The sequence below is a fragment of the Drosophila persimilis genome, unplaced genomic scaffold, assembly GCF_003286085.1.
Source record: "Drosophila persimilis strain 14011-0111.01,24,50 unplaced genomic scaffold, DperRS2 tig00000002-arrow-pilon, whole genome shotgun sequence".
Taxonomy (NCBI): domain Eukaryota; kingdom Metazoa; phylum Arthropoda; class Insecta; order Diptera; family Drosophilidae; genus Drosophila; species Drosophila persimilis.
In genome coordinates, this window is record NW_020825289.1 from 896,088 (window position 1) to 1,017,983 (window position 121,896).

The following is a 121,896-nucleotide window of genomic DNA, read 5'->3' on the forward strand; positions in this document are numbered from 1 at the left end:
GATCATCCACCAGGGTAATTCTCTCAAGAGAACCCCCAAATAGGGTGTAGGGAGCCAACAAAGGGCTAGAACGATGAAATGTCATAGCTTTGCATTTCGAGGCATTAAGGTGTAACAAGTTTGCACAACACCATGACTGAAAGCTATTGAGATCGGATTGCAAGCGAGAATGAAATGAAATGTTCTTGTACTGGACACAGAGTTTAACATCATCCGCATACATAAGTACTCGAGAGTATGTTAATACTGAAGGCAAGTCATTAATAAAGAGTGTGAAGAGTAAGGGGCCTAGATGGCTGCCCTGTGGTACTCCCGAAGAAACCTTTACTGGTAAAGAGAGGGAGTTTTTGAAGAGGACTCTTTGAGACCTAGAACAAAGATAGCTAGAAATCCATCTCAGGATGTTGGGCGGAAACCCTAAAAGGTCAAGTTTATGTGCTAAAAGGGAATGGTTTACAGAGTCGAATGCTTTACTAAAGTCGGTGTAAATAACATCCGTCTGTAAGTTACCTTGAAAGCCTTTAATAATGAAAGAGGTAAACTCTAAAAAGTTCGTGGTGGTTGATCGCCGCCTTATAAATCCATGCTGAGTTGGAGATATAAGTGACGTGCAGAGATGTTGCAAGTGCGGAGTTAAAACCTTCTCAAACAATTTGGGAATAGCGGATAACTTTGCTATACCTCTATAATTTTTTGCATCAGACTTGCTACCTTTTTTATGGAGAGGAATTATAAACGATTCCTTCCAGATTGGGGGGAAGCAAGAGGAATCAATGGACAGGGTGAATAGTTTAAGCAATGGTCCACACAGAGCCTCGGCGCAGTACCTGAGTACACAACCTGGAACCCCGTTTGGACCCGGTGAAAACACCGGCTTAACTAGTCGAGGATCATGAAGTAGGGAATATTCATTTAACAAGGGACTGAAAATGCCATTCGACCTCGGTAATCCGTATGGGTACGGTTGACCAGAGTAGCGTTCCTCAGAATAGGTGGTTTGGAAAAACTGGGCAATTATTTGCCGACGTATTACAAAATGATAGCGAGGATGGGTGTGCGGACGTTCTACGCTTACTGTTTACGAAGCAGTAAAACTGCTTAGGGTCCTGAGAAAAACGTATCCTGCAACGAGATAGGTAGTTCTTATAGCATTGAGCAGTAAGAACTGAAAAGTTTGACCGAGCTATTACATAACGAGAGTGAGAAGTAGGAGAACCCACTTCTTGAAATTTTTTATAAAGTCTTGATTTTAAGTTTTTTAGACTGGATAACTCTTTGGTAAACCAAGGGGGCTTTCCAGATCTAATCGGACAAGAAAGCGGGACACAAGAATCAAAAAATGTGCCAAGAGCATTGTAAAAAATGTTTGTGCCTTTTGTGACATCAGTGCACAAGTACAAAGCGGACCAATCAAAATCCCTAATTAGGTTATTAAGCTTCGCAAACTCGGCTTTACGAAAGCAGCGGACACGTTCAGGTAGTCTACTCGACCGATCCAATACAGTTGGTCCTATGTCTAGCGACACCTCGAAAGTAGGGTGGTAGGCGTCTTCAGGTATAGTGAGCGGAAGGGCTCGGGTTAACAACACTATGGTCGGATCCGATACAAAGCATAGATCAAGCAATCGACCCAAGGAATTTTTCACATGATTGACTTGAGACAGGGACAGGTCAAGCAAGCCGTCAACAAAGTCATGTCGTGACATGGGCACTAGGGTACTAGACTCGTTTACCGAAGACCAAACAGTTCTGGCAAGTTGAAGTCACCAAGAACTATCATACGATCTTTATCAGATAGCGAGGAAGCAACAGCGGTTAAAGCGGACAAGTGCTGCTCATAAATTTAAATATCCGAAGAAGGTGGGATATACGAGCAAGTAATGAATATAGCGAAAGCGGGAAGAATCAGTTTTACACACAGGAATTCCAGTTCCTGTTGAACTTGGACTGTGAAATGTTCCGACGTGAAGTAAGAGTCCACTGCAATTAGAACCCCTCCTGCACGTCGAGACGAACGGTCCTTTCTAAAAGTTGTGTACCGACCTGCCAAAACCTCGGAACTAAGAATGTCCGGCTTTAACCAGGTTTCAGTAAACACAATAACGTGGGAAGCGAATGCAACACTATCCCGGAAAAGAATGCTGAGCTTACTACGCAAGCCTCTTACATTCTGATAGGTTACTAAAAGAGAAGTTAGTTTTTTGGAAAGGTTGGAGCAAGACGGGAAGTTGAGGAAGAGGAAGTTGAGGTTGAGGGTGGCACGCTGGAAAGATTTGGAAGCGATATGGGGGGCCTATTCTTCTTCTTAGCCTTAAACTCCTTCACCACCAAATGCTTCGGCCAAAATTTGGTGGAGCAAATGGTGTCAAATTGAGTTGGGGAGATGCTTATCTTAAACGAAGCTATCTCCCTGGCATAAGAGAAGTTAAATTTCTCCACCTTTAAACCCACGGCTTTTATTTTGCTTTGAATGAAAGCAGTTACATCATTAGATGTGAGGTCAGGGGCCAGCCGTGAAACAAAAACTTGTCGTTTTGGTGGGACTCCCACCAGTGGTTTAGTCACCACAGGTCTAGTACCTGTGGTGGCAATATCCGGAGGTCCGGAACGTCTATTTACTGGTGGGATCGGGATAGACGGGACAACTAGTGAACTTGCGGACACCACGGACATGGACGCTGCAGACGTACTTGGCTGCACATTCTCCGACGCGATGAATTCGGCTACCGAATCTGCATCGCCAGCAGCTTTCGTTGCCTTTGGAGTGGCAAACGAGATCAACTGCTGCACACTTGGAGTGGTCGGAGTCAGTTTTTCGGCGGCGCACGGCTGAGTGACGGTTGGCACCTGCAGGTCCCGCGGAGTGACCTTTTTGCGCCTCGGAGACTCATTCAGCAGTTTTAAACCGCTAAACTGAGCCTCCATGGCTAGGAGCCGATCGTATTGGTTTTTGAAACCAACGGTCAGCTCCTTAAAGCCACTCCGCGTCTGCCTCATGAAAGCCACCATGTCTTTCTCCACCGCACGGCATGCCTCGCAACTGTAATGCAAGCCATTACGTTTGGCTATAGCATCACTCACGAGGCCAGAAAATCCCGCGCATTTTGCGTGGACTACGCTGTCGCAGAGCCAGCAGGGGACATTCGGCTGATCGTGAGTGATCTGCTTCTTGCAGGTTTTTTTGGCGCAGACCACAGCGAATTCCATTTTTATTTTTATTATTTTTATTATTTAAATATTTTCTTAAGAAAATTTGCAAAGAAAAATTAAAATCAAAAAAATTAAAAATTTCCAAAACAAATTGGTATCAGACCAATGTGCCAGACAACGCTCAAAGCGGAATTGGTAAGAAAAAAAAGAGAGCAGAGTGGAGAGCGGTTATAGCGAGAGCTACTAGACAGAGAGCGCTATTGCTCAGAAAGTTGAAAGAGCGAGAGAGAAAGAACAGTTATTGAGGTTGAGGTGATAGCGAGAGAGTGATAAGACAACAAAAGCTACCAGACGAGAGCGGACTGCAATGCAATACTCACTCACTGCAACAACACAACACAACACAAGCCGACGCCGAAAAATAAAAAGTTAAATAATATTTTAACACAAATCAAAAGGCATGCACTCGCGTAAATGAATAGGTTTCCAGATTGTTTTCTGGTTAGAAAGTATATTTAGAATTTAGTTAGGAAAACTCCGGCTGTTTATTCGAAACAAAAGGAAAAAATGCGGAGCGCAAAACAAAAACACGTCTGATCACTACGAAAGAGAACGGATTTTTAGAAATGTGATTCGACCTGGAACTTTAGCTGTTCGATTAACAGCTAATATAATTGCAGGACACTTATTATTAACTTTATTAGGAAATACTGGTCCTTCTATATCATATTTTTTAGTAACATTTCTATTAATTGCTCAAATTGCTTTATTAGTTCTTGAATCAGCTGTTGCTGTATTAAGTACTTAATACTCTAGAGAAGTAAATTAATTAATAATGTCTACACATTCAAATCACCCATTTCATTTAGTTGATTATAGCCCATGACCTTTAACAGGAGCAATTGGTTCTATAACTACTGTTTCAGGAATAGTAAAATGATTTCATCAATATGATATTTCTCTACTTTTTTTAGGAAATGTAATTACTATCTTAACCGTTTATCAATGATGACGAGATGTATCACGAGAAGGAACATATCAAGGATTACATACTTACGCCGTAACTATTGGATTACGATGAGGAATAATTTTATTTATTTTGTCAGAAGTATTATTTTTTGTAAGATTTTTTTGAGCTTTTTTCCACAGAAGTCTATCTCCAGCAATCGAAATAGGAGCTTCATGACCTCCTATAGGAATTATTTCTTTTAATCCATTTCAAATTCCTTTATTAAATACAGCAATTTTATTAGCATCAGGAATTACAGTAACTTGAGCTCATCATAGTTTAATAGAAAGAAATCATTCACAAACAACCCAGGGATTATTCTTTACTGTATTATTAGGTACTTATTTTACTATTTTACAAGCATATGAATACATTGAAGCCCCTTTCACAATTGCAGATTCAGTTTATGGGTCTACATTTTATATAGCAACAGGATTTCATGGAATTCATGTTTTAATTGGAACAACTTTTTTACTTGTATGTTTATTGCGTCATTTAAATAATCATTTTTCAAAAAATCACCATTTTGGATTTGAAGCAGCAGCTTGATATTGACATTTTGTTGATGTAGTTTGATTATTTTTATACATCACAATTTACTGATGAGGAGGTTAATTAAATATTAATATCTATATAATATAAAAGTATATTTGACTTCCAATCATAAAGTCTGTTAATAACATTGTAGATAATTTTTTCAATTATTTTAATTGCTTCATTAATTTTAACAATTGTTACTATTGTAATATTTTTAGCCTCAATTTTATCAAAAAAAGCTTTAATTGATCGAGAAAAAAGACCACCATTTGAATGTGGATTTGATTCTAAATCATCTTCACGGTTACCTTTTTCTCTTCGATTTTTTTTAGTTACTATTATTTTTTTAATTTTTGATGTAGAAATTGCTTTAATTTTACCTATAATTATTATTTTAAATATTTCTAATATTTTCGTCTGAACTTTTACTTCAATTATTTTTATTTTAATTTTATTAATTGGACTTTATCATGAATGAAACCAAGGCATATTAAACTGATCAAATTAATTGGGGTTGTAGTTAATTATAACATTTGATTTTCATTCAAAAAGTATTGAATATTCAATCTACTTTAGAATATGAAGCGATTTATTGCTATTAGTTTCGACCTAATCTTAGGTAATTTTACCCTTATTCTTTAATTGTAGCCAAAAAGAGGCATATCACTGTTAATGATACAATTGAGAATTAACTCCAATTAAGGAAGTATGGTGATCAAGTAAAAGCTGCTAACTTTTTTCTTTTAATGGTTAAATTCCATTTATACTTCTGTTTATATAGTTAAATAAAAACATTACATTTTCATTGTAAAAATAAAATAATTTTTTTATAAATTACTAAAATTAATTCACTATATTCAAAGATAAATTTATCTCCATAACATCTTCAGTGTCATACTCTAAATATAAGCTATTTGAATAAATAAATAATAAAAAATTAAATAAAATTAAAATTCAAATTACAAATAATATTAAATAGATTTTTAAACTATTATTACGTATTAAAAATAAAATTTTAGAATAATTAACTAATTTTTGATATACATGTTGACCGCCAAAATATTCTGATCACCCCTGATCAAAACTTTTAACAACAATTTGACCATAATTTAATGGATAAAAAATTATTCCATAAGTTCTGATATAAGGTATAAACCATATCGATCCTAAAAATGTTGAAAATTATAAAAAATAAAAGATTTATTTAAACTATACAACTTAGTTAAAGAAATTAAATAACCTAATAATCCCCCCAAAATACAAACAAATAATGTTAATAATTTTATTGATAAAGCTAAACAAATTATATAAGGATAAGGAAAAATTAATCAATTTAATATTCTACCCCCAATAATTCTTATAATTAATAACCCTATTATACCACGCAATATAATTCATCTTTCATCATTTAATATATTTAAACTACCACAATTTAAATCACCAGTTATTTAATAGTAAACTAACCGAAAAGAATAACTAACAGTTAACCCCGTAGAAAAAAGAATAAAAAAAATGAAAATAAATTAATATTACTAATTATGACAATTTCTAAAATTATATCTTTTGAATAAAACCCGGCTAAAAAAGGTATACCACATAAAGCTAAATTAGAAACATTAAAACAAGCAGAAGTCAAGGGTATGTGAATTCTTAAGCCTCCTATTAAACGAATATCCTGAGAATTATTTATATTATGAATAATAGCACCTGCACATATAAATAATAAAGCTTTAAATAATGCATGAGTTAATAAATGAAATATAGCTAACTTTTAAAATCCTATAGAAAGAATTCTTATTATTAATCCTAATTGTCTAAGAGTTGATAAAGCAATAATTTTTTTCAAATCAAATTCAAAATTAGCTCCTAAACCAGCTATAAATATAGTTAAACCAGATAATAATAATAATAATTGACCTAATCAAGAAGTTCTTAATAAAATATTAAACCGAATTAAAAGATATACCCCAGCTGTAACCAAAGTAGAAGAGTGAACCAACGCAGAAACAGGGGTAGGGGCAGCTATAGCAGCTGGTAATCAAGATGAAAAAGGAATCTGAGCTCTTTTAGTTATAGCAGCTAATATAACTAAAAACCCAATTATTAATATTTCATAATCATTTTTTATAACTTCTAAATAAAAAATATAATTTCAACCTCCATAATTTAATATTCAAGCAATAGCCAATAATAGAGCTACATCTCCTACACGATTCGATAATGCTCTTAATATACCAGCATTAAAAGATTTTACATTTTGAAAATAAATAACTAAACAATAAGAAACTAATCCTAAACCATCTCAACCTAATAAAGTTCTGATTAAATTAGGACTAATAATTAATATTATTATTGATAAAACAAATATCAAAACTAATATAATAAATCGATTAATATTCTCATCTCTACTTATATATTCTTTTCTGTAAAAGATAACTAAAGAAGCAATTATTAAAACAAAAGATATAAATAATAAACTTATTCAATCGAATAATAAAGTTATAACAATTCTCAAAGAATTTAACGAAACTAATTCAAATTCAATAAAATAAACTATATTATTGAATAAAAAATATAAACTTAATAGAAAGCAACTTAATCTAATAGAAATTAAATTTACAAATCTAATTCTACAAATTGATAAATATTTCACGATCTAAAATGAATTATTTCATATCACTAACACCACAAATTAGTCTTTTTATTAAACTATTTAAATTTATAATCATAATATACATGAATCTCTTCTTAAAATCAATAAATTTAGAGGTAATCAATGTAAAATTATTAATAAATATTCACAAATTTTCCCCCCTCTAAAAGAAAACACACCAGAAAATAATTTTCCGTGTTGACTAAAAGAATATAAGTATAAAGTGTAAGCTGCTCTAAAAAATGATAAAAATGATAATATAATTATAGTTAATAATGATCAAGAAACAATTCTATTTAATAAAGAAATTTCTCCTAATAAATTTAATGTAGGAGGAGCTGCTATATTAGCTGAACTTAATAAAAATCATCATAATGTTATAGCAGGTATAAAATTTAATAACCCCTTATTAATTAATAAACTTCGTCTACCTAACCGTTCATAAGATACATTAGCTAAACAAAATAAGCCAGAAGAACAAAGCCCATGAGCAATTATTAATGTATATGAACCACATAAACCTCAATAAGTTATTGTTAAAAGACCAGCTAATACAATTCCTATATGAGCAACTGAAGAATAAGCAATTAAAGCTTTTAAATCAGTTTGTCGTAGACAAATTAATCTCACTAAAACACCACCTACTAAACTAATTCTAATTCAAATAAATCTATATTTTAAATTTATTAGCTGAAGAAACGAAATAACCCGTAACAAACCATAGCCTCCTAATTTTAATATAATTCCAGCCAAAATTATAGAACCTGAAACAGGAGCTTCAACATGAGCTTTTGGCAATCATAGTGTAAGGAAGTTCTCAGGCCGAGGTACAGCTTCTCAGTCTGTCCAGGGCCCGGTCCTTCCCCACAGCAAAATTTGTTGTGTGAGGACCTAAGGGGAGAGCCGCTCGTGGCGAAAGCGCGCCCGTGGGGTGGATCGTGGGACGGTCGGGCCTGGCCCGGCCACGAGGCGTGGGTGAAGCCGTGCTTGGGAGCTGCAGAGACGTGCGTTGGGGGTGGGAGTGGTGTGGGTGTGGCGGGAGAAGAGGTTTGGATCAGGGATCGGAAGGGTATGGGAGAGGGGAGCCCAGCTTAGCAGATGCCGCATGATCCACGACTCACATCTGCGTCGCCAGGTCCCCAGGGCGAGGGTGTAGGAGAGGGAACCCAGCTTTGCGAATGCCGCGTGAATCCACGACTCACATCCAGCATCGCCGGGTCCCCAGGGGAGAAAGGTATAGGAGAGGGAAAACCTAGCTTGGTGAATGCCGCATGATCCACGACTCACATCCACTTCGCCGGGTCCCCAGGGGGAAAAGGTACAGGAGAGGAAAAAGCCAGCTTGGTGAATGCCGCATGATCCACGAATCACATCCACTTCGCCGGGCCTCCCGGGAAAAGGGAAGAGAGGGGGAGGGGGAGTGAGTGACTCCTACGGGCGAATGCTCTGAGACAGGTGGGTTGAGGTTGGTGTCTTTATTGTTTTCGGATCATTTCCCTACTTAAAATCCCGCGCCTGCAGCGGGGAAATAAACGCCAAAAAAATTATATTAAACAACATGTGGGCATAGATATGTAAAACAACTGCGGGAATGTTCTGCTTATACCTGCCTACTGCACCGATCTGTTCCCCCCCAGAGCTCACATACGTGAGGTGGCTCACCCTTGTTTCCCTCCTTTGGGGTCCTGGTATCCCGCGGCGGGTCCTCGTCACTTCGGCTTGTCTTGTACACGGCGTGGTCACAGCTTGTTTTTTTTTACACGGCGCGGTCGCGGCTTATTTTTCACATTTTTTTTTTGGCTTCCGCCGCACAACCGGTCTTGCTCAGCCCTCGGAGATCACTCCCGAGCCTGGCCCGCGCTGGACCGTGCCAGGCCTCTGCTTTACCTTTTGCAGCTTCTCTGCCGCTTCGTGGCTGCGCAGCTTTCGGCTGTCGGCCTCGGCTGCGTGGGCGATCGGCTGCGTGTGTGTATTGCCTGCTTCGCCGTCGGCTCTTTCCTCGGCTGCGTGGGCGTAAGGCCGATCGGCGGCTTCTCTGCCGCTTCGCTCTCTTTCATCTGCGTATAGCCGTTCTCTTCTTTGCGTTGGCTGCGTGGGCGTAAGAGCGTATCTCTTTCGTGTTGGTTCTCTTAGTAATAATGAAATTAGATAACAAGCCGTCGGGGCGGTCCCTTCAGGGGATGGTGTCGTGGTCAGTGTTGTGGAGGCTTATGCCTTCGCACTCCCTTCCTACTTCGGGGTGGGGCGCGGTGAAATGCGCCCCAAATTTCCGCTGATGCATACGCGGAAGCGTTGGCCGTCGTGGTGTTCTAGGCTGCGGATCCGGCTGCGCCCGTGACGCGCCACGTTTGCCTGAGCGCTGGCGCCTTCCAGCAGGCTTTGCGGGATGCGGCGGTCAGGCGTGCTTACGCGCCAGGCGACTGGAGCGATTGGCCATTCCTGCTCCTCCTGCAGCGTGTTTAGCTCGGGCATCTCCTCGAACGCTTTGAGCAGTCCGCCCGCCTCTGCCTCTTCCAAGCCCAATGGTTGGCTCGCGTGGTGTTGCCCGGTTCTGCTTGCGGGGTCGGAGAGTGGTGTCTTGCTTGTGGTTGGCTGGTCGTGGACCGTGGTTGCCTTGAGCTGGGCGGCGACGCACCCCTAGGATGCCCCTCCGTGCCATCCTCTGCCTCTAGAGGCTGTGCGTCGCTCGTCCTTGGGTTGTCCATGTCGGATCTGGTGGGGGGAAGAAACCTTGTTTGGTTAGAACCTGCCCTGTGCTACTGATGTGTCCTGTGCTCTGGGTTTCCCTGATCGGTGCATTTCTAGTTTCTGGCTATTTCTTACTCTAATCCCTTAAGGGGAGTTAAGCTATCTTACTGAGTGTGGACGCGGTTTCCCCTTGCGGGGCGAGGACATTACGGCAGCGCACTACCATAAGTGGCCCTCATGAACTCGCGGTTTTCCTGGTGCTGGGGTCGTCGTCATCGTTGTCTTCGTTGTCTTCGCTGGTGAGTGTGTGCTCGTTGTCGTGGTAGGCCTTGAGGTCGGCTAGTCCGGCCGTTCGTCGTTGTCTTCCCGGATGCTTCTGGAGTCGTGCTATGGTGGGAGAAATAAATTTAATTACTTTGTAAGGCCCCTCATATTTGGGAGCCAGTTTGGCAGCGAAGTTGTCCGCCGCTTTGGACAGGTGATGTTGGCGTAGCATCACGAGCGTCCCGATCGTGGGTCTCCATTCGCGTCGACGTAGGTTGTAGGTCCTGCTCTGCGTCTGTGATGCCTGCTGAGTATTTTCCTGTACGATGGCGAAGATTTCCTTGAGTCGCCTGGCCTTGTCGGTTGGGGTCTCTGTCACTTCGCCTAGTCCTGGGGTCGTCTCTTCGTACAAGGCTCCAGGCAACCGAGGTTCCCGGCCGAGTACGATGAATGCTGGGATGAAGCCTGTGGTGTCCGATGTGCTGCTGTTGATGGCTAGGCTGAGTTCGGGCAGCAGCTCGTCCCATGTCCGCTGGTCTCCATCGATGTACTGGGCGATCATGGTTTTGATCGTCCTATTGGCTCGTTCCGTGGGGTTTTGTTGTGGCGTATAGGGCGCCGTATACTCCAGTTCCATGCCTGCTAGTTTGCAGAACTTTCGGAAAGAGCGACTTGTGAATTGGGTCCCGTTTTCGCATACGAATTTCCGTGGTGTCCCGAAGCGGCTTAGGATCCGTTCCCGGAAAGCGGTCTCCAGTAGTGCGGTGGTGGCCTTGCGAAGTGGGACCAACTCCACCCACTTGCTGAAGGCGTCGAAGAACACCAGCAACATAGTATTGCCGTGTTTGGATCGGGGCAATGGTCCAATGAAGTCGGCGCAGACGATGTCCAGTGGTTCCTGGGCTTGGCGGGTGTGCATCTTCCCTCCTGGTTTGGTTTGACTCACCTTGTACTGCTGGCACTTGGTGCACTGCTGGATATATCGGGCGATATCTCGGTGCAGTCCGGGCCAGTAGTACCTCTGGGCTATTCGTGTCGCTGTCTTCCTGATTCCGAGGTGTCCTGCTGTCGGATGGTCGTGGCACTCTTTTAGCACGCGTCGGCGGTGGTCCTTGTGGACACATAGTTTCCATTTGATAGGGTCTTCTTCGCTGGTTCTGCTGCTGGCTCGTTTGTATATTTGGTCGCTCTCGATGATGAACTCCGGATGCCCTTCCGGCTGTTCCTGGATCCGCTTGCGGAGCCTCTGCAGCCAGGGGCAGGGGCAAGGGTCCCGGTCTTCGTCCGCTCGCTGCAGGGTTTCTACTGGTTGTCGTGAGAGGGCGTCAGCCACAACGTTCTGGCTTCCTCGGCGGTAGTGGATGTCAAACCCATATTGCTTGAGCTCCAAGGCCCAGCGGGCGATGCGTCCCGTTGGATTATCGATGGAGTTCAACCACTTCAAGGCGAGGTGATCCGTGATTACATCGAAGTGGTATCCTTCCAGAAAGCATCGGAACTTCCGGATTTCCCAGACAATGGCAAGGCACTCTTTCTCGGTGGCCGAGTAGTTTTCCTCTGTTTTCAGTAGTCGACGGCTTGCGTAGGCGATGACTCTTTCTGCTCCGTCGATCTGTTGTATAAACAATACTGCTCCGAGGCCATACGAACTGGCGTCCGTTTGGAGTACGAACCGCTCGGCGAAGTCGGTGCATGCCAGGACTGGTGCTTGCGTGAGTCTTTCCTTGAGAGTCTCGAACGCCTGATGTTGTTCGTCTGTCAACTCCCACTTTTGATCCTTTTTGAGCAGGTTGGTCATGGGCTGGACCACCGTGGCGAAGTTCGGGACGAAACGTCGGTACCAGGATGCCATCCCGATGCAGCGTCGCAGTTCTTTCAGTGTGGTGGGCGGTGCTAGTTTCTGGACTTCGCTGACCTTATCTGGGTCCGTGTGGATGCCTTGTTCGCTGATGGCATGGCCGAGGTAGACTAAACTCTTCCTGAAGAAACTACACTTGTTTCTGTTCAGTCGGAGGTTCGCCTCTCGCAGCCTCCTGAAAACCTCGCGAAGGTGGTCGATGTGTTCTTCTAGCGTGGCTCCGATGACGATGATATCGTCGAGATACGCGAACGCGTACGGCTCCATGGTGGGTCCGATGACGCTGTCCAAAGCTCGCTGGAACGTCGCTGGGGCTGAGTGCAGGCCGAAAGGCATGACCTTCCACTGGAAGAGTCCTCTGCCGGGGACGGTAAATGCTGTTGCCTCTCTGCTGCCCTCGGCCACCGGGATCTGCCAGTATCCGTTTTTGAGGTCCAGCGTGGAGATGTAGCGAGCGTGGCGAAGTCTCTCGAGAATGTGGTTAATCCGTGGCAGCGGATATGCGTCCGGCACCGAGCGGGCATTTAGCTGGCGATAATCCACGCACATTCGCATTTCTCCGGTCTTCTTTCCTACCAAGACGATTGGGGCGCTGTGGGGACTGTGGGATGGCTCGATCCTTCCGTCCCGTAGCAGCTCGTCCACCTGCGCGTTGATGATCTTCTGCATGGCCGGGTTCTTCGGGAAATAGCGCTGCTTCACGGGCCTGTCGTCTCGCATTGTTATCGTGTGTTCGGCGATGTGGGAGACTCCAGCTAGTCCGTCGAATTTCGCCAGTTCTTCTTCCAGAAACTTGCCTGCCCACGGCGTGGGGGGGTGGTTCTGGGTCTGGGTCTTACTGCCACGGCGATAGGTCCTCCAGTTCCAGAGCGCTAATGGCGGCCAAGATCGCGGTCTCGTAGTCATCCGAGTCGGCTGGGCGAAACGGGTTGCGTTCCCGAGCTATCTCGGTGTCGGCTAATGGCTCCAGTTGGTAGTCCGTCGTCGGGGTTTCTGTGATCTCGTCCTGTGGTATCGGGGTTCGTGGCTTGCGTGATGTCTGTCGTGCTGGGTTACTACGTGGTGACTCCCGGTTCGATGAGCTGGCCCTGGAGTGGTCCCGCGGGGCCGCAGCTATCTTTGCTGGAGTATTCTGGTGATTCCTGGGTCCTGTTGCTGACTCCCGGTTCGATGAGCTGGCCCTGGGTTGGTCCAGCGGCGCCGAGGCTATCTCTGCCGAAGTTTTCTGCTTTCTGCCGTGTCCTGTTGGTGACTCCTGGTTCGACGAGCTGGCCCTGTATTGATCCAGTGGAGCCGGAGCTGTTTCTGCCCAAGTCCCTTGCTTCCTGCTGTGTCCTGTTGGTGACTCCTGGTTCGACGAGCTGGCCCTGGATTGATCCAGACGAGCTGGCCCTGGATTGATCCAGTGGAGCCGGAGCTGTCTCTGCCCAAGTCCCTTGCTTCCTGCTGTGTCCTGTTGGTGACTCCTGGTTCGACGAGCTGGCCCTGGATTGATCCAGTGGAGCCGGAGCTGCCTCTGCCCAAGTCCCTTGCTTCCTGCTGTGTCCTGTTGGTGACTCCTGGTTCGACGAGCTGGCCCTGGATTGATCCAGTGGAGCCGGAGATGTCTCTGCCCAAGTCCTTTGTTTCCTGCTGTGTCCTGTTGGTGACTCCTGGTTCGACGAGCTGGCCCCGGATTGATCCAGTGGAGCCGGAGCTGTCTCTGCCAAAGTCTTTGTTTTGTTGCGTTGTACTGTTGGTGGCGGGATTCGTGCCGGGGAACTGGCCATGGTTGGTTCCATCGGTGTCGCAGTTCGTTCCGTCGTAGCTTTCTTCGTGTCCTGTTGTGGTGGCGTAGTCCTGCGGTTGTTGCTTGATCTTGTCTGGTAGGGCTTTGTTGTCGCTGCGGTTGGATGGTTCGTGGTTGGCTGTGGGGTGTTGGTCTGCGGCTGGTCTCGGATGGCAGTGGAGTCCGCAAACGTGACAGACCGTGGGCGGGGCTGGGCGGTGCATGATGGTATCGTCCCGGCGGGTTTCTGCTGCAACTTCAGCTGTAGATATGCCCGTCCGCAGTGGATCCTTGCGCGGATGCCACAGAGGAAGTCGAGCCCCAAGATGAAGTCGTCTAATACCGTGGGGAGTATAAGAAGAGATACCTGTGTTTCTTGCTGATCCAGGCGCACTGTGACTGCTATCGCTTGGTTGATCTCCTTCCTGGTTCCATCTGCCAGGCGGATCCTGGTCCTCACCTCTCGCCTGTTCTCGGTCGTCCCAATCTCCTTCGCCAGCCGCTCAGTGATGAAGGATCGTGTGGCTCCAGTGTCGAGGGTGGCCGCAAATGCTCTCCCATTGATGTCCACCAGGGCAGCGATCTTTCCTCCGGTCATGCTTAATGGGTGGGTTTCTCCTGTTCCTGGGTGCGCGCCTCCGTCCATGTCCCAGTTGGGCGGAGACCCGACCCGTTTCCCGACGCGGGTTTCCGGCAGCAGTTGATGGTCCGGACCCCTCGGTGGCCACATTCCCAACAGAACAGCTTCTGTCGGTTTGTGCACGCACCACTGAAATGGCCGTTTTCCCCGCAGTTCCGGCAGGCTCGTTGTACATCGATCGCTTGCTCTTGCTCCTGGCCGATTCCTCGGTTGGCGATCTCGGTTTTCCCGGGTGTCTCGTGTGTGTTGCCTCGTTGTGGGTTGGTTCCATTGCCGATATAGGCGGCTCGATGGTTCTGCGTGGTCCCGATGCTACGGAGTGCGTCTCGGTCCCGCGCGGTTTCGTAGGCCGAGACGAGCTGGGTCAATTCTGTGAGTGATCGGAAATCTTGTCTGCGCGTGTACATTTGATACTCCGGACGGAGATTTTCGTAGATCCGCTCGAGTTCCTGTTCCCGAGTATACTGGGCTCGCTTCATCATCAGACGCAACTCGATAAGGTAATCCCGGAAGGATTCCTTGGGCTTCTGTTCCCGACTTCGTATGGTGACTTCTAGCCGCTGGAAGTATCTGGGGGGCAGGAAGAATTCTAGGAATTCTTTCCGAAAGTCTGTCCAATTCTGTCCCTGCATCTGAAAAGTTCGGAACCATCCTTCGGCCTTACCTGTAAGGAGACCGGAGATGGCTCGCGGCAACTGCTCTGGGCTCCCGCCGTATGATTCCACTCGCTCCTCGAGCCTTTCGATGAACGCTAGTGGGTCCGCGTGGCCGTCGAAAGTAAATCCCCATTTCCGGAGTTTGTCCGCCAGTAATGAGTATGAAATCTCACCCCCTCCGGGGCGTGAGACCCGATGTCCCTGAGGAAGACGTGGCTGTTCTCCTTCCGTGGTTGTCTGGTGGCTAGGCGTGGCCAGGGGTCCAGTGGTAGTGGGTCCTGGCTCGTGGTTCTTGCTGGCCGCCTCTGGTCTGATTCCTTGGAGTGGTCCTTGGGCATCTCGTTGTGGTTGCTCGTCCTGAGCGGCCGGCGTCTCGGTTGCTGACTCGCGGTATCCGTGGGTGGATCCTTGGCTCGTGCTGGGCAGCTCGGGTACGATTAATCGCAGTTTTGGTCCCTCCTTGCTGTCTTCCATCTTCGTCCGGCTCTCTGGCCCGGGTGACGTGGCTGGACTCCGGTGGTCCCTGGGGCTCGGTATGTTCCCAAAGTGCGTGGCCAATTCGTCCAGCCTTGCTTGCACGGCTTCGGGGTGCCCTGGGCGTGCGATGAATGTGGTGATCCGGCTCCGTAGGTCCTCTACAGTCCCAGTTTCTCCTAGTCCAAACTCCTTAGCTAGGCTCTGCAGCTCGTCCTTCCTGCGGGACGCTATCCAGCGGATGTTCATCCTGATCCTGGTAGACTAATCGTGGCACCGGTGCGAGTCCTTATCAGCACGGTCTGGTGATCCTATACTAGGATACACGGCACTGGGGTGAGGGATCCTGTTCGAAGGACACGCGGCACGGTACTAGATCGGTGATCCTGTACTAGGATACACAGCACTGGGTTGGATGATCCTGTCGAAGGATACGTGGCGCGGTACAGGGAAAGGTTCTGTCTGACTGCGCGGTGGTAACTGTGTGACTGCCCGGTAACAACTGTCTCGACCGGTGTTCCTGCTCCGCCTTATATTGGCCGCGGCCATGGCTTCGTGGCCGAGGGCTCCTCTGCCATGTAGCTGCTCCTCTGCGTTCGCCGGCTGTCCCTCGCTGCTCCGTTGTTCTACCGCTGCTTCGCTGCTTGGCTGCTCGGTCACTCTCTCGCTGCTCTGTCACTGCTTGGCTGCTCTGTCACTGTCTCGCTGCTCTGTCACTGCCTAGCTGCTCTGTCACTGTCTCGCTGCTCTGTCACTGCCTGGCTGCTCGGTCACTGTCTCGCTGCTCTGTCGCTGCTGCTCTTCCGCTCTGCCGCTGCCTCGCTGCTCTGTCGCTGCTGCTTCTCTGCTCTGCCGCTGCCTCGCTGCTCTGTCGCTGCTGCTTCTCTGCTCTACCGCTGCCTCGTTGCTCTGTCGCTGCTGCTTTGTTGCTCTGCCGCTGCTCTGTCGCTGCTGCTTTGCTTCTCTGCCGCTACTGCTGCTTGGCTACTCTGTCGCTGGTGCCGCTTTGTCGCCGTCGCGTGCCAAAGTTTTAGGCGCCGTCCGCTGCCATTTTCTCCCGGCACGCGGTGCTGTGTCTTCGGCGTCTCTTTCTGTCTCGTCGGTGGCTGGCTGCGTGGTTTTTTTTTTCGCGTGGTTTTCGCCGGCGCGTCTGGGACACGTGCCGGCGGCTGTTGCTAGGGGGGTATTAGAGAAACCAGCCTCAGCTGTACATAAGTCGAGGGATCAAAGATTGGTGCTGGCTATTCGCCGGGACTCTGATTTTGGGGCTGCTAATCACTGATTTGAAGTTTTCCTTTCCTTTCTCCTGCTGCTTTTCCTGATCCGTGGGTCCTAAGCATCGTTTGCTGTTTTGCTTTTGTGGGTCTTGCCTTTTAATTGTGGGCTGCTGCTTGGTTCCCTTTTCACTTTTTCACTTGTTCCCTATGCTCACCGACTCTCCCCTCGTGAGTCCCTGCTCGGGTGCCATCTGTAAGGAAGTTCTCAGGCCGAGGTACAGCTTCTCAGTCTGTCCAGGGCCCGGTCCTTCCCCACAGCAAAATTTGTTGTGTGAGGACCTAAGGGGAGAGCCGCTCGTGGCGAAAGCGCGCCCGTGGGGTGGATCGTGGGACGGTCGGGCCTGGCCCGGCCACGAGGCGTGGGTGAAGCCGTGCTTGGGAGCTGCAGAGACGTGCGTTGGGGGTGGGAGTGGTGTGGGTGTGGCGGGAGAAGAGGTTTGGATCAGGGATCGGAAGGGTATGGGAGAGGGGAGCCCAGCTTAGCAGATGCCGCATGATCCACGACTCACATCTGCGTCGCCAGGTCCCCAGGGCGAGGGTGTAGGAGAGGGAACCCAGCTTTGCGAATGCCGCGTGAATCCACGACTCACATCCAGCATCGCCGGGTCCCCAGGGGAGAAAGGTATAGGAGAGGGAAAACCTAGCTTGGTGAATGCCGCATGATCCACGACTCACATCCACTTCGCCGGGTCCCCAGGGGGAAAAGGTACAGGAGAGGAAAAAGCCGGCTTGGTGAATGCCGCATGATCCACGACTCACATCCACTTCGCCGGGCCTCCCGGGAAAAGGGAAGAGAGGGGGAGGGGGAGTGAGTGACTCCTACGGGCGAATGCTCTGAGACAGGTGGGTTGAGGTTGGTGTCTTTATTGTTTTCGGATCATTTCCCTACTTAAAATCCCGCGCCTGCAGCGGGGAAATAAACGCCAAAAAAATTATATTAAACAACATGTGGGCATAGATATGTAAAACAACTGCGGGAATGTTCTGCTTATACCTGCCTACTGCACCGATCTGTTCCCCCCCAGAGCTCACATACGTGAGGTGGCTCACCCTTGTTTCCCTCCTTTGGGGTCCTGGTATCCCGCGGCGGGTCCTCGTCACTTCGGCTTGTCTTGTACACGGCGTGGTCACAGCTTGTTTTTTTTTACACGGCGCGGTCGCGGCTTATTTTTCACATTTTTTTTTTGGCTTCCGCCGCACAACCGGTCTTGCTCAGCCCTCGGAGATCACTCCCGAGCCTGGCCCGCGCTGGACCGTGCCAGGCCTCTGCTTTACCTTTTGCAGCTTCTCTGCCGCTTCGTGGCTGCGCAGCTTTCGGCTGTCGGCCTCGGCTGCGTGGGCGATCGGCTGCGTGTGTGTATTGCCTGCTTCGCCGCGTGGGCGTAAGGCCGATCGGCGGCTTCTCTGCCGCTTCGCTCTCTTTCATCTGCGTATAGCCGTTCTCTTCTTTGCGTTGGCTGCGTGGGCGTAAGAGCGTATCTCTTTCGTGTTGGTTCTCTTAGTAATAATGAAATTAGATAACAAGCCGTCGGGGCGGTCCCTTCAGGGGATGGTGTCGTGGTCAGTGTTGTGGAGGCTTATGCCTTCGCACTCCCTTCCTACTTCGGGGTGGGGCGCGGTGAAATGCGCCCCAAATTTCCGCTGATGCATACGCGGAAGCGTTGGCCGTCGTGGTGTTCTAGGCTGCGGATCCGGCTGCGCCCGTGACGCGCCACGTTTGCCTGAGCGCTGGCGCCTTCCAGCAGGCTTTGCGGGATGCGGCGGTCAGGCGTGCTTACGCGCCAGGCGACTGGAGCGATTGGCCATTCCTGCTCCTCCTGCAGCGTGTTTAGCTCGGGCATCTCCTCGAACGCTTTGAGCAGTCCGCCCGCCTCTGCCTCTTCCAAGCCCAATGACAGGTCGCTGTCCTCCTTTGGTTGGCTCGCGTGGTGTTGCCCGGTTCTGCTTGCGGGGTCGGAGAGTGGTGTCTTGCTTGTGGTTGGCTGGTCGTGGACCGTGGTTGCCTTGAGCTGGGCGGCGACGCACCCCTAGGATGCCCCTCCGTGCCATCCTCTGCCTCTAGAGGCTGTGCGTCGCTCGTCCTTGGGTTGTCCATGTCGGATCTGGTGGGGGGAAGAAACCTTGTTTGGTTAGAACCTGCCCTGTGCTACTGATGTGTCCTGTGCTCTGGGTTTCCCTGATCGGTGCATTTCTAGTTTCTGGCTATTTCTTACTCTAATCCCTTAAGGGGAGTTAAGCTATCTTACTGAGTGTGGACGCGGTTTCCCCTTGCGGGGCGAGGACATTACGGCAGCGCACTACCATAAGTGGCCCTCATGAACTCGCGGTTTTCCTGGTGCTGGGGTCGTCGTCATCGTTGTCTTCGTTGTCTTCGCTGGTGAGTGTGTGCTCGTTGTCGTGGTAGGCCTTGAGGTCGGCTAGTCCGGCCGTTCGTCGTTGTCTTCCCGGATGCTTCTGGAGTCGTGCTATGGTGGGAGAAATAAATTTAATTACTTTGTAAGGCCCCTCATATTTGGGAGCCAGTTTGGCAGCGAAGTTGTCCGCCGCTTTGGACAGGTGATGTTGGCGTAGCATCACGAGCGTCCCGATCGTGGGTCTCCATTCGCGTCGACGTAGGTTGTAGGTCCTGCTCTGCGTCTGTGATGCCTGCTGAGTATTTTCCTGTACGATGGCGAAGATTTCCTTGAGTCGCCTGGCCTTGTCGGTTGGGGTCTCTGTCACTTCGCCTAGTCCTGGGGTCGTCTCTTCGTACAAGGCTCCAGGCAACCGAGGTTCCCGGCCGAGTACGATGAATGCTGGGATGAAGCCTGTGGTGTCCGATGTGCTGCTGTTGATGGCTAGGCTGAGTTCGGGCAGCAGCTCGTCCCATGTCCGCTGGTCTCCATCGATGTACTGGGCGATCATGGTTTTGATCGTCCTATTGGCTCGTTCCGTGGGGTTTTGTTGTGGCGTATAGGGCGCCGTATACTCCAGTTCCATGCCTGCTAGTTTGCAGAACTTTCGGAAAGAGCGACTTGTGAATTGGGTCCCGTTTTCGCATACGAATTTCCGTGGTGTCCCGAAGCGGCTTAGGATCCGTTCCCGGAAAGCGGTCTCCAGTAGTGCGGTGGTGGCCTTGCGAAGTGGGACCAACTCCACCCACTTGCTGAAGGCGTCGAAGAACACCAGCAACATAGTATTGCCGTGTTTGGATCGGGGCAATGGTCCAATGAAGTCGGCGCAGACGATGTCCAGTGGTTCCTGGGCTTGGCGGGTGTGCATCTTCCCTCCTGGTTTGGTTTGACTCACCTTGTACTGCTGGCACTTGGTGCACTGCTGGATATATCGGGCGATATCTCGGTGCAGTCCGGGCCAGTAGTACCTCTGGGCTATTCGTGTCGCTGTCTTCCTGATTCCGAGGTGTCCTGCTGTCGGATGGTCGTGGCACTCTTTTAGCACGCGTCGGCGGTGGTCCTTGTGGACACATAGTTTCCATTTGATAGGGTCTTCTTCGCTGGTTCTGCTGCTGGCTCGTTTGTATATTTGGTCGCTCTCGATGATGAACTCCGGATGCCCTTCCGGCTGTTCCTGGATCCGCTTGCGGAGCCTCTGCAGCCAGGGGCAGGGGCAAGGGTCCCGGTCTTCGTCCACTCGCTGCAGGGTTTCTACTGGTTGTCGTGAGAGGGCGTCAGCCACAACGTTCTGGCTTCCTCGGCGGTAGTGGATGTCAAACCGATATTGCTGGAGCTCCAAGGCCCAGCGGGCGATGCGTCCCGTTGGATTATCGCTGGAGTTCAACCACTTCAAGGCGAGGTGATCCGTGATTACATCGAAGTGGTATCCTTCCAGAAAGCATCGGAACTTCCGGATTTCCCAGACAATGGCAAGGCACTCTTTCTCGGTGGCCGAGTAGTTTTCCTCTGCCTTGAGTAGTCGACGGCTTGCGTAGGCGATGACTCTTTCTGCTCCGTCGATCTGTTGTGTCAATACTGCTCCGAGGCCATACGAACTGGCGTCCGTTTGGAGTACGAATCGCTCGGCGAAGTCGGGGCATGCCAGAACTGGTGCTTGCGTGAGTCTTTCCTTGAGAGTCTCGAATGCCTGATGTTGTTCGTCTGTCCACTCCCACTTTTGATCCTTTTTGAGCAGGTTGGTCATGGGTTGGACCACCGTGGCGAAGTTGGGGACGAAACGTCGGTACCAGGATGCCATCCCGATGCAGCGTCGCAGTTCTTTCAGTGTGGTGGGCGGTGCTAGTTTCTGGACTGCGCTGACCTTGTCTGGGTCCGTGTGGATGCCTTGTTCGCTGATGGCATGGCCGAGGTAGACTAAACTCTTCCTGAAGAAACTACACTTGTTTCTGTTCAGTCGGAGGTTCGCCTCTCGCAGCCTCCTGAAAACCTCGCGAAGGTGGTCGATGTGTTCTTCTAGCGTGGCTCCGATGACGATGATATCGTCGAGATACGCGAACGCGTACGGCTCCATGGTGGGTCCGATGACGCTGTCCAAAGCTCGCTGGAACGTCGCTGGGGCTGAGTGCAGGCCGAAAGGCATGACCTTCCACTGGAAGAGTCCTCTGCCGGGGACGGTAAATGCTGTTGCCTCTCTGCTGCCCTCGGCCACCGGGATCTGCCAGTATCCGTTTTTGAGGTCCAGCGTGGAGATGTAGCGAGCGTGGCGAAGTCTCTCGAGAATGTGGTTAATCCGTGGCAGCGGATATGCGTCCGGCACCGAGCGGGCATTTAGCTGGCGATAATCCACGCACATTCGCATTTCTCCGGTCTTCTTTCCTACCAAGACGATTGGGGCGCTGTGGGGACTGTGGGATGGCTCGATCCTTCCGTCCCGTAGCAGCTCGTCCACCTGCGCGTTGATGATCTTCTGCATGGCCGGGTTCTTCGGGAAATAGCGCTGCTTCACGGGCCTGTCGTCTCGCATTGTTATCGTGTGTTCGGCGATGTGGGAGACTCCAGCTAGTCCGTCGAATTTCGCCAGTTCTTCTTCCAGAAACTTGCCTGCCCACGGCGTGGGGGGGTGGTTCTGGGTCTGGGTCTTGCTGCCACGGCGATAGGTCCTCCAGTTCCAGAGCGCTAATGGCGGCCAAGATCGCGGTCTCGTAGTCATCCGAGTCGGCTGGGCGAAACGGGTTGCGTTCCCGAGCTATCTCGGTGTCGGCTAATGGCTCCAGTTGGTAGTCCGTCGTCGGGGTTTCTGTGATCTCGTCCTGTGGTATCGGGGTTCGTGGCTTGCGTGATGTCTGTCGTGCTGCTGGATGGTTCGTGGTTGGCTGTGGGGTGTTGGTCTGCGGCTGGTCTCGGATGGCAGTGGAGTCCGCAAACGTGACAGACCGTGGGCGGGGCTGGGCGGTGCATGATGGTATCGTCCCGGCGGGTTTCTGCTGCAACTTCAGCTGTAGATATGCCCGTCCGCAGTGGATCCTTGCGCGGATGCCACAGAGGAAGTCGAGCCCCAAGATGAAGTCGTCTAATACCGTGGGGAGTATAAGAAGAGATACCTGTGTTTCTTGCTGATCCAGGCGCACTGTGACTGCTATCGCTTGGTTCGGGGTCTGGGTCTTGCTGCCACGGCGATAGGTCCTCCAGTTCCAGAGCGCTAATGGCGGCCAAGATCGCGGTCTCGTAGTCATCCGAGTCGGCTGGGCGAAACGGGTTGCGTTCCCGAGCTATCTGGGTTCGGCTAATGGCTCCAGTTGGTAGTCCGTCGTCGGGGTTTCTGTGATCTCGTCCTGTGGTATCGGGGTTCGTGGCTTGCGTGATGTCTGTCGTGCTGCTGGATGGTTCGTGGTTGGCTGTGGGGTGTTGGTCTGCGGCTGGTCTCGGATGGCAGTGGAGTCCGCAAACGTGACAGACCGTGGGCGGGGCTGGGCGGTGCATGATGGTATCGTCCCGGCGGGTTTCTGCTGCAACTTCAGCTGTAGATATGCCCGTCCGCAGTGGATCCTTGCGCGGATGCCACAGAGGAAGTCGAGCCCCAAGATGAAGTCGTCTAATACCGTGCGGAGTATAAGAAGAGATACCTGTGTTTCTTGCTGATCCAGGCGCACTGTGACTGCTATCGCTTGGTTGATCTCCTTCCTGGTTCCATCTGCCAGGCGGATCCTGGTCCTCACCTCTCGCCTGTTCTCGGTCGTCCCAATCTCCTTCGCCAGCCGCTCAGTGATGAAGGATCGTGTGGCTCCAGTGTCGAGGGTGGCCGCAAATGCTCTCCCATTGATGTCCACCAGGGCAGCGATCCTTCCTCCGGTCATGCTTAATGGGTGGGTTTCTCCTGTTCCTGGGTGCGCGCCTCCGTCCATGTCCCAGTTGGGCGGAGACCCGACCCGTTTCCCGACGCGGGTTTCCGGCAGCAGTTGATGGTCCGGACCCCTCGGTGGCCACATTCCCAACAGAACAGCTTCTGTCGGTTTGTGCACGCACCACTGAAATGGCCGTTTTCCCCGCAGTTCCGGCAGGCTCGTTGTACATCGATCGCTTGCTCTTGCTCCTGGCCGATTCCTCGGTTGGCGATCTCGGTTTTCCCGGGTGTCTCGTGTGTGTTGCCTCGTTGTGGGTTGGTTCCATTGCCGATATAGGCGGCTCGATGGTTCTGCGTGGTCCCGATGCTACGGAGTGCGTCTCGGTCCCGCGCGGTTTCGTAGGCCGAGACGAGCTGGGTCAATTCTGTGAGTGATCGGAAATCTTGTCTGCGCGTGTACATTTGATACTCCGGACGGAGATTTTCGTAGATCCGCTCGAGTTCCTGTTCCCGAGTATACTGGGCTCGCTGCATCATCAGACGCAACTCGATAAGGTAATCCCGGAAGGATTCCTTGGGCTTCTGTTCCCGACTTCGTATGGTGACTTCTAGCCGCTGGAAGTATCTGGGGGGCAGGAAGAATTCTAGGAATTCTTTCCGAAAGTCTGTCCAATTCTGTCCCTGCATCTGAAAAGTTCGGAACCATCCTTCGGCCTTACCTGTAAGGAGACCGGAGATGGCTCGCGGCAACTGCTCTGGGCTCCCGCCGTATGATTCCACTCGCTCCTCGAGCCTTTCGATGAACGCTAGTGGGTCCGCGTGGCCGTCGAAAGTAAATCCCCATTTCCGGAGTTTGTCCGCCAGTAATGAGTATGAAATCTCACCCCCTCCGGGGCGTGAGACCCGATGTCCCTGAGGAAGACGTGGCTGTTCTCCTTCCGTGGTTGTCTGGTGGCTAGGCGTGGCCAGGGGTCCAGTGGTAGTGGGTCCTGGCTCGTGGTTCTTGCTGGCCGCCTCTGGTCTGATTCCTTGGAGTGGTCCTTGGGCATCTCGTTGTGGTTGCTCGTCCTGAGCGGCCGGCGTCTCGGTTGCTGACTCGCGGTATCCGTGGGTGGATCCTTGGCTCGTGCTGGGCAGCTCGGGTACGATTAATCGCAGTTTTGGTCCCTCCTTGCTGTCTTCCATCTTCGTCCGGCTCTCTGGCCCGGGTGACGTGGCTGGACTCCGGTGGTCCCTGGGGCTCGGTATGTTCCCAAAGTGCGTGGCCAATTCGTCCAGCCTTGCTTGCACGGCTTCGGGGTGCCCTGGGCGTGCGATGAATGTGGTGATCCGGCTCCGTAGGTCCTCTACAGTCCCAGTTTCTCCTAGTCCAAACTCCTTAGCTAGGCTCTGCAGCTCGTCCTTCCTGCGGGACGCTATCCAGCGGATGTTCATCCTGATCCTGGTAGACTAATCGTGGCACCGGTGCGAGTCCTTATCAGCACGGTCTGGTGATCCTATACTAGGATACACGGCACTGGGGTGAGGGATCCTGTTCGAAGGACACGCGGCACGGTACTAGATCGGTGATCCTGTACTAGGATACACAGCACTGGGTTGGATGATCCTGTCGAAGGATACGTGGCGCGGTACAGGGAAAGGTTCTGTCTGACTGCGCGGTGGTAACTGTGTGACTGCCCGGTAACAACTGTCTCGACCGGTGTTCCTGCTCCGCCTTATATTGGCCGCGGCCATGGCTTCGTGGCCGAGGGCTCCTCTGCCATGTAGCTGCTCCTCTGCGTTCGCCGGCTGTCCCTCGCTGCTCCGTTGTTCTACCGCTGCTTCGCTGCTTGGCTGCTCGGTCACTGTCTCGCTGCTCTGTCACTGCTTGGCTGCTCTGTCACTGTCTCGCTGCTCTGTCACTGCCTAGCTGCTCTGTCACTGTCTCGCTGCTCTGTCACTGCCTGGCTGCTCGGTCACTGTCTCGCTGCTCTGTCGCTGCTGCTCTTCCGCTCTGCCGCTGCCTCGCTGCTCTGTCGCTGCTGCTTCTCTGCTCTGCCGCTGCCTCGCTGCTCTGTCGCTGCTGCTTCTCTGCTCTACCGCTGCCTCGTTGCTCTGTCGCTGCTGCTTTGTTGCTCTGCCGCTGCTCTGTCGCTGCTGCTTTGCTTCTCTGCCGCTGCTGCTGCTTGGCTACTCTGTCGCTGGTGCCGCTTTGTCGCCGTCGCGTGCCAAAGTTTTAGGCGCCGTCCGCTGCCATTTTCTCCCGGCACGCGGTGCTGTGTCTTCGGCGTCTCTTTCTGTCTCGTCGGTGGCTGGCTGCGTGGTTTTTTTTTTCGCGTGGTTTTCGCCGGCGCGTCTGGGACACGTGCCGGCGGCTGTTGCTAGGGGGGTATTAGAGAAACCAGCCTCAGCTGTACATAAGTCGAGGGATCAAAGATTGGTGCTGGCTATTCGCCGGGACTCTGATTTTGGGGCTGCTAATCACTGATTTGAAGTTTTCCTTTCCTTTCTCCTGCTGCTTTTCCTGATCCGTGGGTCCTAAGCATCGTTTGCTGTTTTGCTTTTGTGGGTCTTGCCTTTTAATTGTGGGCTGCTGCTTGGTTCCCTTTTCACTTTTTCACTTGTTCCCTATGCTCACCGACTCTCCCCTCGTGAGTCCCTGCTCGGGTGCCATCTGTAAGGAAGTTCTCAGGCCGAGGTACAGCTTCTCAGTCTGTCCAGGGCCCGGTCCTTCCCCACAGCAAAATTTGTTGTGTGAGGACCTAAGGGGAGAGCCGCTCGTGGCGAAAGCGCGCCCGTGGGGTGGATCGTGGGACGGTCGGGCCTGGCCCGGCCACGAGGCGTGGGTGAAGCCGTGCTTGGGAGCTGCAGAGACGTGCGTTGGGGGTGGGAGTGGTGTGGGTGTGGCGGGAGAAGAGGTTTGGATCAGGGATCGGAAGGGTATGGGAGAGGGGAGCCCAGCTTAGCAGATGCCGCATGATCCACGACTCACATCTGCGTCGCCAGGTCCCCAGGGCGAGGGTGTAGGAGAGGGAACCCAGCTTTGCGAATGCCGCGTGAATCCACGACTCACATCCAGCATCGCCGGGTCCCCAGGGGAGAAAGGTATAGGAGAGGGAAAACCTAGCTTGGTGAATGCCGCATGATCCACGACTCACATCCACTTCGCCGGGTCCCCAGGGGGAAAAGGTACAGGAGAGGAAAAAGCCAGCTTGGTGAATGCCGCATGATCCACGACTCAAATCCACTTCGCCGGGCCTCCCGGGAAAAGGGAAGAGAGGTGGAGGGGGAGTGAGTGACTCCTACGGGCGAATGCTCTGAGACAGGTGGGTTGAGGTTGGTGTCTTTATTGTTTTCGGATCATTTCCCTACTTAAAATCCCGCGCCTGCAGCGGGGAAATAAACGCCAAAAAAATTATATTAAACAACATGTGGGCATAGATATGTAAAACAACTGCGGGAATGTTCTGCTTATACCTGCCTACTGCACCGATCTGTTCCCCCCCAGAGCTCACATACGTGAGGTGGCTCACCCTTGTTTCCCTCCTTTGGGGTCCTGGTATCCCGCGGCGGGTCCTCGTCACTTCGGCTTGACTTGTACACGGCGTGGTCACAGCTTGTTTTTTTTTTACACGGCGCGGTCGCGGCTTATTTTTCACATTTTTTTTTGGCTTCCGCCGCACAACCGGTCTTGCTCAGCCCTCGGAGATCACTCCCGAGCCTGGCCCGCGCTGGACCGTGCCAGGCCTCTGCTTTACCTTTTGCAGCTTCTCTGCCGCTTCGTGGCTGCGCAGCTTTCGGCTGTCGGCCTCGGCTGCGTGGGCGATCGGCTGCGTGTGTGTATTGCCTGCTTCGCCGTCGGCTCTTTCCTCGGCTGCGTGGGCGTAAGGCCGATCGGCGGCTTCTCTGCCGCTTCGCTCTCTTTCATCTGCGTATAGCCGTTCTCTTCTTTGCGTTGGCTGCGTGGGCGTAAGAGCGTATCTCTTTCGTGTTGGTTCTCTTAGTAATAATGAAATTAGATAACAAGCCGTCGGGGCGGTCCCTTCAGGGGATGGTGTCGTGGTCAGTGTTGTGGAGGCTTATGCCTTCACAATAGATGGACCAAAAATATAGGTATTTTTTACTAAAAAAGCACACAATATACAAAAATATAATAAATCATAATTAAATATATAATTATTAATTAAATAAAAATTTATTGAATTTACTTCATTTACTACATAAAAAATACCAATAATAACAGTAGTAAAATAACATTTAATAAAAACAAATGTTTATAATTATTATATTTATTAACACTTTCTCTAGCTAATAATATTAAAGAACAAATTCACAAACTTAACAAAATTAATCCATAAGAAAGCATATCACTACCTAAAAAATAAGAAATTTCAGATCAATAATTTATAAAATGATTTATAACTGAAAAAATAAATCTAATAAAAATAACAAAATTTTTACTATCCAGTACATATTATTAATAAATCAAATTGGGGATAAAAATACTAAAAAAATACTAACTTTAACATTATATAATTCTAAAAGATTGAAAATAATCATTCCCATGAGTACGAATTATAGAAACTAAAATAGATAGACCGAGAGCACCTTCACATACACTAAAAGTTAAAAATATTATTCTAAAATAAATTTCATAATTTAATAAATTTAGGTAAATAAATAATATAAAAAATAATATTAAAACAATACATTCTAAACTTAATAATATAGAAAGTAAATGTTTTCGATTAGAAACAAAACAAAATAAACCTAAAATAAATAAAATTATAGGTAATCTTCAATATAAAATTATAATCATTAGTTTTAATAGTTTGATAAAAACATTGGTCTTGTAAGAGAAAAAAAATTTCTTTTTCATTAATCCCCAAAATTAATATTTTAAATAAACTACCTCTTGATATTATACAATTAATTCTATATTCATTAATTTTAACAACTTCAATTATTTTTTTAAATATAATTCACCCTTTAGCTATAGGATTAACTTTATTAATCCAAACAATTTTTATTTGCCTAATTTCAGGATTAATAACAAAAAGTTTTTGATATTCGTATATTTTATTTTTAATTTTTTTAGGAGGAATATTAGTATTATTTATTTATGTAACATCATTAGCATCTAATGAAATATTTAATTTATCAATTAGATCAAGATTTTTAATTGATAAATCATCTATTTCATTTTTTTTAACTCTATAATGAAATAGAATCAATTTTTAATTTTAATTCATATTTTTTAGAAAATTCCCTATCTTTAAATAAATTATATAATTTCCCAACAAATTTAATTACAATTTTATTAATAAATTATTTATTAATTACATTAATTATTGTAGTAAAAATTACTAAATTATTTAAAGGTCCTCTTCGCGTAATAAATTAATTAATGAAGAAACCTTTACGAACTTCCTATCCATTATTTAAAATTGTTAATAACGCATTAGTAGATTTACCAGCTCCTATTAATATTTCAAGATGATGAAATTTTGGTACCTGTACCTTATTTAGGTATTGATTTAGTGCAATGAGGAGGATGAGGAGGTATGAGGAGGATTCGCTGTTGATAACGCAACTTTAACTCGATTTTTTACTTTTCATTTTATTTTACCTTTTATTGTATTAGCAATAACAATAATTCATTTATTATTTTTACACCAAACAGGATCTAATAATCCTATTGTTTTAAATTCTAATATTGATAAAATTCCTTTTCACCCTTATTTTACCTTTAAGGATATTGTTGGTTTCATTGTAATAATCTTTTTATTAATTTCTCTTGTTCTCATTAATCCTAATTTATTAGGAGACCCCGATAATTTCATTCCGGCTAACCCATTAGTTACACCAGCTCATATTCAACGTGAATGATATTTTTTATTTGCTTATGCAATTTTACGTTCAATTCCAAATAAATTAGGTGGAGTAATTGCGCTAGTATTATCAATTGCTATTTTAATAATTTTACCTTTTTCTAATCTAAGAAAATTCCGAGGAATTCAATTTTATCCCTTAAATCAAATTTTATTTTGAATTATATTAGTAACAGTAATTTTATTAACTTGAATTGGAGCCCGACCAGTTGAAGAACCTTATGTATTATTAGGAATAAATTTTAGCAGTAATCTATTTTTTATACTATTTAATTAATCCTTTAGTTAGAAAATGATGAGATAATTTATTAAATTAATTAGTTAATGAGCTTGAATAAGCATATGTTTTGAAAACATAAGATAGAATTTAATTTTCTATTAACTTTACTAAATTAAATTCACTATAAAAAAGAAAATAATAAAATTTTAAATCCAATAAAAAATAATAAATAATTTAAAGAAAAAGATAAAAAACATTTTCAAGCTAAATATATTAATTTATCATACCGAAATCGAGGCAAAGTCCCTCGGGCCCAAATAAAAACAAAAGAAATAAAAGTAAGCTTTACATAAAATAATAAATTAAAAACATCACATCCTAAAAAATTACACAAAATAATATTCTTATAAATAAAATTTTTGCATATTCAGCTATAAAAATTAAAGCAAACCCACCTCTTCTATATTCTACATTAAACCCTGAAACTAACTCTGATTCACCTTCAGCAAAATAAAAAGGAGTTCGATTTGTCTCAGCTAAAGAAATAGTTAACCAAACTAAAGCTATAGGAAATAAAATAATTAGAAATCAAATATAAATTTGGTAATAGAAAAAATATATTATATTATAACTACCAATTAAAAATACAAAAGACAACAAAATCAATGCTAAACTTACTTCATAAGAAATTGTTTGAGCAACAGCTCGTAATCCCCCTTGTTGAGACAACGAGCTTTTTCGCTGACTATGATTGTTCAATAATTTCACAAATTATTAATTTCCGAAAACGTTATAAATTTTATTATAGGTATTTTGTGTGTTGAGGGTGGCCGAAGATGCCAGAGCCTTTTACAATAGTATTAGAGTGACACACTTGGATGAGGCAAGCGAGCCGATCTCGAGCCAAAGTAATAGATTGGGGACAAAAAAGGTCTGTTCTCCAACTATATCAAGCGGTAACTGCTAGAGCAGGCGCAGCTGCTGACGGCTTAGCGACGGCATAGGAAAGAAAAGATAACAAGAGCGAGCATAGATAAGAATAGATGATTAAATGAGAGCATGTTGCTGAGCGAGCATAGATAAAGCTACGCTTACGTTACGTTAGTTTAGTATAATGACCAAAATAGAAAAGAAAGTGAATTGATAGGCAATAAAACAATGGTATAAAATTTACACTCGGGCTTCGCCCGAACATACTCCCCCCGTGGAAGGATCCATGCCTTTCACCTCATCTCGTAGAGGCAATAGACATAGTTTTGCAAGTGCTCTTCGGCTAACACCTGTAGCCATCCTGATCAAGGCGAGATACGCCATCAGCTCCTGGGATGAGCTCGAGGATTCTCGCTAGAGGCCACTTCAGAGGAGGGAAGTTCTCGTCCTTAACAAGAACGACATCATTGACGTGAAGCTCAGGATTCCGGGTGCGCCACTTCGTTCTTTCTTGAAGACTGGTTAAATACGATTGGCGCCAGCGAGACCAAACGATTTGCTGAAGCTGTATGACCTTCTGCCAACGGTCCAAGCGATCGACGTTTAAATGAACCAAGTCAGGCTCCAAGAAGGTTGTGATAGGGGCGCCAACTAGAAAATGGCTGGGCGTGAGTACATCGAGATCTGCAGGGTTCTCTGAAAGAGGAAACAATGGCCTTGAATTAATGATTGCACAGATATTGCACGCGAGAGTGCGCAGCTCATCAAATCCAAGAAGCGAGGATCCGAGGGCACGTCGAAGATGATGCTTAGCAAGCTTGACTGACGCCTCCCACAATCCTCCAAAATGTGGCGATCTAGGAGGAATGAAACGCCAATCGATGCAATCGTTGAGAAAAGCTTGATGCACGGCTTCTTGATGACTGTCGCTTAGGAATAGCGACTTAAGTTCCGCCAGTTCGTTCCGCGCTCCAACAAAATTTGTGGCATTATCTGACCAAATACGAATCGGTCTTCCACGGGTGCAAATGAAACGGCGAAGAGCAGAGAGGAACGCAGATGTTGTAAGATCCTTCACAAGCTCGATGTGAACCGCCTTGGTGGAGAAGCATATAAAAATGCTCATGTAGCACTTTAGTGGGGGCCGGTTTCGAACTTCTGATTTATACAGGAACGGACCGCAATAGTCCACGCCGGTAACTAAAAATGCACGAGATTCGCTGACTCTGTCCACCGGAAGATCTGCCATTATTTGCTCGAGAGTTCGAGGCTTCACTCTAAAGCATCTGACACACTTTTGGATTACGTGTGCTACGGTCTTTCGGCCACCGATTGGCCAGTACGTTTGACGAATGATGGCTAATAGCGACTGGGGTCCAGCGTGAAGGTGCTTTTCGTGTAAGTGCCGTATCAGAGCAGAAGTGATGGAATGATTCTTGGGCAATATTATGGGATGCCGTGCTTCAAAGTCCAAGGTAGAGTTTTTAAGACGCCCTCCAACTCGAAGCAAACCGCAATCATCTAAAAATGGCGAAAGAGAGGCGATCGAGCTTGAAGCCTTGATGTCCTTTCGCGTTTCCAGGGCTCTTATTTCAGTGGATAGACGAGATTGTTGAGTAAGACGAATAAGCAGTTCGGTTCCCAAACGCAAGTCCTCCACAGTTATTCCAGACTTTCGTCGATGAATGAATTTGCATACATACGCAAAAATTCGTTGCATTTTGGGGAAGGAATTTACAAACTTTGATTCTTCCACCAAATATCTTGACGCGCAGTTTGTAATTAGTATGGTTTTTCGTGCCTCCAAAACCGGCTCTGGAAGAGCAGGTGTACTTGGCCATTGATCCTTACTGGCTGTCAAGTATGTAGGTCCATACTTCCAAAGATGAGAATTGAAGAGCTCAGCTGGTAATGATCCTCGAGAAAGCATATCGGCAGGGTTTAGATCAGTTGGCACGTGCAGCCAAGACATTCCAGATGTGAGTTCCTGAATAACAGAAAGTCTATTAGCGACAAATACATTGAAGTTGGATGGTTGATTCTTGATCCAAGCCAAAACGACTGTGGAGTCACACCAGCAATAATAAGAGCACTTGAAGTTCATCAAAGACACTTCATGCATAAGCTGAGCGAGTAGCGCTGCACCACATAATTCCAACTTGGGTATTGTGATAGTCTTCAGTGGCGCTACACGAGATCTGGAAGATAGAAGATTTGCCTTGACTCCATTGTCGCCTTGCGAAACAGCGTAGATGCAAGCTCCATAAGCACTCATGCTGGCATCACAAAATCCATGCATTTCAAGGTTGCTGCTTCGAAGGAAAGATAGGCGCGGGAAAGAAATTTGTTGCATAGAGTCAAACTGCTGAATAAAGTTGATCCAAGTTGTGCGTAAGGAGACTGGCAGACTTTCATCCCAATGAAGCTTTTCTTTCCACAGCTGCTGTAGAAATATTTTTGCTTTAGTAATAACTGGCCCTATAAGTCCGAGTGGATCATAAAATCGTGCAATAGTTGACAATACAACTCGCTTAGTTGGTTTCGAAGGGACTTGATTGGGACAGAATGAAAATAATAGCTCATCCGAAGTGGGATTCCATGCTAAACCTAGCGTCTTGGTTACATCGCTGCCATCAGTAAATTTAACAAATGTTTCCCTATCTTCATGGGGTGTTTGATCGAGTACATATGTATCGTTGGAACACCATTTTCTGATCTTGAAATTTCCTTTGGCTAATAGTCCTGACACCTGGCGAATTATTTCCAGCACCTCATTTGTAGTATCTCCCCCCGTTAGCAAATCATCCACGTAAAAGTCCCGCAGCACAACTTCAGAGCCAATTGGATATGACGAACTCTCGTCTGCCGCTAGTTGGTGCATAGAACGGACGGCCAGAAATGCTGCTGGTTTCGTTCCATAGGTCACGGTATCCAGCTTGAATGTCCTTAGCTCCTCGAGGGGTGAGTCACGCCACAGTATGCACTGCAGAAAACTATCTTGGGGCGAGACACGGACGCATCTATACATTTTACAAATGTCACCAGTCAATGCTATACGAAAGGTACGAAATCGAAGAAGAGTCGTAACTAACTTTGGCTGAATTGTTGGGCCTGACATCAATATATCGTTGAGGGAATATCCTGTAGATGTACAAGCGGATCCGTCGAAAACTACTCGGAGTTTTGTGGTGGTTTTGTCTTCTCTTAAGACGCAGTGATGAGGAAGAAAAAATTTGCATTGTTTAAGTGCGTCACTTTTGACAGGGGACATGTGATTCAAATCGACGTATTCCTTTATAAATGCGGCGTATTGGGCCTTGAGAAGCGGTTTGCGAACCAACTTGCGCTCTAGATTGAGAAATCTGCGATAGGCTTGTTGATAAGAATCTCCAAGAAGACTGTCACTCAGCTTTAAAGGCAATTGAACGCAATATTCGCCACTTGGAAGCCGACCGCAATGTTTTTTGAAATGTTCCTCGCAAGCAATTTCCTCCTTTGTTGCTTCTGTAGCGGGACCGTGGCAGTTTTCCACTTTCCAGAACCTTCGCACTAGCTCATCCAAACCAACGGTAGGCGTTTGACTCAATTCCGTCGAACTAGAGGCAGCTAGGAGCACTGAGCTGCGGGAGTACTGACCTCCACCTGTGACAACCCAGCCGAGACGGGTTTTTTGTATTATAGGAAGTCCCCTCTCCAATTTGATCTGTCCAACGCATAAAATGTCGTAAAATAAGCTGGCTCCAATAAGTACATCGATGCGCTGAGATTTGTTAAAGTGTGGGTCAGCAAGGCTGATATTGGATGGCATTTCCCATTTGGATACATCAAATGAAGAAGCAGGCTGGTTTCCTGTAATACGTGGAGCAACGAGAGCTGTGAGACTCGTGAAGTAATCGGAAGTCCTGGATTGAATGACCAAATTAACTGAACCTTCCGTGTGAAATGCAGAATCAGCGCCGATACCCGATACTGATACCGACCCTTTGGCTCGTTTCAGCTGAAGCCTCTGAGCAAAGCGAGAGGTTATTAAATTAATCTGAGAGCCTGAATCCAGAAGAGCCCGGCAAGGAAGAAGATCACCAACTCGACTCTTTATCATAATGACTGTCGTGGCTAGAAGCACTACGTCTGAGCTAAGATTCTGAGCAGGAGGCGAGCATGGTGATGAAGCGGCAACAAGAGAACTTGAAAGATTGGGGCCTGGGCATAAGTCTGTCTGAATAGGAGACGTAGTAGCGTTTGCAGGTTCCGTGTTAACTGACGTAGGCAGCGGATTGTTGATATGTAAAAGGGTATGATGCTTTTCACCGCATGTGCGACAAGAGCCTGAACTGCAGGAGGTATTCCGATGTCCCTTCTTCAAACAGTTGAAGCAAACTCTAAGCTTCCTTGCCTCTCTAAGACGCAAAGATGGCGAAAGGTTTCCAAAGCGAGTGCAGCTGTTAATGTTATGCCCTTTATTATCACAGAACACGCATTCCAATACGATTGTATTTGTAGCAACAAGACTGTGTTTTGAATGAGTGATTCGTTTATGTTTTCCAACCTGACTGCTATGGATTTGAATCAACATAGCTTGATCCATGGTCTCCATGGCTTGACATCTCCTCTCCAAAAAAGCCGAAAAATGGTCCCATGTTGGTATGACGTTAGGGGGCGACAGCTCCTCCCATTTGGTCCTGGTATCAGAGTCGAGATACTTGTATGTGGAGTGAACGATGATGCATCCAGCTATTTCCTCCATGGTACCCATCGATCTAAGCGCTCTCATGTGAGAATGAAGCTTGTCCGATAAAGTACGTAGCTTTGTAGTTGACCCATCTTCAACCTTCTCATGCCTCAGAATCTCAGCGACGTGTGCCTGAAAGATTAAACGTTTATTATTGAAACGATTGGTTAAAATGTCCAATGCAATATCATAATTGCTCTCCGATACTTCCAAAGAGCGATCAGCCTCCAGGGCAGGTCCATCCAAACATGAGCGCAGGTGCTGGAACTTCTCAATCTTTGATAGAAAGGAATCCAAAAACCTTCGTTCTCTTTCGTAGTGATCAGACGTGTTTTTGTTTTGCGCTCCGCATTTTTCCTTTTGTTTCGAATAAACAGCCGGAGTTTTCCTAATTAAATTCTAAATATACTTTCTAACCAGACAACAATCTGGAAACCTATTCTTTTACGCGAGTGCATGCCTTTTGATTTGTGTTAAAATATTATTTAACTTTTTATTTTTCGGCGTCGGCTTGTGTTGTGTTGTGTTGTTGCAGTGAGTGAGTATTGCATTGCAGTCCGCTCTCGTTTGGTAGCTTTTGTTGTTTTATCACTCTCTCGCTATCACCTCAACTTCAATAACTGTTCTTTCTCTCTCGCTCTTTCAACTTTCTGAGCAATAGCGCTCTCTATCTAGTAGCTCTCGCTATAACCGCTCTCCACTCTGCTCTCTTTTTTTCTTACCAATTCCGCTTTGAGCGTTGTCTGGCACATTGGTCTGATACCAATTTGTTTTGGAAATTTTTAATTTTTTTGATTTTAATAAAATATTTGAATAATAAAAAAAATGGAATTCGCTGTGGTCTGCGCTAAAAAAACCTGCAAGAAGCAGATCACTCACGATCAGCCAAATGTCCCCTGCTGGCTCTGCGACAGCGTAGTCCACGCAAAATGCGCGGGATTTTCTGGCCTCGTGAGCGATGCCATAGCCAAACGTAATGGCTTGCATTACAGTTGCGAGGCATGCCGTGCGGTGGAGAAAGACATGGTGGCTTTCATGAGGCAGACGCGGAGTGGCTTTAAGGAGCTGACCGTTGGTTTTAAAAACCAGTACGATCGGCTCCTAGCCATGGAGGCTCAGTTTAGCGGTTTAAAGCTGCTGAATGAGTCTCCGAGGCGCAAAAAGGTCACTCCGCGGGACCTGCAAGTGCCAACCGTCACTCAGCCGTCCGCCGCCGAAAAATTGACTCCGACCACTCCAAGTGTACAGCAGTTGATCTCGTTTGCCACTCCAAAGGCAACGAAAGCTGCTGGCGATGCAGATTCGGTAGCCGAATTCATCGCCTCGGAGAATGTGCAGCCAAGTACGTCTGCTGCGTCCGTGTCCGTGGTGTCCGCAAGTTCACTAGTTGTCCCGTCTATCCCGATCCCACCAGTAAATAGACGTTCCGGACCTCCGGATATTGCCACCACAGGTACTAGACCTGCGGTGACTAAACCACTGGTGGGAGTCCCACCAAAACGACAAGTTTTTGTTTCACGGCTGGCCCCTGACCTCACATCTAATGATGTAACTGCTTTCATTCAAAGCAAAATAAAAGCCGTGGGTTTAAAGGTGGAGAAATTTAACTTCTCTTATGCCAGGGAGATAGCGTCGTTTAAGATAAGCATCTCCCCAACTCAATTTGACACCATTTGCTCCACCAAATTTTGGCCGGAGCATTTGGTGGTGAAGGAGTTTAAGGCTAAGAAGAAGAATAGGCCCCCCATATCGCTTCCAAATCTTTCCAGCGTGCCACCCTCAACCTCAACTTCCTCTTCCTCAACTTCCCGTCTTGCTCCAACCTTTGCAAAAAACTAACTTCTCTTTTAGTAACCTATCAGAATGTAAGAGGCTTGCGTAGTAAGCTCAGCATTCTTTTCCGGGATAGTGTTGCATTTGCTTCCCACGTTATTGTGTTTACTGAAACCTGGTTAAAGCCGGACATTCTTAGTTCCGAGGTTTTGGCAGGTCGGTACACAACTTTTAGAAAGGACCGTTCGTCTCGACGTGCAGGAGGGGTTCTAATTGCAGTGGACTCTTACTTCACGTCAGAACACTTCACAGTCCAAGTTCAACAGGAACTGGAATTCCTGTGTGTAAAACTGATTCTTCCCGCTTTCGCTATATTCATTACTTGCTCGTATATCCCACCTTCTTCGGATATTTCAATTTATGAGCAGCACTTGTCCGCTTTAACCGCTGTTGCTTCCTCGCTATCTGATAAAGATCGTATGATAGTTCTTGGTGACTTCAACTTGCCAGGAACTGTTTGGTCTTCGGTAAACGAGTCTAGTATCCTAGTGCCCATGTCACGACATGACTTTGTTGACGGCTTGCTTGACCTGTCCTTGTCTCAAGTCAATCATGTGAAAAATTCCTTGGGTCGATTGCTTGATCTATGCTTTGTATCGGATCCGACCATAGTGTTGTTAACCCGAGCCCTTCCGCTCACTATACCTGAAGACGCCTACCACCCTACTTTCGAGGTGTCGCTAGACATAGGACCAACTGTATTGGATCGGTCGAGTAGACTACCTGAACGTGTCCGCTGCTTTCGTAAAGCCGAGTTTGCGAAGCTTAATAACCTAATTAGGGATTTTGATTGGTCCGCTTTGTACTTGTGCACTGATGTCACAAAAGCCACAAACATTTTTTACAATGCTCTTGGCACATTTTTTGATTCTTGTGTCCCGCTTTCTTGTCCGATTAGATCTGGAAAACCCCCTTGGTTTACCAAAGAGTTATCCAGTCTAAAAAACTTAAAATCAAGACTTTATAAAAAATTTCAAGAAGTGGGTTCTCCTACTTCTCACTCTCGTTATGTAATAGCTCGGTCAAACTTTTCAGTTCTTAATGCTCAATGCTATAAGAACTACCTATCTCGTTGCAGGATACGTTTTTCTCAGGACCCTAAACAGTTTTACTGCTTCGTAAACAGTAAGCGTAGAACGTCCGCACACCCATCCTCGCTATCATTTTGTAATACGTCGGCAAATAATGATCAGGCAATTGCCGATCTTTTTGCCCAAGTTTTCCAAACCACTTATTCTGAGGAACGCTACTCTGGTCAACCGTACCCATACGGATTACCGAGGTCGAACGGCATTTTCAGTCCCTTGTTAAATGAGTATTCCCTACTTCAAGATCTTCGACTAGTTAAGCCGGTGTTTTCACCGGGTCCAGACGGGGTTCCAGGTTGTGTACTCAGGTACTGCGCCGAGGCTCTGTGTGGACCATTGCTTAAACTATTCACCATGTCCATTGATTCATCTTGCTTCCCCCCAATCTGGAAGGAATCGTTTATAATTCCTCTCCATAAAAAAGGTAGTAAGTCTGATGTAAAAAATTATAGAGGTATAGCAAAGTTATCCGCTATTCCCAAATTGTTTGAGAAGGTTTTAACTCCGCACTTGCAACATCTCTGCAAGTCACTTATATCTCCAACTCAGCATGGATTTATAAGGCGGCGATCAACCACCACGAACTTGTTAGAGTTTACCTCTTTCATTATTAAAGGCTTTCAAGGTAACTTACAGACGGATGTTATTTACACCGACTTTAGTAAAGCATTCGACTCTGTAAACCATTCCCTTTTAGCACATAAACTTGACCTTTTAGGGTTTCCGCCCAACCTCCTGAGATGGATTTCTAGCTATCTTTGTTCTAGGTCTCAAAGAGTCCTCTTCAAAAACTCCCTCTCTTTACCAGTAAAGGTTTCTTCGGGAGTACCACAGGGCAGCCATCTAGGCCCCTTACTCTTCACACTCTTTATTAATGACTTGCCTTCAGTAATAACATACTCTCGAGTACTTATGTATGCGGATGATGTTAAACTCTGTGTCCAGTACAAGGACATTTCATTTCATTCTCGCTTGCAATCCGATCTCAATAGCTTTCAGTCATGGTGTTGTGCAAACTTGTTACACCTTAATGCCTCGAAATGCAAAGTTATGACATTTCATCGTTCTAACCCTTTGTTGGCTCCCTACACCCTATTTGGGGGTTCTCTTGAGAGAATTACCCTGGTGGATGATCTGGGTGTTATGTTAGATCCCAAGTTAAAGTTTTCCGAACACATTTCTACCATGGTAAATAAGGCCATGGGCGTGCTTGGGTTTATAAAGAGGTGGTCAAAGGAATTTGACGACCCCTATATAACAAAGACTCTCTATACCTCGCTTGTTCGTCCGATCTTAGAATACGGCTCCTGTGTATGGTGCCCTCAGTACAAAGTACACCAGGACCGTATAGAATCAGTACAGAAAAACTTTTTACTCTTTGCTCTGCGGGGCCTTAACTGGGATGCGGGTGTAAGACTCCCATCTTACTCTAGTAGACTATTATTAGTAAACCTCCCATCCTTAGTTAACCGTAGAAAAATGCTTGGTGTGATATTTATGCACAACTTGATCAGGGGTGACATAGACAGCCCTGATCTGTTGAGCCGCATAAACTTCACGATTCCTATTAGACTGACTAGAAACTTTATACCGTTGTTCCTTCCACTTTGTAGATCGAATTATTCCTTGCATGAACCGTTTAGGGTCTTATGCTCGGACTATAATTCCCTCTACCATATTATATCCTCCACTAATTCTCTTCCTCTTATTAAATTACTAATCCTTACACACCTTTCTAGTAATTAGTAATTGTAGTGGTATTTGTATTTTGTATTTTCTTGCATGCTTAATTTCTTAATAAGTTTAGTGCTAATTTTCCTCGAAGGTTAGTCTAATATCTATCTTTCTTGCATGCTCGCGTTTGGTTCGGCTACGCACCGCGCGTCATGCGGCAGCGCCCCTCGGTCGGTTGGGCGGGAGGAGGGCTGCGTTTTGCCTGGGATCCGCGCGTAACAGCCTTCTGCTGGTGTCACACGGGCCACTTGACGGTGCAGTAATTGCATCGCCTCTTGTTAGATGCAGTCATTGCATGTCAACGTCCAATAAAAAAAAAAAAAAAAAAAAAAAAAAAAAAAAAGTTTAATGTCAGGAATATGATATCGTGACCGTACATTTCCGGAGGCAGTAACGTTGAGCTCGGGTCGTATCGTTGAGTGATGCGGCATGTTCTGGGTAGTCCTGCGGAGTGCTGAGCGAATACGAACTTCGATTTCCATCGCCAAATCCTCAAAATTGTGGCTTAAGTCGCTGCCAATTTCGCTTACATCAAGCTCTTCTAAATTAGAATGAGTAACATTAAATGAGTCGGATATTTTTTCCAAGAATTTTAAATGAACACTTAGCGCATCTTCACTGATTGGGTTGTTTTCATCATTCAATATCGTCTCTCGAAGTGAAACGGCTTTGTTGTATATTGAGAGTGCCTTTAGTTTGTAAAAAGACACCCTGTTTTCCGGCACGTCATTAGACTCATCCATTTTCGACAGGCAGCAGCGAGCAAAGCACAAAGAAGAATCGAAGAACCAACCGTTTGATTTTTTTTGGTATGCAAGCGCAAGTGCAGCGAACCCGAAGCCGCTAATGCACGTAGCTGTATTAGTGCTTGTAAGCAAGCGCGCGACGAAATGGGAACTAACCGCTTCGCGTTCGAACAGTTATGTTTAGCGGATAATTTTCACTGTTTATAATTGTTTATTTCCAAATTGTTAATGACGATCACGTCGGGGTCACCAAATGTTGAGACAACGAGCTTTTTCGCTGACTATGATTGTTCAATAATTTCACAAATTATTAATTTCCGAAAACGTTATAAATTTTATTATAGGTATTTTGTGTGTTGAGGGTGGCCGAAGATGCCAGAGCCTTTTACAATAGTATTAGAGTGACACACTTGGATGAGGCAAGCGAGCCGATCTCGAGCCAAAGTAATAGTTTGGGGACAAAAAGGGTCTGTTCTCCAACTATATCAAGCGGTAAATGCTAGAGCAGGCGCAGCTGCTGACGGCTTAGCGACGGCATAGGAAAGAAAAGATAACAAGAGCGAGCATAGATAAGAATAGATGATTAAATGAGAGCATGTTGCTGAGCGAGCATAGATAAAGCTACGCTTACGTTACGTTAGTTTAGTATAATGACCAAAATAGAAAAGAAAGTGAATTGATAGGCAATAAAACAATGGTATAAAATTTACACTCGGGCTTCGCCCGAACACCCCTAATAAAGCATAATTTGAATTAGAAGACCAACCAGCAATCATTACAGTATAAACTCCTAATCTAGTACAACATAAAAAAAACAACCCCCCTAAATTAAAGGAATATAATTTAACGAAAAAAGGTATACATATTCACACAAATAATGACAAAAATAATGAAAAAATAGGAGAAATATAATATCTTAAATAATTAGACAAAAGAGGATAAGTTTGTTCTTTTGTAAATAATTTAATTGCATCACAAAAAGGTTGAGGAATTCCTATTAAACCTACTTTATTTGGACCTTTACGAATTTGAATATATCCTAATACTTTACGTTCTAATAAAGTTAAAAAAGCTACACTCACTAATACACAAATAATTAATAATAAACTTCCAATTAATGATAAAATAAATTCTATATAAAACAAGTACTATTTGTAATAAAAATTACATAAATAAATTCTAAATTTATTGCACTAATCTGCCAAAATAGCTTTATTTATATTAATAATATTCTTTTTAAAAATATAATTATTCTAATATTTGGTTCTTTCGTACTAAAATATTATAATTTTTTAAAGATAGAAACCATACTGGCTTGAACTCGGTTTGAACTCAGATCATGTAAGAATTTAAAAGTCGAACACACTTAAAATTTGAACGGCTACACCCAAAATTATATCTTAATCCAACATCGAGGTCTCAATCTTTTTTATCGATATGAACTCTCCAAAAAAATTACGTTGTTATCCCTAAAGTAACTTAATTTTTTAATCATTATTAATGGATCAATTATTCATAAATTAATGTTTCTAAAAATTAAAAGTTTTTTAAATTTTAATATCACCCCAATAAAATATTTTTATTTATTAAAATAAAATTAATCTTTACAATTAAAATAAAAAAATATAAAGATTTATAGGGTCTTCACGTCTTTTAAATTTATTTTAGCTTTTTGACTAAAAAATTAAATTCTATAAAATTTTTAAATGAAACAGTTAATATTTCGTCCAACTATTCATTCCAGCCTTCAATTAAAATACTAATGATTGTGACGGCCCATATTTGGATGGACTTATTTGTGTGCACAGAGCTGTGGCTTATCTGCATGCAAGGGAAGAAACGGGAATAAAGCGAAAGCTTTTGACGGGAGAGCGAGCTTTGGGTTATCTTGGTGGGTTATCTAGCCCTATCGCTTTAGAATGGGATTAAGAAAACAAAATCAAAGCTCAAGCGCTGGATCATTCGATCCATGGAACTAAATTGTGGAAGGTCAGTTTGGTGGTACGGCGAGATAAAAGAAAAGAAAAGATTAAAAGGTTATATGTACACGTGTCTGAAAAAAAAAAAAGGAAAAATTGAAATCTATAAATCGTCGAAAGTAGGGTGCACATGCCAAGCTGCCCCAAAAATTAAGATCAGTGTGCCGAAAAGCCGAAAAATCAGTGATTCTCCAAAGATAAACCCGGTTTCAAGCCCCAAAAGGGGTCTGAGCTTTGCCAATCGATCTCGGTTTCTCCAGTGTAATTCAATATTGACGAAAGTTATCCAACGGAGGTCGAACTTCTGCCGCACAACGGAAATTTGCGATCAACCTTATTTTTGACCTTGGCAGAGGGCATATAGTTGCCTCTGGAATTCTATGTCGTGGCCTGGATAGGCACAGACATATCCATATCGGATGTTCTTCAAGGAAATTATTGACACACACACACACACCCACACTGAATTCAACCGTAGCTACTATTGCTATTATTATTATTTTTTTTGCATTTAAATTTTGTACATTATAATCTAATCTAGGACACATCAATGCATGCAGGCCTGTTGCAGCGATGGAAAACCAAATGTAAGCTACCACTAAAAGTAAGAAAAAACACCGCTTTGCTTATAATTTGATTTGTTCTTCTAAACTTTTCTCCTCTTTATATATATAAGAAACCCCTAGAATTAAGTTGCTGTAACTGTAGATAAATAAGATATTATGAAGATTTGAGGTGATGCAGAGGATGGTTGTTAGTTGGAGTGGAGTTAAAATATGAAAATACACTGAAGTTTGATCAACATGAAATTGGAGTAGAATAACTGTACAGGGGTATTGGGAAGGAGGAACATATAGAGGTTAAGGGTTAACACAAGAAATAGGCGAGCAGAGTTAACATGGTAGGGTGGGTAAACGCGGAGATTACAAGACCTAACTCCGTGCGGCGATGCATATGGCACTATTGATTTGATTTGTATAACACCTAATGGCCAGGTTAGCATCAGAATCTCTTGTATGTGTTTAGCTGAACAACTGAAAGATCCCCCCCATCCGACGAGCCCTAGCCGAAAGATCCCACACAGTGCTAACCATAAAATCTATGCAAGTTGTCTAGTTTGTGGAATGCGTCTCGAAAGCTACCACACCAGAACACCGGGACACATTACAAAAGTGGCGCCCAACGTGGGGCACGAAACAACAACAACCGTAACAAAACATTGTGTCTCAGTTATTGTCAGCATATAGAATTTTTGCTTTTGTTTCCTTTCTGGAAAACTGCAATGGTTGGTGCAAGTCACAGTCCATTCTGTCCGAAACGATGAGGGAGCATCGGGTTTATATGCGTGCCAGGAGCTAAGTGGAAGAAAATTGTATTAATGTCTGTGGAAATCTTTAAGATTTAGAATGCTAGTCATTAAATCTTGCTGCCCGGAACAATTGGTATATTTTTTTCTGAAGCTTCAGCTCGTGTTGAAGACAATAATTTTTTTTTATAGTATATTTTGGGAACAAATCATGGTGTGATATGTATTGCCATAATCTTTGTATGTTCCAAATCTCAATACCCTTGATCCGTATAGTTTATTTTTGGAGTGAATTTGACATTTTCGAGCATTTATTCGGTAAAATTCTTAAAGATTGATTTGTGTGTGCACCATGGCCGTAAGACGAAGTTTAGATATGACCACATCCACAAATAATGAACAGGTTTGCAGAGTCTGTTCACACCCAATGATTTCATTGGATTTAAAACTCATAACACGATGTAAACATATTTTCCATAGAACATGCATTTTGAATTGGCTTGATAAGTCGCGATCTTGCCCAACATGTCAAAACAATGTTACAAGAAACAGTCTATTAGAGGTTCTTTCCGAAAATGTTGCCGACCACAATCTGAACCTGGAAACAAATAGTTTGGAGAGGATTCTGTTAACTAATAGTCAAAAGAAGAAAAAGAAACAGTCGCAGCAATCAAATGAGATAGTAGATCTCGAGTATAACAGTAACGTATTGTCTAATTCTGCTTCTGCGGATAACCCAAACCAAGATGCAGGTTTCTTAGAGCAGAGAATATTATCACAGGTAGATCATCGAATAACTACGCAAATTAGTCAAATGCAGTCCATGATCTCGGAACTGTCTCGTCAAATTTCTAAGTTAACAACAGACAGGGCAGGAAGAACGGATGCAATACCTAACTTCCATACCAATGCAGATGATAATGGAAATAACAATGAACCTGATTGGGGAAGAAGAACTACTAGAGCTTCGTCACTTAATCTAGAAAGAGACGTACCCACCTTCATACCCAATGAATATAGAAATAGTAACAATCTACCGGAGAGAAATGGTAGTTTCAATCTAAGTCGCGATGTGGGAAAAGTAGCAAATTTGATTAGTAGCTGGAAAGTGCAGTATAATGGCTCACGCAATGGTATGCCGGTAGGGAAGTTCATATACATGATTACAGCTTTGACAAATGATAGCTTACGAGGAAACTTTGAAGTGTTGTGCGAACACATTCATATTCTCTTTAGTGGCCGAGCAAGTGAATGGTTCTGGAGATACAGACGCACTGTAGACAGAGTAAACTGGTCCGATCTTTGTAAGTCGCTGAATTCCTATTTTCTTGAACCGCTATCTGACGATGACGTGAGAGAATTGATAAGAGATCGCAAGCAGCAAATCAGCGAAAGTTTTGATGAATTTCATAACGGAGTTCTGCATTTAGTAGATCGACTACAATACCCTATTAGCGAGAGTCAACTAACGTCAATTCTGAAACGAAATCTGAGACCGTTTATGAGAAAGGAGTTGTTCTATATAGAAGTCGATTCGGTTAGCCAGTTGAGAAAATTAGTCCTTAGACGAGAAGCTTTTAGTGAGGAGTATAACACCGCTAACCTGAAAGCAAACACACGAAAGCAAATTAATGCATTGGAGTATGACCAAGAACGTTCAGATAACCATCTAGGAGAGCAAGAAATTTGCGAACTAAAAAGAACTAGAGCCTTAGAAGAGATTCAATGCTGGAATTGTCGCAGGTTTGGCCATAAACACGCAGATTGCCAATCTGATAAGAAGATATTTTGTTTAGGTTGCGGAGCTGAAAATATAATAAGACCAAATTGTGAAACCTGTCAGGAAAACCGACGGTTGAGCGGCAACAAGAACAGCAGTTACCGCTCAAATCCTCAACATTAAATAAAGAGCATTCTTCTTCTTACTGTCCGAAAGTCAATATAATTCCTAAATATTTAAATTCCAAAAATATTCAAGGTAAATTATATCCAATAGTCTCGTATCATATAAGACTTCGAAACTATGAAGAAATAAGAGAAAAAATATTTGGTAGCGATTTAGTTAAAAAACCCAGTTGTGTCCGAACTAAGAGAAATACCGTTTGTTTTCGTAACTTTATAAGAAAAGTTAAAGATAGTGTTCGGGCGAAGCCCGAGTGTAAATTTTATACCATTGTTTTATTGCCTATCAATTCACTTTCTTTTCTATTTTGGTCATTATACTAAACTAACGTAACGTAAGCGTAGCTTTATCTATGCTCGCTCAGCAACATGCTCTCATTTAATCATCTATTCTTATCTATGCTCGCTCTTGTTATCTTTTCTTTCCTATGCCGTCGCTAAGCCGTCAGCAGCTGCGCCTGCTCTAGCAGTTACCGCTTGATATAGTTGGAGAACAGACCCTTTTGTCCCCAATCTATTACTTTGGCTCGAGATCGGCTCGCTTGCCTCATCCAAGTGTGTCACTCTAATACTATTGTAAAAGGCTCTGGCATCTTCGGCCACCCTCAACACACAAAATACCTATAATAAAATTTATAACGTTTTCGGAAATTAATAATTTGTGAAATTATTGAACAATCATAGTCAGCGAAAAAGCTCGTTGTCTCAACATTTGGTGACCCCGACGTGATCGTCAGTAACAATTTGGAAATAAACAATTATAAACAGTGAAAATTATCCGCTAAACATAACTGTTCGAACGCGAAGCGGTTAGTTCCCATTTCGTCGCGCGCTTGCTTACAAGCACTAATACAGCTACGTGCATTAGCGGCTTCGGGTTCGCTGCACTTGCGCTTGCATACCAAAAAAAATCAAACGGTTGGTTCTTCGATTCTTCTTTGTGCTTTGCTCGCTGCTGCCTGTCGAAAATGGATGAGTCTAATGACGTGCCGGAAAACAGGGTGTCTTTTTACAAACTAAAGGCACTCTCAATATACAACAAAGCCGTTTCACTTCGAGAGACGATATTGAATGATGAAAACAACCCAATCAGTGAAGATGCGCTAAGTGTTCATTTAAAATTCTTGGAAAAAATATCCGACTCATTTAATGTTACTCATTCTAATTTAGAAGAGCTTGATGTAAGCGAAATTGGCAGCGACTTAAGCAACAATTTTGAGGATTTGGCGATGGAAATCGAAGTTCGTATTCGCTCAGCACTCCGCAGGACTACCCAGAACATGCCGCATCACTCAACGATACGACCCGAGCTCAACGTTACTGCCTCCGGAAATGTACGGTCACGATATCATATTCCTGACATTAAACTTCCCACTTTCCGTGGAGGTTATACTGAGTGGGCAGACTTTTACTCGATGTTTAGCACAGTAATAGATCAGGAGCCCTTTCTATCAAAGATTGAGAAGTTCCAGCACCTGCGCTCATGTTTGGATGGACCTGCCCTGGAGGCTGTTCGCTCTTTGGAAGTATCGGAGAGCAATTATGATATTGCATTGGACATTTTAACCAATCGTTTCAATAATAAACGTTTAATCTTTCAGGCACACGTCGCTGAGATTCTGAGGCATGAGAAGGTTGAAGATGGGTCAACTACAAAGCTACGTACTTTATCGGACAAGCTTCATTCTCACATGAGAGCGCTTAGATCGATGGGTACCATGGAGGAAATAGCTGGATGCATCATCGTTCACTCCACATACAAGTATCTCGACTCTGATACCAGGACCAAATGGGAGGAGCTGTCGCCCCCTAACGTCATACCAACATGGGACCATTTTTCGGCTTTTTTGGAGAGGAGATGTCAAGCCATGGAGACCATGGATCAAGCTATGTTGATTCAAATCCATAGCAGTCAGGTTGGAAAACATAAACGAATCACTCATTCAAAACACAGTCTTGTTGCTACAAATACAATCGTATTGGAATGCGTGTTCTGTGATAATAAAGGGCATAACATTTATAGCTGCACTCGCTTTGGAAACCTTTCGCCATCTTTGCGTCTTAGAGAGGCAAGGAAGCTTAGAGTTTGCTTCAACTGTTTGAAGAAGGGACATCGGAATACCTCCTGCAGTTCAGGCTCTTGTCGCACATGCGGTGAAAAGCATCATACCCTTTTACATATCAACAATCCGCTGCCTACGTCAGTTAACACGGAACCTGCAAACGCTACTACGTCTCCTATTCAGACAGACTTATGCCCAGGCCCCAATCTTTCAAGTTCTCTTGTTGCCGCTTCATCACCATGCTCGCCTCCTGCTCAGAATCTTAGCTCAGACGTAGTGCTTCTAGCCACGACAGTCATTATGATAAAGAGTCGAGTTGGTGATCTTCTTCCTTGTCGGGCTCTTCTGGATTCAGGCTCTCAGATTAATTTAATAACCTCTCGCTTTGCTCAGAGGCTTCAGCTGAAACGAGCCAAAGGGTCGGTATCAGTATCGGGTATCGGCGCTGATTCTGCATTTCACACGGAAGGTTCAGTTAATTTGGTCATTCAATCCAGGACTTCCGATTACTTCACGAGTCTCACAGCTCTCGTTGCTCCACGTATTACAGGAAACCAGCCTGCTTCTTCATTTGATGTATCCAAATGGGAAATGCCATCCAATATCAGCCTTGCTGACCCACACTTTAACAAATCTCAGCGCATCGATGTACTTATTGGAGCCAGCTTATTTTACGACATTTTATGCGTTGGACAGATCAAATTGGAGAGGGGACTTCCTATAATACAAAAAACCCGTCTCGGCTGGGTTGTCACAGGTGGAGGTCAGTACTCCCGCAGCTCAGTGCTCCTAGCTGCCTCTAGTTCGACGGAATTGAGTCAAACGCCTACCGTTGGTTTGGATGAGCTAGTGCGAAGGTTCTGGGAAGTGGAAAACTGCCACGGTCCCGCTACAGAAGCAACAAAGGAGGAAATTGCTTGCGAGGAACATTTCAAAAAACATTGCGGTCGGCTTCCAAGTGGCGAATATTGCGTTCAATTGCCTTTAAAGCTGAGTGACAGTCTTCTTGGAGATTCTTATCAACAAGCCTATCGCAGATTTCTCAATCTAGAGCGCAAGTTGGTTCGCAAACCGCTTCTCAAGGCCCAATACGCCGCATTTATAAAGGAATACGTCGATTTGAATCACATGTCCCCTGTCAAAAGTGACGCACTTAAACAATGCAAATTTTTTCTTCCTCATCACTGCGTCTTAAGAGAAGACAAAACCACCACAAAACTCCGAGTAGTTTTCGACGGATCCGCTTGTACATCTACAGGATATTCCCTCAACGAGATATTGATGTCAGGCCCAACAATTCAGCCAAAGTTAGTTACGACTCTTCTTCGATTTCGTACCTTTCGTATAGCATTGACTGGTGACATTTGTAAAATGTATAGATGCGTCCGTGTCTCGCCCCAAGATAGTTTTCTGCAGTGCATACTGTGGCGTGACTCACCCCTCGAGGAGCTAAGGACATTCAAGCTGGATACCGTGACCTATGGAACGAAACCAGCAGCATTTCTGGCCGTCCGTTCTATGCACCAACTAGCGGCAGACGAGAGTTCGTCATATCCAATTGGCTCTGAAGTTGTGCTGCGGGACTTTTACGTGGATGATTTGCTAACGGGGGGAGATACTACAAATGAGGTGCTGGAAATAATTCGCCAGGTGTCAGGACTATTAGCCAAAGGAAATTTCAAGATCAGAAAATGGTGTTCCAACGATACATATGTACTCGATCAAACACCCCATGAAGATAGGGAAACATTTGTTAAATTTACTGATGGCAGCGATGTAACCAAGACGCTAGGTTTAGCATGGAATCCCACTTCGGATGAGCTATTATTTTCATTCTGTCCCAATCAAGTCCCTTCGAAACCAACTAAGCGAGTTGTATTGTCAACTATTGCACGATTTTATGATCCACTCGGACTTATAGGGCCAGTTATTACTAAAGCAAAAATATTTCTACAGCAGCTGTGGAAAGAAAAGCTTCATTGGGATGAAAGTCTGCCAGTCTCCTTACGCACAACTTGGATCAACTTTATTCAGCAGTTTGACTCTATGCAACAAATTTCTTTCCCGCGCCTATCTTTCCTTCGAAGCAGCAACCTTGAAATGCATGGATTTTGTGATGCCAGCATGAGTGCTTATGGAGCTTGCATCTACGCTGTTTCGCAAGGCGACAATGGAGTCAAGGCAAATCTTCTATCTTCCAGATCTCGTGTAGCGCCACTGAAGACTATCACAATACCCAAGTTGGAATTATGTGGTGCAGCGCTACTCGCTCAGCTTATGCATGAAGTGTCTTTGATGAACTTCAAGTGCTCTTATTATTGCTGGTGTGACTCCACAGTCGTTTTGGCTTGGATCAAGAATCAACCATCCAACTTCAATGTATTTGTCGCTAATAGACTTTCTGTTATTCAGGAACTCACATCTGGAATGTCTTGGCTGCACGTGCCAACTGATCTAAACCCTGCCGATATGCTTTCTCGAGGATCATTACCAGCTGAGCTCATCAATTCTCATCTTTGGAAGTATGGACCTACATACTTGACAGCCAGTAAGGATCAATGGCCAAGTACACCTGCTCTTCCAGAGCCGGTTTTGGAGGCACGAAAAACCATACTAATTACAAACTGCGCGTCAAGATATTTGGTGGAAGAATCAAAGTTTGCAAATTCCTTCCCCAAAATGCAACGAATTTTTTCGTATGTATGCAAATTCATTCATCGACGAAAGTCTGGAATAACTGTGGAGGACTTGCGTTTGGGAACCGAACTGCTTATTCGTCTTACTCAACAATCTCGTCTATCCACTGAAATAAGAGCCCTGGAAACGCGAAAGGACATCAAGGCTTCAAGCTCGATCGCCTCTCTTTCGCCATTTTTAGATGATTGCGGTTTGCTTCGAGTTGGAGGGCGTCTTAAAAACTCTACCTTGGACTTTGAAGCACGGCATCCCATAATATTGCCCAAGAATCATTCCATCACTTCTGCTCTGATACGGCACTTACACGAAAAGCACCTTCACGCTGGACCCCAGTCGCTATTAGCCATCATTCGTCAAACGTACTGGCCAATCGGTGGCCGAAAGACCGTAGCACACGTAATCCAAAAGTGTGTCAGATGCTTTAGAGTGAAGCCTCGAACTCTCGAGCAAATAATGGCAGATCTTCCGGTGGACAGAGTCAGCGAATCTCGTGCATTTTTAGTTACCGGCGTGGACTATTGCGGTCCGTTCCTGTATAAATCAGAAGTTCGAAACCGGCCCCCACTAAAGTGCTACATGAGCATTTTTATATGCTTCTCCACCAAGGCGGTTCACATCGAGCTTGTGAAGGATCTTACAACATCTGCGTTCCTCTCTGCTCTACGCCGTTTCATTTGCACCCGTGGAAGACCGATTCGTATTTGGTCAGATAATGCCACAAATTTTGTTGGAGCGCGGAACGAACTGGCGGAACTTAAGTCGCTATTCCTAAGCGACAGTTATCAAGAAGCCGTGCATCAAGCTTTTCTCAACGATTGCATCGATTGGCGTTTCATTCCTCCTAGATCGCCACATTTTGGAGGATTGTGGGAGGCGTCAGTCAAGCTTGCTAAGCATCATCTTCGACGTGCCCTCGGATCCTCGCTTCTTGGATTTGATGAGCTGCGCACTCTCGCGTGCAATATCTGTGCAATCATTAATTCAAGGCCATTGTTTCCTCTTTCAGAGAACCCTGCAGATCTCGATGTACTCACGCCCAGCCATTTTCTAGTTGGCGCCCCTATCACAACCTTCTTGGAGCCTGACTTGGTTCATTTAAACGTCGATCGCTTGGACCGTTGGCAGAAGGTCACACAGCTTCAGCAAATCTTTTGGTCTCGCTGGCGCCAATCGTATTTAACCAGTCTTCAAGAAAGAACGAAGTGGCGCACCCGGAATCCTGAGCTTCACGTCAATGATGTCGTTCTTGTTAAGGACGAGAACTTCCCTCCTCTGAAGTGGCCTCTAGCGAGAATCCTCGAGCTCATCCCAGGAGCTGATGGCGTATCTCGAGTCGCCTTGATCAGGATGGCTACAGGTGTTAGCCGAAGAGCACTTGCAAAACTATGTCTATTGCCTCTACGAGATGAGGTGAAAGGCATGGATCCTTCCACGGGGGGAGTATGTTCGGGCGAAGCCCGAGTGTAAATTTTATACCATTGTTTTATTGCCTATCAATTCACTTTCTTTTCTATTTTGGTCATTATACTAAACTAACGTAACGTAAGCGTAGCTTTATCTATGCTCGCTCAGCAACATGCTCTCATTTAATCATCTATTCTTATCTATGCTCGCTCTTGTTATCTTTTCTTTCCTATGCCGTCGCTAAGCCGTCAGCAGCTGCGCCTGCTCTAGCAGTTACCGCTTGATATAGTTGGAGAACAGACCCTTTTTGTCCCCAATCTATTACTTTGGCTCGAGATCGGCTCGCTTGCCTCATCCAAGTGTGTCACTCTAATACTATTGTAAAAGGCTCTGGCATCTTCGGCCACCCTCAACACACAAAATACCTATAATAAAATTTATAACGTTTTCGGAAATTAATAATTTGTGAAATTATTGAACAATCATAGTCAGCGAAAAAGCTCGTTGTCTCAACAGATAGAATGAGGGGTATATCGCTGAGTCTAGATTCGATTGTGGATATAAAAAAGGATATTAGACCATTTGTGGAAATAGATATATATGGAGGATTATTAGATTCTGGTGCATCAGTTTCATGCCTTAGTGGGGAAGCTGCAAAGGAATTTATAAGCAAGAATAGGCCCTATATTGCAAGCAAGTCACAAGTTGAAACAGCTGGAGGACAAAAATACAACATTCTTGGTTACGTTGAAACTGAAGTAAGCTTTAGGAATCAAACTAGATTGTTAACCTTATATATAATTCCTGATTTGAAACAAAACCTTTATCTGGGAATGCATTTTTGGAATACTTTTGGCCTGATGGAGAAACTAGCGAAAACTTTGTCAGTAAATGAGATTGAATTGCCAGAATCGTTAAATGCCGAGCAACAACAACGCATGGAAAAGGTTGTGGCTTTGTTCCCAGATTTTAATACGGAAGGCTTGGGGAAAACGTCCATGTTAGAGCATTCAATCGAATTACTTCCATCGGCAAAACCAATAAAACAGAGATATTTTTCAGTATCCCCGGCTGTGGAAAAACGGATTCATGCGGAAATCGATGATATGCTTAGTTTAGGAGTCATAGAAGTAGCACCGCCAACTTGTTCTTGGAGTAGTCCCGTTTCAGTAGTACAAAAGGGTAGCAGATTTCGTATGTGTCTAGATTCACGCAAGGTCAACTTAGTGACGATAAAGGATGCTTATCCACAACCCAAGATAAATGGTATTTTATCGAGATTACCGAAAGCAGAATTTATTTCATCTTTAGATCTGAAATAAATCTGAAAGAATCTTGTAGAGATCTAACAGCCTTCACTGTACCAAATCGTCCTTTGTATAGATTCAGAGTCATGCCTTTTGGACTTACGAACGCTGCACAAACAATGTGTCGATTAATGGACATGATTATTCCACCCCATTTCAAGAATAGAGTCTTTGTCTATCTTGATGATTTGTTGTTAGTTAGTGAAACATTTGAGGATCACCTTGGACTGTTGACAGAAATGTCCACTGTGTTGAGAAATGCAGGCCTGACGTTGAACTTAGACAAATGTCGCTGGTGTGTTCCTGAAGTTCGTTATCTTGGTTATGTGATAGGTAAAGGTTGCATTAAGGTAGATACAGAAAAGGTCTCCGCAATCAGAAATTTGCTCCCACCTCGTTCGGTGAAAGAACTCAGAAAGTTTCTGGGATGTGCGGGTTGGTATCGCCGATTTATTTTTTTTGGACGTTGACATGCAATGACTGCATCTATCAAGAGGCGATGCAATTACTGCACCGTCAAGTGGCCCGTGTGACACCAGCAGAAGGCTGTTACGCGCGGATCCCAGGCAAAACGCAGCCCTCCTCCCGCCCAACCGACCGAGGGGCGCTGCCGCATGACGCGCGGTGCGTAGCCGAACCAAACGCGAGCATGCAAGAAAGATAGATATTAGACTAACCTTCGAGAAAAATTAGCACTAAACTTATTAAGAAATTAAGCATGCCATAAAATACAAAATACAAATACCACTACAATTACTAATTACTAGAAAGGTGTGTAAGGATTAGGAATTTAATAAGAGGAAGAGAATTAGTGGAGGATATAATATGGTAGAGGGAATTATAATCCGAGCATAAGACCCTAAACGGTTCATGCAAGGAATAATTCGATCTACAAAGTGGAAGGAACAACGGTATAAAGTTTCTAGTCAGTCTAATAGGAATCGTGAAGTTTATGCGGCTCAACAGATCAGGGCTGTCTATGTCACCCCTGATCAAGTTGTGCATAAATATCACACCAAGCATTTTTCTACGGTTAACTAAGGATGGGAGGTTTACTAATAATAGTCTACTAGAGTAAGATGGGAGTCTTACACCCGCATCCCAGTTAAGGCCCCGCAGAGCAAAGAGTAAAAAGTTTTTCTGTACTGATTCTATACGGTCCTGGTGTACTTTGTACTGAGGGCACTATACACAGGAGCCGTATTCTAAGATCGGACGAACAAGCGAGGTATAGAGAGTCTTTGTTATATAGGGGTCGTCAAATTCCTTTGACCACCTCTTTATAAACCCAAGCACGCCCATGGCCTTATTTACCATGGTAGAAATGTGTTCGGAAAACTTTAACTTGGGATCTAACATAACACCCAGATCATCCACCAGAGATCGGATTGCAAGCGAGAATGAAATGAAATGTCCTTGTACTGGACACAGAGTTTAACATCATCCGCATACATAAGTACCAAGGGGGTTTTCCAGATCTAATCGGACAAGAAAGCGGGACACAAGAATCAAAAAATGTGCCAAGAGCATTGTAAAAAATGTTTGTGCCTTTTGTGACATCAGTGCACAAGTACAAAGCGGACCAATCAAACTCCCTAATTAGGTTATTAAGCTTCGCAAACTCGGCTTTACGAAAGCAGCGGACACGTTCAGGTAGTCTACTCGACCGATCCAATACAGTTGGTCCTATGTCTAGCGACACCTCGAAAGTAGGGTGGTAGGCGTCTTCAGGTATAGTGAGCGGAAGGGCTCGGGTTAACAACACTATGGTCGGATCCGATACAAAGCATAGATCAAGCAATCGACCCAAGGAATTTTTCACATGATTGACTTGAGACAGGGACAGGTCAAGCAAGCCGTCAACAAAGTCATGTCGTGACATGGGCACTAGGGTACTAGACTCGTTTACCGAAGACCAAACAGTTCTGGCAAGTTGAAGTCACCAAGAACTATCATACGATCTTTATCAGATAGCGAGGAAGCAACAGCGGTTAAAGCGGACAAGTGCTGCTCATAAATTTAAATATCCGAAGAAGGTGGGATATACGAGCAAGTAATGAATATAGCGAAAGCGGGAAGAATCAGTTTTACACACAGGAATTCCAGTTCCTGTTGAACTTGGACTGTGAAATGTTCCGACGTGAAGTAAGAGTCCACTGCAATTAGAACCCCTCCTGCACGTCGAGACGAACGGTCCTTTCTAAAAGTTGTGTACCGACCTGCCAAAACCTCGGAACTAAGAATGTCCGGCTTTAACCAGGTTTCAGTAAACACAATAACGTGGGAAGCGAATGCAACACTATCCCGGAAAAGAATGCTGAGCTTACTACGCAAGCCTCTTACATTCTGATAGGTTACTAAAAGAGAAGTTAGTTTTTTGGAAAGGTTGGAGCAAGACGGGAAGTTGAGGAAGAGGAAGTTGAGGTTGAGGGTGGCACGCTGGAAAGATTTGGAAGCGATATGGGGGGCCTATTCTTCTTCTTAGCCTTAAACTCCTTCACCACCAAATGCTTCGGCCAAAATTTGGTGGAGCAAATGGTGTCAAATTGAGTTGGGGAGATGCTTATCTTAAACGAAGCTATCTCCCTGGCATAAGAGAAGTTAAATTTCTCCACCTTTAAACCCACGGCTTTTATTTTGCTTTGAATGAAAGCAGTTACATCATTAGATGTGAGGTCAGGGGCCAGCCGTGAAACAAAAACTTGTCGTTTTGGTGGGACTCCCACCAGTGGTTTAGTCACCACAGGTCTAGTACCTGTGGTGGCAATATCCGGAGGTCCGGAACGTCTATTTACTGGTGGGATCGGGATAGACGGGACAACTAGTGAACTTGCGGACACCACGGACATGGACGCTGCAGACGTACTTGGCTGCACATTCTCCGACGCGATGAATTCGGCTACCGAATCTGCATCGCCAGCAGCTTTCGTTGCCTTTGGAGTGGCAAACGAGATCAACTGCTGCACACTTGGAGTGGTCGGAGTCAGTTTTTCGGCGGCGCACGGCTGAGTGACGGTTGGCACCTGCAGGTCCCGCGGAGTGACCTTTTTGCGCCTCGGAGACTCATTCAGCAGTTTTAAACCGCTAAACTGAGCCTCCATGGCTAGGAGCCGATCGTATTGGTTTTTAAAACCAACGGTCAGCTCCTTAAAGCCACTCCGCGTCTGCCTCATGAAAGCCACCATGTCTTTCTCCACCGCACGGCATGCCTCGCAACTGTAATGCAAGCCATTACGTTTGGCTATGGCATCGCTCACGAGGCCAGAAAATCCCGCGCATTTTGCGTGGACTACGCTGTCGCAGAGCCAGCAGGGGACATTTGGCTGATCGTGAGTGATCTGCTTCTTGCATGTTTTTTTGGCGCAGACCACAGCGAATTCCATTTTATTTTTATTATTCAAATATTTTCTTAAGAAAATTTGCAAAAAAAAATTAAAATCAAAAAAATTAAAAATTTCCAAAACAAATTGGTATCAGACCAATGTGCCAGACAACGCTCAAAGCGGAATTGGTAAGAAAAAAAAGAGAGCAGAGTGGAGAGCGGTTATAGCGAGAGCTACTAGACAGAGAGCGCTATTGCTCAGAAAGTTGAAAGAGCGAGAGAGAAAGAACAGTTATTGAGGTTGAGGTGATAGCGAGAGAGTGATAAGACAACAAAAGCTACCAGACGAGAGCGGACTGCAATGCAATACTCACTCACTGCAACAACACAACACAACACAAGCCGACGCCGAAAAATAAAAAGTTAAATAATATTTTAACACAAATCAAAAGGCATGCACTCGCGTAAATGAATAGGTTTCCAGATTGTTTTCTGGTTAGAAAGTATATTTAGAATTTAGTTAGGAAAACTCCGGCTGTTTATTCGAAACAAAAGGAAAAATGCGGAGCGCAAAACAAAAACACGTCTGATCACTACGAAAGAGAACGGAATATAGAAAATTATGCATCCCTGACAGCACCACTCACAGACCTGACCAAGAAGGTTAAGTCTTTTCAATGGACTGAGGATGCACAACAAGCCTTTGAAGAGGTAAAACATCGATTAACCTCAGCACCGTTATTAGTCACACCCAATTTCGAGAAACCGTTTATAATTCAATGCGATGCATCCAATATCGGTGTCGGTGGAGTCCTGGCCCAGTTGGACGAAGATGGCATAGAACGGCCAATTGCATATTTTTCTTATAAGCTAAATCAAGCCCAACAAAAATACTGTGTAACCGAATTGGAGTGTTTAGCTGCAGTATTGAGCATAGAGAAATTTAGGGAGTATGTAGAGGGTCTGGAGTTCAAAGTCATAACGGACCACGCTAGTTTAAAATGGCTTATGAGGCAGACAGACTTGAATGGCAGACTAGCTAGATGGGCGCTAAAACTGCAGCATTTTAATTTTGAAATAGAACACAGAAAAGGAAGCTTGAACATAGTCCCAGACGCCCTTTCTCGACTACCGACTGAAGAGATAAGCGAAATAGAAGTTGTGTTGCCTGAAGTCGACCTACAATCGCCTCACTTCTGGTCCAATAGCTATACCAAGTTAAAAGATACAATTACAGAGAATCAAAGCCGTTTGCCAGACTTGAAAATTGTAGATCGTTACATTTACAGGCGAACTCAGTTTTACCAAGGAGACTCAGTGTCAGAGTCAAACTGCTGGAAACTTTGGGTACCATCAGAATTGACACAGGCTGTATTGTATAATGCACACGCGCCTCCTCATAGTTCTCATGGTGGCATCGGAAAAACGTTGGAAAAGCTTCGTCGAAATCTTTTTTGGCCAGATATGATAAAAGACGTCAAAGAATTTATTGCGAGATGTGAAGTTTGCAAACAAGTGAAAGCCCCAAACATAACTCTCAAGCCTCCAATGGGAAATCCTGTAGTCTCTGAGCGACCATTCCAACGGCTCTATATGGATTTCATAGGACCTTACCCTCGATCAAAGCAGGGAAATATAGGAGTATTTGTTGTTTTGGACCACATAACAAAGTTTCATTTTTTGAAGCCGTTGAAGAAATTCACTGCAGACCTTATTATAGAATTCTTAAAAACAAATATATTCCATGTATTCGGTATACCTGAAGTTATAGTAACTGATAACGGAAGCCAGTTCAAGTCGAATATATTTCAGGCATTCATGCAGAAGTATGGGATAAAGCATATGTTTACTGCAATTTACAGTCCACAGGCTAATGCCTCAGAGCGCCTTAATAGATCAATTATATCTGGTATCAGGGCTTATCTAGGGAAAGACCAACGGCTATGGGACGATAAGCTCGGTGAGATATCCTTCGCCTTGAGATCTTCACATCATGCCGCAATAGGATTTTCACCATATTTTGCGTTGTTTGGTAATCATATGATAACCACGCAGACAACTATGAATTGCTGAGGAGGATAGAAATGCTTAAAGAGGGCGAGAATATTTTGACTACAGACAAACTGCAAATTGTTAGAAACAAGATCATGGAAAACATCAGTAAGGCATATCAAACCAATAAGAGAACGTACGATTTGAGCACAAGATACGTTACGTTCGAAGTCGGCGAACACGTCTTTAGACGAAACTTTGCCCAAAGTAACAAGATCAAGGCATTTAATGCAAAATTAGCTCCTAAATTCTTGAAGGTAACTGTAGTTCGAAAGTTTGGTAACCACTGTTATGAATTAGAAGAAGATGGTCAACAGATAGGAATGTTCCATGCCAAAGACCTACAAAAGTGCGTAACTTAAAAGATGACAGTTTTCCAGCTTATTTTGAACAAGTAGAACAGCTTAAAAATAACCTGTGGTGTGACGGCCCATATTTGGATGGACTTATTTGTGTGCACAGAGCTGTGGCTTATCTGCATGCAAGGGAAGAAACGGGAATAAAGCGAAAGCTTTTGACGGGAGAGCGAGCTTTGGGTTATCTTGGTGGGTTATCTAGACCTTGTGCTTTAGAATGGGATTAAGAAAACAAAATCAAAGCTCAAGCGCTGGATCATTCGATCCATGGAACTAAATTGTGGAAGGTCAGTTTGGTGGTACGGCGAGATAAAAGAAAAGAAAAGATTAAAAGGTTATATGTACACGTGTCTGAAAAAAAAAAAAAGGAAAAATTGAAATCTATAAATCGTCGAAAGTAGGGTGCACATGCCAAGCTGCCCCAAAAATTAAGATCAGTGTGCCGAAAAGCCGAAAAATCAGTGATTCTCCAAAGATAAACCCGGTTTCAAGCCCCAAAAGGGGTCTGAGCTTTGCCAATCGATCTCGGTTTCTCCAGTGTAATTCAATATTGACGAAAGTTATCCAACGGAGGTCGAACTTCTGCCGCACAACGGAAATTTGCGATCAACCTTATTTTTGACCTTGGCAGAGGGCATATAGTTGCCTCTGGAATTCTATGTCGTGGCCTGGATAGGCACAGACATATCCATATCGGATGTTCTTCAAGGAAATTATTGACACACACATACACACCCACACTGAATTCAACCGTAGCTACTATTGCTATTATTATTATTTTTTTTGCATTTAAATTTTGTACATTATAATCTAATCTAGGACACATCAATGCATGCAGGCCTGTTGCAGCGATGGAAAACCAAATGTAAGCTACCACTAAAAGTAAGAAAAAACACCGCTTTGCTTATAATTTGATTTGTTCTTCTAAACTTTTCTCCTCTTTATATATATAAGAAACCCCTAGAATTAAGTTGCTGTAACTGTAGATAAATAAGATATTATGAAGATTTGAGGTGATGCAGAGGATGGTTGTTAGTTGGAGTGGAGTTAAAATATGAAAATACACTGAAGTTTGATCAACATGAAATTGGAGTAGAATAACTGTACAGGGGTATTGGGAAGGAGGAACATATAGAGGTTAAGGGTTAACACAAGAAATAGGCGAGCAGAGTTAACATGGTAGGGTGGGTAAACGCGGAGATTACAAGACCTAACTCCGTGCGGCGATGCATATGGCACTATTGATTTGATTTGTATAACACCTAATGGCCAGGTTAGCACCAGAATCTCTTGTATGTGTTTAGCTGAACAACTGAAAGATCCCCCCCCATCCGACGAGCCCTAGCCGAAAGATCCCACACAGTGCTAACCATAAAATCTATGCAAGTTGTCTAGTTTGTGGAATGCGTCTCGAAAGCTACCACACCAGAACACCGGGACACATTACATGATTATGCTACCTTTGCACAGAATGAATCTGATCTCTCAGCTTTATTTTACGTGGCGGTTCCTCAGGGAGGGATTTCTCTTTTTGGGGGCTTGAGGGGCTCTTTTTGCGGCCTCGGCAAATCCTGTAGACGTGCCCCCATGGATCATCTCTGTTCTCTCCCACGAAGCGTCGCCAGTTGTGTTCCTTCGATTTCAGGATGAGCTTCTTGTACTGCGCTGAGGAGATCCTCAACGCGAGCACAAGTTCCTCTGCTGCGTCGGTCTCATGCCGACGAGCGTCCTGGAGCCTTCGCCTCAGTCTCCTGACCTCTCGGCGTTTGGAGTGTAGTTCGGCAGTCCACCAAACTACTTTTCTCGCGGCTCTCGGTGTGCTGCGTCCCAGCACTCTGTCGCACACACTGTGCACTACAGAGCGCAGTGCAGACACTTGGTTGTCCAACGGCGATTCGGCGATGTCTTCCGGTAATTCGGCAATCTCCCTTACCACTTCCTCCTCGAACAATCGCCAGCGCGCATTGGAAAGCTTCCATGACGGCACAGGAGCAATGGGCTCAACTGTGTCGTTCGGGTCAGTCGTCACCACAACATGGATCATGTTGTGATCGCTGGTGTCCCATTCCTTCACTTTCCAATCGTATGTGGCCCACATAGTCGCAGCTTGGTTGACGATTGTCACATCGATATCGCTTTGGCCTCTACGGTTATCGAATGTTAACACCCGACTGGCTTCATTGAGCACGCCGGCTCTCATCTCGGTTATCCACTCAGACAGCAGCTCACCCCGTGCATAGTTAGCTTGCCCCCGATTGTGTCCGGAGAGCTTGCTAAACCACGCTGGGGATACTGCGTTCGCGTCGAGCCCAAAGATGACAGGAGTGCGGCTGCCCAGCAGCAGCACCGCATCTAAGTACCTGAGGTACGGCGCCAAGTCGGTGTCGAATTGGCAGTACACGGAGCATAGGAAGATTGAGCCGAATCTTCCCGTAACTCTGACGCATACTCCAAAATCCGTGGTAAGGGTCTCCATTGGCATGCAGATGGCGTCCGGTTCGTCGACGATGATAGCAGCTTTTCCTCGGCGGTCCTGGAAAACTCGCATTCCAGAAGAAAGGCCGGTAATCCGCCCTGCTCCATCGACGTACGGCTCCTGGACCAGTGCGAACTGACGGCCAGAGCTGCGCATGATGGCTCCGAGTTCCATCACAGCCGCTCGGCCACGGCCACAATTAGCTTGGATGAAGCTAAACATTAATGTCTAGCTTGCACCCTCGCCAGTACCGCTCCGTAGATCGGGCACGCCGCTGACAGCAGGGTACCCCTTGAAGCGGCAGTTGCGGCAGTCCACGGGGTTGGGACACCGTGCAACGTTGTGGCCGTTCTGTCCACACCGGTGGCACACGTTCTCCTTTAGGCGACATTGCGACACCTTGTGGTCGAAGCCTGCACATCTGTGGCAGGCGTATGTTCTGACCAAGGAGCGGCAGCGGCATCTAAACCACTTGATGTATACGCATTCGCGCAACGCCTCCTGTGCCTTTGCGTCGACCTCTAGCGTCACGTTGATCGTGGCGCCGTCGGTGACCGACCAGGGTTTACTGCCCAGGTGAACCGACTTTTTAAACTCCGCGGCAGTCATGGTCTCCTCCAGGTTCTTTGTGAAGAGCTCCTCCATGAACTCTTCCGGTGTTATGGACGTGTCCACGTCATACACCACGACCTGAGGTTTGGTCTCCGGCCTCTTCTTGACCTCCAAGCCTGCTTCGGTGAACTTGCTGCTGGCCACTACCTTCCTCAGTTCGCTCACTGAAGGGGTGCGAATAATCGCTCCTCCGCTCTTCAGCTCGCGAACCTCGTGGACGCGGACTCCAAGAGTCGGCACCACGGTCTTCTTTACTCGCTCCACAAGCTCCTTGCTGGTCTCCTCCGGGTTTTTGCTCTTTATTAGAGCAGACCAGGTATCCCTAGGCTTTGCGATCGGTGCAGCGACGGCGCTCGGTGCGGGCAGGCCTGGGAAGGCTGTGCACCTTTTCCCCAGCCAGGGCCATGACCAACTCGTCGTACCGGTTGGTCGCGACGAGGATTTCCATTGAGGCCTCTGGCGGCATCAGCCCCTTAAGGACAGCCTCGCTCACCGCCATCCTTATCGCAGACATTTCTGCGATGATGGCCGATGATGGCAGCGGTGGTGGCAGCGGTGGCGGCAGCGGTGGCGGCAGCGGTAGTGGCAGCGGCGGCAGAAGTACTGGCAGCGGCAGCGGCAGAGGTGCATGGAGCCTGCTCAAAGGGGAGCGACGTTGGCGGCGATCTCTCGGCTGGGATCGGCCGCTCTCCAGCTAGCCCAATCCCAAGCCCGATCTTCTTGGCTCCCTGTTTGGCGGCTGAGGACTTCGGCCGACCCCGCCTGCGGGCGGGAACGCTCGACGACGAGCTCGCCCCTACACTAGCCAGGCTAGTGTCGCTGGCGTCGGCCTCCGTCTCTATTTCCATTGCCCGGCACTTAGTGGAGACTCGAACCAACGTCTCAGCGGAGACACGAACCGAACGCTCCGAACTCGAGCCAAAGCTTCGAAATAAAGCTTCGAACTCGAACGTGCTGTCGAACTATTCCGACTTGTTGTCGAACTATTAGCACTTGTTTACGAACTAGGGTTCCGCACGTTTTTGTTTTTAGCGTTTATTTTGCAAATATTAATTTGCAAATATCTGCTCTGTTTTTTCACCAAATTAACACCTGATTTCACTCACGAACAGCGCGTGATCTCGCGGCAATTTTGATATATTTTCCACTTGGCAAAATCACTTTTTACTTTATTCGAACGACGGTATAGCGGACCGCTTGAAAAACACGTCTGCTTCGAGTGGCAGTCAAAATACTGCGGCCATTTAAAATTTCAGTGGGCAGGTTAGACTTTAAATTTAATTCAAAAAGACATGTTTTTGTTAAACAGGCGAACATTATTTTTGCCGAATTCTTTACTTAAACTTTTCATTAAAATTTATTTTAACATAAAAATATACTAATTTTATCATTATTTCTTAATTTTAAAGATTAAAATTAATATTCTAATAAATAATTAAAATATAATAAATAATTTAATTTATAAAATAAATTATAACACATTTTTTAATAATTGCTAATTCTAAGCATATATTTATTAAATTTATTTATTATTTTTAAAAATTTATTTTATAGCTTATCCCATAAAATATTAAAATTATAAAATTAATGCTCCTACGACGGGTTCTTTCCCGACCCGACGGAAAGAACTGCGACACCGATGGAACCAACCATGGCCAGTTCCCCAGCACGAACACCGACACCAACAGGACAACGCAACAAAACAAAGACTTTGGCAGAGACAGCTACGGCTCCACTGGATCAATCCAGGGCCAGCTCGTCGAACCAGGAGTCACCGACAGGACACAGCAGGAAGCAAAGGACTTGGGCAGAGACAGCTACGGCTCCACTGGCTTGCTACATCTCCACGCTGGACCTCAAAAACGGATACTGGCAGATCCCGGTGGCCGAGGGCAGCAGAGAGGCAACAGCATTTACCGTCCCCGGCAGAGGACTCTTCCAGTGGAAGGTCATGCCTTTCGGCCTGCACTCAGCCCCAGCGACGTTCCAGCGAGCGTTGGACAGCGTCATCGGACCCACCATGGAGACGTACGCGTTCGCATATCTCGACGATATCATCGTCATCGGAGCCACGCTAGAAGAACACATCGACCACCTTCGCGAGGTTTTCAGGAGGCTGCGAGAGGCGAACCTCCGACTGAACAGAAACAAGTGTAGTTTCTTCAGGAAGAGTTTAGTCTACCTCGGCCATGCCATCAGCGAACAAGGCATCCACACGGACCCAGATAAGGTCAGCGAAGTCCAGAAACTAGCACCGCCCACCACACTGAAAGAACTGCGACGCTGCATCGGGATCCTGGTACCGACGTTTCGTCCCGAACTTCGCCACGGTGGTCCAGCCCATGACCAACCTGCTCAAAAAGGATCAAAAGTGGGAGTTGACAGACGAACAACATCAGGCGTTCGAGACTCTCAAGGAAAGACTCACGCAAGCACCAGTCCTGGCATGCACCGACTTCGCCGAGCGGTTCGTACTCCAAACGGACGCCAGTTCGTATGGCCTCGGAGCAGTATTGTTTATACAACAGATCGACGGAGCAGAAAGAGTCATCGCCTACGCAAGCCGTCGACTACTGAAAACAGAGGAAAACTACTCGGCCACCGAGAAAGAGTGCCTTGCCATTGTCTGGGAAATCCGGAAGTTCCGATGCTTTCTGGAAGGATACCACTTCGATGTAATCACGGATCACCTCGCCTTGAAGTGGTTGAACTCCATCGATAATCCAACGGGACGCATCGCCCGCTGGGCCTTGGAGCTCAAGCAATATGGGTTTGACATCCACTACCGCCGAGGAAGCCAGAACGTTGTGGCTGACGCCCTCTCACGACAACCAGTAGAAACCCTGCAGCGAGCGGACGAAGACCGGGACCCTTGCCCCTGCCCCTGGCTGCAGAGGCTCCGCAAGCGGATCCAGGAACAGCCGGAAGGACACCCGGAGTTCATCATCGAGAGCGATCAAATATACAAACGAGCCAGCAGCAGAACCAGCGAAGAAGACCCTATCAAATGGAAACTATGTGTCAACAAGGACCACCGCCGACGCGTGCTAGAAGAGTGCCACGATCATCGGACAGCAGGACACCTCGGAATCAGGAAGACAGCGACACGAATAGCCCAGAGGTACTACTGGCCCGGACTGCACCGAGATATCGCCCGATATATCCAGCAGTGCACCAAGTGCCAGCAGTACAAGGTGAGTCAAACCAAACCAGGAGGGAAGATGCACACCCGCCAAGCCCAAGAACCACTGGACATCGTCTGCGCCGATTTCATTGGCCCATTGCCCCGATCCAAACACGGCAATACTATGTTGCTGGTGTTCTTCGACGCCTTCAGCAAGTGGGTGGAGTTGGTCCCACTACGCAAGGCCACCACCGCACTACTGGAGACCGCTTTCCGAGAACGGATCCTGAGCCGATTCGGAACCCCACGGAAATTCGTATGCGACAACGGGACCCAATTCACAAGTCGCTCTTTCCGAAAGTTCTGCAAACTAGCAGGCATGGAATTGGAGTATACGGCGCCCTATACGCCACAACAAAACCACACGGAACGAGCCAACAGGACTCAGCCTAGCCATCAACATTCATCGTACTCGGCCGGGAACCTCGGTTGCCTGGAGCCTTGTACGAAGAGACGACCCCACGACTAGGCGAAGTGACAGAGACCCCAACCAACAAGGCCAAGCGACTCAAGGAAATCTTCGCCATCGTACAAGAAAATACCCAGCAGGCATCACAGACGCAGAGCAGGACCTACAACCTACGTCGACGCGAATGGAGACCCACGATCGGGACGCTCGTGATGCTACGCCAACCTCACCTGTCCAAAGCGGCGGACAACTTCACTGCCAAACTGGCTCCCAAAAATGAGGGGCCTTACAAAGTAATTAAATTTATTTCTCCCACCATAGCACGACTCCAGAAGCATCCGGGAAGACAACGACGAACGGCCGGACTAGCCGACCTCAAGGCCTACCACGACAACGAGCACACACTCACCAGCGAAGATAACGAAGACAACGATGACGACGACCCCAGCACCAGGAAAACCGCGAGTTCATGAGGGCCACTTATGGTAGTGCGCTGCCGTAATGTCCTCGCCCCGCAAGGGGAAACCGCGTCCACACTCAGTAAGATAGCTTAACTACCCTTAAGGGATTAGAGTAAGAAATAGCCAGAAACTAGAAATGCACCGATCAGGGAAACCCAGGGCCCAGGGCACATCAGTAGCACAGGGCAGGTTCTAACCAAACAAGGTTTCTTCCCCCCACCAGATCCGACATGGACAACCCAAGGACGAGCGACGCACAGCCTCTAGAGGCAGAGGATGGCACGGAGGGGCATCCTAGGGATGCGTCGCCGCCCAGCTCAAGGCAACCACGGTCCACGACCAGCCAACCACAAGCAAGACACCACTCTCCGACCCCGCAAGCAGAACCGGGCAACACCACGCAGCCTGGACCATCAACAGGAGCCATACCACGACCACCCAGGCCACCTGGGCCATCCCGACGTCGGGCCCGCCCCGAAGGCCCACCGTCGCCCCGCCGGGCGACAACCATGACCTGGGCATGGCTCAACGACGTCGTCCATCCGAACACTTCACGAAACAGCCTGTCTAGGATCATCACAGTGGAGGCGATGCGGCCATCGGACTCAGACGAGGAGGTCCGAGCAGGCCGGGCCCAGCAGGAGTTACCAAGACGCCCACGCCGCCGCAAGCATCCAGGCCAAGGAACAGGTACCGCCGTCACCCCACGCGCGACTCGAAGACGCGTCGAGCCAGGACACGTCAACCTGGACCCCAACTCCGAGGGGCAGAGCAGCTCCCCAGTCGCGCACAAACTGCGGCTGCGGTCCTCACCACCACCGCCCTATTACCTGTACCGCATTGGAGAACCGCTGACCCCACGGCCGAACTACGACAGCAGCTCCGACGAAGGGTTCACCAGCCCGACGATGGAGGCCGACAAGCACTGGGAGCCGACCTGCCAGGCAAGCACCGATGAAGAGTTCTTGCACGACCGACGCTTCGGAAAAGCGGGTGGCCGCCCATGGGTCAAGCACTCCGTCCGGGAGCTAAACCGCCAACTGGAGGCCGAGCGGGCCACGACGGGCCCATACTCGGACGTGAGCGAGGACGAAGATGGGCCGGCCAACTGCCAGAAGAACACTCCAGCCAACATCGCGGTTGACGTGGCACCTTGGACCACCTGGAAGGACGCCGACAGGACCCTGCAACTGCTGCTCGCCCATCCACGGCCCATCACCCCACCCAGGCCCGAGAGGGAGATCATCCCCGCGTCGGACAACGACACAACAAGCGACGACGAGGTACAGCTCCTAGGAGAGGACGACACCACTCCGCTACGGATCAGCGACGGCAGTCTGGGCGATGCGCTGCCCCGACGGCTCCGGAACCTCGGCCTTCAGGATGAACACGAGACACTCACGGGTAAGCACGCCTGACCGCCGCATCCCGCAAAGCCTGCTGGAAGGCGCCAGCGCTCAGGCAAACGCGGCGCGTCACGGGCGCAGCCGGATCCGCAGCCTAGAACACCACGACGGCCAACGCTTCCGCGTATGCATCAGCGGAAATTTGGTGCGCATTTCACCGCGCCCCACCCCGAAGTAGGAAGGGAGTGTGAAGGCATAAGCCTCCACAACACTGACCACGACACCATCCCCTGGAGGGACCGCCCCGACGGCTTGTTATCTAATTGGTGGCAGCCGAAGGCGGCGGAGTAGCGAAGCGGCAGAGAAGCTGCGAAAAGAAAAGCCGAGGCCTGGCACGGTCCAGGGCGAGCCAAGCTCGGGAGTGATCTCCGAGGGCTGAGCCAGACCGGTTGTGCGGCGGAAGCCAAAGTGTGAAAACTAGCCGTGACCGCGCCGTGTACGCAATAAGCCGCACGCGGTGAATAAAACCAGCTGTGACCGCGGTGTGCAAAGGAAGCCACCGAAGTGACGAGGACCCGCCGTGGGAGCACAGGACCCAAAGAAGGGACACAAGGGTGAGCCACCTCACGTTTTTATGATACTTTTTTTTGGCGTTTATTTCCCCGCTGCAGGCGCGGGATTTTAAGTATGGAAATGATCCGAAAACAATAAAGACACCAACCTCAACCCACCTGTCTCAGAACATTCGCCCGTAGGAGTCACTCACCCACCTCCCCCTCTCTTCCTTTTTCCCGGGAGGCCCGGCGAAGTGGATGTGAGTCGTGGATTCATGCGGCATTCACCAAGCTGGGTTTTCCCTCTCCTATACCTTTCTCCCCTGGGGACCCGGCGATGCTGGATGTGAGTCGTGGATTCACGCGGCATTCGCAAAACTGGGTTCCCTCTCCTACACCCTCGCCCGGGGGACCCGGCGACGCAGATGTGAGTCGTGGATCATGCGGCATCTGCTAGGCTGGGCTCCCCTCTCCCACACCTTTCCGATCCCTGACCCAAACCCCGTCTCCCGCCACACATGACCCCCAACGCACGTCTCTGCAGCTCCCAAGCACGGCTTCACATACGCCTCGTGGCCGGGCCAGGCCCGACCGTCCCACGATCCACCCCACGGGCGCGCCTTCGCCACGAGCGGCTCTCCCCTTAGGTCCTCACACATCAAATTTTGCTTTGGGGAAGGACCGGGCCCTGGACAGACTGAGAAGCTGTACCTCGGCCTGAGAACTTCCTTACAGCTCAAAGCGGAATTAGTGAAAAAAGAGAGCAGGTTAGAGAGCGGTTATCGCGAGAGCTACTAAACAGAGAGCGCAATTGCTCGGAACGTTTAAAGAGCGAGAGAGAAAGAACAGTTGTTTGAGTTAGGAAGAGAGTGATAGCTACAGCAAAGGCTACGGGATAAAAGAGGGCTAAATTCAGCTTGAGCGTACTTACAGAAAGCAACACACAAATAAACGAATAACAAACGCACAGAATTTATATCAAAAATTAGGTTTTTATGCAAAACAATAGGTATACACTCGCGTTAAAGAACAGATTTTTTACTGTAGGTTAAGCGGGGATTTTATCAAGGTTTATTTTGAAAAACACCGGCTGTATTTGTAAAATAAATGGAAAGGAAGCGGAGCGCAAAACATAAAACACGTCTGGTCAGTACGAGTGCTTATCAAGCTTCCATCTACGCTGTTTCGCAAGACGACAATGGAGTCAAGGGAAATCTTCTATCCTTCAGATGGAATTATATTGTCCAGAAATCAGAAATACTTACACGACAAACATCTTCACGCTGGACCCCAGTCGCTATTAGCCATCATTCGTCAAACGTACTGTCCAATCGGTGGCACACGTAATCCAAAAGTGTGTCAGAAGCTTTAGAGTGAAGCCTCGAACTCTCGAGCAAATAATGGCAGATCTTCCGGTGGACAGAGTCAGCGAATCTCGTGCATTTTTAGTTACCGGCGTGTACTTTTGCGGTCTGTTTCACTTAAGTGTTACATGAGCATTTTTAAATGCTTCTCCACTAAGGCGGTTCACATCGAGCTTGTGAAGGATCTTACAACGTCGAAGCTCCTGTCTGCTCTTCGCAGTTTTATTTGCACCCGTGGAAGACCGATTCGTATTTGGTCAGATAATGCCATAAATTTTGTTGAAGAGCGGAACGAACTGGCGGAACTTAAGTCGCTATTCCTATGCGACAGGCGTCAGGAACCCGTGCATCAAGCTTGTCTCAACGATTGCATCGATTGGCGTTTCATTCCTGCTAGATCGCCACAATTTGGAGGATTGTGGGAGGCGTCAGTCAAGCTTGCTGAATATCATCTTCGACGTACCCTTGGATCCTTGCTTCTTGGATTTGATGAGCTGCGCACTCTCGCGTGCAATATCTGTGCAATCATTAATTCAAGGCCATTGTTTCCTCTTTCAGAGAACCCTGCAGATCTTGATGTACTCCCGCCAAGCCATTTTCTGGTTGGCGGTTCTTGGTTCATTTAAGCGTCGATCGCTTGGAGCGTTGGCAGAAGGTCACACAGCTTCAGCAAATCTTTTGGTCTCGCTGGCGCCAATCTTATTTAACCAGTCTTCAAGAAAGAACGAAGTGGCGCACCCGGAACCCTGAGCTTCACGTCAATAATGTCGTTCTTATTAAGGACGAGAACTTCCCTCCGCTGAACTGGCCTCTAGCGAGAATCCTCGAGCTCATTCCAGGATCTGATGGCGTATCTCGAGTCGCCTTGATCAGGATTTCTACAGGTGTTAGACGAAGATCACTTGCAAAATTATGTCTATTGCATGTACGAGATGAGGTGAACGGAATGGATCCTTGCACGGGGGAGTATATCCGGGCGAAACCCGAGTGTAAATTCTTTACTCATCTTTCTATTTCCTATCTTATTCATTTTCTGTTCATTTGGTTATTTGCACTAAGCTAACGTACCGTAAGCGTATCTTTGCCTTTGCTCGCTCAGCACCATGCTCTCATTTCATTAACTATTCTTTATCTTTGCTCGCTCTTTTATCTTTTCTTTCCTTTGCCGTCGCTATGTCGTAAGCAGCTGCGCCTGCTCTAGTCAGCTACCGCTTGATATAGTTGGAGAACAGACCTTTTTCGTCCCCAATTTATTACTTTGGCTCGAGATCGGCTCGCTTGCCTCATCCAAGTGTATCACTCTTTAATACTATTATTAAAGACTCCGGCATCTTCGGCCACCCTCAACACACAAATTACCAATTACCAACAAATAGAAATAATACCGTTTCCAAATTCATTAAATTGTGAACTTATTTAACAATTATTGTCAGCGAAAAAGCTCGTTGTCTCAACAAAGACTGATATCTCTATTAAAAAATGGTGAAGTTGGCAGGATGATGAAATATAGCTTATAACCTATTCGCATAGGTACTAAATAAACAAACAAAAATTTCATAAAAATTGGTCAAGTCGTTTGGGAGCCGCAGGCAACGCGACACGAGATTTTTATATCTGTACTAGATGGTAAACCATTTGCCGCAATACTGTTTCTGTTGCTCCGAACGATGCCATTTTCTCTATATGAAAACTTTTCGCAGTCACAAACACACAAAAAACACACATATGCAAATAGATTTCCTGAATATGTTTACATTTTGTATGGGATATTTGAACATTGTTCATACAAAATATAATATTATCATGATTACAATGTATGGTTACTGGTTGGAAGGTAAAAAATATCTTACGACTTATTGGCCTACTAAATATATATACAAAACTTCACTAAAATCGGTCAAAGCCGCGGTGTTATTTAAAAAAAAAAATTATTTTTTTTTCGTCTGATGTTTGTATTATTATTATTATATTTTATTCTTTGTATTCTACGTCGATTCCCCAGCTGCTGCCACCTACGGCGCACAAAGCACTCGAACGTCACAGACTGGAAGCGACAGAGGCGGCACTTCGAGCGAGATCGAAGGGATGCTACTCCTCCAGTGACTCAGGACCCATAGGTTGACAGAATGTACAGGAGAGTGGCAAACCGTGTAAGAAGGAAGCTATCAATAGAGAGAACAGACAGCAGACCCAAGTTCACTATTTATTCATTTAATTGGTGCAACGACGCCAGGTCAATAAGATTTAGTCTTGATCGGTAGGGTGGCAAGATTCTACCTGAGCCCCAGTTTAAGTTACGCAGGGCAAAACTTAAAAATTGCTTTTGCACCGATCCAATAACAACCTGCTGCTCAATACTCCAATACAGGACGTACTAACAAGATATACAGGTTTTTCGTCACGTACGGGTCGTCAAACTCCTTGGACCAACGCTTGATGAACGCTGAAACACCCTAAGCTTTATTTACTGTTGCAGCTATATGGCTGTTATAACACATCTTATGATCAAATAGGACTCCGAGGTCATTTGAACTCGAAATTCCCTCTAGGACATGATTTCCTGGAACGTATGAGACAAAATGTGGAGGGCGTCGGTAAAATGTCATAAGTTTGCATTTGGAAAGGTTAGAAGATTAGAAGATTTAGAAGATTACTTAAACATCACAATAGTAGTTCACTTAGATCCATTTGAAGGCGTGTGTGCAAATACCAATCAGCATACATTAGTGTAGTAGAGTATGTTATAACTTGAGGAAGGTCACTCACAAATAAAATAAACAGAAGCGGGCCCAGATGACTTCCCTGTGGCACTCCTGAAGTAACATTACAAAATAGTTGACAACACATTAGAAAAGAAAACACATTGAGTACGGTTAGATAGACAGGACAAAATCCAATCTAGAAGATTCGTTGGGAACCCTAATAAAAAGAGCTTGTGAATAAGCAGAGCATGGTTCACAGAATCGAATGCCTTGCTAAAATCCGTAAAAACTACATCCATCTGCAAACCAATTTGAAAACCACGGTGGATTAAGTTAAAAAAATCAATAAGGCTAGTCTGCAATAAAGATTTTGCAGTTGCCGGATGACCAGGAACTCAAGAAGCTTTGAGATAGGGGAAAGCTTTGCGGTATCTCGATAGTTTTCAATATTTGATCTTGAACCTTTTTTGTGAAGCGGAATGATGTAGGACTCAAAGAGAGACAAAACTGTTCCAAAAAGGGGTTGAAGAGAAAGATCAAGGGTTTGCAAAGAGACTGGGACACGGGACTGGGACTGGAAACTATGCTTGTAGAAGCTGACAGAATGCTTCCGCGCATCATTTTCCTGTTAGGAAGGTGGATGGCACTGGATCTATGGAAGCTAAAACCCAAGAAGACCCCTGCCACACAGGGCGGTTTTGTATCTGCTTCTAATCCTCAACGCAGCACTAAGGCTACCGTACTCCCAAAGCATGGAAATTATACCAAAGCCAGAAGAGACACCAGAGGACCTCAACAACCATTGGCCAATCAGCCTCCTCCCGACTTTCGGCAAAATGCTAGACGACTGCATACTACATAGCCATTCCGAACCACCAATTTGGGTTTCGTCTCAGGCACGATACACTAGAAGCAGTACACGGTGGCAGCATACCTCGACATAACACAGTCTTTGATTGGGTGGGGCACGAAGGACTGCTCGCCAAACTCAAGGTGCTGCTCAACCCCAAATTGTTTCAGATCATCATATATTCCCTATTCACTCATAACATATTAAAACCCACCACGGCTCAAGCGGCTTGAAATGGAATATCGAATAAGGAGGGAGGGACACCATACCTTGAGTCTTCCTGCATGGGGAGCCCGTTGAGAAGCGCAGGTACCACGCCTACCTCGGAGTTACGCTGGATGCCCAGCTAACATTTGCCAATTACACCCGAGGCCTGGGGTGCAGGCTAGAAAGCTAGGCTCGTAAAATGTACTATTTGCTTAAGCACAACAGCAAACTTGAGCTAAAAACAAAGTTCTGGCCTGCAACGCTTCATTAGCCCCATTCTGAAAATACGGCGTCCAGATTTACGGTATCGCCGCAAAAACCATCCTTGCGCGAATCTGCACTTTCCATAGAACCGGTCAGTGAATCGCCGTCCATAATGCCATACCATAATGCTACTGGACCTAGACCGCTGAGAACTTTTAATGTTATTCATTCCGTTTTGCCAACCCATTCAAAATGTGGCTACGACCCGCCTCTCTACCACCGTGGCCTATCGTTCACAGCTAGTTCACGGGGAAGTCAGGGGGTGTTTCCGACCCGATAAACCAGGGGACGGATTGAACAAAAACAAAAAAAAAAACATACAAACAAAAAAACTAACTTTTACCAGACCTGTCTTCTCTTTAGCGGCGATATTTGATATTATTACCCCTAGCGAGGTCCCTCCTTTCCATGGGCGCCACCTTTTGAATTCGCGCACTCCCTTTTCATTTTCGGGGTCCCGCTCTTCTTCTCGCCCTCGTCCCACCCAACTACTTTTTTCTATTCACTCATATGTACACTTTAACTTTCATATTATATTTTCTTATTTACCTGTTTTTAACAATATTAATTAATAAACTAGATTCTGCCGACGAAAACAAATACTAATACAAAAAATACTACAAAAAAATTAACCCTATCTCGGCGGAGTTAGAAGCCCCATTGAAAGTTGTTGCTTCCTTATGCTCGCGGATGTTTATGTTTGATCGAGGTTTTTGTTCTGTGTTTTATTTAATTGTGTTTCGGACGGGTGTATGTGTGTGAAATGGGGGATTGCGATGTGTTGACGGTGGATGATATGAATCGTGTGTGTGTGTATTTTTCTTTTGGAGTCCGGATTCCGGTGGGGTAGCGGCAAAGGTTTGTTCTCCGTCGGTGCTCCGCTGCCTTCTCGTGTGCTGGTGTTCCTCTGGCGGTTCCCACACCAGTTTTCCGGCCTGGCAAGTACCGGTCTGCTGCTGCCGAAGTTCGCCGCTGAATTTGATTCCTCCTGTTACAGATGTCGTGGAGGGATTCTCGACTCCACGATCACCAATTTTTCTTCCCTTTTTTTGTCACGTGTGAAAAGTCTAAAAGGAGTGGCTTGACTGAGCTACTTACGATTGTTAGATTATAGTACGATTTTCCAATATAAACGAGGGGGAAATTTGCGAGTTGCTGCTGCGACCGCAACTCTACATTTATACCCGATACAAAGTCGTGAACATGTCGTCGGGCGCTGCTTAGCCACTTCCAATTGATTTGTTCTTTTTGGCTATAAAAATGATCCGATCAGATCCAGATTCAGCAATCTGATAGATAAGGTCCATTTCTATGATTGTGCTTTTTTAGTTTCCTCGAATCTTAATATTGTGGATGCCACAGATTTTCGTCCTTTGTGGGGGCGGAAGGGGCTGGGTCGAAATTTTGAGATATCCGTTTTATAGTGAGATCGAATAGGAGTGTGGATACCACTTTTGGTTACTCTAGCCGTAATAGTCTTTGAGATTTGTGGATGCCCCAGATTTTCGTCCTTTGCATGGGCGGAAGGGGGTGTGGCGAAACTTTGAGACCAAACGGTCAAGGTCCAATATCACAGGAGTATGGATAAAAAATTTGGTTGCTCTAGCTCTTATAGGTTCTGAGATCCCTTAACTCACAGTTTGCAATAGGCAAAGCGGACCATGAAACCTGTGTGTTAGAGAGAAACAGAGCGAGAGAGAATGAAATTGTTGTTTTTTTATTTTGGCTTTAATAATTATACGATCTGGTTCATTGGTTTTGCACTCTTGAAGATATAGTCATCCTCTACGATTCTGCGTTTTCGCGTATCTTTGAAACTGTGGATGCCACCGATTTTTGCTCGCATCTTTAAAATTGTGGATGCCACAGATTATCGCCTTTTGTGGGGGCGGTAGTGGGTGGGGCAAAGTTTTGAAAAATTGTAGCAGTGTCATATCACAGAAGTCTGGATACAAAATTTTGTTGCTCTAGCTTTTATAGTCTTTGAGCACTAGTCGTTCATACGGACGGACGGACAAACAGACATGGCTCAATCGACTCGGCTATTGATGCTGAGCAAGAATATATATACTTTATGGGGTCGGAATACTCATTTTGAGTATCGGGTATAATAATTTAAAATGTTCAAGGTGTGTACGTGTTTGTGTACAAAAGTACATAAACAGGTGCCGGCGGATTCAGTTGTGCTTGCATTTTTTGCGAATAATTCGTTAAGTTTCAACGGAATACAGAATAACTACAGGATCTCTTGGACATGGTGAGTACATATGTAGGAACGGTAGAACACACTGGCACCATCCACCATCTCCCAGCAGACAGAAAGCAGCTGATGAGCATAAAATTACAAAGTTTTCACAACTTTAAAATAGTATATTAGCTATTTATATTGCTATAATAAAACAATCAATACATGTATGTCGGGTCAAGCAGGTTAAATATTTTTAATTATTGCCAGTGGTGCGGCCCAAAGGAAATGCATTTTGGTGTTGTCGTTTCTAATGCCCCCACTGCAAAGATCATTTGCTACCGCATATGCGCATGCAGCGGAATTCTTTCGTCTCCTTATGTCGCAATCTCTCGTACTCGGCTTAACAGCGTCCCCGAGCAGCTCTAGCGCTCTCGGGCTATCATACGCTCTCGCTCACGTCTAATCTTGCTGATCTAATCTGCTGATCTTGCTAATCTAATCTAATAGGGCCCGGCAATTTGGCCCGTCAGCCCTTGCAGGGGCAGTCTTGAGCTAATCGTCGCAGCTATTAGATTAACATCCTCGCATCAATCGTTCGCCCAATCATCCCCATATGTACATACGCGATAAGTTGGTTTACATATGCAAATAAATTGTGAATTATAAACAGCCTCTCGACTTTCATTAACTTCAAATTGCAACAGTTATTAAAAACGCTTAATAGCTTAACAGAGGTTCTCTCTGCGCTCTCTCATAATGACGCGTAATGACCCGAACGCCATAGCCGAAGTCTCTGAACTGGCACATCTACGTATATACTTTATGGTTAGTGCATACACCAAATTCTGTTTTTACACGGTAGATTGGGTCCTGAAAAACCTGTGTAAAAAACCGTGTAAAAAAGGCATTGATGCAATAATAGGGAAAAAATTAGGGAACATTGGAACAATGAGAAAAAATGAATGGCAAAAAAAAGTTCGCGCCTAGATATTTTTCAAGTCGTAATTCGAATTTTAAATCATTGAAGACAACAAAAAAAAAAAAAAAAACAACAGACACAATGTAAAATGAAGAGACCAGCAATTGGTGTAATAAGTAAACATTTGTACATGGGTATGTATTTGTAATATTGTTTTATGATTAGTATTTTGCAGCCATTAAATAAACAAAGAATACACGCATGTCCACATTAACATCATAGATGGAAAATATCGCTATATTTATTTGGCATGATGGTAATACGGAATTCGGGGGTCCCGAAATAATTCTGTTAATATTGACCGGGACAGATCCAACTGCGGCTCTAGTATTATTTCTGCAACCAAAACGCAGAAAAGCGCATTAAACTGGAAAATCTTCTGGAGATTGCTGGAAGTCCAAAAAGAGAAGCAGAAGTTACAGGATGAGCACCAGGAAACAAAGCGGGAGCTACTACAGTAAATTGCGAGCAGCCAAGGCCAAACCGACTTCCAGGCCGAGCTGCTGCAGTTTTTAAAGGAGTTAAGCTATTAAGCGTCTTTAATAACTGTTGCAATTTGAAGTTAATGAAAGTCGAGAGGCTGTTTATAATTCACAATTTATTTGCATATGTAGACCAACTTATCGCGTATGTACATATGGGGATGATTGGGCGAACGATTGATGCGAGGATGTTAATCTAATAGCTGCGAGCGATAGCGTATGATAGCCCGAGAGCGCTAGAGCTGCTCGGGGACGCTGTTAAGCCGAGTACGAGAGATTGCGACATAAGGAGACGAAAGAATTCCGCTGCATGCGCATATGCGGTAGGAAATGATCTTTGCAGTGAGGGCATTGGAAACGACAACACCAAAATGCATTTCCTTTGGGCCGCACCACTGGCAATAATTAAAAATATTTAAGCTGCTTGACCCGACATACTCCCCCCGTTGGAAGCCTGACTTTCAACAGCATCTTTAAGGGGCAGCAGGCACAGCTTGTTGACGGCGCGCTTGGTGATTCCAGATGACGTCTTCAGCACAGCAATTCGGGAAACGCCATCTCGTCCAGGCAAAAACTCGACCACTCTCGCCAGTGGCCACTTCATGGGAGGAAGATTCTCATCCTTGACAAGAACCAAATCTGCGACTGCTGAACTAGGCTTCGCAGTGCGCCACTTTAAGCGCTGCTGCAGTGACGTTATGTACTCCTCCTTCCACCGGGACCAAAAGAGCTGCTGCAGGTACGAAACGCGCTGCCAGCCGTCCAGGCCATCGAAGTTTAGCTGCGTGACGTCAGGCTCAGCGAACGAAGCAGAAGGGCCACCATTCAAGAAATGAGCTGGAGTTAGAACATCAAGATCGGTAGGGCTCTCTGAAATTGAAACTAAAGGTCTTGAATTAATCACTGCCGTGATGTGGCACAACAGCGTCGGCAGCTCGTCAAATCCAAGAAGCGAGTTGCCTATCGCACGGTAGAAGTGGTACTTGGCCGTCTTCACTGCAGCCTCCCATATACCACCAAAATGAGGGGAGCGCGGAGGAATGAAATGCCCGTCTATAGCCTCGACCAAGCAAAAATCCAGCAGCGCCTTCTGATGGTCATCGCTGAGGACCAGGCGCTTTAATTCCATCAGCTCATTCTTAGCGCCGACAAAATTGGTTGCGTTGTCTGACCAAATTTGCCGCGGCTTTCGTCTGGTACATATGAAGCGCTTTAGTCCATGTAGAAAAGCAACTGTGGATAAGTCCTTTAAAAGCTCCAGATGAACAGCCTTGGTAGCGAAACAAATGAAGACGCAGACGTAGCACTTGATTGGAGCCTTGTTGCGTGCCTCCGGTTTGTAGAAAAACGGCCCACAGAAGTTCACGCCTGTGATCTCAAAGGCATGAGAACCATCCAGCCGCTCCTTTGGAAGATCCTCCATAATATGCTCCAATACCCTGGGCTTCAGTCAAAAGCATCTTACGCACTTGTTTACTGCCTTGTTTACCGTCTTCCTCCCCCCAATGAAAATGGGAGATTATTGCAAGAGTCAGTGGATGACTGCTGGGCAAGATGATTGGATGACGGCCATCAAAATCCAACGAAGAGTTTTCCAGTCGACCATCTACCCTGAGAAGTCCAAACTGATCCATGAATGGCGATAACGATGCGATTGAGCTCGATGAGGAGACTGCTCCCCTTGCCCGCAGTGACTTCATGTCCTCCCATAGCTGAGTACGCTGGACTAGTCGTAGCAATACCTGGGTTCCATGTTCCATGTCTGAGACAGTGAGTCCGGGGCGCCGAATTCGGTTGCAAAACTTGTGAATGTATCCGAAAACGCGTTGCAAAGAAGCAAATGAATTCGCATACTTGAAATCAGCAATAATGTCCATGTGGGGCGATTTGACCAGAAGAGCCTTCCGACGAAGTTCAAGGGCTGGCTTATCAGGTAGCACAGTGGGTGGCCAGTCATCTGAGGAGCCGCAAAGAAATGGAGGACCATGAGACCAAAGAGGTGACTCATTCAGCTCAGTCGGATGAGCCCCTCGAGACAGAATGTTGGCTGGGTTTAAAGCTGTGGGAACATAGCGCCATTCCATTTTTTCGGTCATTTCCTGAATCGTTGACACTCTATTTGCAACAAAAATATTAAATCTTGACGGCTCGTCCCGAATCCAAGAGAGCTCAACGGCAGAATCACACCAACAGTAACACCTTCCCTTGAATACATTCATTCCAGCTATCTCAGATATGATCCTAGCCAGCAACTCCGCTCCACAAAGCTCCAACTTTGGTACTGTAAGTGTCTTCAAAGGAGCCACAAGAGACTTGGGACAAAGTAAGTGACTGCTGGAATGCTGACCCTTGGACACGACATAAATGCATGCACAATAAGCCTCGATGCTGGCATCGCAAAATCCGTGAATTTCCAGCGTAGAGTCTGGAAGGAGTACAAGCCGAGGAAATTCAAGTCGACGAATCTGACCAAAACTGGTGCATATTTCCTGCCACTCGGTGTTCAGTGCGACTGGAAGGCTTTCATCCCAGGACTGGAGAAAGATTTTGGATTTAATAATTACGGGACCAGCTAGTCCGAGAGGATCGTAGAATCGCGCTATGGATGACAAAACAGAGCGCCTGCAGGAATTCAAAGAAGATTGAAGGGCCGAGTACGAAAATAATAGTAGATCAGAAACCGGATCCCACGTAAGTCCTAAAGTTTTAGTCACATGGCTGCCATCGTCGAACTTCAAAAATTTTTCCTTGTCCTCTTCCGGAACTCCATCCAGCACAGCAGGGACGTTCGAACACCATTTCCTCAATCTGAACTGACCTCTAGACAAAATTCCAGTAGTTTGCTCACGAATTCGGATAGCCTCCTCCTGAGAGCTAGCTCCAGATATCAACTCATCCACGTAGAAGTCACGGCGAAGGATTTCAGCTCCAACTGGAAACGCCATCTGCTCGTCCATTGCCAACTGATGCATCGCTCGCACAGATAAATAGGAGGCAGGCTTCGTCCCATAAGTAACGGTGTCCAATTGAAACACACGCAAGTCTTCTTCCCTGGAGTTTTCTTTCCCTGGTCGAGACTCTTACACAACGATACATCTTACAGATATCTCCCGTAACCGCAACGGCGTATGACCGAAATCGAGCAAGAATATGAAACAGTTTGGGTTGGATTACGGGACCAGGCATTAAAACGTCGTTCAGGGAATATCCAGATGAGGTTGAAGCGGATAGAACTATCTCATGACGCAATGGTGAGGCAAAAAATATCGGCTGTTGCTGATTGCCTGGGTAGGAACCTGAGACATATGGCCTAAATCAAGGTACTCCTTTATAAATGCTGCATACTGAGATTTAACATCAAAGCGACGATCTAACCTTCTCTCAAGGCTCAGGAATCTACGAAGCGCTTGATTGTAAGATTCTCCAAGGAGATCCAAATTATATTTTGCTGGCAGCCGAACACAATAATCGCCTTTATGTAGTCGACGGAAATGCTGCACAAAGTGTGCTTCACAATCTAGCTCTTCTTTGGTAGACTTTATTATTGGTTCGATGCAATTTTCTATCTCCCAAAACCTCCGAAGAAGCACCTCAAGCCGATCCGCTGGACTATTATTCTCAGCAGCTACGGTCCGAGCGCGAGGAACCTTTTAAACGAGAACAACTTCCAGACACAACCCATCCCAAGCGCGTTTTCTGAATTGAAGGCCAACAATTGAATTGACCTGACCAACACACAGGAGCTCGAAACAGACAGACTTGCGCCAATTAGCAGATCGACGCGCTGCGGCTTATAAAACTCCGGATCAGCTAGTGGTATGTTAGATGGAATGTTCCAGTTTTGAGTGTCAATTCCAAAGCTTGGCTGTCGATCGGTTATGCTAGAGGCTACAATGGCAGTGATGAGAGTTGAGTAATCCGATGAGCGAGAGTGCAGGCTAACGTTGACCGAAAATCCATCCGTGACGAAGCTAGAGTCGCCTATTCCCGAGACTGCAGTCGATGATTTCATTTTTCGAAGCTGAAGCTGATTCGCGAAACGAGAAGTTATTAGATGCAACTGGGAGCCGGAATCCAGCAACGCTCGGCAGGGAACTAAAACTCCGGAACGATTTTTGATTAAGACCGTGGCCGTGGCAAGTAGAAAAACACCATTCCTGAGATCTTGGGCAATAAGGGCAGACGAGGTAGCCGCTGAAGTAGAGGGCTCAGTGGTATGCTCAGACGGCGTAGACTCAGACAGCGCAGACTGAGATGGAGTATACGGCGCTGATTTCCCTTGGATTGCGGTATCTTCAGGGCTACCAAAAAGAAGGAGGGTATGGGGTCTACCCCCGCAGGTACGACAGTTGCTCGAGGTGCCCTGAAGTAATCGATGCCCTGTTCTGAGACAATTTATACATAACGAAAGCCGCTTCTTTAGGCCGATTTGTGGGGGACAGCGCTTTAAACTTCTGACAGTGCTGGACCTCGTGAGCACCATCGTTGCACAGCGCACAGCGTGCTACGGTTTGGTTCGTTGTAACCAATGTGGACCTAGAATTATTATGCTTTCTACTTCTGCCCACCTGATTGCTCAACGCATAGCTTGCCATAGAAAAGTCCATCGTCTCCAATGATCTGCATCGCTGCTCCAAGAACGAGGCCATAGATTCCCACGACGGAACTAAGTTTGCGAATACGGGGTCGTTGAATCGTTCCTCCCACTTCTCTTAGCTCGCTGGATCCAGTTTTAGGAGAAGTTCCTGCACGACGATGCATCCTGCGATCTGCTCAGTGGTGCCCAAACCCTGGAGCGCGCGCATATGTGAATTGAACTTGTCTGAAAGCTCCCGAAGCATGACCACTGACCCAGGTTCCACAGCCTGGAGCGCCAAGATCTCATTGATGTGTGCCTGAAAGACCAATCGCCGATTATTGAATCTGTTTTGCAACAAATCTAATGCCACAGCATAATTGCCATCTGAGATTTCCAGCGACCGAACAGTCTGGCAAACATTGAATAAAAGTCCGTCCAGTTCGCATACCCGCCGCTAAACGTCGGCAATTGTATAGGAGGCAGGGATGGTAATTGTCTACGGTGAGGTAGAAATTGCGAGCCAGCAAACTCAACCGTAGTGTTTCCTCCAGCCAAGGTAGAATGAAACGGCATGCGGCCGCTACTCTTAGCCATTTCCCTCATAATCGCCGCCTTTGGTTCGATCCAATTCCTCAAGCTCGCCGTGAAACATCTCAACTTCTCGATTTGCTCTTGCTTTACCACGAGCATGTAGTAGTCACAGTCCAACGACTCATTCTGCCAGGCGGTAACTAACCTTTTCATTTTCTCGCATAATTCCGTTGACTTAAGCTTCAAAAAAGACACCCTGTTTTGCTCACTGGTCATTGGAATTTCGTTAGCAGCATTAATTTCCATGGTAGCGGCAGCGTTAGCAGAAAGACCAACGTCTCTAGCGGGAAGATGATCGCAAAGAGTAACACGAGCAATAGACGACAAGAGCCGAGCCCAGCAAGCGAACAGCTATTTACGAACTGTATATACAAAGGCGACCGGTGTAAGAAACGTTTCTTGCGGGAAGATGACCGAAAAGAGAAGCGCAAGCCAACAGCTACGTGTACTACCGAATATGCAGGGGAGGCCGGTGCACATATATATGTATGGATAACTTATGTGGTCGATGACACTGGTTGACATGGCAATTAGTTTAGATCTTTGAATGCTATATTAGTTTGTGATTGCACTGATGGATTATTTATTGCACAATCACGTCGGGGTCACCAAATGTTAAGCTATTAAGCGTTTTTAATAACTGTTGCTATTTGAAGTTAATGAAAGTCGAGAGGCTGTTTATAATTCACAATTTATTTGCATATGTAAACCAACTTATCGCGTATGTACATATGGGGATGATTGGGCGAACGATTGATGCGAGGATGTTAATCTAATAGCTGCGACGATTAGCTCAAGACTGCCCCTGCAAGGGCTGACGGGCCAAATTGCCGGGCCCTATTAGATTAGATCAGCAAGATTAGACGTGAGCGAGAGCGTATGATATCCCGAGAGCGCTAGAGCTGCTCGGGGACGCTGTTAAGCCGAGTACGAGAGATTGCGACATAAGGAGACGAAAGAATTCCGCTGCATGCGCATATGCGGTAGCAAATGATCTTTGCAGTGGGGGCATTAGAAACGACAACACCAAAATGCATTTCCTTTGGGCCGCACCACTGGCAATAATTAAAAATATTTAACCTGCTTGACCCGACCTCTTTGCATGTGTTTACACACGCAATATGTTCTCAGCAGTACTGGGAACTAGTTCCAGACCAGGGGTACTTTCTTTACTAACCCTTAACAATGCGTTTCATCATTTCCAGTTTTACCCGCATTGTCCTACGACATGGGGACCTAGTGAACTAGTGATATGGGTTCTCGTCTAGTAGCTAGTGAAATGAGTACCCATGTAGTACCTAGTGAAATGGGTACCCATGATGTAGATAGTGAAATGGGTAAACATGAAGTAAGTTATCAATCTTCATTTCATTTCATATTTAAATTTTTATTTTATTTTATAAATTTACTAATTAAGGTCTGCTGTTCGTGGTGGTACTGTTTTGAAAAAACGTTTCTTTTGCAACTGTAGGGCCTTCCTAAGCTGGACTTCAGCTGATCCAGTCCCCGTATCTACAGTTATGGCATCTATATATATAAAATACAGATATAATAGGCATACAATAAAACCAAAAAGCAAATAAGCCTACCAATCAAAACTCCAAAGAAGTTCTTTAAATTTTTCAGTGTCACTTTCCATTTTTTCATTTTCGTCGATTGTCTCTCCTATTTCGCGGCCTTCAACTTTTTCTATTTCACTGCACGACACTGTTTCTCCGCTAACACAATTATGTTTGGCTGCTTTGACTTATTATTTAAAATTCAATAATTATAATCACTTGGACAGCCGCACTGATTTGCACAAACGCACAAACGAAAACAGAAAAGGGAAAGGAGAAGAGCAGATCAGCATAACTTTTAGCTACCTGCTCTCTTCATTTTCCTCTCATGCTTTTTCGTTTCTTCGTCTACTGGTGAGACGTTGCATCCCAACCGAACTAGTTCGATGGCTGGTGCGCGGTGGGTTGTAGAGTATACAGAGCAACCTTTTTGTTTCTTCTTTGAGTGGTTCGGCGTTCGTTTGCCATAGGGTTAGTCCGGTAAGTACCCATGTAGGAACCAGCCAAATCAGTAGTTCGGGCATGGTCAATCGCCACAGACAATACTAGAGGGTAATTTCTGTTTTCTGTTGTGCCTCCAGAATATTTTAATGTATGGGTACACACGCATTCTTACTTACTTTGCGTGTGTGTGTTCTAGTATTGCTGGCCGCTAGAACTGAAATTTAAGTTTGGTTCTTGTTTTGGGTCTTTTGATGAACTGACCCACCGCCACAAAATATATGATGAATGGGCAGGGGGTGGTGGTATGGTACACTAGGGCGCGGAAAATAAAATAAAAGCTGTTATTTGTTTGATTTGCATTACAAAATATAAAATATTACAATAATATAATTATTTTTAAACAGGTTGATCATAAGTTATTAAAATTATGTATGGTTTATACATTTATAGAATACACATTTTTTATTTATTTATTATAATTAATCTGACTTTTGAGTCGACTTGATATGACTTAATGCACTTTAAGAAGCCTACAGAATTAATCATTGTGCGAAGAGCAGCGGATGATGGATACTATCCATTTCGGGGACTGTCCGTAAGGTTTTGCCGTTCCGAAAATTTCCCAGCTAGCTCCCCATCCATTTTGGATGTTCCTAAACCGCACGTTTCTATGCGATAGTTAGCCGATGGTTTTCAAATGCAACTCTGAATAATTGTCATTTACAACGAAAAATGGTATTCACTGCGAAAACGTTAAAAATGATTGTGACCAAATTAGCAAAAAACAACAACAATCATTTCCAATGGCTCGGATGCATTCAAGGCTGGCGATGAGATTGAATGCGGCAGGGCTGAGTCTTCCAGGCTGAAGTTGCAAGTGTGTGGCGAATAAATGGCAGACGACTGACAACATAACACAAATATTTGTTTGCTCTGTAAATGCTTTATTTTATGCATAATTTATTCTTTAATAATGAGATGTTTTCGGATATTATCCAGTTGGATCTGGACGGATCATGAAGCTCCAGCACCTTTTCTGGCAACAAGGGCCCCCGCCAAAGCGAGCCAAAAAAGACGACACTTCTTGCATGGCAGAGATCGCCAGAGAGCGACTCGAAGAGCATAAGGAATTTCACAGGAAGAAGGAAGAAAATTAAATGAGGAAGGAAAAGATGGTCGAGGACCTCATCAACACGCAAAAAAAAATCCAGAATGATTTATTGGAAGTGCTGAAAAATAAAAGCAAATAAGTTTATAATTTGCATTACGGTCTATACAATATTTTGCGATTGCAGATTGTATCTGTTCTGCTGACTGATTCGCATAATTTTCTGTTGAACCACGGCCGAAATAATTGCTACATCTTCATCATCCATCATTATAAGAAAAAAACGAGGGGGAACGTTGTGAGTTGCTGCGTACACCGCAACTCTACAGTTATACCCGATACTAAGTCAGTATGGCTCTCCTCCGGCAGACGCCGCTAATATTAAACGACACGACGAAGAGTGCGTGCGAGAGAGACAGAAAATCAGTCTGAGCGTGACGTCGGGCGCTGCGTAGCCAATGCAAATTGATTTGTTCCTTTTGGCTATAAAAATGATCTGATCTGATCCAGATTCAGCAATCTGACAGATTTGGTCATTATCTATGATTCTGCGTTTTTAGTTTTCTCAAATCTGCAATATTGTGGATGCAACAGATTTTCGTCCTTTGTGGGGGCGGAAGGGGGTGGGGCGAAATTTCGAGATATACGTTTTATAGTGAGATCTAACAGGAGTGCGGATACTAAATTTGGTTACTCTAGCTTTAATAGTCTCTGAGATTTGTGAATATCCCCAGATTTGCATCCTTTGCGGGGGCGGAAGGGGGTGTGGCGAAATTTTGAAACAAACTCGTCTCGGTCCGATATATTAGGAGTGTGGATACCAAATTTGGTTGCTCTAGCTTTTATAGTCTCTGAGATCTAGGCGCTAATGTTTTACTCTAAGCAAAGCCGCCTATGCTACGTGTGTGTTAGAGAGAGACAGGGCGAGAAAAAATGAAATTGTTTTCTTGATGCTGGCTATAATAATAATACGATCCAATTCAGATTCTGCAGTCTAAAAGATATGGTCATTCTCTACGATTCTGCGTTTTTGGTTTTATCGTATCTTGAAAATTGTGGATGCCACAGATTTTCGCCCTTTGTGGGGGCGGAAGTGGGCGGGGCAAAGTTTTGAAATATTTTTGTAGCAGTGACATATCACAGAAGTCTGGATCCAAAACATCGTTGCTCTAGCTCTTATAGTCTTTGAGCATTAGGCGCTGAAGGGGACGGACAGACGGACAGACGGACGGACGGACAGACGGACAGACAGACATGGCTCAATCGACTCGGCTATTGATGCTGATCAAGAATATATATACTTTATGGGGTCGGAAACGATTCCTTCTGGACGTTACACACATCCACTTTTACCACAAATCTAATATACCCCAATACTCATTTTGAGTATCGGGTATAATTAATAAATCTTCCGCGAAAATTTTGTGTACTTGTTATGAGCTGTTTTTGACGTATGGTGGATGGCTGATGTGTGAGTGTGAATCGGAGTTTCACATCTCTCAAAAATCCCACCATTCCCCCGGTATGGGCTCAGTTTGCAGAGCTTATTAGGAACATACCAGATGGATGGTGGAACAACTGGAAAATCGCGGAGTGGCAAAACCTTTCCGAACATCTCCGAAATGGAACAGCCTGGTTTGTGATTTTTAAAAGTGAATCGGAACATTTTTGTAAGAGTATAAACCCGATCCTCTCAGATATAATAAAATATGGGAATTGTGTCCGTTGTGGGCAATAACGGTTGTGGCTACCACCACGTAACTTTAGACGGCAAACAGACGTTACCGATCTGACAATTTTGAAACGTTTTTCGTATCCAAAATGTATGCATCACGTAATATGTTGATCTGTCATGTTAATGGTTATTATTTAATGCGCGTGTTGGTTTGTTTCAAGAAACTGTATATCATTGTTTATTTTAACGTGACGTATGTTAGTATTGTTTCTATGAATTTTACGTATCTCATTATAAAAGCCCTTACATAAATAAATTTTAATTTTCTCTTAAATATTTGTATTTGTTTTCAGTCAAATTTACCGTGTGATTAGAAATAAATTAGTAATATATATAAAGTTATCCAAAAACTGTACCATAATTAGTTGTTACTACTATGCAAAGAAATCTATGCGATGCCTTGACTTTACAACGACTACGAATTTTGATAAATAGTTTCAACACAACCTTGTGTAAATTTGACACTTCTGGTCACAACCGGAAATAGATTGCAGAATTTCCTTTCCTTTTCTGCTTTGGACCGAACAATACGCAATTTTCGAGATTGTACTTGAAACTGTAGAAATAACGCAACGTAAGTGTTTTTACTCGAGAGAACAGAACTTTAATCGAATTAACGAAATTTCTCACTTAGATGCCACGAGAAATAAAAGAAGTTAAAGATTTTCTTAATAAAGCACGTCGTTCAGATGCGCGTGCTGTAAAAATCAAGAAGAATCCTACGAATACTAAATTCAAGATCCGCTGCTCGCGCTTCTTGTACACGCTAGTGGTACAGGATAAGGAAAAAGCGGACAAAATTAAGCAATCTTTGCCCCCAGGATTGCAAGTCAAGGAGGTCAAGTAGTGCTTCGTTCGTATCCGCATCATCACGAGCAGTGCATAAATTCGATTTGTCTGGATTCAAATACTTCTTTAAATAAAATCGATTTTTAAAACGTACTGAAGGGAATCATTTTTAATATCAATGATATAACAATGAATTAAACGCACGTCTAACTGTGCCTTTGAGAATAATCACCATAAAGTAGAATTTGAGTGAATTTCGTATTATTTACCTTCGTTTACTTTATGATATGTACATATATGTATGTACATACATATGTATATGTATGCAATCGGTCGGACACTCTGAATTTATATCCGGCGTGCAGTAAAAATAAGACTTAAATAGTGAGAAACTAGTCTGAAAAAAACTGACCGTGTACAAATGTTGCAGCAACTAAACGTAACGTCTCGTTAGCTTTTTTTTATTTTTACGGTAATTTATTTATTGAATGTTCTTTCTTGGATACTAATGACAAGTAGATAAATCTTTATCTAATATATTTAATTATTTATTACAATTAATAATTTAGAGTACGGCCCTAACTAATAAACGCGGTTGAAGTTTAGGTGACATCCAGGGAGACAGCGTTGGTAATCCGGTTTACTAGTTGAATGGTTCGAAATTTTTTTTTTTTCGAAATCCATATTGTTGCATTGAGATTGCACTATGGGTGTGATCAGAAGACTGATAGGTTTATATGATGATGGGACTTGTCCTTTCCGGCTTTAAGGATCATTGTGATGACAGATTTCTTCCATTGTTGAGGATAGTAGCCTTGTTTCAACATGCTGTTGAATATTATCAAAGACTCTACAATACCAAGATGTTGCATGAGGAACAAATTCTTTTTCAATTTTCGTTTGACGCTTCATGGTACGGGCGCGCGGGGCTATTACTTCAATTCTCTTTTACGCTACCTTCGCCTCCGAAATTCTACTCGGCTTCGTCAATGCCTAGGTCAGCGTCGAGTCGGTGTGTCTCGAGAGAAAGAATACAAAAACAAAATATGAATCGTCTGCGTGCCGAAACCGTAGGGCAGCGTGGTCGCTGATGTCTTTGGCGCGGCACAGTGGGGACTCAGCCGAAATAGTAAAAAAATTGTATGAGTGCTTTAGATAAATTCTAATAGCGAATTTTCCAATCGAACTGTGCCGCTCCAAAGACATCGGCGATCCGCGACCACCGCTTCGACGGTGCTGAGGCTCGAGAGTCCAGCATTGCCGAACAGACGAAACCGATGGGCAGCAGGGTCGCGGTAGAGACGAAGTACAGGCGAAAAGGGAATTGAAACCCCGCGCGCTCCCTCGTGCCTTTTGGATTCTAATGTTAGGACCCGCCATAGAACAGCTTTTTGGTCGCTCATGCAACATCTTGGTATTGTATAGTCTTTGATATTATGGTAATTATTTTGTTTGGAGACATTGTCTTTAATGACTCTTATATGTATGTAACTTCTGCTTGGAATATAATAGGCGAGGTTGCTTTAAGATTATTGTTTAGTGGCAGTACCAAACTATTTGTTGCTGGATGTGGTTTGAATATATTTTCTATATGGACAGAAAATGTTTTTGCCTTCTCTTTGTCACTTTGAGCTCACTCTTCTATTTGGGTATGTAACGGTGATTCAATCTTGATTGGTAGACATACGCCAGTGGGCTTTCCACAATGGGAATCTTTTCTTGTTTGGAGAGAGTTTTTTTATATTGTATGTTTGAGGTTTTTCTCATCTATGGCTTTGCGCAGTAAATGGCTGGCTATTTTTAACCGCACCTTCGAGGCAGGTGATCTATGGGCTTCCCATTCCCGCCGAAGTCTTCTCTTATCGCGTAGCAGCTCTTCAATATGCCAGGGAACACGACTACTGTTGTGAATTTAATGGAGTGTTTTACAGCCATTAATTACATATGGAAACTTACATACATATTTAATTTACTTGAGCCTAGTTATATGTTTTGCTAGAAGATAGATAGTGTGGGCGTTTTGAGAACTGTGGATGGTCGTAAGGGTAAAGAAGGATTGGCAAGGGATCCGACGAAGGGATATAACAGCTAAATCAATCATGTCGGGTTGCATTTTTGGATCTGTTGGCCAAAATGTAGGCCTGCACGGAGAAATAAAGTCAATCTTGTTTCGAAGTGTGTGTTTACCATTATATAGTTATCTTCCTTTCGGGTTGCTGAGTCGAGATCACCAATGGGTGTGCTTGCATTGTAATCACCAGTTGCTATAAAGCGGTCACCTAATAGATCGAAGAATTTTACAAATTGTGCTTCAGAAGCGGAGAAGCCTGGTGGATTTGCGCTTTGAGTTTCGATATAAATTGATGTGGCCTTTAAATAAATTGTAGGAAATAATTGGACGTTGACATGCAATGACTGCAAGAGGCGATGCAAATACTGCACCGTCAATTGACCCGTCTGAATCCAGCAGAAGGCTCTTACGCGAGCATGCTGGAAAGATAGCTGTTAGACTATGGTCTGTCTATGTCACCCCTGATCAAGTTGTGCACAGAAATCACACCAAGCATTTTTCTACGGTTAACTAAGGATGGGTGGTTTACTAATAGCAGTCTATTAGATTAAGATGGGAGTCTCACACCCGCATCCCAGTTAAGGCAGAGAAAAGAGTAAAAAGTTGTTCTGAACTGATTATAAACGGTCCTGGTGTACTTTGTATTGAGGGCACCATACACAGGAGCTTTATTATAAGATCAGACGAACAAGCGAGGTATAGAGAGTCTTTGTTATATAGGGGTCGTCAAATTCCTGTAAACCAAGCACGCCCATGTCCTTATTTACCATGGTAGAAATGTGTTCAGAAAACTTTAACTTGGAGTCTAACATAACACCAAGATCATCCACCAGGGTAATTCACATAGGTTATAGGGAGCCAACAAGGGGCTAGATCGATGAAATGTCATAAATTTGCATTTCGAGGAATTAAGGTTTAACAAGTTTAGCAAAACTTAAATTTATTGAGATCGGATTGCAAGCGAGAATGAAATGAAATATTCTTATACTGGACACAGAGTATAACATCATCCGCATACATAAATACTTGAGAGTATGTTAATATCGAAGGCAAGTCATTAATAAACAGTGTGAAGAGTAAGGGCCCAGATGGCCGCCCTGTGGTACTCCCGAAGAAACCTTTACTGGTAAAGAGAGGGAGTTTTTGAAGAAGACTCTTTGAGACCTGGAACAAATATAGCTAGAAATCCATGTCAGGAGGTTGGGCGGAAACCCTAAAAGGTCAAGTTTATGCGCTAAAAGGGAATGGTTTACAGAGTCGAATGCTTTACTAAAGTCGGTGTAAATAACATCCGTATGATGGTATAATGATGGTACCAGATAATGCATGATGCGACGCTTGGTCAGAATTCCAATACCTCCACCAGCCAGTATATCGTCAGGATGATTTGTCGCATAGAAGTTGTAGTCATTGAGATGCAAATTATTTCTGTTTTCTCGGTGAGTCTCAAGGAAATGCAAGAGCTCGTATTTGTGCTGTAAAATGCCATTCGCATTCCAGAAAGATATATTTAGAGAAATCATTAAAGCAGATTTCTGTTTGATTATGAGCTCCAAGAGGAGATTTTGAAAAGTTCCTGCATGGTTTATTGTATTGCTACCATTGTATTTGTTATAGTTGGGATGGCTTTGCAGGAGTACATTGGACAGTAATTTCTGGTCAATGTTGCGATACCTGATGCTGCAATATTCTTGCAGCAGTTTGTTAAACCTTTGGAGAGTTTTAGAGACTGAGGCGTACGACTCGTTGATGTAACTTAACGTCTTAGCAGAAGAAACTCCTGTGGTCGAAGTTGATGGTATATACCAACATTCGAATGACTTCGAGGCTTCGAGCTGCGGTTTTGTTGGGCTAGGCGATTTTTTGTTTTTTATAGACAGCGCAACCTCTATAGTTGGCAGTGTGGTTTCCCCCGTAGCTGCTACCTTTTTTTAGGTAGATGGGTCCTCCTTATTTATGGGGCAAGGCTTGGTGAGATGTACAGCACAGCAGGCAGACTGCGCAATAAGTTTTCGTGTGGCCATATTCCAGATAATTTGTGGAATTGTTTCATTTCGTTTGAGTGGTTCATTAACGGTGTTTCTATGGTACCGTTGGTATTGGAGCTTGTAGATTGGGTGATTTTTTTTTCTATGGGCACACTATCACAGTCAGTTCTACCTTGAACATTGCACTATGGTCCAGAAGTCGATTTTTTTGGCATAAAGTCTAGTTTTAAAGCTAGAGCCTTGAAATTTTGCACAATTATTTTTTATATACGACTACGTCATTACCCCCTTCTCCTGCTCCGAAATTTAAATTACATACTTCCAATTTTATACTTCTTTGGATTGTAATGTAATGGATTGAGGAATCTATCGCTCTATAAAAAATGACAGTCACCGTTGACATGAACCGTTGGGGACATTGGGTAGGTTTGCATATATAAGCAAAAAGTTATCTCACAAAAGAACGAAATTTTTTCGAATTTATAGAATAGTTACACGAAATTGCGATTAAGATTATGTGAAAATTATTTAAAAGGGCTTCGCTAAAGTTAGTTATTTATGATAGTAGCTTAGTGTTCGCAAAAGCTCTTCTTGCCGTATTCCCATCATTGATATTGACGTTGCCATTCTGCTTTGGCATGCTTATACGCATACCCATATCTTTTCGAATCTTGTATATTTGTATATTTTCATCAACAATAATTGTTATTTTAGAAGCTATTCATTAAGCATGGGTGGTTATAATTTTTTTGCACTTCAGAAGGTTTCTTTTAATGAAGGATTAAAAATTACTGATTTTTTTTGTAATCTATTACTTGTTTCTTCATTTTTCCAATGGTTGTTATTGATTTTACTGTAAATCCAATTTGAGACAGCTTTTTTTCGGTTGTTTTTGCGCCAAATACCGATGAGATCGCTATGTAAAAATTCGAACTTTCCTGAATTGTAACAAATTTAAAGAAAAGGGGCCAAAACGGTCTAAAGTTACTCACGTAGTTAGTTTTTCTCAGCAGAACTCAGTTCATTTGTTATATTCTACAAAATACAGGGGACGCAGTTAAATTTTCAACAAAAATACACATAAATTGGATATTACACAACAATTATATCTTATACATTAGATAATACATACCTTTATCTTCATTTTCAATTTTTAGCCGAATTTATTAGAGCAAATTTACTCGATCGCCATGTAAAAATGTAAACAAGTAATTTGGCGCCAATTTTTTTCTCACAATCGGCTGATCGATTATTCACTTTCAAAAGCTTGCAAAAAGCTTCAGGGAACCTTTATATATATATTTTTTAATTTTTAATATGTATGATGAATTTACTTTGAGAATTTGTAAGAAAAAAGTAATCCATTCACATAAAACTTTCGACTTTATGTAAAAAAAAAAGAATTCTGGACCATAGTGCATTGATTAAAGAATTTTATTTGTATTTATTATGTTCATAGCCATTTTGACTGTTGATTCGATTCCATTAATAACCAATTGTAATCCTTTGCTACTTTTAAATTGTAGGTATAGTCATTCATTTTTCCATTGTTTCATTTACCCCTTTTTATGCCAATTTTCTCACTTAATTTTTTAACCAATTTTTACAGTTTGCCTGCCGCACATAAATAGGTTGGGTCTTTACTTGCTTGGTCTTCGGTGTTTGAGCGTTATCATCATTTTCGTTATTTCATTATATTTCTGAGTGACGACAGTCGACGTTCGTCTTGTTGTTGCTGCCGAGCTCGATTTTTTCTTACAGAGCTTGGGCTCTTACACGTTGGCATTGGTGTTGTCCAAGTTTTAATCTGATCGATAGCACAAGTAACCATGCGTACTGAGCGTCGTTGCGCCAGATAATTTCCGGTTAATGGCACTATATTTGTATCACGCCGCGGAGCATTATAAGAAACACGTCTGATGTTGTTACGATTCGATTGGTTAAATATGTAGCTCACAAAAATTTATGGTTAAAAGAACTTTGCAAGAGCTAACATACAACGTATCTAGCTAGCTAGACCATATGAAAGCACAACGAGCTGATGATACTGTAGAGACCAGAGGATCTAGCGCTGGTTCCGGCTTCTATTGTCCTCGGTTGGTGTCACGTCAGCTGATTGCCCTACCTTGATCATCTGTGCCGCAATACCGTATTAGTGGGCGTTGATCCCTTAAAACCATGAACACTGAGCATAAGCGAGACTCTGTTGTGGTGAGCTTATGACAATTATGGTGAGAGAGAGTACAATAATGAGCGTAATTTTGCCTAAAATGAGAGGGTCGTTCAAGTAATTCTTTCTGAATTAAAATTCAATGGTTCATAACTTAGTATTAATGAATCGAATAGTTAAGACGGTAAAGCTACACAGAGTTTGACACATCCCGGCTCCGTTGAAACGACTGTTTTCAAAACACCGGGAGAATTGCCTGCTGGTGTATTCGCCTGCAACATGTTTCATTTGCAGTGCGGAGGTGTACCACCCGTACAAGCATATTCTTCCCAAGCACAGTAGACTGGTCAGATGACCAACATACCCTCGTTGAGGTTCGTTGAGGGTGCTGTCCCTTTCGTACGTTTTGCTTCCAAAAACGTTGCTTGATGGCCTTAATCGTATCTCAGCGGTCCGTACTTGACGGCTTGAGTTTTTCTAAGGATAAGTTTTTCCCAGCTATTGTCATTTGTGTCTAACGAAAGCGGTGATAACGGGCACGAGTTGAGGAACGCTTCTATCTCGACGACGACGGTGCTCAACTCTTCAAAGGTAAACCTGGTGTTGTCCAGCGTACGATTCAACAGCCTTTTTGCACTCATGACTGCCGCTTCCCAAAGGCCTCCGAAGTGAGGTGCCCTGGGGGGAATAAAATGAAAATTAATAAAATCGGATGCGCAAAATGAATAAATTTCATCTTGGGCCTGCTTCATGAACATATAGTTTTTTAGTTCATGCTGCTGATTCGATCCCCTTACAAAGTTAGTGTCATTATCGCAGAAGATATCTGCTGGTAACTCGCGACGACTTTCCATCCGTTTCTACGTAATCAAGAACGCCTTCATTTGCCCTTGCAAATAATATACCGACAAAAATGTTTCTGTAGATTGTACCTAAATGTGATTAGTTGAATTTTTCATAGAATAATTAACACACGAGCCCCACGTCGGCAAATAGTGATCAGGCAATTGTCGATCTTTTTGCCCAATTTTTCCAAACCACCTATTCTGAGGAAAGCTACTATGGTCATCTGTACCCATACGGCTTACCGAGGTCGAACGGAATTTTCACCGGGTCCAGACGGGGTTCCAGGTTGTGTACTCAGGTGCTGCGCCGAGGAAATGTGTGGACCCTTGCTTAAAATATTCACCCTGTCCATTGATTCTTCTTGCTTCCCCCCGATCTGGAATGAATCGTTTATAATTCCTCTCCTTACAAAATGTAACAAGTCTGACACAAAAAATTATAGAGGTATAGCAAAGTTATCCGCTATTCCCAAAATGTTTGAGAAGGTATTAACTCCGCACTTGCAACATCTCTGCAAGTCTCTTATATCTCCAACTCAACATGGATTTATAAGGTGGCGATCAACCACCATGAACTTGTTAGAGTTTACCTCTTTCATTATTAAAGGCTTTCAAGGTAACTTGTACACATGTTATTTATACCGACTTTAGTAAAGCATTCGACTCTGTAAGCCATTCCCTTTTAGCGCATAAACTTGACCTTTTAGGGTTTCCGCCCAACCTCCTGAGATGGATTTCTAGCTATCTTTGTTCTAGGTCTCAAAGAGTCCTCTTCAAAAACTCTCTCTCTTTACCAGTAAAGGTTTGCCCCTTACTCTTCACACTCTTTATTAATGACTTACCTTCAGTATTAACATACTCTCGAGTACTTATGTATGCGGATGATGTTAAACTCTGTGTCCAGTACAAGGACATTTTATTTCATTCTCGCTTGCAATCCGATCTCAATAGCTTTCAGTCATGGTGTTGTGCAAACTTGTTACACCTTTTTGCCTAGAAATGCAAAGTAATGATGAATGATAATGAATGATCTTGGTGTCTTATTAGACGCAAAGTTAAAGTTTTCCGAACACATTTCTACCATGGTAAATAAGGCCATGGGCGTGCTTGGGTTTATAAAGAGGTGATCAGAAGAATTTGTCGACCGCTATATAACAAAGACTCTCTATACCTCGCTTGTTCGTCCGATCTTAGAATACGGCTCCTGTGTATGGTGCCCTCAGTACAAAGTACACCAAGACCGTATAGAATCAGTACAGAAAAACTTTTTACTCTTTGCTCTGCGGGGCCTTAACTGGGATGCGGGTGTAAGACTCCCATCTTACTCTAGTAGACTACTATTAGTAAACCTCCCATCCTTAGTTAACCGTAGAAAAATGTTTGGTGTGATATTTATGCACAACTTGATCAGGGGTGACATAGACAGCCCTGATCTGTTGAGCCGCATAAACTTCACGATTCCTATTAGACTGACTAGAAATTTTATACCATTGTTCCTTCCACTTTGTAGATCGAATTATTCCTTGCATGAACCGTTTAGGGTCTTATGCTCGGATTATAATTCCCTCTACCATATTATATCCAACACTAATTCTCTTCCTTTTATTAAATTATTAATCCTTACACACCTTTCTATTAATTAGTAACTGTAGTGGTATTTGTATTTTGATTGCATGCTTAGTTTCTTAGTAAGTTTAGTGCTTTATTAGCTTCATAAGCTTTACTCTTATATTTTTAGAAGGTATTGAGGCATTGTTTGCACTAAAACCTGTGGAAAAGTCAAACAGTCAACAGCTTCGCAGCCTAGTCTATAAGGCATCCGCTATCTTGAGCTCGTTGGAGTCAATCAGCAAACCTGAGAATATTATTCACTGTATGGTTATATTTATTGTAATGGAAAAGTGTGATCAGCACTTTCGGGACAAGTGGAAGGAATCGCAGGACTACAAAACTCTGCCAACCTAGCTAACATGCACATTGGTACGCCACTGTCAGTTTCTTCATTCGTCTGGAAACTCGGCTGGTTCTTTGGTCAAATCGTCTTTCTAATCACCAAATAAATTCGTCGTTTGCTGTCACTAATCCGTCTTGTACACTTTGTTCTAGTTCTGGCCATAAAATCACTAACTGCCCTCAGCTCAAGGCTATGAACAGCAACCAACGGTACGACAATGCAAAACGCCTCGGTCTTTGCATCAATTGTCTTGGAAGCGGTCATAGAGTGTCACAATGTTCATCGACTCATCGTTGCCGATCCTGTTCTCGGACTCATCACTCATCTTTGCATCACTCTCAGCCGCAACAGTCACCCCAATCATCAGCAGGACAATCTTCAACGACAGAACCGGTACTCCAACCAGCAACCCTCCTGACAAACGTCTGCCAGATAGTGAGATATACATGTCGAATTGGAACCTAGGATCAAATTGTTCACTTCTAAGTCAAGAGCACCAGTGAAGAAACAGTCTCCGCCGAAGCTTGAACTATGCGGTGCACTTCTACTTTCTCAGTTGCATAACAAAATCAAGGCCATATTCAGTAAACACATTTGGTTATGAATTAGTGGACTGTATAATCTTTTAATATATTGAGCTTATTTATTTACAAAAATGCTGTTCGGTTATGTCGTTGGACTCCTGCTGCCATTTCGTGCGAGGTTGCAAGGAAGCAAGGTATTCCAGACTCCAACGTTTCCAGAATCCTTGAACCTTGGCTTGCAGTTGTCTCCAACGCTGCAGTCTGTTAATGTTGACGTCTCACAAGGTAGCTGCAACTGTAAATAAAGCTAAGGGTGTTTTAGCGTTCATCAAGCGTTGGTCCAAGGAGTTTGACGACCCGTACGTTACGAAACAACTTTACATCTCGTTAGTACGTCCTATATTGGAGTATTGTTCTTGTGTGTGGAGCCCGCAGTATAAAGAACAGCAGGCTGTTATTGAATCCGTGCAAAAGCAATTTTTAATTTTTGCCCTTCGGAACTTTAACTGGGACTCAGGTAGAATCTTGCCACCCTACCGGTCTAGGCTAAATCTTATTGACCTGCCGTCGCAGAATATGCACTGGCGTAATGTTCGTGCACAAGCTCCTTCTTGGGACTGTTGACTCCCAAACTCTCTTGGGTCAGATTGACTTGGCCGTTCCATCTAGACCTACCCGTACTTTTAGGCCTATCCGTCTACCCATATGTAGGTCTAATTATGCTGATCATGAACCTTTTAGGGTTTTATGCCATAATTATAACTCCCTCTGTCAAACCCTATCCCCTGAACTGTCTCTTAAACTAATTGCATGCAATATTTATAATCATTTAAATTTAGCTAACTTTTAACTTATCTTTTTCCGCCTTTAGTAACTAAGTACCATTATTAACAGATAATTGTTAATTTAATAAATAAATAAAAAAAAAAATAATGAATAATTTAAGTTAACTTCTTTCGGCCTTGTATTGTGTTACCGTACTTTCCAGTAGCAGATAATCTTATGATTTGTACATTCATATTTTTACACAGTTTAACTGTCCATAGTTGAACTCTAAACATTAAACATTAAACATAAACATTCGCAAAGTCCAGCCGGGCATCATGGGCTAACTGCAGGAAATCCAACCTTTCAAGGCTCGTTTGAGCGGCATCGAAATCCGCATTCATTCGCTCGATTTGCTCTAAGCGAGCTTGAAGTTCTGCCTTCTTCTTGGTGAGAAAGCGATCCATGGCCTTTAGTTGGCGCGCGACGGACTCGGCCTTGTGCTTTTAGAAATCTACATCACTCGGCATTGCTGCGTTCGCGACATTGGTAGGCTCAGGTGCTGCCATGTTGAGGTTTTAAAAGAGTCACTCAGCACGACCGAAAAAAACACCCTGTATACGTATAAACGTGGGAACCGAAAGCAAAGGGATTACAGCTAATGCCTTTAGCTGTGCGGCTGTGCGAGCTGTCCGATTCCGCTTTGTACTCCGCTTGTGTGTATTAGTGAAATCGCTGCTGGGCACTGACCGAATTGTCGCGAGAGAGAAATTAATAGCCAGCAATGCGTGTATGTAGGTGTATGTAAGTATGTTTTAGCACCGAATTGTGCTTAACCGCCGAAAATTTGTTAAGGCTAACGAATGTCGATCGCGAATGATTATTAATTGACACTGCAACTCAGAGATCACGTCGGGGTCACCAAATTTTATGTGGAGATAATGTTTTTTATCCCCAATCGGCCGACTAATTATTCCAATTAAATAAAACTCGGCGCAGAAATAAAATTACGATATGTTCTTTAATGCGTGACATCCAAATTGCAAGTGTGGCTTGCCTGCCCTTTACATTGCCGCTCCGATCGCTAAGCGCAGCTTCGCTCGGCCGACGTCGGTAGGCAGACGCAAAGCGGAGATAGCGAAGAGCGAGCTGGCAGAGAGCGTTTAGCAGGGCAAGCAAGCGCAAAGCTTTAACAAACAAATGAGTGACATAGACATAAGTAACAAACAAAATAAGCAGCTGAGGGCCAAGAATTAGGTGCTATTTGGCAAGCAGCTAATCGGCTGGGTTCTGCTCCGAACAGTTCCGAAAGGCAAAAATTAAAAATTGCTTTTGCACGGATTCAATAACAGCCTGCTGCTCTTTATATTGCGGGCTCCACACACAAGAACAATAGGACAATAGGAATAAGAAATATAGGACGTACTAACGAGATGTACAGTTGTTTCGTAACGTACGGGTCGTCAAACTACTTGGACCAACGCTTGATGAACGCTAAAACACCCTTAGCTTTATTTACAGTTCCAGCTATATGGGTGTTAAAACACATCTTATGATCAAAAAGGACTCCGAGGTCATTTGAACTCGAAATTCGCTCAAGGACATGATTTCCTAAAACATATGGGACAAAATGAGGAGCACGACGGTAAAATGTCATAAGTTTGCATTTGGAAAGGTTCAGAAAAAGAAGATTAGTTGAACACCACAATAGTAGTTCCCTTAGATCAAGTTGAAGGCGTGTGTGCAAATACCAATCAGAGTAAGAAAGACAGATTTTAATATCATCAGCATACATTAGTGTAGTAGAGTATGTTATAACTTGAGGAAGGTCATTCACAAATAAAATAAACAGAAGCGGGCACAGATGACTTCCCTGTGGCACACCTGAAGTAACATTAACAGTATTTGCCAACACGTTAGAAAACAAAACACGTTGTGTACGGTTAGAGAGATAGGACAAAATCCAATCTATCAATCTGAAGTCCGTAAAAACTACATCCGTCTGTAAACCAATTTGAAAACCACGGTGGATTAGGTTAGAAAACTCAAGAAGGTTAGTCGACCTTGTTGCCGGGTAACCAGGAACTCAAGAAGCTTCGGGATGGCGGAAAGCTTTGCGATACCACGATAGTTTTTGTGAAGCCAAATGATGTAGGACTCATTCCAAATTACTGGGAGACAAGACTGTTCCAAGGAGAGGTTGAAGAGAAAGGTCAAGGGTTTGCAAAGGGACTGGGCACAGTGTTTTAAGATGCAACTTGGTACCTTATCTAGACCCGCAGAAAACGATATGTCCATAGATGACAAACCTTCCAGAACAACGCTTTCCTCGAAAAAGGGCAGAAAAATGCTGTTAGCTTGAGGTAGCTGGTACGGATACGGAGTGGATGCGTTGTAAATTTGAGACGAGTACGTTGTTTGGAAAAAGGTAGCGAATAAATTTGCAATACCAACAGCAGAAACTTCTGTTTTGTTCTGGTAATGAAGGGACGGAGGAAAACCGTTTGACTTGCGCTTAGAGTTAACGAACGAATGGAATTTTTTAGGATCACTACGAAAGTTACTACTACATTGTGAAAGGTAATGATTATAACACTGGATGGTAAGGATCTTCAGGGAGTGATATTGGGCTTGCTCTAAAAAACGAGGTCAAGAAGTCTGTCCCTAATGTTTTTAACGGCATTAATTTGGACAAGGGAAATATCCGTTAGCCCATTGATAAAGTCATTATGGCAATTGGGAAACAACAGGTTAGCGTCATCACAAGGCATCCAAGAAAGACAGGGGGGTTTTCGCACAGCCAGCAGCTAAGAAATGAATCACCAATGATTACACCACCGAATTCACATTTCTTTGCACCACAAACGATTGCCATTATTGACAGCAGTAGAATCACTGTGCACGAATAATAAAAGAACGGAGTGAGAGCGCAGGTAAAATGGGAGAGCAGACAGCAGAGCGAGCCAGACAATCAGCTGCAGCGGCAATAATTCAAAGCAGATGATCCAACGAAGTGCACAAATCGAGCAGTAAATTCACCAAAGCAGAGACACAAAAGAAAAGTCCACAGAGAGGGAGAGTATAGGCAATCCAGAGAGAGTGAAAGCAACAATGCAACAATGCCCGCTTATTCTCACGAGAGAGTGTGGGCGATGCAAACGCTGATGCGCGAGAACAGTGCACACCGAAGAAGCGATAACGAAAAGCAGACTGGGCAAAAAACAATAACAAATTGCCTGCACGAGTCCGATGCGTTACGTTGCGAATATTGAATTTATATTAAACACTTGTTTACAAACAAAACACTGGTGGTTAACACAAAGTAGAATCAAATTAATGAGATGCGATGATATATCAAAACAAAGTCACAACAGTGTTGTATGATATTTAGGCAAAGGGCGGAGAATGCGGGAGCAAGAAAAAAAACACAACCGGCTTAAGCAAGAGCTAGAAGCGAATTAGCAAGACAAATATTCAAAATGGATTGATAGACATGGATAGGGTACAGAAGAATTATCTTTCTACATCGAATAATCTATACCAGACAGTCGAGCTACTTATATGATAAATTATCCTTTGCTTCATCAAATAGAACGTTGAATCTGGTAACCATAAGGTAACCATAACAAACTTGCAAATTCAGGAAAACAATTTTTAACAAATGCTATTCGGGTATGAAACGAGTTACCTTTCAAAATTAAAAATATTAGTAGAGCAACGCAATTTAGGGAGATGTTAGGAAAACACTTGATGAACTCTTAATAAAAAATCAAATAAAAATAATAATATTAAAATTTTAAAAATTAAAATATTAATAATAAAAATATTAGTCATAATAATAAAAATATTAGTCATACTAAAAATGTTAGAATAAGAAAATCATTATGTTTAAAAGCACTGAACTATGTGTTCAGGCCAGCAGTAAACAATTTCCGCGCACTGTGCCAACTCCGTGCGTCCCGGTCCCAACTCGCTCGTAGGGGCGCTCGGATCCACAATCCACGATCCACACGGCACTCACGGCAGCAAAAGCATCATAAGGCATAGCGTTAGTTAGTTACGATTTCACCTCCGCTCCCAACAAAATACGCACACATATTTATATATAAACCACGAAACACAACGGTTTTCATTTCATATGACGGCTACATCAAAGGCGTTGTGGGAGAGTTGAGCTTCGATCCGCCCCCACTACAAACATTGGTCCTTTGAGCCGGATCTTCGCCTTCCCCATAAGGAGAAGCTCACCCCAGCCAGCATCGGCGGATCGCTCTAAGTGCAAGATAAGTACAACCCTTCGATTGTGCCCAACACCAGTGCAGTGATTTTGTGCGAGTTTTCCATCCCAGTCCGAGTTCCCGCGGCATATGTACATACATACATATGTATTAATTTCTCGCTCTAGCTCCAAATTAAACCATACTTCGTTCTGCCAACGGCTGTGGCCTCCTATTTCTCCAAAGGTTTAATTTGATCCGAGCTAGCTCCTGCGTTCCTCCTCCGATCCAGTGCCCACATTAATATATAGCTGTCTGTAAGTAATATTCCTACCGCTCCCAGCTACCAGCTGAGCGTTCGTTGCTGACACAAACATACATATGTGTAAGCAACGCAATCCAAGCGGTTGGCAACACACAAAAGGACATATTCTTGCAATTAATTTGTTGTTCATTTCGTGCATGCTCAACGTTCTATAGTTCTTTCGGTTTTTTTTTTAAGATATCGAATGACAAATCACAAATCACAATCAATCTTTATTTAACTAATTATATTGCCAATAAAAATATAACACGATTCCATACATACGGCACATATACACGATCTTACATATACGTACGCATTTTCAACTAGCATATTCTTGCACATCTGTATATATTGTCTTTTTTGTATATAAAACGGTTATACACCGTCTTTAGCCGTTGTTTTAAATCTCGCCAAAAGGGGGGTTCGTTAACCCCCGGGCTATCAGCCATCGGGTGCTACAGGGGGACAAACGGATAACGGGTCGGCTCGCACAACTGTGAACTCGGAACTGAGGCGCAGCCGCTCCGGTTAGTAATACCCGGTGCGGTCTGCGTCTCACACCTCCCCCTAGGACACAGAGGGTTGCGAGCGAACTGTCACCCGCCGTAATTGTGCACACCGGTGGAAGTGCGACTATACTCTCCCCGTGAGGGCGGCTGGAAACAGGTCCTAGCACGGTCATGTCTCTGCTAGGATGCTGGCGAATGGTAGTCGGGCGGAAAAAAGAAAACTCTTAGTGAAATTACCCCAATCCAAGGTGACACTGTTATATGCCGAGGGATGCATGACCGGGGGGGTGCCCGGTCGCTAATATGCGGACTCTGGATACCTGCCGACCTCCAGTTTAAATCAGGCTTCCCGGGGCAAGCGGGCTATGCCTCGGGTGACCATCCCCTTCCCGCTAACTCGTGGGAACTACTGTGTCAAACACTCAAAATATAAAAACCATTAAAACCGCAAAGGAGTTCGGTACTCCTCTTAAAGTGCCGGAGGGACAAGCCAATCCCTCTGCACCAGCGCCTGGGAAACCGGGTCCAAAGAAGACGGGGAAGGAGACTGAGTCGGTCCACCGTCTTCAAGCAGCAGCCGCAGCGAGGGGGGGCCCGAAAAGCCAATCGGGTCCTTCCAAGTCGGGTGGCTCCAAGGGCGAAGCGGATACCGGAGTGGCTGCCAAGCAGAGCGTAATCGCGGCTTATAAGCGCACCGAGCCGAAGAACCCATGGGAGCCCCGGCGGGAAGCGTCTCTGCACCACGGGGAGGAAAGCCGTCGTACCAGGACAGGAGACGAGCGGCTTTCATCCTGTCCAACGAAGACCCGAACTTCAGGGAGTCAGCCGAAGGAAAGGAGCAGAGGCTGTGGGCCTCCTCAATCCTTCCACTGTCCCAGCCAGCCAAAGCCGGAAAGGGCGCAGCCAAGGCCACCAACAATCGGCAACGCTTAGCGGAGGACCCCGCAAATCAGCCAAGCCAAGCCCAGCACGCCAAGCGGGTGAAGACACTCCTCACGAACCGGTCGTTCGCTGAGGTGGCGAGGGGCAAGACCCTGATCGGTGTCCTGGACAGGGGCGCCGAGGACGGCCATGTCCCTCGCGATAAGTGGCACCTGGTGGAGAACGAGCTCCAGGACCGGTTCCTACTGGAACTGGAGGAGAACGGTGGACCATCGCCAAAGTGTGAGGACGCAGGGTGGCATCAAGGCAAGGTGAAAGCCATCGCCTGCCAAGACGCTCGCTCTGCGGCCCTCTACATGAAGTCGGTGGCGGCCCTCAAAGAGGTCTATCCAGGGGCGAAACTGGTCGAGCCAGATCCGGAGCTGCCGGAGATCCCGAAAGAGGGGGCCTCGTGCGAGGTAGACAACCCGGCGTCGGATGCGGCGTCCTTGATGTCGGACGACATCTTGGACGACTACGCGTTCGACGAGAGCGAAGACCTAGCCAGAGGTCTCAGACACATCGTTGTCGGGGAGGAGCCGGACTCCCCTGACAGCGATCTAGATCTAGAATCAGAAATGGTGGAGGCGAGCCTCAGGACTGGCGTTGACGCTCCTGCAGATGAACCTCCACCATTTTAAGGCAGCATGCGCTGCTCTACGGCTCCACCTGGCCAAGGGTGGAGCCGACATAGTCCTCATTCAGGAGCCCTGGATCCTCGGAAACAGGGTCTCCGGTCTGAGCACTTCTGACTACAAGCTATACGTAGCTAAAACCGCAGGTAAAATTCGTACCTGCATTCTTGCAAAAAGAGAGTTGCACTTATTTTTGCTCCCAAATTTCAGCAATGAAGACCACACCGCAGTGAGCCTCGAAGGCCAGGAGCGCTCACTCAGGATCTGCTCCGCATACATGGGGCATGAACAACCAGACCCCCCCTCCACACGCGCCTCTCTGGGCTCTAATCGCAGACTGCTCGGCCAAGGACATCGGCCAAATTGTGGGGTGCGATGCCAATGCACATCACTGTCAGTGGGGAAGCACTGACACAAACGAAAGGGGTGACTACCTTTTCAGTTACTTACTGACCACTCAGATGGTCTTATTAAACCGGGGTAGTGATCCCACCTTCATTATTAAAAACCGCAAGGAGGTCCTGGACATCACGCTTGCCTCTCATGAGATACAGCGTAATATTGTATCCTGGAGGGTCCTGGAAGAGCACTCCTTCTCGGACCACAGGTACGTGGAAACTGTCTTCTCCTTCGCAGTACCGAAGCCAGTCCGATTCCGGAACATCAGGCGGACAAACTGGACTCGGTACTCTGATTACCTCTGTCGTGTTCTCCCTGAGCCCCGTCTGAGGAGGAGTTCTCCACGGAGGCCACGACTCGTCTTCTTAAGATCTTTACCGACGCCTGCAATAAGGTGCTCGACAAAGAGTAACTCAGAAGCCTCACGCTTGCGCAGAGTTTTCTCGAAGACAACACCCACCCTGGGCTACTTGAAGAACACCGACCAGTCGTGGACTACGTCCAGCGATGAGTCGCTAAATCTTCTCCTAAATACCCACTTCCCTGGCTGCGATGAAAACAGACCCAACTACCTCGCGCCTCCTTCTGTCGCCTCAAATGCCATCCTGAGACTGCTAAAACAGGAGAACATTTCCTGGGCGATCAGAAGCTTTAAACCCTACAAGTCCGCGGGGCCAGACGGCATTTTCCCTGCCCAACTGATTCACGCGGGACATAAAGCCATTATCTGGCTCAAAATAATTTACGGGGAATCTTCTCCCACGGGTGCTTTCCTGACACCTGGCTTCAGACCAAAGTCGTATTCATACCCAAGGCAGGCAAGCCCTCGCACACTGCCCCAAAAGATTTCAGACCCATAAGTCTATCATCTTTTCTTCTAAAGGCGATGGAGCGGCTCCTGGGGCTGCATCTCACGGCGTGCATTCCGTCCAGTCTGATCTCGGACTCCCAGCATGCCTATCGGAAGGGAAGATCCACCGAAACGGCCCTACACTCGATTGAGGCCTCACTGGGGACATCAACGTGTACCAGATTTGTCAGCAGAGGGGCTCTCGCCCCTCCTATGGAACGTGGCAGTGAACGCACTGCTGCGGGATATAGAGGGGGGTGGCTGCCGTGTGGTAGCGTATGCGGACGATGTTGCTATAGCACTCTCCGGAAAATTTCCGCAGACGTTGTGTGAGTGCATGACAAGTACTCTCACGAAAATGTCGAAATGGTGCTTTTCACTAGGAAGTAAAAAGTTCCGGTACTGATTCCCCCTAGACTATGTGGGGAAGCGCTAGATTTCAGCAACAACGCCAAGTATCTTGGCCTGATCCTCGATAGAAAGCTCGACTGGAAATTGAGCATAGAGGATAGACTAAAGAAAGCTACAGTGGCCCTCTATACTTGCAGGAAAGCCATCGGACTAAAATGGGGAATGACCCCCTATATAGTCCGGTGGCTCTATACCGCCATCATACGACCGATCATGCTCTATGGAGTGGTGGTATGGTGGCCAGCCTTAGACAGAAGGACATGCCGCAATAAACTCAACCGAATTCAACGCATGGCAGAGCTATGCATCACTGGCAGGCTACGCACTCATCCAGGGGATACCCCGGATACTGTGCTGGACCTCCTCCCTGTAGATCTGATGGGAAAGAAGGTGGCAACATTTTCCGTCCTCAGAATGAGAGAAGCCAGACTGTGGAAGGCGTCCGCTGTTGGGCACTCGGGAATCCTGATGAGACTCCCGCAATTACCAGAGAGGACAGATTACTGTATTCCTAGTGATCACCTCTCGACGCCCTTCCAGGTATCAAACCCACCTAGGGAGGACTAGGAGATGTGCGAACCAGGACCTGCAAATGCGGTTCACTTCTACACTGATGGCTCAAAGTAAGACGGCCACTTGGGAGGTCTACTGCAGCGAGTTGAACATCAGTCATTGCTTCAGGCTCCCGGATCACTGTGTTCCAAACGAAGGTTGGTGCCATCAAGGAGGTAATTTCTATCGTCTCCAAACTACTTCTAGACACGCACTTAGTGTGCGTCTTCTCGGACAGTCAAACAGCTATTAAAGCTCTAGGCTCAATATGGTCGAACTCAGCGACTATTAATGACTGACCCTTCCTTATATGGGTCCCCGGCCACATCGAGGGGAACGACGCCGCCGACGAGCTAACCAGGCAGGGTACAACAATCCCTCTCCTATCGGAGAGAGCAGGTAGAGATGCCCTTGGGCTCCTAACGCACGAAATGTTCGAGCAAAATGCCAATAGGAGATGGCAGCAAACCGTTTCCTGTAAAGTCTCAAGATTGATATGGCCATATCGATCGAAGAAGCGCTCAGCAGAGCTGTATAGACTCAGCAGAGCACAGTGCTCTGCAGTTACTGGAGCCATTACGGGACACTGGCAGATCGGCACTCTTGCCTCCAGACTGTCAATCCCTCATAACGACTTCTGCAGGAGTTGTCGCGACGAGGAGGAGGAGGAATCGGTCCCCCATTTCTTCTGTTACTGCCCAGCCCTTGGAAATCGTCGTTTTCGTATTGTCGGGGCCGCTTTCCTCACGGACATTTCGGACCTGTCCGAAATCAAACCAGGGACCTTGTCCAAATACAAGCCACCAGATGGGACTGCCCTTAACCTGCAGTAGTATGCTCTCACGGTTCGGGCAACGCGAAGGGGCACATGCCCATGCGGCAACACAACGGACCTTTTATAGGTCCAAGTGAGCTTGGGGGCGGGAGGCTCTTATCCCCCCCCCCCCCCCCCCTCTCGGCTACCGCCTTAACCTAACCTAACCTAACCCAAGCCGCGGTACATAGCACTTACAGCCACACATACACACATACAAGCAGCAGCAGCGGTGCATTCTTTTCGTTTTTCTTTTCGCTTTCGCTTCTCTACCGTTTCTTTGCCTGCGTTGTAGTTGCTGGGAGAATATTTTTCTGTGCCGCGCTTGACCGTAACGGAACGCCAAGTGACGCGCTACCCTGCATTTCGAGAGTATATTGTTTTGAACGGACATATGCCTCAATATTATCGTCCATCCTCAATTTTCGTTCTTGGTTGGACATTTGTTTCTTGATCGTAGTATTTATATCAATATTTATACAATATTCCGGCCACGGTGTACTATTTCCATGATATAAATATTCGCAATAAATTCCACCAAAAACAACTAATCCACGGTTCGTAGTTCTCAAGTTCCACGTCGCCATTTCCGTTCACCTATCTTTGCGACTCTAATACGCGTTATCGCAAATCCATCAGCAAAACATGCGCACTGCTGAGAAGAAATCTCGCCAGAAGTTTAAGAGGGTGCGTTCGCTGAGGTTGACCCATCCACCCAGCTCCAACGGCTCAGTCACTACGCCCACATCTTCCCGTCCGGCCCCAGCTGAGCGCGGTCCGACCACGTCCAGGGCTCATTGTGAAGGCATAAGCCTCCACAACACTGACCACGACACCATCCCCTGAAGGGACCGCCCCGACGGCTTGTTATCTAATTTCATTATAATCTCAGTTCATTATCACTATTATCCGATTTTATTACTTCTATTATTATTAGTATTACCAAGACAAACAACAATGAATCCTTATTTTCACCCATTAAAGTAAGAAATCCCAAAACAGTAGGCCTTTTTACTTATTAGAACTAAGAGAACCAACAAGTAAGAGAGACGCACACTACGGCCACGCAGCGAAGAGAGACGCACACCACGGCTATACGAAGGCGAAGAGAACCAACACGAAAGAGATACGCTCTTACGCCCACGCAGCCAACGCAAGGAAGAGAACGGCTATACACAGACGAAAAGAGACAACATGAAAGTGAGCGAAGCGGCAGAGAAGCCGCCGATCGGTCTTACGCCCACGCAGCCGAGGAAAAGAGCCGACGGCGAAGCAGGCAATACACACACGCAGCTATACACCCACGCATCCGAGGCCGGCAGCCGGAGGCGGCGCAGCAGCGAAGCGGCAGAGAAGCTGCGAAAAAGAAAAGCCGAGACCTGGCACGGTCCAGCGCGAGCCAAGCTCTCCGAGGACTGAGCCAGACCGGTTGTGCGACGGAAGCCAAAATAGATGTGAAAAACTAGCCGTGACTGCGCCGTGTACGTAATAAGCCGTGTTCGCCCGCACGCGGTGAATAAAACCAGCTGTGACCGCACCCACGCGGTGTGCAAAGGAAGCCACCGAAGTGACGAGGACCCGCCGTGGGAGAACAGGACCCAAAGAAGGGACACAGGGGTGAGCCACCTCACGTATGTGAGCTCTGAGGGGGATAGATCGGTGCAGTAGGCAGGTATAAGCAGAACATTCCCGCAGTTTCTTTACATATCTATGCCCACGTGTTGTTTATGATAATTTTTTGGCGTTTATTTCCCCGCTGCAGGCGCGGGATTTTAAGTAGGAATATGATCCGAAAACAATAAAGACACCAACCTCAACCCACCTGTCTCAGAACATTCGCCCGTAGGAGTCACTCACCCCCCTCCCCCTCTCTTCACTTTTACCGGGAGGCCCAGCGAAGTGGATGTGAGTCGTGGATTCATGCGGCATTCACCAAGCTAGGTTAGGGAATAGGGCATAGGGAATAAGTGAAAAGCAGTTAAAAGTGAAAAGGGAACCAAGCAGCAGCCAACAATTAAAAGGAAAGACCCACAAAAGCAAAACGGCAAACGATGATTAGGAGCCACGGATCAGGAAAAGCAGCAGGAGAAAAGGAAGGAAAACTTAAAATCAGTGATTAGCAGCCAAAAATCAGAGTCCCGGCGAATAGCCAGCACCAATCTTTGATCCCTCGACTTATGTACAGCTGAGGCTGGTTTCTCTAATACCCCCCAAGCAACAGCCGCCGGCACGTGTTCCAGACGCGCCGGCGAAAACCACGCGAAAAAAAAAAACCACGCAGCCAGCCACGGACGAGACAGAAAGAGACGGGGAGAAACGCCGAAGACACAGCACCGCGTGCCGGGAGAAAATGGCACGCGACGGCGACAAAGCGGCACCAGCGACAAAGTAGCAAAGCAGCAGCAGCGGCGCAGCGGCAGAGCAGCAAAGCAGCAGTGACAGAGCAACGAGGCAGCGGCAGAGCGGAGAAGCAGCAGCGACAGAGTTGTTACCGAGCAGTCAGACAGTCATTTCCGAGCAGTCAGGCAGTTGTTACCGAGCAGTCACACAGTTACCACCGAGCAGTCAGACAGAACCTTTCCCTGCACCGCGCCACGTATCGACAGGATCATCCAACCCAGTGCTGTGTATCCTAGTACAGGATCACCGATCTAGTACCGTGCCGCGTGTAATTCAACAGGATCCCCCCACCCCAGTGCCGTGTATCCTAGTATAGGATCACCGATCCAGTACCGTGCCGCGTGTCCCTCGAACAGGACTCTCCACCCAGTGCCGTGTATCCTAGTACAGTAGCCCCAGACCCAGTACCGTGCTGATAAGGACTCGTACCGGTGCCCCGATTAGTGTACCAGGATCAGGATGAACATCCGCTGGATAGCGTCCCGCAGGAAGGACGAGCTGCAGAGCCTAGCTAAGGAGTTTGGACTAGGAGAAACTGGGACTGTAGAGGACCTACGGAGCCGGATCACCGCATTCATCGCACGCCCTGGGCACCCCGAAACCGTGCAGGCAAGGCTGGACGAATTGGCTACGCACTTTGGGAACATACCGAGCCCCAGGGACCACCGGAGTCCAGCCATGTCACCCGGGCCAGAGAGCCGGATGAAGATGGAAGACAGCAAGGAGGGACCAAAACTGCGATTAATTGTACCCGAGCTGCCCAGCACGAGCCAAGGATCCACCCACGGATACCGCGAGTCAGCAACCGAGCAACCACAACGAGCTGCCCAAGGACCACTCCAAGGAACCAGACCAAAGGCGTCCAGCAAGAACCACGCGCCAATACCCACTACCGCTGGACCCCTGGCCACGCCTAGCCACCAGACAACCACGGAAGGAGAACAGCCACGTCTTCCTCAGGGACATCGGGTCTCACGCCCCGGAGGGGGTGAGATCTCGCACTCGTTACTGGCGGACAAACTCCGGAAATAGGGATTTACTTTCGACGGCCACGCGGACCCACTAGCGGACCCAGAGCAGTTGCCGCGAGCCATCTCCGGTCTCCTTACAGATAAGGCCGAAGGATGGGTCGGAACTTTTCAGATGCAGGGACAGAATTGGACAGACTTTCGGAAAGAATTCCTGTCATTCTTCCTGCCCCCCAGATACTTCCAGCGGCTGGAAGACACCATACGATGTCGGGAACAGAAGCCCAAGGAATCCTTCCGGGATTACCTTATCGAGTTGCGTCTGATGATGCAACGAGCCCAGTATACTCAGGAACAGGAAGTCGAGCGGATCTACGAAAATCTCCGTCCGGAGTATCAAATGCAGTCACGCGCAGAGAAGATTTCTGATCACTCACCGAATTGACCCAGCTCGTCTCGGCCTACGAAACCGCGCGGGACCGAGACGCACTCCGCAGCATCGGGACCACGCAGAACCATCGACCCCGTACCGCCTATACCGGCAATGGAATCAACCCACAACGAGGCAACACACACGAGACACCCGGGAAAACCGAGATCGCCAACCGAGGAATCGGCCAGGAGCAAGAGCAGGCGATCGATGTACAACGAGCCTGCCGGAACTGCGGGGAAAACGGCCATTTCAGTGGTGCGTGCACAAACCGACAGAAGCTGTTCTGTTGGGAATGTGGCCACCGAGGGGTCCGGACCATCAACTGCTGCCGGAAACCCGCGTCGGGAAACGGGTCGGGTCTCCGCCCAACATGGACGGAGGCGCGTACCCAGGAACAGGAGAAACCCACCCATTAAGCATGACCGGAGGAAGGATCGCTGCCCTGGTGGACATCAATGGGAGAGCATTTGCGGCCACCCTCGACACTGGAGCCACACGATCCTTCATCACTGAGCGGCTGGCGAAGGAGATAGGGACGACCGAGAACAGGCGAGAGGTGAGGACCAGGATCCGCCTGGCAGATGGAACCAGGAAGGAGATCAACCAAGCGATAGCAGTCACAGTGCGCCTGGATCAGCAAGAAACACAGGTATCTCTTCTTATACTCCCCACGGTATTAGACGACTTCATCTTGGGGCTCGACTTCCTCTGTGGCATCCGCGCAAGGATCCACTGGATCCTTGTGTCAACTATGGAAACTATGTGTCAACAAGGAACACCGCCGACGCGTGCTAGAAGAGTGCCACGACCATCCGACAGCAGGACACCTCGGAATCAGGAAGACAGCGACACGAATAGCCCAGAGGTACTACTGGCCGGACTGCACCGAGATATCGCCCGATATATCCAGCAGTGCACCAAGTGCCAGCAGTACAAGGTGAGTCAAACCAAAACCAGGAGGGAAGATGCACACCCGCCAAGCCCAAGAACCACTGGACATCGTCTGCGCCGACTTCATTGGACCATTGCCCCGATCCAAACACGGCAATACTATGTTGCTGGTGTTCTTCGACGCCTTCAGCAAGTGGGTGGAGTTGGTCCCACTACGCAAGGCCACCACCGCACTACTGGAGACCGCTTTCCGGGAACGGATCCTGAGCCGCTTCGGAACCCCACGGAAATTCGTATGCGACAACGGGACCCAATTCACAAGTCGCTCTTTCCGAAAGTTCTGCAAACTAGCAGGCATGGAATTGGAGTATACGGCGCCCTATACGCCACAACAAAACCACACGGAACGAGCCAACAGGACTCAGCCTAGCCATCAACAGCAGCACATCGGACACCACAGGCTTCAGCCCAGCATTCATCGTACTCGGCCGGGAACCTCGGTTGCCTGGAGCCTTGTACGAAGAGACGACCCCACGACTATGCGAAGTGACAGAGACCCCAACCAACAAGGCCAAGCGACTCAAGGAAATCTTCGCCATCGTACAAGAAAATACCCAGCAGGCATCACAGACGCAGAGCAGGACCTACAACCTACGTCGACGCGAATGGAGACCCACGATCGGGACGCTCGTGATGCTACGCCAACATCACCTGTCCAAAGCGGCGGACAACTTCGCTGCCAAACTGGCTCCCAAATATGAGGGGCCTTACAAAGTAATTAAATTTATTTCTCCCACCATAGCACGACTCCAGAAGCATCCGGGAAGACAACGACGAACGGCCGGACTAGCCGACCTCAAGGCCTACCACGACAACGAGCACACACTCACCAGCGAAGACAACGAAGACAACGATGACGACGACCCCAGCACCAGGAAAACCGCGAGTTCATGAGGGCCACTTATGGTAGTGCGCTGCCGTAATGTCCTCGCCCCGCAAGGGGAAACCGCGTCCACACTCAGTAAGATAGCTTAACTCCCCTTAAGGGATTAGAGTAAGAAATAGCCAGAAACTAGAAATGCACCGATCAGGGAAACCCAGGGCACAGGGCACAGGGCACATCAGTAGCACAGGGCAGGTTCTAACCAAACAAGGTTTCTTCCCCCCACCAGATCCGACATGGACAACCCAAGGACGAGCGACGCACAGCCTCTAGAGGCAGAGGATGGCACGGAGGGGCATCCTATGGGTGCGTCGCCGCCCAGCTCAAGGCAACCACGGTCCACGACCAGCCAACCACAAGCAAGACACCACTCTCCGACCCCGCAAGCAGAACCGGGCAACACCACGCAGCCTGGACCATCAACAGGAGCCATACCACGACCACCCAGGCCACCTGGGCCATCCCGACGTCGGGCCCGCCCCGAAGGCCCACCGTCGCCCCGCCGGGCGACAACCATGACCTGGGCATGGCTCAACGACGTCGTCCATCCGAACACTTCACGAAACAGCCTGTCTAGGATCATCACAGTGGAGGCGATGCGGCCATCGGACTCAGACGAGGAGGTCCGAGCAGGCCGGGCCCAGCAGGAGTTACCAAGACGCCCACGCCGCCGCAAGCATCCAGGCCAAGGAACAGGTACCGCCGTCACCCCACGCGCGACTCGAAGACGCGTCGAGCCAGGACACGTCAACCTAGACCCCAACTCCGAGGGGCAGAGCAGCTCCCCAGTCGCGCACAAACTGCGGCTGCGGTCCTCACCACCACCGCCCTATTACCTGTACCGCATTGGAGAACCGCTGACCCCACGGCCGAACTACGACAGCAGCTCCGACGAAGGGTCCACCAGCCCGACGATGGAGGACGACAAGCACTGGGAGCCGACCTGCCAGGCAAGCACCGATGAAGAGTTCTTGCACGACCGACGCTTCGGAAAAGCGGGTGGCCGCCCATGGGTCAAGCACTCCGTCCGGGAGCTAAACCGCCAACTGGATGCCGAGCGGGCCACGACGGGCCCATACTCGGACGTGAGCGAGGACGAAGATGGGCCGGCCAACTGCCAGAAGAACACTCCAGCCAACATCGCGGTTGACGTGGCACCTTGGACCACCTGGAAGGACGCCGACAGGACCCTGCAACTGCTGCTCGCCCATCCACGGCCCATCACCCCACCCAGGCCCGAGAGGGAGATCATCCCCGCGTCGGACAACGACACAACAAGCGACGACGAGGTACAGCTCCTAGGAGAGGACGACACCACTCCGCTACGGATCAGCGACGGCAGTCTGGGCGATGCGTTGCCCCGACGGCTCCGGAACCTCGGCCTTCAGGATGAACACGAGCCACCCAGACACGTAACCGGCAATGAGCTGCCCCAACTGCTCCAGGAACTCGGCCTGGGGGACGGACCCGTGTCCCCGATACCCAGGGATGACGGAGACGAGGAGGTAGCTTGGATCCTAGGAGGGCAGGAGAACCCAAACGGCCCGATCCCGGACACCAGCTGGGACGACGGGTAAGCACGCCTGACCGCCGCGTACCGCAAAGCCTGCTGGAAGGCGCCAGCGCTCAGGCAAAAGCGGCGCGTCACGGGCGCAGCCGGATCCGCAGCCTAGAACACCACGACGGCCAACGCTTCCGCGTATGCATCAGCGGAAATTTGGTGCGCATTTCACCGCGCCCCACCCCGAAGTAGGAAGGGAGTGTGAAGGCATAAGCCTCCACAACACTGACCACGACACCATCCCCTGAAGGGACCGCCCCGACGGCTTGTTATCTAATTTCATTATAATCTCAGTTCATTATCACTATTATCCGATTTTATTACTTCTATTATTATTAGTATTACCAAGACAAACAGCAATGAATCCTTATTTTCACCCATTAAAGTAAGAAATCCCAAAACAGTAGGCCTTTTTATACCCGATACTCAAAATGAGTATTGGGGTATATTAGATTTGTGGTAAAAGTGGATGTGTGTAACGTCCAGAAGGAATCGTTTCCGACCCCATAAAGTATATATATTCTTGATCAGCATCAATAGCCGAGTCGATTGAGCCATGTCTGTCTGTCCGTCCGTCCGTCTGTCCGTCTGTCCGTCCCCTTCAGCGCCTAATGCTCAAAGACTATAAGAGCCAGAGCAACGATGGTTTGGATCCAGACTTCTGTGATATGTCACTGCTACAAAAATATTTCAAAACTTTGCCCCGCCCACTTCCGCCCCCACAAAGGGCGAAAATCTGTGGCATCCACAATTTTAAAGATACGAGAAAACCAAAAACGCAGAATCGTAGAGAATGACCATATCTTTTAGACTGCGGAATCTGGATCAGATCAGATAATTTTTGTAGCCAAAAGGAACAAATCAATTTGCATTGGCTACGCAGCGCCCGACGTCACGCTCAGACTGACTCTCGCACGCACTCTTTGTCGTGTCGTTTAATATTAGCGGCGCTGCCGGAGGAGAGCCATACTGACTTAGTATCGGGTATAACTGTAGAGTTGCGGTGTCCGCAGCAACTCACAACGTTCCCCCTCGTTACTTATTAGAACTAAGAGAACCAACACGTAAGAGAGACGCACACTACGGCCACGCAGCGAAGAGAGACGCACACCACGGCTATACGAAGGCGAAGACGAAAAGAGACAACATGAAAGAGAGCGAAGCGGCAGAGAAGCCGCCGATCGGTCTTACGCCCAAGCAGCCGAGGAAAAGAGCCGACGGCGAAGCAGGCAATACACACACGCAGCCGAGGCCGGCAGCCGAAGGCGGCGAAAAAGAAAAGCCGAGACCTGGCACGGTCCAGCGCGAGCCAAGCTCGGGAGTGATCTCCGAGGACTGAGCCAGACCGGTTGTGCGACGGAAGCCAAAATAGATGTGAAAAACTAGCCGTGACTGCGCCGTGTACGTAATAAGCCGTGTTCGCCCGCACGCGGTGAATAAAACCAGCTGTGACCGCACCCACGCGGTGTGCAAAGGAAGCCACCGAAGTGACGAGGACCCGCCGTGGGAGAACAGGACCCAAAGAACGGACACAAGGGTGAGCCACCTCACGTATGTGAGCTCTGAGGGGGATAGATCGGTGCAGTAGGCAGGTATAAGCAGAACATTCCCGCAGTTTCTTTACATATCTATGCCCACGTGTTGTTTATGATAATTTTTTGGCGTTTATTTCCCCGCTGCAGGTGCGGGATTTTAAGTAGGGAAATGATCCGAAAACAATAAAGACACCAACCTCAACCCACCTGTCTCAGAACATTCGCCCGTAGGAGTCACTCACCCCCCTCCCCCTCTCTTCCCTTTTACCGGGAGGCCCGGCGAAGTGGATGTGAGTCGTGGATTCATGCGGCATTCACCAAGCTGGGTTTTCCTTCTCCTATACCTTACTCCCCTGGGGACCCGGCGATGCTGGATGTGAGTCGTGGATTCACGCGGCATTCGCAAAGCTGGGTTCCCTCTCCTACACCCTCGCCCGGGGGACCCGGCGACGCAGATGTGAGTCGTGGATCATGCGGCATCTGCGAGGCTGGGCTCCCCTCTCCCACACCTTTCCGATCCCTGACCCAAACCCCGTCTCCCGCAACACATGACCCTGAACGCACGTTTCTGCAGCTCCCAAGCACGGCTTCACCCACGCCTCGTGGCCGGGCCAGGCCCGACCGTCCCACGATCCACCCCACGGGCGCGCCTTCGCCACGAGCGGCTCTCCCCTTAGGTCCTCACACAACAAATTTTGCTGTGGGGAAGGACCGGGCCCTGTACAGACTGAGAAGCTGTACCTCGGCCTGAGAACTTCCTTACATCATGCACCACATGCCTTCGAGGCCTTGTTGCTCCTCTCGGGAGTCCCTCGCACGTCTCCCAGCACTATGGCCCAATCGGCCGCCAGTTCCGCACGGTCTAAGTTTGCCTTGGCTGCAAGCAGACTGACACGCTTCGACCAGAAGCTCAGCGCTCCTGATGCTAGCACACCAACCCGCTCGCTCTCCCAAGTCCATCGAGATCAACTCCGAAGCCTGTGGGCGAAGGTGGACGCGGAGTTCGAGGCCTGTGTGGAGGCGATAACGGAAGTAGATCCAGAGGGGGTAGCTGACGTCCAAGGGATGTACGATGACTGCTACGCGGTCTACGCGCAATGCCTTGCCGAAGTGAACGATCAGCTCGAGCCCCCGACTGCTCCTCACACGCGGCAACTGGCCGTTCAAAAGACGACTACCGGCGGTTGCCGCCTTCCTCCATGTGACACTGACGTTTTCAGTGGCGACTACCAGAAGTGGCTCACGTTCCGAGACCTGTTCACCGCCAGCTACATAGAAAACACGAGGTTGGCTCCAGTGGAAAAACTGTTCCATCTCAACAAAAAGACGAACGGTTAGGGCCACGACATAGTGGCACAGGCTCCACTCACGAACGAGGGTTTTTCGTCCGCATGGAACGCCCTCCGTGAGCGTTTCCAAAACAAAAGGCTGATACTCAAAGCCCAGCTGAAGATCCTTTTCAGTCTGCCCCAAATCCGTACCGCTAAAAGAGCTCCAGAGGGCTGTCCACAAGTGCCTAACGACACTCATCCACTCCGAGGTCTCTACAGACAGCGTTTTCGCTGACGGAGTGCTAGTGTATATCATTTCTGTTAAGCTGCCAAAGACGACCTTAGAGCTTTTGAAGCAATCCGTGACGCACAAGTCCGAAATTCCTACCTGGCACACCATGGACAAGTTCTTGGCGGAGCGGTACCTGTCTCTCGAAGTGACCGAGGACGGCCATCCAAGCATGGAGACTCAGTCCAACTCCATGGCGAGCCTACCCTTGTCAGAAAATTCAAAGGGCAATCACAACCGATTCCAGTCCCAAGGGAGCCCTGTTGCAAGGCGGGATCACTCGTTCGGAACAACTGTGGATTCGAAGCGGAGAACGTGTGATCTTTGCTCCAAAGAGAACCATCCGATCCGGGTATGCCCTCAATTCCTTCAGATGAGACCTGATGCTCGCGCCAGCTATATTAAGCAAAAACTGCTTTGCTTAAACTGTTTCGCAAGATGTCACCAGATGCGGGAATGCCAAAGCGCCCACAACTGCAACACGTGTGGAGACCGGCATCATACGCTGCTGCACCGTGCCACTCCAGTTTCCAGCCAATCCGTGTCCATTTCCGTACCACTTTCGACACCTGCCGAAGTTCAGCCTAGTGTTCAGAACGAATTCGCCTCCGGCAAGAGGGCTGTACTCCTGGGCACGGCCATTATTAATATTTGCCACTTGGGGACAAACTTCCACGCCCGCCCTCTAATCGACCCGGGTTTCGAGGTAACGTTTATTACGGAACGTCTCTTCAAAATAATCAAGTGGCCGTTCTGACGTATCCAGGCACAAGTCGGGCCTCAATCAGACAGAATCCGCTCAATCCACGAAGCTCAGTCATTTTGTCATCCATTCCCGGCGAGGCCGGATTTGCACGTCAACGCCACGCTTACGTTCTGCCGGAACTGGCGGGTAACCTTCCATCTTATCCGATTCCGCAAAATTCGTTGCGAGACCTGCCGAACCTCGCATGGGCGGATCCGACCTTCTATGAGGGTTCACAAATAGATGTCCTGATTGGAGCGGATATCCTTCCGTCCATTCTGTTAAGCGGCTCACTGACCAACATCTGTGGCTCTCTCCTCGAGCAGGAAACCGTTTTCGGGTGGGTACTTACCGGCCCAGTGCCCAATACTGTACAAAGCAGTATTTCACCCTTCTATACGCAAGTTTCGAGCGAGCTAGAGGCTCCCTTAGACCAGCTTCTTACCAAGTTTTGGGAGGTGGAGACAGTACCGGGGAAAATTGTAGGCGAGTCGGATGCCTACTGCGAAAGCAATTTCTTCCGAACCACTTCGAGAACGTCGAATGGAAAGTACTTTGTCGCGTTGCCGTTGCGTGACCCAGATCGTCTCGGATCCGATCTGGGGTATTCCAGGTCGATTGCCCTGACTCAGTTTTTGCGGAACGAAAATCGTTTAACAAGAGACGCCACCTTACAAAAGCAATACGACTCCGTGATCCAAGAATACCTAGCCCTTGATCACATGACAGAAGTTCCTCCGACTCATGGGTCCTCAACTTACTACCTTCCGCACCACGCTGTCTTCAAGCCTGACAGCACTACCACGAAGGTCCGCGATGTATTTAACACATCCAGCCCTTAGACCAACGCACTCCGTTGAATGATCTTCTGCACGCCGGCCCGGTCCTCCAATCTGACTTGACCCTACAGATCCTAAACTGGCGTTATTTCCGGTACGTGTTCAACGCAGACATCACCTAAATGTATCGCCAGATTTGGGTTGACCCCAAACACACCCCTTTCCTTCGAAACAAGGAGGGACACATCCGCGACTATGAACTAAAGACCGTAACCCTTGGAGTCAGCTGTGCTCCTTTTCTTGCCATCCGAGTGTTGCAACAGCTAGCAGGCGACGTCCAGTCCAGATTCCCGAGAGCAAGTCACATTATCCGGTCATTCATGTACGTCGACGATGTCCTTGAGGCTCGACTAGCCGTCCGCGAGTTACAAGCCGCACTTAGCTTTGCAGGCTTTCCGCTGAGGAAGCGGACTTCAAACCACACAATTATTCTGGCAGGAATTCCGAGTGCTCATCTACTCCACAACGACTTCCTGAAGATTGATGAAGAGAGCACGGGTAAGACCACTAAACATACAGTATATAGATGTGCCAGTTCATACAACGAATGCGTCACACACTGGCTAGCGCGTTGCGTACCCGAGAGTGACGTCATCATGAGAGAGAGAGCACAGAGAGAACATCTTTGCATGTGTTAGTACACACGCAATATGTTTCGACAAAAATATGTGATTGTATGCTTTTTCAGATTTTTTGAACTCTCTCAGGTCCGGTTCTGTTTTGCCACCAGCATGTTTTAGTGTATGGGTGCACATGCATTCTCACGTACTTTGCGTGTGTGTGCTTAGTATTGCTGGCCGCTAGAACTGAAATTTGAGTTTGGTTCTTGTTTTGGGTCTTTTGATGGACTGACCTACCGCCACAAAATAAATGAAGAATGGCCAGGGGGTGGGGGTATGGTACGCTAGGGTGCGGGAAATGAAATAAAAGCTGTTATTTATTTGATTTATACCACAAAATATAAAATATTACAATAATATAATTACACATTTATTTCCTTATTTCAAACAGGTTTCTTATAAATTATAAAAATTATGCAAACGCCGTCGGTTCTCGACTTTTTTGTTTATTATAACTAAAACAATGATGTATCTAAATATACTGTCGGGTCAAGCAGCTTAAATATTTTAAATTATTGCCAGTGGTGCGGCCCAAAGGAAATGCATTTTGGTGTTGTCGTTTCCAATGCCCCCACTGCAAAGATCATTTGCTACCGCATTTGCGCATGCAGCCGAATTCTTTCTTCTCCTTATGTCGCAATCTCTCGGACTCGGCTTAACAGCGTCCCCGTAACGCTCTCGGGCTATCATACGCTCTCGCTCGCGTCTAAGCTTGCTGCATAGGGCCCGGCAATTTGGCCCGTCAGCCCTTGCATGGGCAGTCTTGAGCTAATCGTCGCAGCTATTAGACTAACATCCTCGCATCAATCGTTCGCCCCAATCATCCCCATATGTACATACGCGATAAGTTGGTTTACATATGCAAATAAATTGTGAATTATAAACAGCCTCTCGACTTTCATTAACTTCAAATTGCAACAGTTATTAAAAACGCTTAATAGCTTAACATTTGGTGACCCCGACGTGATTGTGCAATAAATAATCCATCAGTGCAATCACAAACTAATATAGCATTCAAAGATCTTAACTAATTGCCATCTCAACCAGTGTCATCGACCACATAAGTTATCCATACATATATACACCGGCCTCCCCTGCATATTCGGTAGTGCACGTAGCTGTTGGCTTGCGCTTCTCTTTTCGGTCATCTTCCCGCAAGAAACGTTTCTTACACCGGTCGCCTTTGTATATACAGTTCGTAAATAGCTGTTCGCTTGCTGGGCTCGGCTCTTGTCGTCTATTGCTCGTGTTACTCTTCGCGATCATCTTCCCGCTAGAGACGTTGGTCTTAAGTCAACGGAATTATGCGAGAAAATGAAAAGGTTAGCTACCGCTTGGCAGAATGAGTCGTCAGACTGTGACTACTACATGCTCGTGTAAAGCAAGAGCAAGTCGAGAAGTTGATCAGCAAATTTGAGATGTTTCACGGCGAGCTTGAGGAATTGGATCGAAGCGAAATTCACAGTGGCTTGTGTGACATTTTTAGTCACTTGCAAGCTTGCTGAAGGCGGCGATTATTTTTTTATTTTTTTATTTATTATTAAATTAACAATTATCTGTTAATAATGGTACTAAGTTACTAAAGGCGGAAAAAGATAAGTTAAAAGTTAGCTAAATTTAAATGATTATAAATATTGCATGCAATTAGTTTAAAAGACAGTTCAGGGGATAGGGTTTGACAGAGGGAGTTAGAATTATGGCATAAAACCCTAAAAGGTTCATGATCAGCATAATTAGACCTACATATGGGTAGACGGATAGGCCTAAAAGTACGGGTAGGTCTAGATGGAACGGCCAAGTCAATCTGACCCAAGAGAGTTTGGGAGTCAACAGTCCCAAG

At 46.2% G+C, this 121,896-nt stretch overlaps 3 protein-coding genes and 1 pseudogene across 5 annotated transcripts; 3 read left to right on the forward strand and 1 right to left on the reverse strand.

The window, feature by feature from the left end:
* Window positions 1-7,421: 7,421 nt before the first annotated feature.
* Window positions 7,422-27,772, reverse strand: LOC113565127 (annotated as a pseudogene).
* A 16,211-nt stretch (window positions 27,773-43,983) lies between these two features.
* LOC113565158 lies at window positions 43,984-45,707 on the forward strand. The gene is made up of 2 exons (XM_026986315.1): window positions 43,984-44,046; window positions 44,124-45,707. The coding sequence occupies exons 1-2, from the start codon at window positions 44,039-44,041 to the stop codon at window positions 45,544-45,546; spliced, it is 1,431 nt and encodes a 476-aa protein (XP_026842116.1). The 5' UTR covers window positions 43,984-44,038; the 3' UTR covers window positions 45,547-45,707.
* A 20,072-nt stretch (window positions 45,708-65,779) lies between these two features.
* LOC113565186 (proline-rich receptor-like protein kinase PERK1) lies at window positions 65,780-97,290 on the forward strand. Of its 3 annotated transcripts, XM_026986527.1 has the most exons (3): window positions 65,780-67,848; window positions 96,442-96,683; window positions 96,810-97,290. In XM_026986527.1, exon 1 carries the CDS (start codon window positions 66,119-66,121, stop codon window positions 67,304-67,306), a length of 1,188 nt encoding a protein of 395 aa, XP_026842328.1. In that variant the 5' UTR covers window positions 65,780-66,118; the 3' UTR covers window positions 67,307-67,848; window positions 96,442-96,683; window positions 96,810-97,290. The 3 variants fall into 3 exon arrangements, with proteins under 3 accessions (XP_026842328.1, XP_026842327.1, XP_026842329.1); XM_026986526.1 differs by having other exon boundaries at window positions 96,442-97,290; XM_026986528.1 differs by lacking the exons at window positions 96,442-96,683; window positions 96,810-97,290 and adding an exon at window positions 69,711-69,817.
* On the forward strand, window positions 87,475-87,782 carry LOC113565187 (60S ribosomal protein L38). Its single transcript, XM_026986529.1, has one exon. The coding sequence runs from the start codon at window positions 87,475-87,477 to the stop codon at window positions 87,685-87,687; it is 213 nt and encodes a 70-aa protein (XP_026842330.1). The 3' UTR covers window positions 87,688-87,782.
* Window positions 97,291-121,896: the final 24,606 nt, after the last annotated feature.

What these genes read in the sequence shown, in the direction of transcription:
- LOC113565186 (XM_026986526.1), top strand. Translation starts at nt 66,119, where the DNA reads ATGGACAACCCAAGGACGAGCGACGCACAGCCTCTAGAGGCAGAGGAT.
- LOC113565187 (XM_026986529.1), top strand. Translation starts at nt 87,475, where the DNA reads ATGCCACGAGAAATAAAAGAAGTTAAAGATTTTCTTAATAAAGCACGT.